Genomic DNA, 144179 nt, shown 5'->3' with positions numbered 1-144179 from the left:
GGACTCTGGCTCAAAATAAAAATTAAAAAGGGCTAGGGATGTGGCTTGGTGTTAAAGCACCCCTGGGTTCAATCCCCAGTATAAAAAAAAAGAGAGAATGAAATAAAGAAAGAAAGACAAAGAGGGAAAAAAGAAGGAAAGAAAAAACATAAAGAGAGAACAAAAAGATCAAAGAAATAGGAAAAATAAACAGCACAAATGGCAGGTAAAGAATATCCCCCCAGAATCACAATCATATCATGGTGGAAGGACTCATCCAGTGTCCTCAGTCTCTCCTCCTTTTGTCTCACAAACGTAACATCTACCTTTGCCATCTGTGCATTGAATCCTTTTCTGATGTTTGATTCTTGGAAAACTTAACCCCTACACCATTCAACAGTTTAACCTGGGAATCAAAAGTTCTTTTACTAGATTTGAAATATAGAGACTTGACTGAGATCATCGTTACTGATCGCCTTGATCTATTGTTCCTAAGGCATAATGACGTGCCTTTGCAATCTTTTCATTTATGTCTTATTTCATTTCTGGGAACTTTTCTTAAATTATACCCGTGTTTCTGTTCAATTAGTTGTTTCTTTTATTCAGGGATATGAATTATGTATGCTTAATATTCTCCATTTTTTCTTCATATCTCTCATTTTTCTTTAATCAGTTTCGTTTTTATTTCCTATGTGTACATCCCATGTGTAACTATTCTCTTTTATTCTAATGTGACTCGAATTTCTAAAGAGATTTTAATTTTCTCTTCCATTCCTCTTTCACTTTTTCTCTTCTATAAGGACATCTTCTCCCAAACTCTTACATATCTACTTTGAGTTATGGTTTTATATAGATAATTCCTTTATTAATTCATGGTGATATATTTGATATACTTTTCTTCTGGTTCACAACAAATTATGAGGATAACAGACTGTAAATGTTATAAGTCATAACAAAGTATAAACTAAATGACCAAGAGTTAGAGAAAAAAATTAAGAATAAATATGCAGTTTTCCTCATCTTTCATGATCAAGGATGAAAAGATAAAGATAAATGACTTTTCTATACACTTATAATCCCAGCTGCCTAGGAGAATGTGAGTTCAAGGCCAGCCTAGGAAACTTAGCAAGAACCTGTCTCAAAATACGATAAAAAGACTGGCATTGTAGTTCAGGGGAAGAGCACCCCTGGGTTTAATTTCCAGGATCCTTCCTGCCAAAAAAGATAAATCATCAGCATAGACATAATTTTACTTTGAGGGATGAAAATAAACACTAAAACAAAACAAAACAAAAATACCCACAATCAACTAAAATAGGTGGTGGAGGTGTAGTATGTAAGTAATGAGATGGGAAGAATAAACTAATTTTACTATTACTCAGAGGCATCAGGCTAATTTTCTAAATAATATTCAGCAAACAGGTCATAGAGCAAATACAATGTCGTCAAATCTGTTCTGTGAATTAGCTTTTGGAAAATATCTACTGAATTTTTAAAACCTAATCTTCAACTGTACTATAAATGAGCATTTACTAACCATTGTGGTGCCAGGCTGCCTAGATTTAAATCTGTGTGATTTGGGACAGCTTATTTAATTCATCAGTGCCTTGGTTTTATATATATATATATATATATATATATATATATAAAATAAAATTTTTATTTTATTTATTTTTATGTGGTGCTGAGGATTGAACCCTGCACCTCAGCACATGCTAGATGAGTGTTCTACCACTGAGCCACAACCCCAACCATCAGTTTTCTTTTTAATAAAGCGAGGAATTAACTTGCAGAATTCCTGGGAAGAATTAACAAGTTATTATGTGTACAGCACTTAAAATGGAACCTGTCACATAATAAAAGTTCAATAAATATTAGCACATTGATACCACATAAGAAACATAAAACAAAATGATCAGATATGTTGGAAATAAAAAGAAGGTCAAAGGGATACTGATCAAATGCCAAAACAAACAAGTGTTGGATCTTAGTACCAGAGAAGATTGAATTAAGGGAAGGAGTATTAAACAAGACAAATATTCATTAACATTGTGATGTTAATAAATACAAAGTAATATTCAGAAAGAAAAAAACCCACAGGAAATCATAGGAGAAATTAGCAGAAATCCTTAGGGATCACACCAGGCAAGATGATGTCACTGGAGGATGCTATCAAATTTTAAAAAATAGTTAATGCCAATAGTATTTAAACTGTCCCAGAACAAAAATAGAAAATACTTTGAATCATTTCTATAAATTAGCATAAAAATTATTCTAAAAATCTGACAAAGATAAAATAAAGAAAAACAAATACAACCAATCTGGCTTACAAAAATAAGTATAAAACTCATAAATAAAATATTAGCTAAGGATGTGGCAGCATATGAAAAGGAAATACACCATGACAAAATATTTGGAAACCTATAAGTGTAATTCACCACAGTATGTCAAAAGAGGAAAAACACCTTTGTTCAATTCTACAAATGCTGAAAAATTATATGGTAGTAGACACCTAACATTTCTTGATTAAAAACTGTTTAATAAAACAATAGATGCTTCCTCCTTAAAGTTAAACATAAAAGTATATGTTGAACAAAAATATATTATTACATTTTATGTGGCTACACTAAAAGCATTTCCATAAAGTACAGAATAAAAGAAGTGGGTCTAATATTAATGCTGTTATTTAACATTTTTCAGTATTATCCAATACAACTAGAAAGAAATACACTCCTGTGAAGTGGTAAAATGTAATGCTGTCAAGGGTTTAATTATTGTCCAGCATAAACAAAAAGAATGAATTGAAATATATTATATGCAAAGAGCATGCCATAAGGTGATGGAGTTCAAATTTAATAATCAGAAGACAGCAGCCTTCACCTCCACAAACAAGACGTAGTGGGAGAGAAGTCTCAATTCACATTAGCAGCAGAACAGTTAAGTGGCTAGCAATAAACTTTAAAAATAGGCAAGTCTGCATGAACGGAACCTTTAAAACACTACTAAAGGACATAAAGGAAGACCTGAACAACTACCAAGGCATGCCCTGATTTTGGCTAAGAATCACCTGATATAAACGACTAGATGCCATTGTTTGGATCTGAAATGTCTCCAAAGGCCCCTGTGTGAAAGGCGTGCCAGCATGGTACTGTTGGGAGGTGGCGGGGAAATTTTGAGAGGTGGGGCTTAGTGGGAGGTCTTCAAGTCACTGAGGGTGTGTCTTCAAAGAGGATCGGGGGAGCCTGGTCCTTTTCTCTTTGTTTTCTCATTCCTGTCATGTGGTGAGCAGCTTTGCTCCATCACGTGCTCTCTGCCATGATGTGTGGCTGTACCAAAGGCTCAGAAGCAATGGAGCCAATTGGTCACACACTGAAAACTCCAAAACCACGAGCCAAAATAAGCCTAGTCTCTTCGTAAGTCGATCATCTCAGACATTTGTCATTAGCAGAATATGAACTAACAAAGACGGATCAATCAACCATTGAGGCCAACAGACCAGAGTTTCTTCAAGTAGAAAGAGCACAAAAGGTTCACAATAAAATTTATGGTTTCTAAAAATAAGTAATTTTTAAAATGCATAACATGAGCAAAAACATAAAAAGAAAGCATATGATTCAAAGACACGTACATGTCTAGTTCTAGCTATCTTTCTAATATTGAACTCCGTTAAATCCCTTACCTTTCTTCATCCAGAGGAAAAAGTTTCAACTATTTTTCATCTCATGGTGTTAAGATCCCCAGAGCGTGTTCACAGATCGAAGCCATTTAACGCAGAGTTTGCCTCAGTACAGCTGTCCCCAGCTTCAGCTGTCCACCGAGAGGCCTTCAAGTCACAGGCTTCCCCCCGTCTGCTCTCTCAAGTTCACGGTGTCTCTTTCTTGCAGCATCTGAGTCTCATTGCAACGCTCAGCTTTTCTTTTCACGGTCAGAACATAGAACTAAAAGAGGGGGACAGAAAATACCTTTCTGTAGTCCTGGTGGTCCCATAACTCCCTACAATCAGATAAACCTTCCAGATCATCCAGTGTTCAGAGAAAATGCAGTTTGTTCACCAAAGTTGTTCTTTTGGCTCCTCTGCTGTTGGAACAGTGGGACTGGATTCAGGCCAATGGACACAGAGACCTAATGAACCCCAAGACTCTACACAGCAAGGAGGCCACTGCATTGGAAGAATCCTGAGTTCCTGAATTGTCATGAGGAAGAAAGCCCCCCGCTCCCCGCCCCGGCCCCGGCCTGCCGCAGGAGATCCACCAACCCTAGACACCAGTGCTGGATGGTTTGGGGGTCAAAAAGTAATTTTTTGTCGTTTTGAACTACTGAGTTGTCAGAGCCTTTGTTTATAATCCAGAAACCATCACCTTGAAGTAGATTGCCAAGGGTGAGATGGTGAGTGGTAAGGAGAGTGATGCTAATGGTTGGAATGATGGGTACTATGCCATGTGAGACACTGTCACCTGCAGTAACTTGAAAGCAGACCACAGACTTACCAAACTGGATCTCTAGGGGAAGTGGTCAGAAATCACTGAATGTGAGTATGGGTTGGCTGCCCTTAGTTGCCTTTGATGTTTTGAAATGACCTTGGGCAAGAATTGGCTGATTTGAAAGCTGAAATTAAAAGGACTAGAACCAAGAAATGGGCTATTGAAATGTTGGAAAGTCTGATAGCTTTCGAGTAATCAAAACCAGCAATACTCCCCAGTTAAACAAAAGACTCACACAGATGTGGCTCAGTGGTTAAGTGCTCCTGCATTCAATCCCCAGTACCAACACACACACATACACACACACACACACACACACACACACACACACACACCTTAATGGTTTATAGAACTATTTTTAATGATTGCAAAATAATAGCGTCACTCTGGGTATCAAGCCTCCAACACTTGTGCCTTTGGGAGAGTGTTCAGATCCACAGTCGAGCAGCCATTAAGACCTAGAAGTAAAATGGGGCTGTGAAATTGTAAAATTAAAGGGAAGGTACAAAGGGAATGATATTTCCCACTTATACATAGGTCAGTCACAGATTTTCCTTAATTGTAATTTCAGGAACTGACCTTAGTCCCATTCCTTCGCTTTTGCCTGGCCCGAGGTAGACTTGGGTGGGCACAGCAACTAGTCCTCTTGTTCTTTTTCTGGGGTTATGTGGCACATAGAACACAGTTCCTGGCACTTAGTGAGCAATTAATAACTCACCAAGTAAAAAAGGTTCTGTTAAATGGGGGAATAAAAGCATGAGTGCCAGGTGAGCCAAGGGGGTTACCATTCTTTAGATGACCCTTTGGTCCTTGTTAAACAGATAAATTGCTTTAGAACACAATAAAGACTGTGTTCTGAATAAACTCCCGAAGTGAGTGCCACTTCCTTCTGTTGTTTTCTTATGGGAAATCTTACGCTAAGGTCTTAAGCCTAACAGCAATGCCCAAAACACAGCTCCACATGAACTCCAAAGGCTGTGGTGTGACACAATAAGATTCTTCAAGGGAAGGAACCACGTTGCTTACTGGGATGATCTTTGAAAATCAGCTTCTATTTCCTTTTATTGTTGCCAAACTCATAGAATTGCTGAACCCTTAAATACCAAATAACTTAGTGACCTCATCTACTGAGAGAGGCAGTAGGATTCATGGAATGGACACCATACTTGGCTTTTGATAAGATGAATTACCTTGGCTAGGCAAATAACTGCTGACCCGGGGCACTTGTTTCGTTCTAATATTTCTTAGTGTCAGCACTTTCAGGCACCTAACAGGTGTGGCTCGCAAAGGCAACATTTTTGGTCCTACTTCATATTGATAAGGCGAGTTTTTAATGGGGTGTGTTGTGGGGAGCAGGCACAGGAAACCACAAATGACTGGATTCCAAGGTTATTCTGAAATGGGCCAAGGAAATGGAGCTCTGAAGGTTGGTTTACGCCTGGTAAATGGAAGAAATTTTATAGATTTTTTTTTTAAATTTTCAACCAGAAAAACTCCAGTTTTGTGAGGAAAAAACAAAATCTTAGAACTACATAGGAGAGCGGAGTCTGAGCAGGGTTAATGCAGAGAGAGCATACCATATACTTTGGGTTTCAGAGAACTCTTGTTGCTCTTCTAGAGCAGAGCGCTCACCTCCTCTACGTCCCTGGCCTAATCCTCTATAGCAGGAACACGAGGCTTTTCCTCCTTCCTGAGCATCAAGACCCCATCCTATTCCTTTCATCTCCCTTTTGCTAAGGCAGGAAGAAACAGATACAATGTGGATCAGTCAGGGGTCTCCAGAGAAACAGAAGCAGTACGAATAATAAATACAGTAAAATATATATGACAATGTGCGTCAATATATAATATGAAAAAATATATGGAATATAAAGAATATATACAATATATAAAGTATAAAGAAATCCACACCGGTGTTGGCAAGTCTACAGTATGTGCGTTGGGTTTATGTGCATACATGAGACAGGCAGATTTGTTCCAAAAAATCAGTTTCATGATTGTGGAGGGATCCACAAACCTGGACCTGCACAGCAGGTTGGTGGGCTAGAAATTCTTTGGCACCAGCTGATGCTAAAGTGTTAAAGAAGGATTTCTGCTTTTTCAGAGGAACCTTGGTTTCGCTCATAAGATCTTTCAGTTCTTCATATAATGTGTTCAGGATGAGGGTCAAATGTCAGCAGAGCCTGGGGCCTTTCTACACCTCTTCATGTAAAGGGACTCCTCTGCTACCAAGCTCAGCTCAGTCACCACCACATGGTTGTGCTTTGTTTCCTCTCAGCATTTATCATTTTGTTGATGTTGTATTTTTGTTTGTTCTTAATTCATTATTGTCTGTTTTCCCACTGGTGAAAGAAGTGGGGTGGAAGAGACACTTTCTCTGTTTTGCTCGCTTAGGGTCTGGCTCATAGTTGGTGCCCTGGGAAGCATGTATTTATTTATTTATTTTAATTAGGCATATATGACAGGAGAACCCATTTTGATCCATTGTACACAATTACAGCATAACTTTACATTTCCATGGTTGTACACAATGTAGCGTCACACCATATGTGCAGTCATACATGTACCTAAGGTAATGATGTTCATCTCATTCCACCATCTTTCCTACCCTCATGCCTCCTCCCCTTCCCTTCCTCCCCTTTGCCCCACCAAAATTCCTCCATTTTTCTCATACCCCCCCATTATGGATCAGCATCCACTTATTGGAGAGAACAAAATCACCCTACACATCAGTGTTTATAGCAGCTCAATTCACAATAGCTAAACTGTGGAAGCAACCTAGAAGCAGTAAATGGATGCATTTATTTTTACTTTGCAAACATATAAACAATACATGGTTAAATTTATTGACTCAATAAGAATGAGTGAACAAATAAATAAATCTGGCAGAATATTTGTAGTAGAGAGTTAGATAATGAAGATATCCGATTTATATATTTATGTTCCGAAGAGTGTTTTTCCCTTTGTACTACATCAAAATTCCTGTTCTCTTAAGTTTATTTATTTTTTAGCACCAAGGATTGAACCCAGGGGTGCTTAACCACTAAGCAACATCCCCAGCCCTTATTTATTTTTATTTTTTATTTAGCGACAGGGTCTCATTAAGTTGCTTAGGTCCTTGCTAAGTTGCTAAGCCCGGCTTTGAACTTGTGATCCTCTTGCCTCAGCCTCCTGAGCCACTGGGGTCTCTTAAGTTTTCTTAAAAGCTTATTCTGGTGTTAAAAAGAAACAAAATTATTAAGATTAATTCACATTAAAATTCAATTGACCAGTGTTTCCTTCAGGAATCTGCCACAGAAAGTTACGAATTGAAAGAGAACCACTTAATTAATGAATATTTGGTTATCGATGACTCTAGGTGATACAACTAACTGAAGGATTTCACCTATGTCACTCAGTGACTCTTCCTAAATTAGGGGATCTGAGATTCTTTGAAGCATCTTCATTCCCCTAAAAGCATTGAATACACTTACTGATTCCTTGGGTCCAAATCAGTTTCTCCAGATTACTCTTAGGGGACCTTTTCCTCAGACTCAGTATGCTAAAGAACAATTTAGAAGGTTGTTAAAATTGCAGATTCCAAGGCTCCTTCTTAAAGATTCCGGATCAGCAAATTTGGGTGTGTGCAGGAATCTTTATTTTTAACAAACACCCAGGCTTGGTGACTCATTCTTTGGGAAACACAGTTCAAGGGCAAGATACAGCCTCTCCTTTGAGACTTGACCAAGCAAAACTCTCTCTAGACCCAGGTTCCGTGAGACCTTCTGTAGGAACTAAAGTGGAATCAAACAGACACCTGTCAGTTCTCCCGCCCTCTGGGTGCATCAGAAACTCTGAGGAACGCATGAGAATGGCTGGCCTGCAGCTGAGAGACGATAGGGAAAATCCAGGTCGCTGTTCTAGTATGTCTTCCAACATCAGTGTTCAGTCACAGCGGCTCTCGTCATGGACGCTGCTTGTTTCAGTCCCTTTCAGGTAAATGTTTGTGGCAAAAAAAAAAAAAAAAAAAACTGAAGAAGGGCTATGGCTTATGTGTAGGTCTACCTGCCAGTGGTGTCTCTGTGGCAAGTCTGCTGAAAAGGAGCCAGATGGTGGCAGGCCTTTGAAAGAGGAGATGGAGATGACCATGTCCTGTTTTCACAACCTGCCCCTGCGCCACCTTTTGGTCCGACCATCCCTGCAGGGTGAATTTCAGTACTTGTTCATTCAAAGAACTGACTAGGCAGATACTCAACCTCTAGGTCTGGGATCAGGGCACAGAAACGTTCTCAAGGGCATGAACTGTGTCTTATCCAGTCTTCCAACCCCAGGGCCCACCATGATGCCAAGCATAGACTATGAACTCAACAGATACCAGGGTGTTCACATTTAGAAGCAGAAAGCAATGAAAGAGCATTTTCTTTCTTCCAAGGTAACATCTGGGAAGACCTCTGATGTTAAGTAAGCACTGATCACATCATACTTCATAATGTAAATTCATAAAAAGAAATGGGCCTTCTTTGAGTAACAAGAATTTGGGTAGGAATGATAGTAGAATGAGTCAGACATTATTACCCTATGTGCATATATGATTATAGGACTGGTGTAACTCTACATCATGTACAACCAGAAGTATGAGAAGTTATACTCCTTATGTATGATGTGTCAAAATGCATTCTACTGTCATGTATAAATAATTAGAACAAATAAAAAAAAATTTAAATGAAGAATTTGCCTTGATTATTTCTGATTAATCCCAATATGTTGAAAATCTGTATTTGTTTGAATTTTATATTATAAGGACTTGCCTTAGGGAAAAAAGCACATATATAAATAGGCAGTATTTCAGTTATGTTTATGATGTAGTTGGCCACAGAATTGTAAATGCCCAATTTTTTGTTTAAATTTCATAGTATGTTCAATATTTCAAACCAGTTTGTAATTGGGGGACATCTAAATAAAATTCAGTCTTTAAGTGTGAATGGTATGAATAACAATCTCTTGTTTTTAAAATTTCTTAATATGTCCAATATCTAAAACCAGTTTGCAGTTGGGCCCATTTGGTTTAAATGATGCCAGAGCTTCATACTTAAGTCACAAATGTGGAATTTCCAAGACAGAGGACTTCAGGAATAAAGACACGTATTTTGCCAGTATTTCCCCAAGCTGGTAATTGAGGGAAGAGAATCAACTCTACAGATGTGAGGAGTGGGGTGCTTTTATACTTAGTGTAAGAATTGCCTGAGTGGCTTCTACAGTTCCCAGCACATCCACTTTTAGCTAGGGAGGGAAAATTAGAGAGCATATTTCTGAGTTCTTTGATGGAAAGGTCATAGGGCACATTGAGAGTGTTCCCTTGGTGACAAAAAGGGCTCCCAGAACACACAGCTGCTCAAGGCAGCATATGTTCAGGGAACAGTGAGAACATTACTTTTCTTAATAATAAAAAGATTTGTCCTTTCTCAGATGCCAAGAAATGGTCAAATGTTTTGGACCAATTCCAACTCTTTTGGGTCAGCCTTCCTAACCCCTTGTGCATGTTCTTTTAGCAGCAATAATAATAATAAAAAAAGATCATGTGGAATAGATGAGCCCTCCAGGAAGAAGAGGGAGTGAGCATGCCGACAGTTCCTTGGTGAGGTGTGGAGGCAGCTGCTGAGCTTCAAATACATAAATAAAGGCAAATTTAAAGATCAAGAACTCAGATAGCATGGTATCATATTTTACCCGAGTTTGATATCTCATATCTTCTGCAAAATAAATTTTTGATTTTTTTTTAAGGAATAAATATGAAATGCCTTGATCCTGACTATTCTAGAACAGGCCCCAGTTTCTGTCTTTCACACTCACGGGGAAATACTTTTATTATTTTTCCAATCCTCAAGCATAAAACCTGGATGTACAGGATCCCCAGGAATGAAAATGTTGTACTTCAATCACCAGAACAAAGCTAGGTAAGCTGCCTTTGTTCAATGATAAATACTTATCATATGCATATGAAGTTTTACATATTGACAGTAATATAATAATGGGAAAGTCTCTTTAAAAATTCCCCGTAATAATAAAGGATATTTAAATTCATAAATGACGAATTTTCACACAGTGCCATAACTTCTAGATACACTGGTAGTAGAGAGGATTGTATAAAAATGGGAGCTTTTGTGATAGAAAGAGTGACCCAAACCAACCCTTCAGAGACCTCTCAGGACTGAAAGTTCATGCTCAGCCATGTTATCCCAGGACTCCGGACCCCTGAAGGAGAAAGAATCAGACCATACATACAGAGGCTGCATACCTGATCTGAAGGACACTGACAGAAAATCTCCCCTCATGCTCTCAGGATACCCGGGGTTTCACCTTCAGAGCCATGGAATGGCCTCCAGAAAGACCACATGTATGTGCACACACTGTGCCTAGGAAGAGGGTTTCACTCATTCATTCTGCACTTGGCATGGGTAAGATGAGCAAACTGTACTGGATGCTGGAAAAGGAAATTTTGAAGATGAGAAAGGAGCTCTCCTGGTCTTATGCTGGGGTGGGGAAGAGGCAGGAACCTGGGGAACCAAAGTGAGGACCCAGGACAAGGGTCCATAGGAGTTAAAGGGTGAGGGGAAAGTCTCAGGCTCCTGGTCCTCTCTGGCTTATTTAATGGCAAATTCTACCCAAAAAGCAGAAGGTTCTAGACTCTGGAAACTGAGAGACGGGCCAATGTTTGGTTGGGTGAAGCTTAATGGAAAGCAAACTTTAGGGAGGAAGGGTAGTGTTCTTTATGAGAAGGTCAGCTCTGGGGGAGATATTTCAATTTCCTTATGTTATAAACTCAAAAACAGTATTTCCCAAATGGTGTGCTGTGAGCCACTGTGGAACTAAACGGATATTTTTATTTCAATATTCATATATGTTTGATATCTATTAGAAAAAAAATGTAAATAGCACATCAAACCTTTGATTTCATGAATATTATTACAATTTAGGAAGAAGAGTAAAACAGTCGATTTATAGGTTTTCCTACCCCAGTTTCATGTATAATGATTATGAGCTAATTAAAAAATAAATAAATAGGGCTGTGGTTGTGGCTCAGTGGTAGAGCACTCGCCTAGCCTGTATGAGGCACTGGGTTCGATCCTCAGCACCACATAAAAATAAAATGAAGAGGGAAGAGGATCAACTCTACAGATGTGAGGAGTGGGGTGCTTTTATACTTAGTGTAAGTATAAATAAATAAATAAATAAATAAATTTTAAAAAACTAAATAAATAAAAGGAAGACAGTAAAAAGAGAGGATCCGAAGATGGGCACAATGGCGCATGCCTGTAATCCTAGCAGCTCAGAAGGCTGAGACAGGAGGATCATGAGTTCAAAGCCAGCCTCACTTACTGCGAGGTGCTAAGCAACTCAGTGAGACCCTGTCTCTAAATAAAATACAAAATAGGGCTGGGGATGTGACTCAGTGGTTGAGTCCCCCTGAGTTCAATCTCCAGGACCAAAAAAAAAAAAAAAAAAAAGAGGATGGGGGTGGGAGGAAGAAAGAGAAAGGGGAAGCACTGGAAGATCAAATGGAGCAAATTGTGTTATGCATTTAGGAATAGGTCACAATGAACACACCGTTATGTATAATTATAATGCACCAATAGAAACATAAAACAATGTTTCAAAGGCTTTCCTTTAATAGATAAGAAAAATCATGAAGGCATATGAATGACCAAAGTGGGGAAAACATTGTTTTAGAGCTATTTGGAAATGACACACCACTGGTTTACTGAGGAGTTATGGTGTATTTACAAGCAATGAATGGTCATTCATGTTAAAAGCAAATGATTGTGGGGGCAGGGGGTGTGGAATTGTATGTCCAAATGAGAGCATTCTGATTTCTACAACAGTTTTTGAAAAGTAATCACTGGAACACACTTGAGAGGCACTTCTCCAGGTGGTTAGTCAGGGCGTCTTTGATCTGAATTTGCACTTCATTAATGACTGACTCTGTGACCTTGAGTAAGATTTCTTATTTCAGTCTGAATTTGCTCTCCTATAAAATGGAAATATCTCCTTCTTAGTGTTTTTGCAGGAGTTAAATGAGATGATAAATGTAAAGTACTTGACATACCTAAAAAACAGTATGACCCCATTAGTCTCAGAAATGGTCTTTGGAATGGTTACCCCCCGCCTTTTTTTTTTTTTTTGAGACTTTTTTCGATTTTTTTTTCCTTAAATGCCTTTCTCTGGCCTTTATCTCACTTCTTCAGACATAGAACACAACTGTGCTTATATGAATTGTCTTCTTAGCATAAAATACCATGGAACATTGATGTGGCTGTGTCCCTGTAGTATGCTGTTTCTAAGTCGTTTGGGTATAGATCTAGGAGAGGGATAGCTGGGTCAAATGGTGGTTCCATTCCCAGATTTCCAATACTGTTTTCCATCTTGGCTACACCAATTTGCAGTCCCACCAGCAATGTATGAGTGTGCCTTTTCCCCCACATCCTCATCAACACTTATTGTTGTTTGTCTTCATAATAGCTGCCATTCTGACTGGAGTAAGATGATATCTTAGAGTAGTTTTGATTTGCATTTCTCTAATTGCTAGAGATGATGAACATTTTTTCATATAGTTGTTGATTGATTGCAAATCCTCTGAGATGTGTGGAACCAACCTAGATGCCCTTCAGTAGATGAATGGATAAAAAAAATGTGGCATATATACACAATGGAATATTACTCGGCAATAAAAGAAAATAAAATCATGGCATTTGCAGGTAAATGGATGGCATTAGAGAAGATAATGCTAAGTGAAGTTAGCCAATCCCCAAAAAACAAATGCTGAATGTTTTCTCTGATATAAGGAGACTGATTTATAGCGGTGTAGGGAGCGGGAGCATGGGAGGAATAGATGAATTCTAGATAGGGCAGAGGGGTAGAAGGGGAAGGGAGGGGGCAAGGGTGGAATGTGATGGACATCATTATCCAAAGTACATGTATGAAGACATGAATTGGTGTAAACATACTTTATATAGAACCAGAGATATGAAAAATTGTGCTCTATATGTGTAATAAGAATTGTAATGCATTCCACTGTCATTTATTTTTTAAAAAATCAATTAAAAATATATATCATGGAATAATAGAGATTGCTTCTAAGGAACTTGACAGTCTTCCTGAATCATTAAGCCCTGATGATTCTCAGCTTTTCATGCATTTTTATTTATTTATTTATTTATTTTAGTCTTGAATTTTTTAATTGGTTGTTCACAACATTACAAAGCTCTTGACATTAGATTCAAGTGGGTTATGAACTCCCAATTTTACCCCAAATGCAGATTGCAGAATCACGTCGGTTACACATCCACAATTTTACATAATGCCCTATTAGTAATTGTTGTATTCTGCTACCTTTCCTATCCCCTACTATCCCCCCTCCCCTCCCCTCCCATCTTCTCTCTCTACCCCATCTACTGTAATTCATTTCTCTCCTTGTTTATTTTCCCATTCCCCTCACAACCTCTTATATGTAATTTTGTATAGCAATGAGGGTCTCCCTTCATTTCCATGCAATTTCCCTTTTCTCTCCCTTTCCCTCCCATCTCATGTCTCTGTTTAAAGTTAATCTTTTCTTCCTGCTCTTCCTCCCTGCTCTGTTTATAGTTGCTCTCATTATATCAAAGAAAACATTTGGTATTTGTTTTTTAGGGATTGGCTAGCTTCACTAAGCATAATCCGCTCTAGTGCCATCCATTTCCCTGCAAATTCTGTTTTATTGCTGCATAGTACTCCATTGTGTATAGATGCCCCCTTTTTTTATCCATTCATCTATTGAAGGGCATCTGGGTTGGTTCCACAGTCTAGCAATTGTGAATTGTGCTGCTATGAACATCGATGTGGCAGTATCCCTGTAGCATGCTCTTTTAAGGTCTTCAGGGAATAGTCCGAGAAGGGCAATAGCAGGGTCAAATGGTGGTTCCATTCCCAGCCTTCCCAGGAATCTCCAAACTGCTTTCCAAATTGGCCGCACCAATTTGCAGTCCCACCAGCAATGTACAAGTGTACCCTTTTCTCCACATCCTCGCCACCACTTGTTGTTGTTTGACTTCATAGTGGCTGCCAATCTTACTGGAGTGAGATGGTATCTTAGGGTGGTTTTGATTTGCATTTCTCTGACTGCTAGAGATGGAGAGCATTTTTTCATGTACTTGTTGATTGATTGTATATCCTCCTCTGAGAAGTGTCTGTTCAGGTCCTTGGCCCATTTGTTGATTGGGTTATTTGTTATCTTATTGTCTAATTTTTTGAGTTCTTTGTATACTCTGGATATTAGGGCTCTGTCTGAAGTGTGAGGAGTAAAAATTTGTTCCCAGGATGTAGGCTCCCTATTTACCTCTCTTATTGTTTCTCTTGCTGAGAAAAAACTTTTTAGTTTAAGTAAGTCCCATTTGTTGATTCTTGTTATTAACTCTTGTGCTATGGGTGTCCTATTAAGGAATTTGGAGCCCGACCCCACAATATGTAGATCGGAGCCAACTTTTTCTTCTATCAGGCGCAGAGTCTCTGATTTGATATCAAGCTCCTTGATCCATTTTGAGTTAACTTTTGTGCATGGCGAGAGAAAGGGATTCAGTTTCATTTTGTTGCATATGGATTTCCAGTTTTCCCAACACCATTTGTTGAAGATGCTATCCTTCCTCCATTGCATGCTTTTAGCCCCTTTATCAAATATAAGATAGTTGTAACTTTGTGGATTAGTCTCTGTGTCCTCTATTCTATACCATTGGTCCACCCGCCTGTTTTGGTACCAGTACCATGCTGTTTTTGTCACTATTGCTCTGTAATATAGTTTGAAATCTGGTATCGCTATACCACCTGATTCACACTTCCTGCTTAGAATTGCTTTTGCTATTCTGGGTCTTTTATTTTTCCATATGAATTTCATGATTGCTTTATCTATTTCTACAAGAAATGCTGTTGGGATTTTGATTGGCATTGCATTAAACCTATAGAGAACTTTTGGTAATATCGCCATTTTGATAATGTTAGTTCTGCCTATCCATGAACAGGGTATATTTTTCCATCTTCTAAGATCTTCTTCTACTTCTCTCTTTAGGGTTCTGTAGTTTTCATTGTATAAATCTTTCACCTCTTTTGTTAGGTTGATTCCCAAGTATTTTATTTTTTTTGAGGATATTGTGAATGGAGTGTTTTTCCTCATTTCCGTTTCAGAAGTTTTGTTGCTGATATACAGAAATGCCTTTGATTTATGCGTGTTGATTTTATATCCTGCCACTTTGCTGAATTCATTTATTAGTTCTAGTAGTTTCTTTGTAGACCCTTTTGGGTCTTCTAGGTATAGAATCATGTCATCTGCAAATAGTGATAATTTAAGTTCTTCTTTTCCTATTTTTATGCCTTTAATTTCTTTCGTCTGTCTAATTGCTCTGGCCAGTGTTTCGAGAAGTATATTGAATAGAAGTGGTGATAGAGGGCATCCCTGTCTTGTTCCATTTTCATGCATTTTTAAATGAGTTGGTCCTGTCCATAGAGGATCCCATGTAATCTACCTCTTTCTACTGCCAAAATTCCAGAAAGGTTTCATGATGATCCTTCACCCATTTGATACTTCCATAACAGCAAATTGACCTCAGAACTACGTGACACATTCTTTAATTTGTGTGTCACCTGCCTCTTTTGGAAAGACATTTGAAATGGAGTCTTCTGTTTCTTTATCTGGATACAGTGTGCCAATAGCTGAGGCCACCTAATAGCCAGAGAGGGTCAAAAGGAGACATTCTTGAAACAATTCTTTCTAATGCCAGGCTGCCCAGCGCGGCTTTCGAGAGCTGCATCAGAACACTCATTGTGAGCACAACAGTAGCCCAAACTAGCAGATAACTAAGGCAAGGCCATTCTGTGCTCTTTTGAAACAGCCTTTTGAAGTTTGTTCAGTGCATTCAAATAGACTTTCCATAATGGAGGCCTACCTCATCATGACCACGCTGCTGCTGCTGATCACTGTCATTGTGGTGATCTGATTCACAGAATGTGGACTTCATGAAGCATGGACTTGAGGGCGAATCCCAGCCCTGCTACTCACTGTGTGACCTTAGCCAGTTACCCTATTTCTCAATTTCCCCAGCTGTAAACTGGGAAGCAAAGGTAAAATGCTCATCCTGTAGGAATGGAGGGTGCTCCCACCCAAAACTGGATTAGATATGGAGACTGATAAGGCCATACACATGCCAGATGGTCTATCATGGTGAAGCTTTGTGGGGAGAGCAGGGCAGGCTTCCCAAGCTGGTCCAACAATAGCTTTGGGAGCAGAGAGAAGACTGGCATTTTTTAAAAATTGTGTTTAGGAGGTGGGGCCAGCCAGGCTGAGAGTCCATGTGGGCAGCATCTTTCATCGACTCATTCCCCCAAAGGCCAAAGTGTAAGACTGGAAAAACGCGGCACCGTACGACACAGATCACCAAAGAGGTTCCACTTTATTACAAAAGGCTGTGTGTTTATATAGGTCTAAGGAGAGGTCGCAGGTAGATAACAGGTCGCCCGTTTATTGGCAAGCTCTTCCATGTGTCAGTTCCGGAGCCCAAGAAGTGAATTCTAATTGGGGCTAAGGCTTCCCACCAGCAGGATTTGAACATTGGCGCCAGTGAAAGAAACAAAGAAGAGAAGGAGGGTTGTTAGACGCCATGCTGGGGTTTTTCTCTGGGATGCTGCTGCCGTTATAAGTTTAGCCAACACAAAGAAGGGAGGGTCAGGCTTTCTTATATCTTGCCCTGATGTAGGAAGAAGAGAGGCTTCATAGCTGTCAGCTGGAAAATGTCAGGACATGAAGACAGAGTCTATAATGGTCTGTCCCAGAGCAAACATCAATAGATTCTTGTGTTATCAGCTTTCCATCACTGTGACCAAAATACCTAACAAAAACGACTTAGAGAGTAAAAGTTTATTTTGGGCTCGAATACGGTTTCAGAGGTCTCAGTCCATGATGGAACTCATTGCTCTAGACCAGAGCTACGTAGACCATCATGGTGGAGGACAGCTGCTCAGCACGTGGAAGCCAGGAAGCAGAGAGAGACAGAGGAAGGAGCCAGGGACAATGTATAATCCCCGAGGCCACCCCATCCCAGGGACAAGCTTCTTCCAGCCACAGCTCACCTGCCTGTTGTAACACCCAGTAATCCATTCAAATTCTCAATCCAGCTTAATGAATTAACCCACTGATCAGATTGTAGCTCTCATAATCTAATCATTTCAACCTCTCAGCATTGCTCTGTTGGATAACATGTTTCCAACACATGAACTTTTAGGAAGATAAACCATAACAATTTTACTACTGGATTCATCTCCTACTAGTCCTTAAAGTTCCCCTAAAGCATGATGCTTCACGAGTTTGACCTTATATGAGGTGTACCATATAGACTTGCCATTTAGACTCGTTCTGTACTTAATGTCAAATAGATCATCACCTACAGGGAACTCATGTTGCCCCCAAAAGACCAAATTAATGTGTCTCTGTAAACACCTCATTAACAACAGCACAAGACCTAAAAATGCTGAGGGGGAAAAATATCTTTTTTCATATATATAAGTGTGTATGTTTGTGTGTCTATCTATACCTATATATGATAAATATACTGTTACTGGTTATAACATTAGTATCTGTACATAGTAATTTTTAAAAATACTTTTTTAGTTGTAGATGGACACAGCACCTTTATTTTATTTACTTTTATGTGGTGCTGAGGATCAAACCCAGTGCCTCATATGGTGAAGGCAAGCGCTCTGCCACTGAGCCACAATCCCAGTCCCATAATGATAATTTTATGCATTATTATTAGTATATTTGAGACTGTTAGAAATCTATTCAACCTCAGGAACATGAATGAGTAAATGATAGTATGCTAATACTTGCTTTTAGTTTTAAGAATTTGACATTCAAATAGCAGTAAGCTGAAAAGCAAGGAGACCTTTAATGTTGTTGTGTGTGGGTGTCAGTTTTTTTGACATATAGTTTATATACAATAAATTATAATTATTTTAAGCATACAATCTGATGAATTTTGATAAATGTACACAGTCATGTCACTACAATGGTCATGATATTTCCCTCACCCTAAATGTTCTCTTATAACACTTTGCAGTGTGTCTCTTACCTAGAATACCTAGGATCTGGCACCAACCACTGATTCCTATCACAATAGTTTTATCTTTGCTTGAATGGTACATAAACAGAATCATCTGGAACATGGTCATTTGTGTTTGGCTCCTTGTATTAGTTGTCTATTGCTGCTATAACAAATTGCCACAAATAGAATTCTTGAGTCTAAAGTCCAGGTAGTGTTGTTCAACTGAGTCTTCTGCTTAGAGTTTACAAGGCCAAAGGCATAAGGCAGCCCTGTGCTCCTTCCAGGAGACTGTTTACGTCTCATTCGGGTTGCTGGCAGATTCCTGGAAGGTGCGGACTGAGGTCTCCATCCCCTTGCTGACTGCCAGGTGGGGGCTGTCCTTCGCTCCTCTACCAGTGGCTGCACATGGCCCTGTAAATCTCAGAGCCTGCAAAAGCACCTCCTATCCTTCTCGTATGTGAAATCTTGACTCCCCCTTCTCGGACTCTAGCTAGAGAAATTTCTGTTCTCTGAAGTGCTTCTGTGATTAGAGTAGACCCAGTTGAAAAATCCAAGATAATCTTAGGTTGAAGTCCCCAACATTGATGATCTCCTCTACGTCCCCTGCGTCATTTAATGTAACACATTCATAAATTCCAGAGATTAGGTTTTGGACATCTTTTAGAAGGTATTCTTACTACTCATTGCTTCATTTTATATAAATTCTTTTAAGATATATTCATGTTATGTGCATTGATAGTTCATTTATTTTTATTATCAAGCAATATACCATAATTTGTTGATTATTACCAACTGATTGCTATGTGTGCTGTTTCTAGTTTTTGTCTAATATTAATGAAAATTCTATGAAACATTTGCAAATGTCTTTTTTTTAATTTGCTTTTAGTTGTAGATGGACACAATACCTTTATTTTATTTATTTTTAGGTGGTGCTGAGGTACAACCACTGAGCTACAACCAAAGCCCCTGCATATAAGTCTATATGTGAATATACATTTTAATTTTTCTTGTGCCCAGAAATAAATCCGTGAGGTCACATGGCAAGAGTATATTTAACATTAGAAGACATTGTCAAGTTATCTGGCAATGTGCTTATACCATTTTGCATACCAACAATATAAGGAAATTCTGGTTGCTTCCCATTCTTACCAATAGTTAGTATTGTCAGTTACATTTTTTTGTAGTTGTAGATGGACAGCTTGTTTTTATTTTGTTTATTTTTTTAATGTAGTGCTAAGGAGTGAGCCTGGTGCCTCATATGTGCTAGGCCAGTGCTCTGCTGCTGAGCCACAGTCCTAGCCCAGTATTTTCAGTTTTTAAAAAAAGGAAATTTGAGGATTAGGGCTGTGGCTCAGCAGTAGCACACTTACTTGGCACATGTGAGGCACTGGGTTCGATTCTCAGCACCACATAAAAATAAATAAAATAAAGGTCTATCAACAACTAAAAAAATTTTTTTTAAAAAGGAAATTTGAGCCTTTCTAAAATGTGTGGAGTAATATTTTTTATGGTTTCAAATTGTATTTCCCCAATGATACTGAATTTTCACCTTTTCAGGTGTTTATTTGCCATATATATTTGTAGGTGAAGTCTCTGTTATTTTTCCCCCCATTTGAAAAAATACAGTGGTTTTATTATTGAGCTATGTGAATCCTTTACGGATTCTGGATACAAGTTCTTTACCAAGTATATATGTTTTGCAAATGCTTTTCTCATAGTCTGTGACCTGCCTTTTCATTTTCTTAGCAGTGTCCTTTGAAGAATAAAATATTTTATTTTTGGTGAAGTTTAATTTATTGTTTCTTTCTTTTTATATTTCAACAGCTGTTGAAGAAATCTTTACCTAATCCAAGGTCACCAAGATTTTTATCCTATGGTTGCTTCTAGAAACTTTGGACTTTTAGCTCTGACTTAAAAGTCTACAATCTAATTTAACTAAATTCTTCAATGTAATACAAGATAAGGATCACATTTGATATTGTGTGTGTGTGTGTGTGTGTGTGTGTATGTGAATATGTATATACAATTATTCTAGCACCAAATGTTATAAAGATTATCCTTCCATTGACACTTTTGGGGAAAATCAATTGCCACTTAACTATTTTCACAACACATCGTCTACTGTTTTGTCGAGTGACATGTCTATCTTTATGTCAGTGCACATTCTATGATTATTAAAGCTGCTATAACACTCAGTATGAGTCCTCCAATTTCGTCCTACTTATTTACAGTTGTTTGGCATTTTGTATAATTTTAGTTAGGCCAGCAATTTCTACAGAAAAACCTGTTGGGATGTAAACTGGGATTGCTTTCAGTTTTTAAATGAATTTGGGAAGAAATGACATCTTAATAATACAGAGCCTTCAGACCCCATAAGCATTGTTTATATCTTTATTGAGTTAGGTCTCATTAATATTCTGTAACTGTTAATGTAGCAGTCTTGGAAATGTTCTGTTAAGTTTGTACTTCAGTATTTCATAGTTTTTCAATTGTTAGAGATGGCTTTGTTTTCTCAATTTCAGTTTTTATTTTTAACCACTATTAATGTTTAAACTCTTAAGTTTCTGGTTCTGAATTTTGTAAAATGGGTATGCCATGTCCATTTTGCAAGGTTATCATAAAGATTAATGAAAATGATATACCTTAAAGCATCCTGAACTAAAAAAAGTATTATAAGACCAGTGCTTTAGAAAAGCCATCTCACTTAACCCAAAAAAACAGAAAACCCTTATAGAGAATGACTTGTAGTGAGTTAAATGTTGTTATCCTCAAATATATGTCTCTATTCTAACACCTAGACCCTGTGAATGTGAACTTATTTGGGGGTGGGGGGGGAGTAGGGGTCTTTGCAGATGTAATTAAATTAAGAATTTTGAGACGAGATCATCCTGGATAATCCAAGTGAGTCCTAAATTCAATGACAAGTGTCCTCATGATGAGAGAGAAGGAAGAGAGGATCATGTGAAGACAGGCAGAGAGTAAAGTTTGGAGCAGAGGCTAAGGAACACTGGCCCTGGAAGGTGGAGGAGGCAAGAGAGGACTCTTTCCCAGCGTCTCCAGAGGGAGCAAGAACCTGATGACACCTTGATTTCAGATTTCTAGCCCCCAGCTCTGTGAGAGAACAAATGTCCATTCTTTTAAACCACCAGGCTTGTAGTGATTTTTTATGATGGCTCTAGCCAATGAATTAATTACTTTTATCATTTTACAGATAATGAAACTGTCAGGAAGATTAAGTCACTTGTTTAAGGTTCCACAGCCATCAATCAAACTAACTTTTTCTTGACCCAAATGGGTTGTGAGTAATCATTACACTGCATCTTATCTGATGTATGATGTATACTGTGGGGATCACAGAAGAAATAATAAGACACCACACATATACTTCCTCATGATGCTTAGAATCTTTAAACCATTATTCCTAAAAATATTGGAACCAAGTTTATAATATAAAATCAGACTGACTACCTTCTAATTAAAAGCTGTAGTACTCACCTGTCCCTTGATTTTCTCTTTTCAATGGGACCATTTTCCTTTTTCTTTTGATGCTCTTTAGCATCTCTAAATTCTGTAAGAGAGATGAGACTTAGTGTTGTTTCTTGTACAAAGAGCTAATGAAAGATAAGAGTATTCTGTTAAAATTTATTTAGCTTTTTTTTTAAGCTGAAAGAATAATTCACTATCAATTATTGAGTAAAGGATGTTGAAATATCCAACATAATTGGAATTTTTTCTCCTTTCAGTTCTATCAGGTTTTGTTTTATATACTTTAAAATTTATTAGATATATGTTGATATGGTCTGAATACCTGTGTTCCCCCAAAACTCATATGTTGAAACCCAACCTCCAAAGTTATTTTTCCCATTTGAAAAATATAATTGTCTTATTATTGAGCTATGAGTTCTTTATGTATCCTGGATACAAGTTCTTTACCAGATATATATTTTGCAAACAATGTTCTCACAGTCTGTGACTTGCCTTTCCATTTTCTTAACACGGTCTTTTGAGGGATCAAATATTTTAATTTTATTAAAAGGAAAGGCCTTTGGGAAATGATTAGATCATGAGGGCAGAACCCTCATAAAAGGAATGAGTACCCATAAAAAGGAGTCTTGAGGGAGTTTCTTTCTCCTTTCTGCAATGTGAGGACTCATAGAAGAACAGGTCCCTATCAGACATGGAATTTGATGGTATTCTTGTTCTGCATAATATACACGTTTTATAAAGAGTTTAAGAACAGTATATGTCCATTTCTTACCCAACCTTTGAGCTACTCTTATCATACATTTCACTTTTACATGTTACAAACCCCATAATACTTCTTTAATTTTAACTGTAAATTACTTTTTTTTTTTTTTTTTTTGGTACCAGGGGTTGATCCTGGAGGTACTTAAATACTGAGCCATATTTCCTGTCCTTTTCATTTTTTATTTTGAGACAGGGTTTCACTAACTTACTTAGGGCCTCTCTAAGTTGCTGATGCTGAGTTTGAACTTGTGATTCTCCTGCCTTGGACTCTCTAGCCTCCTATGATTATAGGTGTGGGCCACTACTTACCTGGCTGTAAATTACCTTTTAGCAAGATTTGATACTAAGAGGAAACATATTTGTCTACATTTTTACCACATCATGTGTGTCTCATTCATTATTAAAATCCAAATTTCCAACTAGAATTCTTTTATTTCTTTAGCCTAAACAATTTTCTTTTCCATTTCTTGTGTGTTAGTCTGATGATTTAAAAAAAGAAAATCTCCTGGACTTATATTACATGAAGTCTTTTCAAAGATATCACTCCACCATTTTCTGGTTTACATTGTTTTTATGAGATGACTACTATTATTCTTATCTTTAGCTATGGATCAAATTATACCCCCCCCAATTATATGATATAATCCTAACACCCAATGCGACTATTTGTGGATAGGGCTTTTAGAGGTAATTAAGGCTAAATGAGCTCATAAGGGTGTGGTCATTATTGTGTAGAATTGATGGTCTTATAAGAAGAGAAAGAACTCTCCCCGTCCCCACCTCCCTTGTACATATAACAAGAAAGAGTTATGTGAAAGCACAGATAGAGGGCAGCCACCTATAAACCAGGAAGTAGTTCCTCACCAGAACTCCACCATGCAGACTCCCTGATCTCAGACTTCCGGCCTCCAGAACTCTTGTCTAAACCACCCAAGATATTTTATTTTATTTTATTTTTTTGGTTATGGCAACCTACGGTGACCAATGCATCTTTATTCATCTATCAATAATATTCTTGTTCTCTGTGACAGCGTTTAAGATTTACTCTTCACTACTGGTTTCCAATATTTTTATTATATCTTGCCTTTGTGTGAATTCTTTCTGTTTTTCTGCTTAGGGTTTGTGTTGCTTCTTGGATCTGTGGTTTATAGTTTTCATCAAGTTTAGAGGATTGTGGCTATTATTTTTTCAGATGATTTTTCTGTTGCTTCCCCAACTTACATTTTCTGGGATCCCAGTTTTAAATAGGTTAGACAGCTTGACTTTGTTCTACAGTTTACTGATGTTCTATTCATGTTTTTCCTGTCTTTTTCTCTGTGTATTCTATTTGAATCATTATTATCATGAGGTCTTCCAGTTCACTATTTTTTTTCTGCATTGTCTAATTTAGTGTTAACTTAATTCCCTGGAGTTTTTGCCTTGGGTATTATATAGTTCATCCCTAAAAGTTCCACTTGGGTCCTGTTCTGTCTTTTAAATTCCTCTTCTCATTATGTTCATGCTGTCTTCTACTTCTTGAAAAAAATATATATATACATATACACACATACATATGTGTGTATATATAATTTTATAGGAATGTTAATGTTCTTTTGTACTAATTATATTTGATATCTTTGTAGTTATATATTATACATAAATATAATTGTATTTATAGTCCAGTTTTATATTTATTTAAGATGAGGAAGTAAATCTGATACTTATTCCATTCCATTGTGTTGAGAAATTGATTGAAGAGAGTTACCTGTCTTCTTTCCTCAGGGAATGGGCAATAGTTAACCAACTAAGGAAATAATATTAACCATCAGTTAATTCCAACTTGGGAAAAACTATTTTTTGATATAATTTTGAAAAAAATATAATTATATGATTTAAAAAAATTAACTGTCTTAGTATTCTAAATTTTGGTCTTTAATACAGTAAAACTTTTTTATATCCATGTTTCTCTTCTCAATTGACTCACCAGCACAGTCACTAAATTCCCTTTTACGGTATTTGGTGTTTCCTATATTTTTACTCATGCATGCCTTTAAAAAGTGCCTGTACTACTTGAAGAAGTTTTAATGTTAGCTGTTAGATGGTCAGATCTTCATGGCAAATGCCTGGCATAGTTTTTATACTGAATCCCAATGATAGAATTTCTTATCTCTGGTTAGTATCAGTTAGTAAATGCTGAACACTTCCAGGCATATTTCCAAATTGTTATGTGAAAAGGGAGCTGAAAAAATCTTCCATGAGTGCAGAAAGTCTTATTATTTGGTTATTCTAGATAAAAGTATGTGTGTATTGCTTTCTATATAACAACTTCTTTGAGGAAAATATATATCTTGTATAGAGCTATATCTAAATAGTAAGTGCTGGGTATATACGTGATGGGCACATGAGAAGTGTTGTAAGTATTTGTATAAATAAGTGGACTGCTGTTTATATTCAAAGATGACAAGAAGTACCTTAGCTAATTTGCCAGTATCTCTTACAGTGTACCTACCTGTTGATTCCTACATCTCCAGTTGAGCATCCAGAAAGTTAAATGACACTAAAAATGATAAAGTCCAACCTGAGGTGGTGAAGAGTGTAGTTAAAATCAGTTGGTCAGAGGTCCAGGTGCAGAAGTCTATCAATGTCTGTGTGCAAAATCTAAAGTTTGGGTGGCCAGCATCACTCTGAATTCCAAGAGGTAAATTCTCTTAATATAAAGATAAAACTTCATTATGGTAGCATATATTTTTATGGTGTATGAACTTAACCCACTTTAATTAAGATTATCTTCCTTAAGCAATAATCTTTCTTATACACTTTGTGATTCTGCCTCATAATTAAAATTTTAAAAGGACGAGGTAGTAAAATTTTGACTGTCTTAAAATATTGGCTGAACTTTGCTTGTCAGTATTTGTTTATTGCTGTGTCCTGTGTTCTGATAGCAAGGCCCAAATTTGAAAAAAAAAAAAAAAAACAGTTGTTCACTTGATTATTGTTGCATGTGTCTATCTGTCTGTCATCTTCCAAAGACATTAAATGTAACCATTGCTTATTGATGGTCATTTTGAGGGTTCCAGTCTAATTAAATGGCAAAAATAAAATGAATCCTACACCAGTCATTGGGAAAACATTTTACAACAAAAACTCCAATTACAATGTTTATCAGGAACTAGACCATACATGCAGGTCAAGGTATGTACAGTATGCTTCGGGGATAAACAAGGAAGCTATTAATGATGTGATTCTTAAATGATTACAGTAATGTACTGGATGACTCGGGAAGTTGGTTCATTGTCTTTCATTTTTGAAAGTTTGCCTCCATTATGTACTCTTGGTCATGGATATAAATGAACAGAATTATCTCTACATTCAACATATTACAAATTGTCTATAAGTTGGATAATTTAGTTTCATAAAGTAAGTTTACATTTGATGAAGTTGTATATTATACTTAAGTTGTATAGTTTTTTATTCCAGCAGGATAAATATCTGTAAGTGTTGAGGTTATCTATGCAAATCTTTCACAAACATTCTTTTTGACAACACTCATTTGATTTAATGCCAGGATAGTATTTTTTCCCTCTTATTTCAAATACAGGGTAAAATTCTTACTATCAAAACATTGTATTATGTTCTCAAAGCTCAAGTGAAAATTGATTTAAAAACCAAAAAGAAAATTTCAATTAGTAGTTTACAAAAAAAACCACTGAATTTCTGAATCAGCAAGATATATAATACATCATTTAGTTTTACTAAATGAGAGAATGATAAGCCAGAGGACATTACCATCATTCAGCTCTGATTGGAGCTGAAACTATGCATATTGATACACAGTCTAATTCATGTGAAATAGCAATAAGTTATTTTTATAATTAACTTTGAATTCGCCAACCCATATTCTACAGTTAAATCAGAATAACCATGTAACATATTTTAAAATTATTTTTTCATATTAGCATTCAAAGACAAGCAAGAATGTTATAACTAAAAAACTCCCTGGGCTACAAATTAAACTGGGAAATATAGAAAACCTAAAATGGCCAATATCAAGTAATAAAATTGAAACAGCAGTTGAAAGTCTTGCAACAAAGAAAATCCCAGGACCAGATGGATTCTCAGCTTGGTTCTACCAGACACTTAAAGAACTAACACTGGTCTTTCTTAAATTATTTCATGAACTTGAAAGAGAGAGAGAACACCCTCAAATACATGAACATATAGGCAAGAATCCTTAATACTATTTTAGTAAACTGCATTCAAAAACACATCATGAAAATAATGCACCATAATCAAGCTGGTTTCATTTCATTGTTGAAAAGTTGGTCCAACATGCACAAGAATCAATAAATTTAATTCATCATATAAATCAAATTAAGGACAAGAATCATATGATTATCTCAAATACAGAAAAAAACTTTGATAAAATTCAATACCCATTCATGTTAAAAATGCTGGAGAAACTAGGAATAGAGGTATTTACCTCAATATTTTAAAGTCTATATACCACAAACCAATACCATATTAAACAAAGAAAAATTAAAAGCATTTCCTCTAAAATCAGAAACAAGACAAAAATGTCCACTCTAACCATTTCTATTCAATCTAGTTCTCAAAGCTCTAGCCAGAGCAATCAGGCAAGAGAAGAAAACTAAAGTGATATAAATAGGAAAAGAAGAAGTAAAACTGTTTGCTAATTACATTATCTTATATCTATAAGACCTCAAAAACTCAGTTGGAAGACTTCAAGAGCTGACAGATGAATTCAGCAAAGTATCAGGATACAAGAACAACACCCATAAATCAATAGCTTACCTATATTCTAACAGTGATCCTGCTGAAGAAGAAATCAGGAAAACCGTCTCATTTATAATAACCTAAAAAAAGGTAAAATACTTGAGAATTAATCTAACCAAAGAGGTGAATGATCTTTACAATGAAAATTATACAACACTGAAGAAGGAAATTGAAGAACTTAGAAGATGAAAAGAACTCCCATGTTCTTGGATAAGCCGAATTAATATTGTCAAAATGGTCATACTACCAAAAGCAACATACAGGTTTAATACAATTCCCATCAAAATATCAATGACATTCTTCAAAGAACTAGAAAACAGTCCTAAAATTAGTTTGGAAGAATAAGAGACCAAGAATAGCCAAAGAAATCCTGAGCAAGAAGAGCAATGCAGGAGGTATCATAATACGTGGTCTGAAATTAAACTGTAGATCTATAGTAAAAAAAAATTTAAAAACCCCAGCATGATATTGTCATCAAAATAGACATAAAGACCAATGGTAGAATAGAAGACACAGAGACAAACCCACATACTTACAGCCATCGGATGCCTGACAAAGATGCCAAAAATATATGTTGGAAAAAAAAACAGCCTTTTTAATAAATGGTGCTGGGAAAATTGGATATCAATTTAAAAAAGTGAAAACAGATCCCTATCTCTCACCCTCACAAAATTCAAATCAAATTGGATCAAAGATTTAGGAATTACACCAAAAACTTTGCAACTGCTAGAAAAAAACATAGGGTCATATTGGTGCAAGCACCAATTTCCTTAAAAAAAATCCCTAAAGCTCAAGTAATAAAAACAAGAATCAATAAGCGGAATGCCATTAAGTTGAAAAGCTTCTGCACAGCAAAGCAAATGATTAAAAGTGTAAAGAGGGAGCCTACAGAGTTGGAGAAAATCTTTTCCAGCTTTTTCTCTGACAGAGGATTAATATCCAGAGTATATAAAGAATTAGAAAATTTAGCACCCAAAAAACAAATAACCCAATCAATAAATGGGCAAAAGAACTAAGCAGACACGTCTCAAATGAAGAAACAAAATGGCCAACAAATACATGAAAGAATGTTTAGCATCTCTAGCAATCAGGGAAATGCAAATCTAAACTACACCAAGATTTCATCACACTTCAGTCAGAATGGCAATTATCAACAATATAAATAATAAATGCTGGTGAGGATGCTGGGGGAAAGGTACATACATACATTGTTGGTAGGATTGTGAATTAGTATAACCACTCTGGAAAGCAGTTTAAAGATTCCTCAAAAAACTAGGAATGAAACCACCATATAACACAGCTATCCCATACCTTGGTATTTATCCAGAAGAATTAAAATCAGCCTATTATAGGACCAATGTTTATAACAGAGCATTTAACAATAACCATGTTATGGAATCAGCCTCGATGCCCATCAATAAATGAATACATTAAGAAAATGTGGTATATATACATAACAGAGTTATACCCAGTAATAAAGAAGAATGAAATTATGGCATTTGCTGGTAAATGAATGGAAATGGAGAACATGATGCTAAGTGAAATAAGCCAGACTCAGAAAGCCAAGGGTCCAATGTTTTCTCTCATCTGTGGAAGCTACAACAAAATAAGTGGGGAAAGGTGTGTGTGTGGTGGGGTAGATATCATAAACGTATCAGAGAGCTGTATCAGTGAAGAAGAAGATCAAGAGGGACAGGGGAGGCATAGAAAAGGAAGGAAATGAAGAATAAATCTAACAAAATCACACTATGTGCATATATAAATACACCATAGGGAATTACACCTTTACATATACACCGAAAACACCAATAAAAGTAGTAATAAATGAGCAAAAAGAAGACCAGTTAGAGTAGAGGAAGGAAAATAGGGGGAGGGAGGAGGGGAGGAAAACAGGTGGTGAGGAACAGAGACTGAAATGCAGTGAATCAAATTCCATGCATGTGTGATTTTGTCAAGATGAACCCAACTATGTATAACTATAATGCTTTGATTTTTAAAAAATAACATGGGCTATAATATTTATATAGGCAAAGCCACCTGAGAAGCAGCTTAAATGATTTGAAACACAGGTAGAATCAGGGTCAAAGAAACTATGCCTGTAATACAATTAGTTTGATATTTCTCAAGTAAGCATCAGTTCTTACTCAAGTTAATGGTCACCAACATAAAAGACTGAATACTTATTTCAATTGATACCACCATTGTTTGATTTTTTTTTTTTGCACATTTGCTTGAAATCATTCTTCAATGCTATAAGAAAACTAAGATTGCCATTCATATCCTGATTTTACCCCAAATTTAATTACCTAGATTAGACACTGATGTAGTTTGGATCTTAAATGTCCCTCAGAGACCCTTATAGGACTTATTCCCTGGGGTAGTGTGTTTTGGCGGGGGGGAACCCTGCCCCTTTTCCCTTTCTCTCCTTTGTTTCCTGGGCATAAGGTGAGCAATTTTTGCTCTACCACATGATTCCACCATGATGAGCTAAAAGCAGTGAGTCTGCCAGATCATGAACTAAAACCTCCAAAACTGTGAGCCAAAATAACCTTTTTCTCCTTATAAGTTGATTATCTCAGGTATTTGCTATAAGCTGACTAACACAGTCAGTCACTTGTGCTCATGTGTTTAGTACATTTGGCTAATTTTCTTAATAGCATCCATCTTAAAATTTTATCACCATTGGGCACATTAAAAATAATGAATTTTTTTTTAAATGGGGGACTCACTGTGTTGCCCAGGCTAGCCTTAAATTGGTGATCTTTCTATCTTAGCCTTTTGAGTAGCTGGGATTACAGCTATGAACTTCTAATTCTGAAGAAATTGCTGTTTAAAATTTGAGTACAACTGGGTGCAGTAGTACATGACTGTAATCCAGCAACTCAGTAAGCTGAGGCAACAGGATCACAAGTTCAAGGCCAGCCTGGGCAAGGCCCTAACAACTTAACAAAACTATCTCAAAATGAAAAAAAAGGGGGGGGGGTATTGGGATATAGCTTACTGGTAAAGTACCAGTAATAAAAATAATAAATTAATTAATATTTTTTAAAAATACATATTTTTTAGTTGTTGATGGACCTTTATTTAATGAATTTATCAATATGTGGTGCTGAGAATTGAACTCAGTGCCTCACACTTGCTAGGTATGTTGCAGCTCACTCTATCAGTGAGCCACAACCCCAGCCCCAATAAATGAATTAAATTTTTTAAAATAATAAAAAAATTTGAGTACAGACAGCATAAGTAATTGCTCTCTACGGAGAAGACATACATACACATTTGGGATGTTTATGTTCTAGTATTTTTTGAAGTCATATCTTAGATACCCATCAATCAGCAAATATGGACCTGGGTTTGATCCCACTCTATGAAAAGGAGGAGGGGAAGGGGACAATGCCGCCGGAGAAGACGACTCATTTTTGCCTCAAAACAACCATTCCTAGGTCCATCAACAACTAAAAAATATATTTTTTAAAAAAGGTATTTATTATTATTATTAATCATATTATTATATTAATATGAAAGTAATATTACTTCCATATTAATATAATTAATATTATCATATTTTGTATATAATATATGATAATTAATAATATAAGGTTTAATATAATAATATTAACCCCATATTACAGACAATGAAACTAAGTGCCAGAGATCAAGTGACTAGTTCAAAGTCCATCAGTGGACTTCACTGTGCTCCCTCACTACACGTTTTTCCCATCAGATGCGCTAAGTGTGGTGGGCAGCACAAGGCGGTATGAAGACACTGGTCGTCCTCATGAGGTTTAGAATATGGAAATTCTGCTCCTGAAAATAAAGGAAACCTGGTTGATGGCACAAAAACAAATCAACAACCTCCTAATTATGCAAAGCTGCATTCTCCAATTGCCCTTCAATTGTCTCTTCTCGGTGGGACTATTTTCTTTTGTTTTTGGTGTTCTTGAGCATCTCCAACACTACAGCAGAGATGAAAGGTAGTTTTGGGTTTTGTACAAAGAACTGAGTGTAAGACAAGCATGTCCGAATGAAAGGTATTTGACTTGTCAAGCAAGAGGTTAATCCATTATAATCACTTGGAATAGGTAACTGGAAAAAAATTTGTAATAAAGCAGTCCCTCTGGAAATCCATGTCACTGGACCACTTGACAGATTGGTGAAACTACCATGGAGTAATTTTCTCTTGCTACATTAGTGAATAGCCATAGCCTCATAAATAGAATGCAAGATAGGCTTAATTTTTTTTTATCTTATGTGGTTTTTTTCCTTTTAAAATATCCTTATGAAAGTACTATTGACATGCAATTAACTGCACTTATTTAAAGTATAAGATTTGATGAATTTTGACATAAGCATATTCCTGTGGAGCTATTAGCACAATCAAGATAACAAACTCATCTATCGACATCAAAATTTCTTCCTAGTTTCCTTCTAGTCCCTTCTTCTTGCTTCTCTCTGCCCTCTTCCTTTCCCAAAGCAACCACAAATCTGCCTCCTATTGTGCATTTTTATTTGCTTTTGGTTTGCATTTTTATAAAACATTTTATATACATGTAGTATGTATGTGGTATATATACATTTGGGGGATGGGAGTTTATGCATGTGGTGCATGTATCAATAGTTTATTCCTCTTGTTGAAGAATAGAATTAATTGCATGACCTCACCATAATGTATCCATTCTCATTTTGATGGACATTGTAGTCTTTTTGGTTTGGGGCTATTACAAATAAAGCTACTGGCAACATTTCTATACAAGAGATAGAATGCTATCATTTCAGAATGTCTATTCATTTCAAGATAGACATGTGCTTTCATTCCTCTGGGGTAAATGCTTAGGAGTGGAAGAGCCAAACCACGACAGGTGTATGTTTAATTTTTAACTTCTTCCCACAGTGGTTGTACAATATTACATTCCCACCAGCAGTGTAGGAGAATTTCAGTCATTCCATATCCCTGCCAATACTGATATGATTGAAAGTCTCTATTTTAGCCATATTAATAACTGTAAGTCTAATAATGATGGCCATCTTTTCTTGTATTTTTTGCCATCCCTATATGTTTTTTGTTGTTTCTCAAATCTGTTGAAATCTTTGCCCACTTTGTAATTTTATTATTATTTTATTATTACTGAGTTTGATAGCTCTTTATGTATTCTGGATAAGTTCTTTATCTGGTGTAATCCCCAGAACTTATGAACATGTTACCTTTTATGGCAAAAGGGACTCTGCAGATACGCTTGAATTAAGGATGTTGAGATAAGGAGGTTATTGTGGATTATCTGGGGGACCCAACATGTTATCACAAGAGCCTCTGTAAGAGGGAGGCAAGCCGGTCAACCTGAGAGAGGGCAGCAGTGTGGTGATGGGAGCAGAGATTGGGGTGCTAAAGCAGGAGATAGGAATGCTGGGGGCCTCTTCAAGATGGAAGATGCATGGAACAAATTCTCCCTATGGCTTCCAGTAGGAAACATTCCTGTTCATACTTTGACTTGTTTTGGCTTCTGACCTCCAACAATGTACAAGAATAAGCTTATGTTATTTTATTTATTTTTAATTTTTAGAGAGAGAGAGAGAGAGAGAAAGAGAGAGAGAGAATTTTTAATATTTATTTTTCGGCTGACACAACATCTTTCTTTGTATGTGGTGCTGAGGATCGAACCCGGGCCGCACGCATGCCAGGCGAGCGCGCTACCACTTGAGCCACATCCCCAGCCCATTATGTTATTTTAAACCAATAAGTTTGTGATGATTTTTTACAATAGCTATAGGAAACTAATATCCCAAATATATGTTTTGCAAATATGTTTCCCAATCTGTAACTTGTCTTTTCATTCTCTTAATAGATTCTTCTCAAACTGAAGGGGCATTTAATTTTGATGAAGTTTATTTTATCAATTTTTAATAATATTTTTGGTGTCAGGTCTAAGAAAAACTTTTTCCTAACCCATGGTCACAAAGCATTTTTCTGTTTTCCTCTAAATGTTCTATAGTTTCATGTTTTACATTCAAGTCTATGATATATTTTCAGCTAATTTTTGTATAATGTGTGAGGTATAAATCAAGGTATATTTTTAGCATACAGATATCAAGTTGTCCTAGCATCTTTTAATGAAAAGAGTACCTTTTCTGCATTGACTTGCCTTTATATTTTATAAAAATTCATTGTTCTAATTATGGAATCTGTATTCCCTTGCATTGGTCTATGTATTTATTTTATGGTACCACATTGTCTTAATTGTTCTAGTTTTTAAAAACTTCTAGTTTTAAATTTCTTCCAATTTTGCTCTTTTTTCAAATTATGCTGGCTTTTGTAGGATCTTTATGGCTTCATGTGAATTTCAAAATCACTCTGCCAATTTCTAAAAGAAAAAAAAGACTACTGTGATTTTTATTGGTATTGCATCATTCTGTAGATAAATTTCAGGACAATTGACATCATAGCAATATTGAGTCTTTTGATGCTGAACATGATGCCTCTTCCTATGAGTTTAGGTCTACTATACTTTAAAAAAAATTTTTATAGTTTTCAGTGCATATAACTTGCATATATGTTGTCAGATTTAACCCTAAATTGTTTTATTTTTGATTATTGCAAATTTATTTTTTAAAATTTCAGTATATGATTGTTCATTGCCAGAATGTAGATATAAAACTGACTTACATATATTGATCTCCTTTTACAACTTTGCTAAATCACTCGTTAGTTCTACATAAACAATGTTGTCTTCTCCATAGGTATAGTTGGCTTCTTCCTTTATAATCTAGATGACTTTTTCTTTCTATGGACTTATTTCATTGGCTAGAATTTCCAATAATGTTATCAATAATGTTGTCAATTGTTTGTCAATAATGTTGAGTAGAGATAATGAGAGCAGATATCCTTGACTTATCCATGATCTTAATGAGAAAGCATTAAGTCTTACCATTAGGAATTATATTAGCTGTAGATTGGGAGAACGTCCTTTTCACTATATATTATCAATTATGTAGTGTATCTGTGTGTGTGTGTGTGTGTGTGTGTGTGTGTGTGTGTGTAGAGGTAGATATAGATATATGGTTGGATTCAATTCGCTAAAATTTTGTTTAGATTTTTTGCATTTAGTTTCATGGGGTGCCTTAGTCTGTGGCTTTCTTTTCTTTTAGATCTTTGTCTGATTTTAATACCAGAATAAAATTGGTCTCATAGGATAAGTTGGAAAGTGCTCCCTCTCCTTCAATTTCCTATAACAGGTCATGTGGATTTGGTATAACATTTTCTTTAGCAAGAGATGGGATTAAATAAAAATTCACTTTCTTTATTAGATACAGAGATATTTGTGTTATTCATGTCATCTTGAATGAGTTTGATGTCTTATAAATTCAAAGAATTTCATTTCTCCTAAGTTGTCAAATTTATTGACATAAAATTGTAATATCTTCTAATATCCTTTTAATGTCTATAGGGTCTGAAGTGGTGCTATTCTCATTCCTGATATTGGTACTCTATGCTGTCTCACTTCCTGATATGTGTTGCTATAGTTTTCTTTGTGCTTCTTGTGATTCGGATTTGTTCGGTTTCTTAGATTTGTGAGTTTATACATTTTAGCAAATTTGAAAAGTTTTGATCATTATAACTGCTAGTCTTTTTTCTATTACTGTGACAAAATACCTGAGATAATCAACTTAAGAGGAGGAAAGATACTTTAGCTCATGGTTTCAAAGCTGTCAGTCCATGGTAAGTTGGCACTGTAGCCTGGGGTGGGACAGTACATCATGGTGGAAGCATGTGATAGAGGAGATCTGTTCAACTCCTAAGAGCTCAGAAGCAAAGAACAAGAGGAAGGGGCCAGGTCCCAATACCCCTTCAAAGGCACACCCCCAATGACCTAACTTCTTTCCATTAGGCCCCACCTCCTAAAGGTTCTATCACCTCTCAGTAGTGCCACAGGCTGGTTGGTGCCTGAGCCTTCAACACATGGGCCTACCACAAGATCCAAACTCTAGCATTTGCTTCCTCTGCCCTCTCCTTGTTTGGGAACTGACTACACTACCTACTAGGCCATTTGAAGTTGTCCCATAGACACTGGTGCTATTTATTTTCTTTTTATTCTTTGTTTAATTCTGTAGAGCTTGTATTGCCACTCTATCTCAAGTTCACTGATCTTTTCTTCTGTAATTTCCCATACGTCATTCATTCTTTTCAGAGCATTTTTTCATTTTGTGCATTGTAGTTTTTACCTGTCAATTTTGTTTAAATAGCTTCCTTGCCTCTAGTTCCTTTTTTAAACATATAGAATACAATTATAATTGTTGTGGTAATGTCTTTGTTAATTCTACATCTATGTCAGTTCTGAGTTGGTTTTGAGTGATTTTTTTCTCCTCATTGTGGGTTATATTGTCCAGCTTCGATGCATGCCTGGTGATTTTCAGTTAGATGGCAGACAATGTGAATTTCACCTTGTGGATGTAGAATATATTTTAAATTTTCTGTAAGTATACTTGATGATGCAGTTACATTACTTGTGAATGGTTTGATTGGTGGGAGAGGTGCTGGAATCTTCTTTTTAAGATTTATCAGGCAGGTCTAGAGCAGTGTTTAGATCAGGTATAATTATTTTTCACTCGTCACGTAAAATCTTTCTGTTACATGAATAATTGATTTTTCAATTGGAAATACGTACTTCTCCAGCTCTGTGTGAACTACTAAATGCTGTTTCTTCTAATCTGTTCTGGTGGATCCTCTCCCAGAAGTAGATGATTTCCTCATACACATTCATGCAGGTGTCTGAACTTTTCACTCCATGCTATTCTTTTCTCCAGTTCCCTGTCCTGTAAACTCTAGCTATCTTCATATGCCTAGACCCTCACTCTGCTAGGCTTCTCCTGGATTTCTCCTTCTGACACTGCGGCTTGGAATTTCTCTCAAATCAGTAAACTAAGGCAACTGTATGACCTGTCTTTCTACTTTCTATGTCTCAAGAATTGTCTCCAGTGTCATTCATATATATATATATATATATATATATATATATATATATATATATGTATGTGTGTGTGTGTGTGTGTTATTTTTTGTCTTTTGTCTGGTGTTTGGTTGTTTCAAGTGGAAGTGTAAATTTGGTTGTTCTTTCTCCATTTAGGTCAAGAGTAGAAAGCCAGTTTCATCACGTTTTAAAGGGACAGTATTGTAAGTAGGACTTTCTAGTCACCATAATGTGTACATGTACTTACTTTATTATTCAAAGTAAAAAGAGGTACCTAAGAAGTATATGCAAACCCCAGAAATTACATGTTACTCACCCGTACATAATTAGCATTTATCAGTTTCTGGCTGGAAGCACATAGTAGGTATTTAAACATATTTTAATAATGAATCGTGAGTGAACTAAAATGAAAAAGGATTGGAGGGACATTACATTTAGTTGTCTGACCAATGTCTGGATTCTCTTTCTTTGTCTATGCATGATTCTTGTTCTTCCTTGTATACCAAACTTTCTCCATTTATCAGGGAAGACATTTCTAGGCAGCACCAGAGTCACTATGTGAACATGGTCCTTCTGGCTATGTGATTCTAGAGATAAGACCCTCTTCTCCTCCTGCTCCAAATGGAAAAATCTCAGGGAAAGATTCTAATCAGGCCAGATTAGTCCATCTAAGTGCTGAGAGAGAGCAGAAGATTGTGATAGTTTTTAACAAATCATTTTTTCCCATTAAAATCTGCCATTTCTAAAAACTGTGGAAGATTTAGACAAGTAAAAAAAGAAAACATAAGCACTTCACAATCCACAGAAATCCAGTGTTAACTTTTTAGAACATTTCTCTCTCTCTCTCTCTTCCTTTTTTTTTTTTTTTTAATGGATAATTTTTCTAGGAAAATGGGAAGGACAGTAGGGCCACATATTATTTTATTTTCTATTTGTGAAATGTTTGAATGTCTTCTTTCTAGGAAGGTTAGATGGAATCAGAAACCACTTAGGCCCTATACTTTACTTGTAAACACATTAAGTCTACATTTGAGTTGAGCCCTAGGAAATAAAAGAAAGGGAATAATTTCATTTCTTGCCTCTACTTCTGGAGAAATTTGGTCTCTTTAAAAGAACCAGATATTATTTTGCCCCCACCGCCAGGTTTGACTCACCTGTGTTAAGAAACACCTGACTGCCTTCAGGGTAGGCGCTCTTGAACACGTGTATAAATCAAAATTTGCCTTCAGGGATTCCAAAGTTCTGTGTCAAAAGCTACTGAAAAGGGGAGAGTCTCCGCAAATGCATTCTAGCAGTTCTCATTTGGCAGAGGACTTATGATACAGGATTTTTAAACAAGCCTCAATTTTATTTTATTTTATTTTTTAATATTTATTTTTTAGCTTTAGGTGGACACAATATCTTTATATTATCTTTTATGTGGTGCTGAGGATCGAACCAGTGCCTCACGCATGCCAGGCAAGCACACTGCTACTTGACCATATCTCCAGCCCCCAAAACCTCAATTTTATATTCACCAATATTTATTGAATATCTGCTTTGGGCATAAGATTATACACACTGTTTTGGGGATCATAAAGGAAATGGATAAAAAAAATTCTACCCTTAAAAAGCAAACTATCCATCAAGCTGGGGAGGCAGGTAAAATGGATTTCTCAGCTTTAGTGTGAGGGAAAGGTCAAGATTTTAAAGCCACAATCCCAGTTTGGTAAATATTCAGTTCAACCAACTTGTGTTTTATTGCCCATCACCCTGTCACTCACTGGGTCTGTCACTGAGGCTTAAAATAAAATGGCACAATGTCCCTCCCCGAGGGCCCACTGAAAGGACATAAAGTGCCTCTTAGAAGGAATGGAAATCTCATCTAAATCCGTCTGGGTGAGTTTTGCAAAAATATGTCTTCTTGTGATCGACCAATTAGAAAAAGGTGCCCCTTCTCCGCTCTGGGCCAAACCGAGGGCAGACTGAAATTTGGGCACCACTTGCACTGCTGTGACACAATCTACGTGAGGAACCTACAATTTATTCTCATTTTTCTGTCTTTACCTTTTTAAATAATTACCAATCATAAAACAATTTTTTTTTTTTGGAATCAGGTAAACAAAGAATGTTCTTGGAGACGTGAAGCTGCTGCCTTAAGTTGTTTTTCCAACTTATTTTAACCTCTTGGCTAGATTCTGCAGCCTTGGTGCTGTGCTTGTTATTTCAAGAGATATATGTTTTCCCCATGCGTTATTAGATAGATGGCAGAAGATCTGAGGGACTTGTCATAAGAAGCCCTGGGCGGCTGGGGTAGTTTTTGCCAATAGCTGCATTTCAAGGCTGTGACTTATGGGCAGAGACAAGAAGGTGAGAGTACCTTTGAGCAAAGACACAATCCTCCAGTGACCCCTCTGGCAATACATCAGAGGTTCTGCAATATAGCTCCAGGCAACAAATTGAAGCCAGCCAGAACTGATGGGGGAGCCTCTGCCTTGCTCAGCTTTTAAAAATACTCGTCCTATGGTGCATGACAACTGGCTTCTGCTTAAGTACATTTGATGACTCCAAACTGGACCTGATGGATACTCAGTCTGGACTGACCTCCGGTGTGCTTTTGGGAGATCACTCTTGTTTGCAAAACTCTCTTTTGAGTTGGGCATTGTCTCAAGGGTGAGACCAGGGTGTTCCCATAATTGACTCCAAATAAATGGAATCTTAAAGCTAAGAACCCTCAGCCTCTTACAAGCCTTGTTATAAATTATCTGGCATTTGTTGGGACTACCAAGTGTACAAAGCTAGCATCTTAAAAATAATAAATGTTGTACTGTAGTGTTATCATCATTCATGGTGAGAAACTAATTGGATTGCTAGCCCTCTTTCAAGGTGGGTATTCACCAGCTATTTGGAAAGCTTAAGAATCGCCCCCTCTTTCATCTGTACTTTAATCTCACTGAATAAGAAGGATAATCTTGGGTCCTAGAAAAAGAATGAGGTTGTGTGTTGCAATAGTGTTTGTGACAGTGAGAAGTCGGAGGCTACCTCAGGATCTGTTCCTGGGTAGTAAATAAATGCTCACCAAGGAATGTCATGCAGTAGTTGGAAACAATGAATTAAATATACACATAGGACCATGGATGGACCCAAAACATGGCACTTAGGAAAAAGCCAGAAGGAGAAATAGAACATAATAACTTGACATAAATTTTACAATATGTGCATTCAAGACAATACCTTATATTTTTGCAAAAACACATAACAAACAAAACAGGTAACATACGCAAACATTAAAATGGATGCCTGTGAGCAGAAGAGGAGAGGGAAGAGCATTTGAGAATGAGAAAATAAATGAAAGAAGAGGAGGACCTAACTCAGGCCAATGACTAGCTCAACCATCTGGTCCTGGAGGTCAACAACACCAAGAAATTTCCGCTTCTGTCCTCTGGTGAGTTTCAGAAGGTCGTTGGTGTTCCAGGAATTTGTCTTTAACAAGCATTGTCATAAAATCTCCTGACTGGAAAAGTTTAAGAAATCTTGCTCTAAGAGCCTAGATAAACTACAACTACCAACACCTGTTTCCATCAATTTCGCCTCAGAGCAATCTTGGGAGTGCTCTGATGGAAGGTGTGAAATGCTGTGGGGGAGGGAGGCACAGCAAAGTCACACCTGGCCCCTGCCCTCCATGAGCTGAGACCAACAAATGGGAAAAGAATACAGAACCAGTAAGTAGAGAGAAGTCCCTGTGAACTGCAGGGTGATTTGGAGAAGGGAGATATTGGTGTGCACCAGACCATTTGAGGAAAGCTTCTGTCAGTTGCAGAGATGTCCTGTTCTTGTAGGAAAGGTGGAATGGAGAGGTAGAAGGGGAAAGTACTGACACTCTAGGAGAGAAGGTTGAGATAAGTTTCAGAAGTAGGAATTGGCACAGGGTAGGCAGTATGGAATGAAGTAGGTATTCACCATAAAAGGTTCATTATGGGTTGGTATAAGAAATGCACTTGAACAGATAGGCTGAGAAAAGATTATAGAGGATTTCAAAGCCCTGAGGAAAGGTTTATACTGAGCTCAGGAAAAACAACACTATTCCCCAATAGAACTCATGTACATCTAATCCCATCTTGGCATCTACTTCTCAATAGACCTAAACTAAAGAAAGTGCTAATGAGAATAGTTCAAAAAAATGGGCAGTTAAGATAGAGATTTGGGAATGTCCTCATATCAAGAGGGCAACACCCCCAGATAATAGGTGGGATGCCCTGGTACAAGATGGCAGCTCAAGAGCTAATGATTTTAGTGGTGAGCACCCATGAAAATGTCTCAGGAGGGGGGAAAAAAACTTGCAGGACAATAATTCAGATAAGCAATGGAATCCCATAGAACACGGCATACAACCAGGAAACTCTGTTCACAGTAAAGGGGGTGTGAGAGTGGATCCCAAAGTCTGTGGCCATGGAATCCAATCCAATCCAATCCAATGTTTACAAGCCATTGTCCAGAGGTAGCCAGGCTTTCGCAAGATCGAGACAACCTTTTATAGGTTTGCCTTCAGTGCCAGCTCTCTGACAATAATCTGGAAGAATTAGGTACTACTTTCTAGAATACAACAGATGCATTTAAACAGAGAGCTGGGCTATGCCCCCCAATAGGAAGACTACATGGGCCTAGAGATCAAAGGGTGGAAGAATAGTGGCCCTAACTACCATTATTCCCAGTGATCCAATTGGGATTTTGTTGTTCTCATTCCCATTCTGGTTCAGCAAGGTTGGAGGCCCACTGTTGCCAGGGCACACAACAAGGGTACTGTTGAGTTATAAACTTTGCCTGTCCCTGGGGCTTTTCCTGTGAATCCTGTCACTAGCAGGTGATGTTAATATTGTGGCAGGGTTTTTGACCCTGATCAGAAGGAAGAGGAACTGTTTGTTGTGAAATCCTGGACAGCTTACTTCAGGACTAAAGGTTACATATTTTGTTTGTAAACTGTTTCAACAAAATGGATCGTTTTTACATCAGACAGATTTTCTGACAGATTTGCATTGACAACCACCCCCCAGCCAAAGTCATCTGGGTCCCACAGAGCAAAAGACAGCAAGTTCATCTGTAGGACATGTAAGTCAAATAAAGAGGCACTGGAAAGATGAGCAGATGAGAAAGAATATCCAGTTTTTCAAAAGTTGTGGTTATTAAATTAAGTGAAAGAAGATATGAAACAGTACACTTTGAGCACAGGAAATGCCACTTTATCAAACCAATGGCTGAATTTCATCCCCATCCCCCACAACAGGCCTGTGAAAACATGTCCAAAATGAAACAGCAAATTTAATTAATTAACCAGATAATGAATACTATTTCGTTCTTATAGATTCCATACCAGATGTGACAAATACCAATCAGATGGAGATTATTGTCTGATACAATTTTGATTGAAATTTCTAGGAGCTATTTTAGGTTTTTTTTGTTTTTATGGCCAACCAAAACTTATCTTTCTGTTTCTTACTTCAACAAAGTGAATTCTAAACAATTCTAATCTGCCACTGAATAGCAGTACTGGTCTGTCTCGGGAAAATGCTACTGTGAAAGTCAGACAAGGTGATATAAAATGACTTTAAAACATTAGAATATTACATATGTGCTGGGTGAGGTTCATTCTTTTAATCTCATCAGTGTTTTGCAAAAGATATGTGTCTTTCAACTTGTTCCATAAATGGGCTACTTTGAATATGGGAGCTATCCATGTCTGCACACATTCAAATGTTGAAATCCTAGCCCAGGGCCTCAAATGTGACTGCTTTTAGAGGTTAAGGTCTTTGAGGAGGTGACTAAATTAAAGTGAAGCTGCTGATCAAGGTGGCCCTGATCTGATCTGACTGGTATCCTTATAAGAGGAGATTAGGACATAGAAAGAGCCACCAGGATGCATGCACAGAGGAAGGACCACGTGAGGACACAGAAAGGGGTACCTGCAGAACGTGGCCATCTTCAAGCTAAGAGCAAAGGCTATGAGAGAAACCAATACTGAGCGGCCTCAAGAGAAACCAAATTGCTGACACCTTGATTTTGGACTTCCATGCTCCAAGAAAATAAATTTCTGTTGTTTAATACACCTACTCTGTGGTATTTTGTTACGGTAGTCCCACCAAACTAAAACATAAACCAACTTGGACTTTCATTAAAGAAAAGTCAGTGTATCCACATGATCTGTGCATCTTGAAAACTGTTCAAATCTTGTATTTTAAGGACATTACCCGTTTTTTCAAGGATTTGAAACAGAATCCAAATCCAAAAGAGGTATAAAATGTTTATTTAAAAAACTGATACAGTTATGCCATTCTAACTGTGATCTGTGCGGACATTTTGGAACATTAAAAATACCTGATTTGGATATATAAAAAGGACTTTTTGTCATCTTTACATTCATATATTCAACAGCAGAAGAAAACTTTGTTAAAATTATTAGAAAGTGAAAGCGATAAAAAAAATTAAAACCAATAGAAATTATTTTGGCAAATTTTAACAAAAGTTTCAGTTTATACCAAAAGCCATGATTCATTAAGAGAAACAGATCCACTTCAAACAGAAGAAATAAAGCATTTCCTGTATTATTTGATAATGTAATTATTGAAGAGAATGATACATATAAATAATTAGGAAGAATATAAAATCCTTCCTGGATTTGACAAAATTCTGACATCATTAAAGACACCATAAAATTCATAATGTTCTTCTAAATAAGCTTATCAGTTTCCCATGATGAACTAGTTGTTGAGTGCTGTCGATTCAAAGACTCTAAATTTAGTCCTGTACTGGAAATCTTGAAATTCCCTGAAATCTTTAAGCCCGTCCTGAAAGAATGTGGATCATGGTTTTCCAAATTGAACAGCAATCCTAAAAATGTATGAGATAATATTTATAAGAAATTATTAATAAGCTACTAAAGTATAGTCCAATGATAAATCAAAGTTAAATTTAAAAACATTTAGAAATTAATTATATAGACTCTTAAAATGTAGACATCAAAACTTGTATAATGAGGTGAAAATGGCACTGAAAGTTACTATGGTGTCTTACTAGTAAATTAGAAACAGAGTAGGATAAGCCTGCAGGTAGGAGATGATAAAGATAAGAGCAGAAATCAACAGGGTAGAAAAAATGCAAAAGAGAAAACCAACAAAACCATAGTGGCCTTTGAAAATATTAATTAAAATTAATTAATTCCATTAATTAAAATTAATAAATATTAATAAAAATTAAAATATTAATTAAAATTAATTAATCTTCTGGTAAGATTGATGAAGGAAAAGAGGATGGAGCAACTGAGAAAAGTTAGGATTGAATGGGGGGGGCATAACCTTGTTGTGTCCATGGTGATAATAACAGTAAAGGGTACTATAAATAAGCAATGTCGATTTAAATTTGGAAGTAAGAATGAAATGCATAAATTCTTAGAAAAATTTATTCCCAATAAGTGTGTATGTGTATATATGCAAATTCCACCAAACTTTATGAAGTGAATACTTCTAATCTTACATAATCTTACATAAATAGAAACTCACACAGAACTATAAAAAGACAAAAACTTAGGAATGCATTCTATGAGACAAACCTAACTTTGATACTAGAACTAGAAAAGAATGATACAAGAAAAGAAAATTATAGGTCAGTCTAATATAGGAACATGATGCAAAAAATTCTAAATAAAATATTAGCACACTGAGTCTAACATGTGCAAAAAATACATTATGACTAAGTTGTGTGTTTATCCAAAGAATGCAAGAATGGATTATTATTAGAAAATCCATAAATGTCAGTTACTACAAAAACATATTAAAGGAGAAAAACCATATGATCATTTTAACAGATGTAGGATAAAAATTTTATGAGTACATAATTCATTTTTTATTAAAAACTCCTATCAATTTAGAAACAGAACATAATTTTCTTGACCTGATAAAGGGTAACTACCCAAAACTTATACAAAATATTATTTTTAATGAGGAACATTAAAAATATTCCCTTTAAAACCAGGAATAACACAAAAATGTCCTCTCCTGCTCAACATTGTATTAGATACCCTAAGCCAGTGCAATAAGCCCAGAGAAAGGAATAATAGATGCCAGGATGAAAAAGAAGCAACAAAAACTCACTTTCACAGATGATAGTCATATGCAGTCAACCTATTATAATTAGGAGTTTGGTAAAGTGGTCAGCCAAAAGATAGATACAGGACTGAGACTGAGGCTCAGTGGTAGAGTGCTTGCTTAGTATGTGCAAGACCCTGGGTTCAATCCCCTGTACCACACACACACAAAAAAAAAAAAAAAAAAAAGAAAAAAAGAAAGAAAGAAAGAAAAGAAAAATACACAAAAACCAATTGATTTATATCTGTATCTATACACATATACATATATGTATAGATATAGACAAAGATATATGTGACAAATAGAAAATAGATTCTAAATACCAATATCTAACTGAAGCACCAAAAATGTACTCAGGAACAAATCTCACAAAAAAAATGTGCATGACTTTTATCGATAACCTATACAATTGTATTGAAAAATGTAAGAGAAAAAATTCAATATATTGACAAACAGACCACATTCATGAAAAGGAAGACAATAGTCTAAATATGTCAGTAGTACCCAAATTGACTTACACTTTGAATGCAGCACAGTTAAAATCCCAACAGTATTCTGGATGGTAATTGGAAACTGGTTTTAAAATGGATACAGAAGAGCAATGTGCCAGGAATCACCATATACTCTTATATTCTTGATAAGAGAATAAGAGAGATGCACTTGCCCCCTAAATACTTAAGACATTGAATATCCTAATAATTAGGATAGTATTGTCTTGGTGTAATAATAGACAAACTGACCAGTGGGACAGAAATCAGGCAATATTTACATGGGAGAGGTTATAATGCAGTTCTGTAGGGAAAACCCAAGACTACAATAACATGTTAAGATAACTAGTTATCTACAAGTGAAGTTGAATCCCTTTATTTATTATATGTTAGCCTTCCAGGGCTGCCATAACAAGTACCTGGGTTTCTTGAACAGCAGGTATTTATTTTCTCAGAGTCCTGGCAGTTGGAAGCTCAAGATCAAGGTGCTGGCAGATTGTTTTCTGGTGAGGCCTCCTTCCTTGGCTTGCAGACGGCTCTTTTTCCTGTGTCCTCACATGGACTTTCCTTTCTCTGCACACATGGATTTCTGATATCTCACTCTCTTTTCATAAGGCCAAAGTTCTGTTGGATCAGGGCCCCGCCCTAAACACCTCATTTAACCCGAATTTCCTCCTTAAAGGCCCTTTCCCCAAATACAGTCACATTGCGTGACAGAGCTTCAGCATACGAATTTTTTTGGGGGGGAGAAGGTGCAATTCAGTTCATAATGCCTTCTATATATCATTGAAAGGAAAAATCAATTACAGATCAAATAAGGAAAAACAAAATTTTAAAACTTACTAAGAGTGAATGTAAAGTAGGAAACAATGGTTTTCTGACATTGGACAACAGGCAGCACAAGTCATCAATCCTGAGAGAATGGAAATTAACCAAATAAGCTCTAAAATTGCTCTAACTTGGTGCATATAGAAAGTTTCCAGGTGGCAGTGCAGGAAGGAAGAAACCAAACAAAGCCTGAGGGGCACCCAGAATTAAGGGTGTAGAACTAAGGATTTAGGGAAGCCAAGACAGCTAGAATCTGTTAGGCCAAGTTTTAGAAAGATTGTTGCACAAAGAGGGACGTGAAGAGAGAGAGTTCCAGATGCCTGCTAGGGATTCCCCCGGAATCTTCAGGTAAGTTCTCTTTTTATACCTTTATTTAATTAATTTATTTATTTTTACATTGTACCAAGGATCGAACCCAGTGCTTCATGCATGCTAGACAAGCACTCTACCACTGAGCCACAACCCCAGCCCCCATCAGGTAAGTTTTGATCAGTGCTTACATATGCCGACAGCCAGAGAAAGAATAACCAGGAAGGAACAGGAGGATAATCCCCAGAGATCATATGCAGGGCTAATACAGCCAGATGGAAAACCTTTTACTACACAGGGCAAGGGATATAGTGCTCTGAGAAGCACTGCTTCAGTAAAGGGGCCATATTAGCCCTAGACTAGATGCTACTCTGATCCCACCTGCACAAGCTTAAAAGTAAGCTTTAAAAGGATCCAACCATTCCCAAGTTGCTTACCTGCATTCCAGAACAAAGTCCAAGAATATTTAAGGAAATAAAGAAATATCCAGCATGCAACAATGTAAATTTCACAGAGTCGGGTATCCAAAATTACTAGAAGAAAATTACTAAAATTACTAGAAGAAAAATATGTCAAAGAAAAAGGGAAATAGGATCTACAATGTGGAGGGATACAGGTCCATGAAAACAGACCCAATGAAATTGATTTAGTGGATAAGGATGTTAATCAATTACTATAATATCCTCTTTATGTTCAAGAAGATAGTGGGGAAAAAAACATGTTAAGAAGAGATGACTTAAAAGAGAATTTAAAAATTAAAAAAAAACTACTAGAGATGAATGATACAATGACTGAGATAAAAAAAATACACTCAATGAGAATAACAGACGAGTTGACTCTGCAGACAAAAGGTGAGTGAATTTGAAAAAGTATTCCAACTGAAACACAAAGACAACCAAAAAAGATGAATTTAATATGTGATAATACATTAAAGGTCATGAAAAGAGAAATATGATTGGAAATTTTCTAAATTTCATGAAATGTATTGGAGACATATTCCAAAATTAAACAAAACTACTTACTGACTCAAGAGGCTCAAGAAAGGTCCAGAGGGTTTTTTCTTGAAACCCCTTCAAGATAGTCATTAGAAACTGCAGAGAACCTGATTTTTATGCACATGAAAGAAGGCAGCAGTTTATGGTTAACTAAGAGAGAATACAAAAGATTGGAAGTGGCAAGTATGAATATTTCCTACTTCTTCAGAATAGATGACAGGTGATTTAATTCCAACTCCCTGCTGCTTTTAAATCTGGAACAATACCCTGAGATCACCATATCTAATTTCTTCTGCTTATAAATGCATGCACCAAGAACCAAGACATTAAATGATTTGTCCAAGGTAGCACAAAATGTTAGTTACAGAATTGGCATTAAGCACTGATTCTCAGTACTGACTGCTTTCCAGTAAATCACAGGAAAAGTCTCATTTTTCCCCCACCAAAACCTTGTGTCCTGGGTGAACCATACAGAACTTGCAATGTACAAGTAAAACTGTTTGAGTGAGATACTGAATTCATACGATAGCTATGGAAATATGAATATGCTAAGGGGATAAATAGTCTAGTTTAACTGGAATCTGAAGTTTGATTAAGGAGCATTGAGAGAGAAGTGTATAGCAATAATTCTCAAGAGGTGGAATCCTTTCAAAGGTTCAGTGTAGCCAAAACTATTACCCCAATAATAGGAAGATGTTCTTTGACTTTTCATTCTTCTTCTCTTGTAAATATACAAAGGAATTTTTCTAGGGGTTACAAATCATGTGATATCACAATGAACTGACTATAGAGGCAGATGTAAGAACTATGTAGCTGTCTTCTATTCTTCTATTAAGTCACATGGAGAGATTTCTAAAAGTGCAAAGCAATGGCAATCTCCTGATTAAATTTTTTTAATGTCATTTTATTCATAAAATATAGTATTTATCTTTACATACAATTGGTCTGTTATTTTATTTTAAAATACATAAATATGTATTTTTAAAGTTTTCTCAGTCTTAACTTAAAACACAGTAAGGGATAGGTATAACCCATATAAATAAAAGCTCTCAATAATTTTTTCTTTCTTTTTTGCAGTACTGGTGATTGAAGGGATGCAATACCACTGAGTTATATTCCCAGTCCTTCTTATTTTTTGTTTTGAGACAGGGTCTTGCTAAGTTGCTGAGGGTCTTACTAAGTTGCTGAGGCTAGCCTCAAACTTGCAATCCTCCTGTCTCAGCCTCTGGACTCACTGGGATTGCAGGTGTACACTACCACGCCCAGCTTCCTTAATAGCTTTTGAAAGTGAAGAGGGATCCTAACAGAAAAGTGTTTAAGAATTGCTGTATGGGGTTTTCCAAAACCATGAAGAAAAATTTGTCTCTTGCTCCCACACAGTGTCATGTCACTGGAGAGTTTGATCGGAGAAACAATCATGGTTAGAGCCAGACTTTATGGAAGACTTACCTGGAGATTTGTATGGGGCATAGACAATGAAGAGGACAATAAAGATGAGAGAATTGGAGGGCTATAAAAGTGTAGTTAAGAAGCTAGAAGATCATGGGACCATATAGACAAAGGAAGAAAAAAGAGGTGGCAGTAGAATTTGTGGAAGAGAGAATCAATGAAATTCAAAGAGCCCTGGGAAGAAAAATGATCAATATGCTGCCCAGTTGGGCCAAAGTTCATTAACGGAAATGAGGAAGATGTGAAATGAATAAGATGACATCTTACCTGTGCAGTAAAATTGTGAAAATGACAAGCAGATAGTTGGAAGTGTGAAATTGGTTTTGAGCGAGGTTAGTTTATGTTGGAGTTAGAGGTGTTGATGTTGGTGGAAGCTGAAGAAATTCCCCAGGACATCTAGGGGCAAGACAAAGACAGGGAACAAAAAACCCTGGAGGGCCGCGGGGTAAGGCAGGTGCTGATCTAAAGATAGAGGAGAAACAAGGATTTTGCAAGTTTCCCAAGTCTAGGAAGAGAGTGCTTTTTGAAGACAAGAGAGTTCATGGTAGCAGAAGCTCATATGGTAGAGGGCTAAGGGAATTTCTGTGATGAACAGATCTGACATTTAAAGAGTCAGGCACCTTTTAATATAATTTTATTGGAATGGTAGGTGTGAGTCAGATCACAATAGACTAAAGAATGAGTGTGGGTTGAGAAACTCCAAAAAGATGTTTGGAAGCAAGAGTCTAGGGAAGATGGCGGCCAACTCAGAGAATGAATCAACTTTCTGAAGATGAAAATATTCAGAGAAAAAAACTCAGAAATTTCAGATAAAGTCACTGTTTGGGGTAAGAAAGGAGAAACGTAAAAAAGAAGAAAGTGATTGGTTAGTGTCCAGAAAAATGAGATTGGCTAGAATGTGATAAAAAATGACTGGGTAGCAACATCAAAGGCAGCAGAGGTCTGGGGAATAACCGGGCACGTCAGGCCACAAAATATGCAGAGAGTCTACTCCTGCCACAAACAAACAAAAGTTGAGAAAACTTCCCAAGGTTTCGTAACCTTCACAGTGGTTTCTTCTAGAAAGGATGGGAGGGCGGTGCTTAGTGAAGTTCTTGTGAGGTTTTTGTATTTATTCTTCTGCATAATTGGAAAGTTTTAAAATTGTTTTTTTGTTTCTTCATTTTGTTTGAACTTGGGTCTCACTGTGTTACCCAGAGTAGTCTTGAACTCCTGAGTTCAAGCCGTCATCAAGCCTCAGCCTCCTGAGCAGTTAGGACTCCAGGCATGTAGCAATGTACCCAACTTTCAGTTGAAAAATATTAAAGTCAGGACTCTTATATTTTCTTTTATAATTAAAAGTATTTATAACTTTAAATATTTTATGCCAAGGCCACATTTTAAAACAAACTGTCCTTAAAGAAAGGGTAGGGAAAAAAATTGAAGAAGGAATTTCTCACTTTATATGCATGCACTTCTTTTATAATTTAAAAAAACATAGGCCATCAATGGAAAAAAATGACGATTGGATAAAGAAAATATTTTATATGTACACAATTGAATACTATTCAACTAAGGAAAAAAAGAATGAAATCCTGACATTTGCAACAGGGATGGAATTGGAGGGCAGTATAGCAGTGAAGTAAGCCAATTATGGAAAGACTAATATTACATGATCTCACTAATGTGGAATCTAAGAGTGTTGATCTCATAGGAGTTGAAGGTACAATACTGATTGCCAGAGACTAGGGAAAATAGGGAAGAGAGAGGGACAGGGAAAGGGGACTTTGTATTTAGGTGGGAGAAATAAGTTCTCGTGATATTGTATAGCAGGGTGACTGACTGAAGGACATGACAGCGTACTGCATATTTAAAAATAAAAAGTACAAGCATTTTGAATACTTTTACCACAAAGAACTGATAAATGTTTGAGGAGATAGATAGGTTTGACCTGATTTGAACATTACACAAGGTATACATGTATCAAAATATCACATGGTGCCCCATAAATATGTACAACTTTTATGTGTCAATTTCAATAAATTAAAAAATGTCAGCCTTTCAAAATATTCTCACAAAGAGAAAAAATAGTGGTTATTGTTTTCTATAGTGTTCCAGTTTTAAGGCTCAGTGCAAGGATGCAAAGTCCCTGCCCACAGAGAGAAAGTACACAATACAACATAGCTTAGAAGTCCCAAACCAATCAGTGTACAGAGTAAAAGGCACACTCATGCATTGCTGGTGGGACTGCAAATTATTGCAACCACTCTGGAAAGCACTATGGAGATTCCTTAGAAAATTTGGAATGGCAGAATACAACATACACTAGTATGGCAGTATGTAAAAAAGTGGATGTGTAACCGATGTGAATCTGCAATATGTATAAGGGGTAAAAATGGGAGTTCATAATCTGCTTGAATCAAATGTATGAAATACGTTATGTCAAGAGCTTTGTAAAGTTTTGAACAACTAATAATTAAAAAAATTTAAAAAGAAAGAAAACTTGGAATGGGGGCTGGGGATGTGGCTCAAGCGGTAGCGCGCTCGCCTGGCATGCGTGCAGCCCGGGTTCGATCCTCAGCACCACATACAAAGATGTTGTGTCCGCCGAGAACTAAAAAATAAATATTAAAAAATTCTCTCTCTCTCTCTCTCTCTCTCTCTCTCTCTCTCATTCTCTCTTAAAAAAAAAAAGAAAAAGAAAACTTGGAATGGAACCACTATTTGATTCAGCTATCCCACTCCTCTGTCTATACCCAAAGGACTTAAAATCAGCATACTATAGTAATGAAGCCACATCAATGTTATAGCAGCTCAATTCACAATAGCTAAACTGTGGAAGCAACCTAAATCCCTTTCAATAGAGGAATGGATAAACAAACTGTGGTATATATACACAATGGAATATTACTCAGCATGAAAGAGAATAAAATCATGGCATTTGCAGGTAAATGAATGAAGTTGGAGAATATCATGCTAAGTGAAGTTAGCCAATCCCAAAAAACCAAAGGCCAAATGTTCTCTCTGATAAGTGGATGCTGATGGGGGAAAGCATGGGAAGAGTGGAGGAACTTTGGGCAAAGGAGAGGAGGTATGGGGGCAGGAAAGATGGTAATGGACATCATTACCCTAGACACATATGGTGGGACACTATATCGTGTAAAATTAGAGAAATGCAAAGCTGTGCTTCAATGGTGTACAATGAATCAAAATGAATTCTGCTGTCATATAGACCTAATTAAATAAATAAATAAGTTTTTTTTTTTTTTAAAAAAAGGACAATGGAACTGGTAAAAAGAGAGTAATTGAAACTTTCAAGAATGACATCAGTGGAGCCGGGAGTGGGGGTGCATGCCTATATTCCCTTCAGTTCTGAAGGCTGAGGAAGGAGGATCCCAAGTTCAAGGTCAGCTTCAGCAATTTAGTGAGGCCCTGTCTCAAAATAAAACAGAAAAAGGGCTGGGAATGTGGCTCAGCGGTTAAGTATACCTAGGTCAAACTTTGGTACCAAAAAAAAAAAGAAGAAGAAGAGGAAGAAGAAGAGGAAGAGGAAGAGGAAGAGGAAGAAGAAGGAGGAGGAGGAGGAGGAGGAGGAGGAGGAGGAGGAGAAGGAGGATATCTGTGGGCTACCAGGGAAACTAGGTATTCAGAGTTGAAGACAGGCTGGATGGAATTGAATAGGCCTCAAATGTAGACTAAAGATTGGAAATCTTTGCTGGGGCAAAAAGCACTTTGTGTAGTAAAGTGCTCAGGAATTTGTGAGCTCTGGAGCCATAATGCTTGAGTAGGAGCCTTGGGTCCATTTCCTTCCTGTCGTGTAGTCTTGGGCAAACGACTTACCTTAAATGGGGCTCATTATAATATTTGCCACATAAAATTTCGTAAGAATCAGCTACAATACTACATGTGATGTGTCTGGCACACGGTAATGCTCAATAAATATTTGTTAATATAACTTGTCAAGTTATATTTATATTTCTTATGTTATAAACTATAAATGTAGTTTCCTTGGGCCCTTGATAATTCAATTAATAATTGTAGAACGGGGCTGGGGATGTGGCTCAAGCGGTAGCACGCTCGCCTGGCATGTGTGCAGCCCAGGTTGGATCCTCAGCACCACATACAAACAAAGATGTTGTGTCCGCCAAAAACTAAAAAAAAATAAATATTAAAATTCTCTCTCTCTTTAAAAAAAATTAGTTGTAGAACTATGGGCCAGGGATAAGAAAATGAGGTATTTTCTTTTCCTTAAGAGGTAATTGGAAAACAAATATAAAAAGATACATAATAATGCAGGTCAGTGTATTCCACGCTCCAAATACATGAATATATGATCCAGACCAAAGTGCTCTGGAGTTTAAAGATCAGAGAAATCCCTGAGGACGGGAACAACTCAGAAAGACATTACAGAGACATGGCATGAATGGACCTTGGAGATAGGTCAGAAAAGGAAAGAGCTTCCTGGGGGTTGGGGGACTGTGATGAGCAGGAACTAGACACAGAAAGGTACCCGCTCTAACTGCAATGTGATATCCTCAGTTGGATCCTGGAACTTTAGCAGGAAAAACTGTTCAGTTCACAATAATACATCAATGAAGTGTTCTTCATTGTAGCGAATGCACCATGAAAATGTAAGATGCTAGCATTAGGGGAAACTGGGTGACGGGTATTCTAGGAACTCTGTATCATCTTTGTTGCTTTTCTGTAAATCTGGTATTATTCTGAAGTAAAGTTTATTGTTAAAAATGTGCATGGCAAGTTTGTGAAATAATGAGTAAAAAAATACAGCTGAAAGAAAATATGGTTCTAAAAATAGCAGTCAATTAAGATGAATAAGTGAGTAAGGCCCAGACTGTGGAAGACTTTGAATGCCTGTCTGAGGATTTTAGACTTAAGTCTGAGGTCCATATAAAAGAACGGAGAGGTGTTTGAAGAAGAAAGGAGCAGAGCTAAGCCTTCAGATGGGTGCTCTGCCATCAGAAAGTCTGAAACGCCACCAACATCACTGATTTGTGTTTGTTCTACCACGCTCTCTAATGAGCAACCAAATAACCCCCTAACATACTCGTTTTAGTATTTTCCTGTTATTAAGATGATGATAATTCTCCTCCTACTAGATGATAAGAGGAAAAGCAAACAACGTAACTCTTATCCAGTCCTGATAGTGAGTTCTTGACCTCACTTAAAACCCGTAGTCCTAGAAGTGGAACTTTCTTTAAGACAAGTCAGTGTTGTAATGAATGAGCTACCACATCTTTTATTGCATAGTCAAAAATGGTCCTGTTATGGTTTGGATGTGAGGTGCCCCCCAAATGCTCACGTGTGAGACAATGCAAGAAGGTTCAGAGGAGAAATGATTGGGTTGAAAGGCTCTTAACCCAATCAATGATTTAATCCTCTGATAGGGATTAACTGAGTGGTAACTGAAGTGGTGGGGTGTGGCTGGAGGAGGTGGGAACTAGGGCGTGGCTTTGGGTATATATTTGTATCTGGAGAGTGGAGCTTCTCTGCCTCCTGATCACCATGATATGAATTGCTTCCCTGTGCCACCCTGTCCTGCCATGATGTTCAGCCTCACTAGAGCCCCGAGGAATGGAGCCAGCCTTCTATGGACTAAGACCTCTGAAACCGTGAGCCCTCAAATAAACTCTTCTTCCTCTATAACTGTGCTGGTCAGGTCCTTTAGTCACAGCAGCAAAAACGCTGACTAAAGCAGTTCCTTTCAAGGATATCAACAAACTTCACTGTACGAAATCATCTAAAAGACCCTCAAATTATGAAAATGTAGGGAAAATACTTCCCTATGAATTTGTGTAGGTGTAGGTGTCTCTGTGTGTGTGTAAAACAGACATGTGTTTGCTGCTTTGCAACATCTACCCTTTGCCTTTGCATGCAATAGAAGATTCCTGGTTGGGATATGCCAAGGTGTCCAGCAGAAGGAAAGGTGCTAAGGCTTTATGGGAATGCTTATTCCAGGATGACAGACACTGGGGCTGAGTTCTTTTCTAGCCTTGGTGCAGATGGCACAGCACTAAGATGGCTTAGTACTGTGTACATTGGGGAATGACTGACAGTGTGAATGCAATCTAAAATAGATGTGGCCTCAGAGCACAGGGGTGGGAGAGGATGCAGCTGGGGTGATGGGAAGAGAAGAGCTGAATCCATGGGAGTATGACAGTGACCATCAGCAAATGTCTTGTTATTAGAATGTACAGGGCTCATCTTTAACTTCCTGTGGCAGAAACCCAAGCCAAGCTGCTAGTGGACTGGTCATGCTTCCCGGTTCTCTTTCTCGTTTCCTGGCTTTTTGCAGTAGGACTGGTCTCCTCTGGACTGGATAAATCCTTGATGATCTTATCAAAGCAGGGAGATTGTGGGAGGTATCAGGAAATAAGTAGATTTCCTGTCACTAAGGGCAGGTGGGCACTCAAGTAATAAATGGAATGAATGAAAGTGAGATGACTATGTTTGCACTCGAACCTAGTAAAGGGGATCATCCCAGATACACAATTACTGTGAATTTCTCCAAAGTGAGTCATTTCCCTTATGGTCATTCCTAAAATTTCTTAAATGTGTTCCCACAACACCTGCAGTTAGTTCAGTGCATATTTTCTGGGAATATAAGAAACAGAGCACATAGCATATCTATGACAAAAATGGACCCAGAGCACAGGAGGGAGAGCTCTAGAAGAAGAAATCTGCCTGTACTACTCTGGTTCTTTGTACTGCTTCTTCCCAACACTAGCAGGCTGCCTGTTTGGAGCTATCTCACCAGATATTCCCCATATTCTCTAGAACATCAGTTCCATGGAAGCAAGAGCAATTCTTGCATTACTTATTGACCTATAACAGGGCCTGGTAGATGCTCAGTCGATATTAAAAAAAAACACTTATTTTTTTTTTAGTTGTAGGTGGATACAATACCTTTATTTTATTTTTATGTGATGCTGAGGTTCGAACCCAGTGGCTCACGCATGGTAGGTGAGCACTCTACCTCTGAGCCACATCCCAACCCTATTTTGTATTTTATTTAGAGACAGGGTCTTACTGAGTTGCTTAGCACTTTGCCTTTGCTGAGGCTGGCTTTGAACCTGCAATCCTCCTGTCTCAGCCTCCCAATCTGCTGGAATTATAGGCCTGTGCCACGCACCAACACACCTGGCTGATGCTAGTTAATTTCTATTCATTGAAAACACTGCTAGGAAAAGAGATGTATTCTGGGAGAAGACTGGAGAGAGAAAGAAACACATAGTACACATACTCTGGGGAGACAGTTTATGTGATGGAGAATTTTTATTATTATTATTAGTTGTTCAAAACATTACAAAGCTCTTGACATATCATATTTCATACATTTGATTCAAGCAGATTGGGAACTCCCATTTTTACCCCGTATACAGATTGCAGATTCACATCGGTTACACAACCACTTTTTTACATACTGCCATACTAGTGTCTGTTGTATTCTGCTGCCCTTCCTATCCTCTACTCTCCCCCCTCCCCTCCCCTCCCCTCCCCTCCCATCTTCTCTCTCTACCCCATCTACTGTAATTCATTTCTCTCTTGTTTTTTTCCCCTTTCCCCTCACTTCCTCTTATATGTAATTTTGTATAACAATCAGGGTCTCCTTCCTTTATGATGCAATTTCCCTTCTCTCTCTCTTTCCCTCCCCGCTCCCGACCCTGTTTAATGGTGATCTTCTTCTCATGCTCTTCCTCCCTGTTCTGTTCTTAGTTGCTCTCTTTATATCAAAGATGACATTTGGCATTTGTTTTTTAGGGATTGGCTAGCTTCACTTAGCATAATCTGCTCTAGTGCCATGCGATGGAGAATTTTAATCTAGTTCTCTTAGAGCTACATTGAGAACATTTCCTTGATGAGAATAACCCTACCTAGAAGAAACAGAGAGCTTAAAAGAAGTGAAAGTAAATGTCAGTTTTCTGGGCCTATGCCATAGGCTAGAATGTACCATTCTAGAACTTTAAAGAAGATAGACAAAGGAGATGATATTTTAAGACTTATTCCAGATTACACGTCTTCCTCCTCTTGTGGGTTAGCCAGTATTGTCTGGGAAGTAATAGAGAAATGTATTTTGTTTTTTATTTATTTTGTCTTTTCTGTTTGTTTTTCTGTTCTCTTTTTAATCTTAGGAGCCATCCTATCAGGGAGACTTGAGGTCTAATAATGTGATGACCATGCTAAGGGAGAGGAAATGGATGGACATCCGGGTAAAGGAAGATGGTAAGGTGGTAAGATTTCCGTTTAAGGGTCCCTGTGACTGACCATGCTCTAACAGTTTGCTTTCACCAAAGAGTAACTTGAAAGGGTCAGGGAAGCTCTACTCTGTGGGAAAGAAAAATGTTTACTATCTTATTAAAAAAGCATAGATTTGGGGGGCCCCAGGACACATTTTCCCCCTATCTTAATATTGAGAACCATCTAATATATCAACCATTTCTTGCTCCTTCAACAGAATGGGAAGAATTTTAAAAACACAGGAACTTGCAAACATCACAGGGTCTCTCTGGACAAAAAAATTTAGACCTATTTTTTTTTTTTTTTTTTTTTTTTTTTAGTTTTAAATGGAGACCTTCTGCAAATGTAGGAATTTCAAAGCATAGGAGTTTGGAAAACTAAAAGTTCTACAGCCTTGGAAAATCTTGTGTGGAAAATGAACTCCACTGCTCATGCAGGTCTGGGTCACCATGTGGAAAGTAGAGGATAAACTTAGTAGGTAGTAATGTTTTACAATTTGTGTGCATTTCCTTATCAATGAAAGGACCTTTTAGATGGTTGAACAGCAATTTTGCCAAAGGAATAAGCAGGTAGTGATATTGTTTTACATTATAGCATAATTGACACGAAAAAAATGTAGACAGGTAGCAAAAAGTCAACTAAATCACAACATGTATTTAGCACTCTTGTTTATATGCAATTGTCTACATATATAGTATATAAACAATATATCAAATTCTTTAGATCAGAAACATAGACAGTCACAACTATTTGAATTTATTTGAATTAAAATTAACATGAGGGAAATTAATTGACTTACAGATATTTAGCGAGCACTTAGTGTGTTGCAGAAATTGTGTTAAACATTTTGAACACATGACCACCCTCAATCAGCTCTAAGTGAGGAGATAATTCTTCTCCTCAGAGAAGCCTTTTGTGGCCGTCTGGTCTAAAACAGCCAGGTCCCTAACATCACTGTCACCTTATCCTGTTTTATTGTCCTCTTAGCTTCAACGATCACATCTTGTGCTTCTGTGTTCACTGTCTCCCCAGTGAAAATATAATTGCCAACCTAAAATGAAAGGTCCTATTTGCTACAGTTATCTTAGTGCCAAGAACTGTACCCAGTACACAGTAGGTGCTCAATAAATACTGGCCAACTAAAGTAATATTGTTATTTCATTTGTCAGTACCTTCTACAGACACTGTTCCATGTTCTCAGTTCTACGGTTTTACAGGAAGTACTCTCATTTAATAACCATGGTTTGCGGAGCAGGGTGTCAATATAACTGCAGCAAATTTGAAATGGATAACACTTAGTTTCAACTCCTTAAAAACAAAATGCAAATTGTAGTGGAGTTTTATTAGAAGCATCCTTTTATTAACTGGGGGAGAAAACCTGATCACCTTGTCTCACATGGACAAGTGCAACATTAGCTTTGCTTTTGAAAGATTTAGGGCACATGCTGATGCAGAGCAGAAGAATCCTTCAGGAATCCAGAAGAAGGATATTCTCTTGAATATCTTTTTTGATTTGGTACCAGGAATTAAACCCAGAGGCATTTTACTACTGAGCCACATCCCTAGCCCTTTTTTTACATTTTATTTAAAGACAGGGCTTTGCTGAGTTCCTTATGGCCTCGCTAAGCTGCTGAGGCTGGCTTTGAACTCACAATCCTCCTGCCTCAGCCTCCCAAACGACTAGAATTTCAGGCATGCATCATTACACCCCTGGAGATATTCTGTTTGATCCACAGTTAAACAAGTAAATTGCAGCCTGTGGCTCTTCCTTTATACTAGTGCCAGCGAGTTTCAGGAGGTTGCTAATTTGTATTGTATTTGCAAGTACAATATTGGCAAGCCAATTTGGCCACAGATCTAAGACCAAACCTTCCAATGCACTTTATAGGTAATAAAGAACATATTTAGACTTCCATCTCTGTGACTTCTAATTGGTTCTTATATGACCTTGTACTTAGGAGAAAGAGGAGGTGTTATTTATTGACCATCCTCCAAAAACCCCCAACAGATATGTATGAGTCAGTTGGATACCCAAGGTTTTTAGATTGGTCACTATTGATCATTGATTTATTTTTCAAATAAGATTCTTCAGCATTACGGCTACATTCTGATAACATTAAGTCAGTCATATAGAGCAAGATTTTTCACAGAAACATCTAAGATACATGTTGCAACTCTGATACACTGACTTGGTTTCAGGTGCTCATTTTAAAATATCCTAAAGACACTTTTAGCTTGGAGGTAAAACCTCCTAGGTGGGGTGGGACTGTGTTCACAAACCCTTGAGGCCTACTTTTCAATTTCTGGCTCAGCTCCCGAAATTAACTCTTATGGACTCTTCTCAAGCCAAAGGGGAGACATTCTTTGTCCATGTCAGTGCTGTGTCTGAAGCACCTGTTTGTATTCCAAAGGGAAGGAGGAAAGAGCTCTCTCCTCCTTAGGAATGAAAATCAGGCAGGCAGGGGTCACCCAGTCATAGAACACCTGCTTAGTATGCTTATGGTCCTGGGTTCCACCCCAGCACTGGGAAAAAAAAAAAATGATGATATTCCACTTTACTGTTTTTTTCCAGAATAAATTTTGGAAGAAGCTAGTTCAAAGGGTGTTTTATATTTTTATTAAAATTACATCTTAGAAAAGTTGGTTGTTGCAGCAACAGCTTGTTGTAACATTTGCTTCAAACACAAAATCGAGAGGCTGTTTCGGAGATGTCTGATTCTTACTAGGACAGACATTTTTCATAATATTTTAAAATAAAAGCTTTTACATATTGAAAAGGAATTTACAATAGTTTTATGATACCCCTAACTTACCACCAAAGAACTTGTACATTCTCTAAAGAAAGAAGAGCTAATATAAATGGATACTCCTAGCACCTTCATGTAATTAAAGAGGGAGATTTTTATTACACCAGGTACTTCAAAAGATCACCTGCTTCATCTTTAATAAGTCTCACCCATTATAGTCAGAAATAACCAACAGAAGGTAATAAGATGAAATGAAAAGCCTTCTGTAGCAAGGAAAGCCTTACAGGCCCAGTATTCAGTGTGTGCTGGAAATGTTAAACTGGTTCTCCAGAAAAGAAGGCAGGACCTTATTTGTGGTGTTTGTTAATCTTTGTGTTGTAGATACACCCACCATGGCCAGTTTCAGGCGACCAATGTGTTAAACAAAGAGCTTGAAAAAACTTGAGGATGGATCCTTAGCTGTCCCCAGCCAGGGCAAGCACACTATGGCACTCAGCTTCCACCTCTGCCCTCACTTCCTCATTTTGTTGGACTAACATTTGTTGGAGTGACAATTTTCCCAGATTAAACGATTTAAAGTGATATTTTCCAGCCATCCTTGCAAATAGGAAGGGCCACAGGAGTGTTTTCACCCATGAGGTGTGGGCAGATGTTGTAGTAGTAGTGGTGACAGCTGGTCACAGGTGGTGATGGTGAGTGGTATCTTGGTCCAAGGGACTTCAGACTATTCTTTTGTCCTTGTCCTTTTCCCTTTTCTCTCTGAAATGCAGATGGGATGACTGGAGCTGCAGCAGACATTTTATAATCAACAATGAGTTAGAAGCAAAGAGAACTGCAGAGAACTTGGCCCTAACACCTTTGTGTTATCTCACACCACCCCTGCCCCCAAATTCTTGTTTCTGACCTTCTTTTTATAAGAGATTAAATACGTCCCTATTTTTGCCTAATCAATGTTATTTATGTTTTATATTAAATGCAGCCAAAGCCAGTCCTTCACTGTGGGAAACTTGCCAATGGATACATGTCTAGAGGAGAGAACTTGCTACTGGGAGCAAAACCATTGAAGAATTTTTTTTTCTGGAAATCATGTAGTCATTTTCAAAAACTTACTACTCCATTAATTGTTCTGTGGGTATGAGTTTACCCAAGATATTTGGCTTGGAGACAGAAATTGTATTCTTAGCATAGCACTACAAATATTCAGCAAGAAGACTATTGGTAACTTTGGTGAATGCATACAAGAGGCCAGGTTCCATACCCAGTACTTTATAGACACCAGCATACTTCCTGTGTGACTTTGAGCAAGTCACTTATTATGTTGGTGCCTCTGTTTCTGCATCTATAAAGTAGGGAATACAGTGTCTATAACATAGTGTTGTTTTTTTTTTTAAATCAGTGTATATTAATTATACAGAGGAGTGGGTTTCATTGTGGCAAATCTGTACAGGCATGTGACATACTTTGATCATATCCATGTCTTCCCAATTACTCTCCCTTTGTCTCCCTCCCCTTCCTCAGTCCTCCCCTCTTCTCCAACCCCTCTTAGGATTGTCTTGCAGGCTGGCATTCCGGCCACGGTTCCCTACTTCGTTTGCTCTCAAGCCCTCCCAGAAGACAACTGCTCCAAGGTGCCCTTTCTCTGCGGCTTCCAACATCTCTTCACCCTCTGCAGTTCTCTGGAAGCAGGTCCTTGGATATTTCTTCCAGATAGGAGAGCAGTGAGAAGAGACCACCCTGGGGCCCTGCCTCTGTGGCCTGTGGCCTGTGTGCCCCTGGGCCCCACACCCAGCCTTCCGGCCAGCCACTCACACTTCTCCTGGCAACGCTGCAGTGGCCCCTGGATGTGTCATGAAGTAACCTGGACTTTGCATTGGCTCTGTCCTTTGCTTGGGAGGTCAGAAAACCATCCCTCAGAGAGTGTGCCAGGCCTCCTTTACTGTGTGCAGGACCTCCTGCCAGGGGGTTTCCCTGTCCCAGTAGAGACAGCCACCATCTCCCAACCCTGGCCTTGCTCCAGATCTCTCTTACCTTGCTTTTTCTATACTCTGTACGACCACCTAACGTATTTGTAATTATTATGTCTCCCTTGAGGAGGGCGGGGATTTTCATCTGTTTTGTTTGCCATCACGTCCCCCAAGACTAACAAGGCGTGATTGATTGATTGATTGATTGATTGATTCATTTGCTCATTTATCTGGCAGGTGTTTAATGAGATTCTGTTAGATGCCAGGCAGTTTCAGGCGCTGAGGCTATAGCAGTGAACACAACAGGCCAAGAATTTAGCTTTCTAGGTAAGCAGTTAGGCCATGCTAGAGTTTTGATTTGGAATGTCGCCCCAAAGATCTCAGTGACTTGGTCCTCAGCCTGGCCCTAATGGGAGGTGAAGGAAACTTTAAAAGGTGGGGCCTACTGGGAGGTTTTAGGTCATTGGGGGTGGGCTCTCAAGGGGATCCTGGGATGTTCGTGTCTCTTTCTCTCTCTCCTCCCCTCCCCTCCCTGGCTTCCTCACTTCCAGCCATCATGGGGCGAGCAGTCTCCTCCACCACAGACTTCCTGCCATGACCTGCTGCCTCCAACAGGTCCAAAAACAATAGGGCCAACCGACCATGGACTGAAACCTCTGAATCCCTGAGCGAAAATGAACCTTTTCTCTTTATAAGCTGATTGTCTTAGGTATTTGTTACAGTAATGGAAAGCTAATCAATACAGGTACTGCTACAAGAAACATATGTAGCCAAATAGGGAGAGAGGATAAAAAGTGTATAGGAGAAACTGTAGATGGTGGCCTTGTTGACATGCAGATGAAAGTCATGGAGGAGGGACACAGGAGCCATGTGGACCTCCTTCCAGGGAGGGAACAGCTAGTACATGAGACACTGAAGTGAGAGTGTGCCCGGAATGTTCCAGAAGAGTGAGGAGGCCAGGGTGACTTGAGAAAGGGAGCAAGAGGGAAAGTAGAAGATGAGGTTGGAGTGGTAAAAGAGGTTGGGGAAGGAAGATCATGTAAGTTTTCTACACACTGGGAGAACTTTTATTCTGAGTGAAATGGGGAGCCAAAGAAGGATTTTAAAATATTTTAATGCAATGATATTAACATATAGTCTATATTCACATTCTTATAACTGTCTCAATAATGTCATTTTTAAAAGAGTATCTAAATTTTTATTACCATTTAAAGAAATAACATGTACAAGGGGTGAAATCAAAATTCATAGTGTGTGTAATTTTAATAATTATCATTTGAGGCTTCTAGGACTGCATTAAGAAAGACCATGTATAGGTTCAGAAAAATTAGCAGCTTTATAATGCCATTTTATAGCTTTTTTTTTTTTTTCTCATCAGGGTCCAATGAAGGATCATATACTGCATTTAGTTATATCTTCCTTTTTTTCCTTTAATAGCTTTGCTGAGATAAAATTCACATGCCATTGGAAATGGAAGGAGACCCTCATTGTTATACAAAATTACATATAAGAGGTTGTGAGGGGAATGGGAAAAAAAAACAAGGAGAGAAATGAATTACAGTAGATGGGGTAGAAAGAGAAGATGGGAGGGGAGGGGAGGGGGGATAGTAGAGGACAGGAAAGGTAGCAGAATACAACAGTTACTAATATGGCCTTATGTAAAAATGTGGATGTGTAACTGATGTGATTCTGCAGTCTGTATTTGGGGTAAAAATGGGAGTTCATAACCCACTTGAATCTAATGTATGAAATATGATATGTCAAGAGCTTTGTAATGTTTTGAACAACCAATAAAAAAAAGAAAAAAAATTCACATGTCATATAATGCACTCATTTAAGGTATAAAATTCAATGGCTTTCAGTGTATCCACAAAGTTGTGCAACTATTACTGGAAAATGATATTAGAATAATTTCGTCACCCCATAACCTTTGGCTACCACCAGGTGCTTCAATCCCCCAATTACTTTCTATTTCTATAGATTTGTCTCCTCTGGACATTTCATACAAATGACACAAACAAAACTTGTTCTTTTATGTCTACCTTCTTTGACTTGCATAATGTCTAAAGGGTCATCCAAGTAGCATACATGTCAGTACTTTGGTCCTTTTTATGACTGAATAATGTTCCCTTGTCTGGATATACCTCATTTTATTTATCAAAGGAGGGTTCTGAACAAGAGAGTGACCTGATCTCAGTGGAATTTTACAAGGCTAAAATTGTAGCTTTTGCTCTGAGAAGCAGAAATGAGCAACTCTGATAAATGTTGCTTTTAGGAAAACAACAAATGAGATCCAAGAATTGACCAGTAAATGCTCAGAGTTTAACAAAGATTTAATTAGCAGAAATTCTGATATATAACCTATAAATGACATTTTATGTATTTTATGGGATTTGTTATATTTCCTTTGAATAATTAAATATAAAATATATAAAAATAAGCAAGAATTTTAAGTGGGATGCTTGATGCATAGAGGTACAGGAATAATCGGAGTGCCATTCATTTATCATGGTTTTTGAAATTAACGTTGCTGGCAACAATTCTTTGGTTCATGTGAAATTTACTCCTCAGAATAATTCTTCTTTAAACACAACTCACCATTATAGTAATTATTCAAGATTCCATTCCAGCTTTCAGAGACTGGCGAAGAAAAAAGTTGATCCTTGGAAAAAACATGTTTTCAACGTCTATGCAAATCAGGTATATATAAGTTAAATTTGTTTTTGTTTTGAGGGCGTTTGGGTTATCTAAAAGATTCTAAAAAACTGGACCAAAAACCTAGAATATAAAGAGCTATCTCCTTGTGGCTTCTGTCATTATTTGGAGCAACAGGGTCTTATTCAAATCATTGGATCCTGAGTTGGAAATGCATCTATGGACTCAGGGTTTGCAACAGTTTTTATCCAATTCTGGACACAAGCAACTTTGGGGGCTGCAAATCTTTGTGGAGTGAATGAGCGGCAATGAACACTAGACAGGAAAAGGTGAGTGAAAAAATGTGCTCCGCGTTCTAACGACGAACCCGTGCGCGCGGTGGACGTGTTAAAAAACGTGTCAGAAAAGAAACCTACAGCACATCGAGCCGGACTCGCTCCTAGCGCACCCAGCCTGCCCCACCGGGACTAGCGGCAGGGCTGCGAAAGCCAGAAAGCCGGTGTGCTTTTCCTCTGGCCTGGAACGATCTGGGCGTGGGGCTGGGGACGGGGGGCGGTGGCTCGCGCCGCTCCCCTGCGCTGTCCGCCGGCCGGGGCTGCGCTGCGCCGCGCTCGCGCCAGCTGGGCCGGAATTTGGAGAGGATCCCTGGTCGCGCGGCGGCGGCGCGCGCGAGTGCGCGTGTGAACGAGCCGGCGGGCGGGCGAGCGAGCGAGTGCGCCGGTATTGGCAGCCGAGGAGTGGAGGCTGGGCGGCCGCGACTCCCTGACGCCAGCGCGACCAGATCAATCCAGGCTCCGGGAGCGAGCGGGCGGAGGAAGGAGAGGCCGAGCGGCTGAGCCCGGGCCGAGGCGCGGGGAGGAACCCTGCGAGCGGAGCGCGGCGCCGCGCCCGGCCGGCCGCACTGGGGCCGCGGGACCCCGCTCGCCCGGCCACTCGTGCGTCCGCGCGGATGGGCGCGCCGCCAAGCCGGTAAAGCGAAACAGACCCGAACCCAACTTTCCCCTGCGCGCGTCCCCGCCCTCCGCTCGGCGGCCCGGGCTGCCCAGCGCCGCGGTCCCCGCCGGGGGACTGCGCGGGAGGGGCGCTTCCCCGCGTGGGGCCGCGGACCCCCCCCATGATGGCGCCTCCCGGCCGCTCCGGGTGCGAACCTGCCCGTTCGCCCTCCCCTCGTGCCCCGCGGGCCGGGCTCCCCGCGCCGCTTTGTTGGGTGTGCGGCGGGGAGTCTCGCCCCCGGCCTGCCCGCGGCGGGACCTCCCGGCCGCCCTCCCTCTCCCTGTTTCTCTTTCCGTTTCTGCAGCCGGGCCGAGGCCCGGGCGCGCGGCCCGCGGGCCCATTGTGTCCCGCTCCGGCCGGGCGACCCTCGCCGTGCTCGGAGGACCGCCGCGGGCGCTGCCCTCTCCGAGCCCGGGCCGAGCGGGGCGCCCGGGAGGGGGACGCCGGGCCCCCGGGCATCCCGCGCGGGTTCCCTTCCGTGCCCCACCGGCCGCCCTGGGGTCGAGGTCAGGGAAAGTTCGCACCGAAATTCCCTCTTGATTTATTCAAAGGTTTGGCGGCGGCACGCAGTTTCCCCCTCTTCCGCCTACACCCCCTGCGCCTCCGAGTGTCGTCTCATTCCTTTCCCTTTACCGGATTCGATTGCCTCACTGCGCGTGTGTGCGCGAGTCGCCGGGAACAACTGTGCCTCCCCTCTGCGCCTGTCTTTGTTAGGGTTTCTCGGGTGGTTTCTGGAGGAAGGTGGGGGCGGTGGGCGTGAGAGAGACGACGTGGGCTTGTTTGCTAGTTGCTCAATGTGTGTGCGGGCTGGGAGGGAGAAGGTTTCCTGGATGTGCTTTGGGGAGGCGGCAGGAACAGATGCCGGCCGGATCTCACAACTACCGTAGCCGAGGCTTTTGTTTATTTTGAGGCATATGCGATTTAAAAAACAAACAAACAAAAAATACTCGGTGCGAGATAACTAGTGAGGCGCTGAGAATCGAGGCGGGTCTGAGAACCATCTCCCGCGGAGCAAGCATCGTTTTCGTGAGTACTGACAGCCTGCCTTGTCTCTCTCCTTGGCTTTGCACCCCACCCCCCGCCCCAAAGTACGGACTGATACAAAAGTTGGAAGATTTCTCTTGTGTCTTCCTGTTGCGGAAGCTCTCAGCGGCTAAATCACAGAATGCCCTTATTTCAGAACGAACATCTTTTGCGCTCATTGCCAGTCGTGGATAACGTACCTCAGGAACACCAGGAGAAAACTGTGCCTGGCCCAGGTTAATATTACATGTTGTTTGTAACTACCACTTAACGTTGTGTGGGAGGCAGGTGAGCTGTATTGGAACGGCTGTAAAAAAAAAAAAAAAAAAATTCCAGGCAGATCCTGTGTTCACTGCCCCAGCATTTTCAATTGGTGTAAATGTTTTTGCATCAGCTTTACTCTGATCTAGGTGCCAGGCCTAAATGTGCTGTACTGATTAAAGTGTTTGTCCTCCGCTCTCCCTCCCTCGTTCCCATTTGCAGTTATTTGATATTTCTATGCAGGTGGTGGACCATTTGTGTAATAGTGCAATTCTTAGGAAACTGTAACCAGGGTCTTGAGAGATGATTTTCTGGAGATGGTGATGCTAGAGCCTCCAGAGGATCCAGGCAGGATCGGGTTTCTTCTGAGGGTAGGGATTTGTCCTTGATTTAGTTTTGACCCCTACAACCATAGGTATGGAATCAAATACATTTTTCCTTTTGCATTATCCTTTCCTTGCCGAGCTGATGACCTTTGTGTTTTAGAGAAATGATAGTTTTTAGGAAATTAAAAATGTTAACCTCTTAACACCTCTTGGGATTTAAGTAAAATCCTCCCCCCTCCAAGTTGACTAAAGCATTAAGAGGAAGTAAGTCTCATTTTTCCAGCTACATTTACTATATATATATATATATATATATATATATATATATATATATGTAATTTTTTAGTTAAAAACTAAAATTCAGTTTGTAATTTTATTTTTAGCAATTCTGGGTTCAGGGTAAAATTTAATAACTTAGTAGATTGGAAAAAGAATAAACTTGAGTGTAATTAGAGGAGTATATTTAAGCTGCAGTAGCCTACATAATTAAGGCCAAGTTGTGTGTGTATAAAAGAACTCATTTGTGTAGTCTTACAAGGCTAATGGAGGCATCGCTGAGGCTTTATAAATAATGTAAGTTGTGTATAATGTAGAGTCTCCAGAGATGGCAGAGAAAGCATCATTACCAGCCTTTTCAACCTGCTCGAGATCTTAAATTGATTTACAGCACTGAACTGGTGCAAAATGATACATCAGGATGACATGGGGTCAGCCTGTAAAAGTCTATGATGTCAGCCTATTAGTTCAGTCATCATAATTAAACCATATTACAGGGGCAGCTAAGCAGGAGTCTGGCGTTATACTTCAGATATGGGTGGTTCATGGATTTTGTGCATAGTGGAAAAGCCAAGAATACTAGTGTTTCTGAAAGAGGGAAAGCCTTACAGAACTGTGAATGTCTGAGAGAAACAATTGAAGATGAATTCAGAGATGTTCAGTGTGCATTGTCCAAGTAGCTTCCCACTTGGTGGTATAGAAACAAGTACTTTGGTGCTGGCCCTTTGCAGATCTGGTCTATGTATTGAATCATACTTCACATGAGCTTGAATTTAACTTGGCCTTAGGGACCTTCTAAAATATCAGAAGGCCATATATTTCTTTATCTCTGATCCTTTTATTAGCACTGAGTTTACACTGTACTGATGCATGAGTTGACATGTTATTTCTTTAACTAGTCAGTTACCCGATTTCCACTAAACACAAAGATACTTGCATTGAACATATAAGCAATTCAGGAAAAGAAGACCCTTGATTTTGCTTAAATTTCTTATGTTCCTTTTTTCATTTATGGATCATCTGTGGCCATGTAGTCCAGTAAAGTAGCCCCATAGCCACATCTGGCTATTTGTTTAAATGAAATAAAATTAAATTTAAAAAAAAATTTTTTTCAACACTGCCCAAATTTGAAGTGCTCAACAGCCGAATGAAGCTAGTGGCTTCCATATTGGACAGTGTGTATATAGGATAGTTCATCATCTTAGAAAATTCTAGATAATGCTGTCCCAGGATCTTCCACACTGTTCTCACTTGTCTCCTCTAATAGTGAATTTGGGAGGTTCAAGAGAGACAGAAATATATACATACATTGGTTAATTTTACAACTAACTAACTGCTCTTGTTAAAACGCAGTTCGGAAGTGACAGTTGAAGCTATTGATAAAATTAGGTTGACTTTTCTGGAGATCTTATTTGTCATTAATGTCATGGATTCTCACTTGATTTACAGCATGGGGTAAGAAATAGTGTACCCTTTTTCCCAGAATTTTTACCATGTGCCAGGCATTATTTGTAATACTTATTTAAGCCTCATAACTTCCCTAAGGACTGTTGTCACGTTTTACAGGTAAACTGAGGCCCAAGCGGTTGTCTTCCCTCAGGCCCATAACCAGTGAGTGATTTTGATTTATCATCTTAGCTGGGATACAAACAAGGCAGTCTGACTCCAGACTTATTCTTAGCTGTGCTTTTTGGTTTTCATCTAGAGGACCCAAACAGGCATTGTGCAGTAGGTGGTACTATGCCAGTGTAGACATGACTTGACTTTTAGGTTCTTAGACATATTTGTCCTCTGTTGTTCTTTTTTGGGCCTGTCTTCTATTGTTCCTGTAAATGTTTAAATGGGAAAAGTAATGGTAATACTTATCTAAGCAACACATAATTTGAAGAATAAGTCTGACATAGAAATAATGCATTTCAAAGCCCAACTAGTTTTATATCAGCTTTTCTGTATAATTCCTGTCACTTTTCTCGTGTTTTATTGTATAATCATAAGATAATGGGTACTGATGAAAGTTCAGTTTATCTCATCAAAATTACTGTGTTTTCCCTGAGTGGTTAACCACGTGTCTTGAGATAAGACTAGTTCATTGCAAATTCCTTGGGGATTTTTTTTGGCGGGGGGGGGGGGGGGGAGTGGTGGTGGGGTGGGAAGTGTTTTAGTATTCTTTTGTATGTCTTTCACTTGTTCTCAACTTTTTAAATAGAGTGTTAGGCTGTTTAAGAATCTGATAAAACCACGGGTCCTGTGTCTTCTCTTCCATCCTCTCATCCAGAAATGTTTGTGTCCTGGTGAGTTTGTGAGTATGCTCTTACAGCCCTAGTGCACGATCCTTCTGGTGAAGTTCATCCCTGGGACTGCCGTGACAGGTGCTTTCATAAACACTGACTTGTGATTTCCTATTTAGAAATGTTTAATGTTAAAAGCTGCTTTAAAGGTTTTCTAATCCAGATGGTTCATGTGGAGATAAGCCATGTGAGGCTGAGAGAAAACAACCTGCTTGTCTGAAGTTACTCACGTGGGGATTGCAGGCAGGAAAGACAGCCCTGGGTCCTCCTAGTGTTGTTGAGTATTCTTTATTATTATTTTTATTATTATTATTATTATTATTATTATTGTGACAGCAGAGTATCATTTGAAATATTATACATACATAGAATAAGTGTAACTTGTTCCAATTAGGTCCCATTATTTGGTTGTACATGATGTTGAGTTACATTCAGGGTATATTTATGTATGAGGGTAGGATATTTTGTTTGTTCTTTCCTTCCACACTCCTAAGGCTTTGGCTGAGCATGTCCAGTAGAGTTTGGGTAAGGAAGGGGAGAAGAGTTTTTGGCATGATACTGACATTTTATACCTAATGTTTGAGGTAAATAGGAATCAAGTCTGACCACCAAAGAGAGATGTTTGTTTTCTCCAGGTTGAAATTGATTTTTTTTCTTTCATTCTAGAAATGGAAAAGAAAAACCCTGTATCAAATTTAATCAATGGGACCTTATTGGGAAATGGGAGATCCAAGATTGTACAAAGTTCAGGTTAAAGCAGACAGTTCTGACGTAGGAATATACAAAACTCTTATTGTGACTCTCAAAATCAGATCACATTTTTCACCAAAAGCTAAAAGTTGGGGTCTTTAAAGAAGGGATAGGGGGCTCTAGGGAGAGAGTTGGAAATGTTGAGAAGAAAAAGGACAATTTAAATGTAAAAAGGTGGTATAAATTGTTATTAAGTCATAAAGCAACTTTGAGATAAGAAGTGCTCTGATACTTCTGTATGTGGCTTTGATTGTTGGTACCAAGATTGCAGGACGTGCGCATTAGGAACAAACAGGGGCATTCCTTGTGTTTCAAACTGAAATCTCTTGACTCTGTATCTTCCTTTTCTGCTGTTATCTGGTAGACAAATACTCAGTCTGATATGGTGATCTCTTATTTGATTTGTAGCAAAAATACTCGAAGTATTTTTAACCCTTATAGCAACCTTTAAAAAGAAAAGAAAGAAAGCTAAATAGCATGTACTACTTAAAATCTAAGTTAAGCTATTGTAAGATAATGTCAGTTTTATAGCACAGTTAGTTTTACAGGCAAAAAGTAACATTTATATCTGCTACTGGCTGACTTGCAGAAATGAGCAGGCTCTAGAACATTGGTTTGCTTAAGGGACTTACATCTTTTGGATAGAAAAAGCAAAACTTTCATAAATGGTTCAACTCCAGTGTCTACATCAGACTTTTTGGAAGGCACTGGAAGTGCAGTATTCGAATAGTTTAGCATCTTTGTCATTAGCTAAAAATAATAGAGAAGACTCTCCTGAAAACAGAGCTTCCTACCCTCTTAAGGTCTGAGGAGTCTTTACCTGGTGTGATTCTCCCAAATCTCTTCTGCTTGGTTCTTAGTGTTTGGAAAAGGAGCCTTATTCTTTTACAAGAACCCAGGTCTGTGGTGTGGTGGATTGGTTTCTTAACTTTGTTTTTTTTTTTTTGAGACAACAAACCTGAATTTAAAGAAAGAACTCATATACGTACAACCATAAATTATGCATATTTGTGTTTTTGAGCTCAAGATGTAAATGAATATTAACTGTCATATTTGAGAAGTGGGTTATAAGGGTCTACCTGTTGATTTGAAAATATATTTTTATACATAATTTTTAAAGCTTTATTTGTAGTTTCCTCTAATTTTAGGGCTGCTCTGCTATAGATATTTTTTCCTGCAATCTCAGATTGTTAGGTTATAGTTACTCAGACTGTTCATTCAGTTTCCTGTCCTTGTGTGTCTTTTGTGGCTTCTTTGTGGTACGCTTATGCAAAGTGGAAGTATTTCAGACCTTGTGTAGCTTTTTACTTTCAATTTCAAACACCACAAGAAAAAAGGGGAAGTAATTATCTGTGAACTATTATAATTAGCCATTAAATCAGGTCATTCATTTAGCTAAATTCAAGAATGTTTGTATGTTTAGATTGAAAGAAAACATCTTTTTTAATGGAGGAAGAATATGAAATACACCCGTATTTAGTAATTTTGGTGTGGTATTGTAATAATTATATATTCTTCATTTATTCCATGAGTATTTGTTAGTTCTAAGAGGCACAATAATTTAAGACACAATATTGAAAAATTAAATGCAACAACATTGTATGAATTATAACAAAGTAATGTAGGAGTAAGCTGTATTGACAGCTCATGGGAAGACCACCACTGTGGTGTGGAAGGACACGTGGGTTTGCACAAGTAGGAGGGAGACACTGCTGGGCACAGAGCAGTTGGGAGATCAGTACTGGTAGTTGAATAGCTCTCCAGCAGCACTGTTCAATAGGAGCAGGTGTTCTAGCACATGTATTAGCACAAACAATAGCTATAGCTACAGGTGCTACCAAGCTCTCAAAAAGTGGCCAGGGCACCTGGGAACTGCATTTTTGCTGTCCTAACTAACTTCTGTTTCAGTAGCCACGATGGCTGTCATGGGGCGGCACAGATCTGGTAACTGGTGAGCATCTCCACCTGACTCTGTGGTGCTCCCAGTGGAATCCAGCAGGATGAGGCAGAAAAGATGTTCAGAAAGGATATGTTGGGATGAGAATTTGAAACCTTGGTATTTTAGAATAGGAAGCCTGGGGAAGTCACTGGAAGTGTTGGGGCATGCAGTTCAGATTGGAGCAGGTAGAACTTGATGCCAAAAGATTTATAAGAAGGCTATTGAATTATCTGTGTGATGGTAAGTTTCTGGTGAAGGTGGAAGTGGAAGAAAAAAGAGTTTTGCAGGCCAAATACCACAGAGACTTGTGATTGGCTATAGAGTAACAGATGTCAGAGGTGAATCTTAAATTTCCAACCTTAGTATGGGAGAAGTGGCTGTAGAAGGAGAAAGTTGGGGTTGACTAGACATGTTGAATTTAAGGTGGAGTGGGTAAGTGTTCTACAGGTTTGTTGGAAGGGCATTTCTGACGTTTAGGGGAGACTTCCAGGCTTTCATATGTACCCTCAGCAGCTGTCTACTTCATATTCTCCGGGACCCACAAAGAGAAAAACAGTGCTTTGGCTTGGTTGTAGTCCACAGTTAGGAGAAGGAAGAGGCATGTTTGAAATCGAGAAAAGAAGGAACTGGAATAAAAGTAGAGGGTCAGCGGAGAGGTGAAACCAGGAAGCTGTGGGAAGAAAATCCAGAAGTAGGTCTGGAGAGGCAAGTGTGAGGTTCAGGGTATGGGAGAGAAGGTCACATGATCAAATGAATGTGTTGGCAGGAAAAAGGTCTGAGTATGTAAAGAGATGAGGACTAGATTCTCATACTATCTCAAATTACTTATTTTTCAAAATGAGACCTGTTTATATTTGGAGATTCAGGGAAAGAAATTAATAGGGAGCAATTGAAGATTAAAGGTGATGGAGTTAGTGTTGGCACAGATAACAAAATGCGGACACCTATACAGGAAGGAGTTCAAGTCTGGGAAAGCAGGCTGGGGGGCAAGGTTAGAGGAAAGTGCCCTGCAGAGCTCACGCCAGCTTCCACTGTCCTACGAGGCAAGCCCCTGCATGAGGGTGATGAGGTGAGGGGATCAGCAAATGGCAGGGAAGTTTTAGAATCCTGGAGAAGTCTTGGAGGAACCATTGTAAATCATGTGCCAGAGGGTTGACCGAGGATTCAAATTCTAAACAGTGGATAAAAAGACTCTGGTGAACAGAGTAATGGCTACTTTCTAGTATGACTCTGGCCTGCTGGGCCTGGAGAGCAGATGGGTTCCCAGGTGGAAGTTAAGGTGGGGCGGCTAAGTTCTTCAGGGATTTTAGAAGGGTATTCCTGAAGTTTAGGGAAGACTTCCAAGCTTTCATATGTACCCTATGCTAAGTCAGGTTGCTTGGGTTTAAATCCAGGCCCGACACTGATTTGCTTTTGCAAAGCTACCACTAACCTTGGATTCTCCCTCATCGGGAAGAATAGGGATGATAGTATCAGTCTTGGATTGCTTCGGAGATGAAATGAGTTATTCATCCATATTTCATCAAATCTAAGATAGTGCTAATTGTGAGGTGTTATTTCCTGTACAAATGAGGGGAAAACCTCTTGAAAGTACTATGAATTGTAAGCTTTCCTGGCTTCTGTGGTGTTAAAATGTCAGAGGTGCATCTCGTAGTCAGTGAAGTGCAGAATACATAAAAGACTTAGCATAGGTCTTGGCACATAATCAGCATTCATGTATGGTAACTGTTTATAAAAATCAATGTTTTTTAGAGTCTAGAATGTTAATGAAGGCAATCTTGAGTCCAATCTAGATAAGGGAGCCTAATGGATTAAATGAATTGAGAGGAGTTACACATTGGGAGTCCTGGTAATGAAATTGTGAGATATCAAGTTTGGGAATTTGTAGATAGAGCATTTCCCTGACAATTCTAGATAAAGGTTTTAAAGAAAAGTATATTAATTGAGCTAAGGGAAGACTCTCTTTAATGATTTAAAGAGATTATTTAAATTGTTCAGGGCTTTTAAAAATAAGTTTTTCAGACTTATTTATTGCTTTTCTTACAGTGTTCATTAGTATTATTTTTTTTTCATTATAGCAATACATGCTTGGTGCAGAAAAATTATGGCATGAGTTCTTACCCTATTGGGGGATGGAAAGAGAGAGATTGATTTGTGTCAGTTTGGGGACATTATTAATAGCCAGCTACAGAGCACTTCTCCATGTGGCTCCAAGGGCAGAAACCATAAAGGAAAATTTTTATAGATTTGACCAAACACACAGATACAGCCTAAAAGATAGCAGATTTCAACTAATTATTGTTCTTTGTAAGAAACTTAAAATTAATAGGAAATACCACTCTAATAGAAAAATACAGGAAAGGGATATGATCAAGTAATGTAAGAACAAATAAAATATACAACTAACAAACATAAAATGTTCTGTGTTCTGGATCAGACTCATCACCGGAATGGAAATGATATCTTCTCTTTTATTGTGTTTTTCTTTATAGACCAGAAAGTGTCAATCTGGAAACGCTGGGCTTTTCTCCTTGAAGAAAAGGAGAATCCTAAGAAATGCTCTGGAGTTACAAGGAGGGTCAAGATTATCTATATCTATACATATTTATCCATGTATATATATATCCATATATGTGCGCGCACACACACACACACACACACAGAGACATTGTGTACGTAGTCTTGTGTGTGTTTATACCTATTAGACTTACATGGCTTCTGAGAAGCAGGCCTTCTCCATCTGGTTTACTTGATATCACCCTGCTTCCCTCATGACATGATTTTGGAATTTTCTTATTAGAATGTGGGGTGTTTCTAGCACTTTCCAGACTATCAGTCATATGCATATTCCTCAATCTGCTGGCATGGGCTTAAAGACACCAGTTCTCCCTAGAGCATTTTGAAATAGGCCTCTTTCCCACCTACCTGTGTTGCAGTATGAGATTTTATAGTGGCATTTACTGATTCATGAGAGACACAGTGATGTCTTGGAATATGGTTTTGATTATTGAGATGGGCTGGTTTATGAGGTATTAAAATAAAGTAAGAAAAGTTCCCCCATGTAGTAAAACCTCTTATAAAGTTAAAGAAAGTTAGACATCAGCATTTAATTTTCCAGATTTTCTCTTATGGGTAATAGTTAGTGGTCATGGGTTTTAAAGTCTTTTCATGTACTGCCCATTAGGAAGAAGTCTGCTGGTGACTAGTAGGGTCCATACCTAACTGAGTCACATTGTCTTACCTCAGCACTAAGTGGGCCCTTAGCTCACTACTAGACAGAATCAGAATTTGTCTGCATTTTCAGCCTTACCACATCGCCTTTCTTTTAAATTACCTGCAAATATTTCAAAGTTGTGGAAATGGTGGGTGGGGGAACTTGAGAATCTCACCTACAGGCTCATCACTGGCCTGCTACCCAGCTGTGTTTTCTGTGATGAGTGACTGGGAGTGCAGGCCCTGAACTGGTATGCACTGGTCCAACCTGTCACTCAAACTCTTGAAGCTAAGTTGGAGAGGGAGGTAAATGTTGGGATCTTAATTTTATTAAAGGACAGTAGCTTTTTTGTGAAAGGGAGTGATAGTGCAGTGAATGTTGCTGTGGAAATTGTACATTTAGTCCTTATTGAAACTCAGGACAGTTCGATGGTATGTAGCTCACATGTCCTCTGTTACAGCTTCCTGTTTCGCCTTTTGTCCACTGCCGGCTTTGCAGCCTGGCATAATTAATAACAACCTCTTTATTTTCCCTGTATTCGAGTTTGTGTGCTCAGGACTTCTGTTTAGTCAGTTCAAGCTTGAAGGAACATTTGATTGATTTTAAATGTTTTTCTGTTCACTGAATAGAATTGATTATCATTTAAATGATTGGTACAAAAACTGCATAGCATTTATTTGCATTTAAACAGTGGAGAGTGGTCAAATGGTGTAGCCAAGACATTACTCTGTGTCCTAGAAAAGTCTTTAAAAAAGAGCCCATCCTGAGTGTGAGGTTTTGCTTTTGAAGGCAGAAGTAAACAATTCACCAAGAACTTCACATGTTTGTACCGTGCATCCAGCACAGGGCTGTGGTTGTAGAGGAAAGGATACTGTAAAACTAGTTTCTACTTTGAAGAAGCAATCTAACTGGTAAGAAGAGATGACAGTAATATAAAAAGTTAAATAACATGCCTTTGTTGTAATGTTACTTAGTCTTAGACTGAAGGTATTTCACTTCTAGTTGGGGTAGTGTCTCCAGATCAAGGGATTGGGAAAGAAGTTTGATGTAATTGGTAGAACTCTCTTCCTGCCTACTTTTCTACCTTAGTTCATTCTCAGCAAGTTTTTGAGTGTCTGTATTTATGTTTATTCTTGTTTTCACAGCATATTGCGTGTACAGCTTGATAAAGTTGGGATACAGAATGGGAAATGTAACTTTGAGGAACAGTACAAACCTGCTTATCTAGTCTGGCTTCTGTTGGGACACCTTGATTTCAGTTATCGCAGTAACTCTGGACTGAGTCCCTTGAGGGTATGGGAAGCGTCTTCTGATCCTGGTGTTGGCACCTTATGGAGCACAGCACTGCCAGCATCTTCTCGTCAGAGTCACATGAATAGGCAGTCCCCCACCCCTAGGGGACCCTATTCCAGGGTTATATTGGGGTGCTTTTAGAAACTACCTTTTGGACAATGCAGCAGTATTAAGAGCTGTTGACTTGACTCAAAGTAGACACTTGTGGAGTGCATTTTTCCATTTTGGAGTTTTTAAAAACATGCCAGGATATGTGCTCTTGTTCCTCGTGAGTGCCCGGGGGTAGGAGCCATTCAGAAGGTCTTTTGCTCACGGTAGCAGAGCGAGGATCCTGTCCCAGGTGCTCAGGCACGCCATTTAAAAGCTAGGACTGACTTGCTCCCTTTTTTTTTTTTTTTTTTTATTTGAGGAGAAAAGAGAACAGGTGTGTGTCTTTTACATGGTCTCCTTTTTCCTTGAAGCAACCAGCAGTTCTTTGATTCCTGGAGTCTAGAAGTGCAGCTACATAAAGCTGCTGAGGTTACAAAGAGAAACGGAGAGGAGGTAGAGTGTGGAATAGAGCAGCTTTTCACCAGCAGAGCCTGGGAAAGTTTCTGGCTGTCACACCTGGGGGGTGAGTGGGTGGGAAGGAGGGGCCTTGTGACTGCCATCTGGTAGGTAGAGTCCTATGAAGCTACTTGGGCACCTTGTAATGCTGAAGCCGAGAATGCTGGGACTGAGGATGGAGAAGGGATTGGGAGGCAGATGGATACCGACCGTAGTGGCTGCCATTCCTTGTTTGCTTTATCTCCCTCCATTCCTAACTCCCCCACCGCAATCCTCCAGAGTATAGGCAGAATTGCGACTTAGAGCTATGCACCAGGTATGGCTGTGAATATTGTAGTGTTTTACTTTATTGAGATAGGATATTTGAAAGAATCCTTTAAATTTTCTCTGTCTCTGTATTTTGCTTGATTAGATAAGAGGCATTCCCCAAAAAATGAGCCACTAATTTTTTTTTGTGTGTTACTTTGTTTTCCATAAAGGACCTTAAAAACAGTTGGTGAGAATGTAAAGAAATTGAATTTCTTTAAAAAGAGTTTAATTTTAATATTCCACAGACTCATTGTAAGAAAAGGATGTTAAGAGTTGAACACATAACAGGGGGTGTTGATGTGAAGTAATGGCCCCGTTTCCTTTTGTTAAATTAAAACTTAAGTTTATTCCATGCTCTTCAGACGAAAATGAATTCAATTTTGTCATTGCTACCCTGCTAAAACTCTTGGTTTTTACATGTTCTAGAAAGTGGGACAGTGTCAAGAAGTAAAGCAACAACAAAAACCAAAAATGAGCTGGGAAGGGAAGCCTTAGAGGGATTAAAATAAAACGAGGGCTGGGCTGGGGCTCAGGGTAGAGCACTTGCCAGCATGTGAGAGGCACTAGGTTCCATCCTCAGCACCACATTAAAATAATAATAATAATAATAAAAAGGTATTATGTCCATCTATAACTAAACAACAACAACAACAACAAAATCTTTGCTTGTGGGTCCTTCAGCTTTATCATCAAGAAAGGAGGAGGTGGTTAGGAGGGCAGCTGTTTCTTAGCTTATCGGTTCTCACTTTTGTCATCTGTAAAACAGTGCTTACAGGAGCCTCAGCAGGATGGAGAGAGTTGGTACAGGTCAAGTGCTTGCATGTAGTGCTGATGATGAAGAGGACATGGGGTGATTTTTTTTTTAATACTTTATCTGTGTTGAAGATTGATGGGGACCGTGACTAGCCCTCGTGGCATTTTCCCATAGATCCATCTGTACAACACTCTTTCCCTTTGAAATTGGTGGCAAGAGTGACAAAAGTGTTTTGAGTTCTCATGCCAGGATGTATTCTATAAAAAGACTCTTTCTTGCTGATACTCTAAATTCTGAGAGGAGGATAGAGTGATTCATGTGATAAAAGTTTTTACGATATTGAGAAAACTGATAGTTAATTTGTCATCCATTTCCATATTTTCACAGCAAGTTTTGAATCTCCAACAGGTAGTTCTTTCATTTACTGTTTTCTCAGGCTACGTAAGAGCTTTATTATCATTCTAAGAAAAACAGAAGGAACTAAAAGATTTCTTGGTTAAATCATAATGCATTCCAAAACAGCATTTCATTTTTGCTGATGCTGCTTTGGAATATGCATTCCATGTTTATATTCCATGGTGTGACTGGTTGATAGTTAATTGAACTCATTTAGGTTTCCATTGCAAGGTGAACAACATGAAGCTCAGTATGCATAGCAGATATAGCAGTAGCAAAGAAAATGGCACAGGCCATTGGCTACTGTACCTGAACGTGTTTCCTCCTTCGATAAATAGTCCAGTCATATTGCCCTGTGATTCTTACCAAAGTGCCTTATTAAATGCCCCTCACCCCACCCCCGCCAGCTCTCTCACAGACTTTATTTCTGTAAGGGGGGTGGTGGTGGGAATAGTATCATTGTCCTCTTCATTCTGCTGTACCTATATGTTTGATAGTAAGTACTTAAAGGATTTTTTTCAATAATAGTCGGTGTCTTAGACATCATAGAACCCATACAAGAGGATTACTTGGGTTCTCAGGCCTTCGGTTTTGCACTTCTAATTGGTGTGTTTGTTACTGTAGGGAAGTTATGGGATAGAACTGGACAGAACTTGTCATCAAAGGCATAAAAGGCCTAGATTTATGATACAAGTCCACCTGGTTCTGTGGGCAGTGTTTACCTATATCTGAAGCGTTAGTTCTTTAAAACCAGAGGAAAACTTTCTTCTTTTAGTTCTTAGCTGGAGGGATCTCTTGCTGTTTATCCAAGTGCGCCTCGGAGGTGCCAAGTGAACAATTGTTAGTCCACTCCAGTTTTTGGCAGGTTGAAAACAGGCTGTCATTGATTGTCATGTGGGATAGTATCTGGCTGATCTTAATTTTTTTTTCAGTTATATAAGTGTTGATTTCTAGACATTTTATTTTTATAAATAGCAGATTTATATTCTAGAAAAAAATCAGGACCAAATTACTCTTGAAGTTGTTTGAATAATACAAGACTTTTTTTTTGTTAGAAATTTATGCATTGAGGATTTTGATGGATATTTGAATTTTTAGCAGAAAGGAGACTTGAATAGGAAGGAAAATTTTTTTTTGTTAAATGAAGTGTTCGATCATGAAGCTGCACTGCTTAATGAAAGAGTACACTCCCATCCATTATCCCATTCACCTAGAATTGGGTCACATGTTCCACCCCTGGGTACAGGAGGCATGCCTCTGAAAATCACTGTTCAGTTGTTCAGTGGTATCTATTCTGTGAAGATACCCTTTTAATTCTTTTCTTCTTAAAACACAAAACAAAACAAATAAACAAAAAACTTGCAACCTCTTGGTCACAATGCTGTCTTCTGGAGCTGTGCAGAATAAATCTTTTGCCTACTTTCATTTTTAATTTTTATTGGGTTTTAAACTTGAAAATCATCCTTGGTGTGAGGAGCAGTGGTGGGCTCTGCACTCACCTGCTCCCAGCTCACTGCTGAAGGCAGCCACTTGCTTTCAGTGTGTTTGGTTTGTTTTTATCTTTCTAGGCCTGTAAAAGTGCATGTGTTTGCACACATAGTTTTCATTTGCTTTTGAAAAGGATTCATAGTTGATCTGTAGCTTCTTTGAACTAAAAAAGTTTGATATGGGTCTCCCCACTATGTAAATATCTTTTTCATGTCATTTTTATTTATTATTTATTTATTATTATTTAATTGAATGTACCTAACTTATTTAATGGTTCCATTATTGTTAGACAGCTGGATTATTCAGAGCAGGAACATCCTTGAACACAGGTCTTCCTGTGTGCTCTTCTGAGGATGCTGGCTCCCTGGAGCTCTCAAGAGCTCGCTCTTTTCTTTCCTAACCCTCTCACCTCTTCACTGTCACCTCCAGACCATCCTCCACCAGCCTTGGCTCTCCTGTAGGTTTGTAGTCTCGCCACCCTTCCTTGTTAGTCCGAGTACTGCCTCACACTCCCCATCGATCCATCACCCCATTTCCTGCAAGAGTCTGGATCCCAGTCACGCTCTCTGCATACACTCCAGTCCAAATTCTTATGCTGCTCCTCCAGTATTCGCTCTCACAGTCCCCATAATGTAGTTTCATACTTTAAAAAAAATATATTTATTTAGTTGCAGATGAACACACAGTATCTTTATTTATTTTATGGGGTGCTGAGGATTGAACCCAGTGCTTCACACATGCGAGGCAAGCACTTAAACACTGAGCTTCAGCCTCAGCCCAGGATTTCATACTTTTAAAACTTAAATGGCTTTCTCCAACTTTGTGGTGAATCATGTTCTTTATGCAAGCAGCGAGTGTTACTTTTGCACCTCGGGACCTTCGGGATTCATCCAGAACCTGACTGTGTCCACCATGCCATGTTTGCCCAGCACTGTAACATCTTGGACCTTAATAGTTGCCATGGCTTCCTCGTCGCTCCCCCATTCACTGTTTCACCCCACACCCGTTCAGTCTGTCTCAGCCCGTGACATCTTAGTCATCCAGTGAAGCGGACAGTCAGATGGTGGCTCTGCTGTGCTCACCTCTCCCCGTGGTCCCCATCACCCATCTTAATTTGGAGCAGAAGCTGTCGGGCCCATTCCAGCTGCCTGGGCCTCAAAGGTCCCCTGTGCATTCTTCCTGAGAGCCTCGGTACTTGCTCTTCTCTGTTGGCTCTCTCCTCCCCGCATGCCCTTTCAGGTGGCACTAGCTTTCTGTCTCCTTCAGTGCTGTGTTCCAGGGCTGAGAATGGTTCCCAGCACACAGTAGGTGTTTGTTGTATGAAGTGAATAACTGTAGCGGTTATCATTTCTTATTTTCCCTTTTTAAAAAAATAAGTTAGAACTTCATTAAGCAAACAAAAGAACTGAACAGATTTCCCCTTTTAACAAAGAATTAAAGTTAGCTTTATTTGGAATATTGCTCAGTTGATGATATGCTTTTTAAGTTTTTCAGCATGTTATAACTTCCAAATCAGCCTTAAATATTCGTATTCAATCCCTGTAACAACACACTGGTGTCAGAATTTTGTGGAAAATCGAATTGAAGTTCCGAGAGGTTTGTTCAAGTGCAGCTCTGAAGTAGAAGGCTGCCCTCAAACCTTTACAAAGTTCAGGACTCTTGTTTTCTAATTTAGAAACCATCTTAAGATGACAAAAAAAATGCGGGGGGTGGGGGGCGGGGGCGGTGTTATTTGAAAGCCTTGAACATGGGCCCCGATTTCTTGTTCTGGGTTTAGTCTGCCTTTTGTTTCCATTTTCAAAATATGTAAAATAAATGGTTAACGATACAATTCCTGACAATGACAGATCAACAAGTTTTATTTCTCTCACCTGTGGAGGAAGTGGCCTCCACCCAGTTTTACTGAATTAGGAGGGAAGTGATTTTTTCAAGTGATAAAAAGAAATAAAATTCCATGCTCTTCCCAGAGGAGGGGTTCAGCAGTGGGGAGAGCGGCTGGGGTTGTGTGTGAGTTTGCAAAAGGATGTAACTTGTAAAGATGTTTCCTTTGATGCCTGTGATGAATATGGATGTGTTTCCCTTCCAGAGGGTCCTGATTAAATGATGCAATTAAGAGCTGAGTTGAAGGATCTAAATATAGGGAAAGGGTTCAGGCCCGTCCTGCTTTGCGTCAGTCCGCTCGCCCTACAGATGTGCATGTTTGTTGTTGTGGACAGCACCTGCAGGATCCCTGGAGCAAGAGAAATGTGTTCCAAAAGATGAAGTGAAGCAGGGCTTTTTAGAAAAAAATAAAAGGCATAGTTTTTCCTCCTGTAGTTGATTCTGTTTTCATCATGAATTTGGCATTTGAATTGTTATTTTTTGACATGATTAATGAACTTTAGTATCAGTTAGTACGGGTTTAAAATGTAGAGCTGCTGCTTGAGAAAGTTACTTAACCTCTGAGTCTCAAGTTGATTTCTTAGTAAAATAGAGACATACATACCTTGGAGGATTGCCTTGAGGAGTCAGTAAGATAATGTTTGTAAAAACATACAGTATAATCTTGCATAAGGTAGACGCTCAGTTAAACATTTCTCCTCCATAACTGGCCACTTATGGAAATTTACCAGATTTAGCCTTCCTTGCAGTCTGTGAAATTGCTATTCTAGGATAACTATGATTCAGAGAACAGTTTTTTTCTACAATAGACTCTTTCCTGGGATAGTCAATAAAATCAAATTTTAAAACTGAAGGTTTTTGTACCCTTCCTGTATTTGAGGAGTGATCAAATGAGTCTATACGTCAGTTGAGTTGAAGTTAAACAGATAAGCTTTATGGGGAGAGAGGGTCGTGAGAACCTGGATCTCTTGGAAGGTTACTATGTCCTGGAGGACGGTTTTTCATTACAAGCATGATTCAAGAGTGGAGATCCAGTGGGATTAGGAATATCCTAGGACTTTTAGAGGAGATGGGGAGAAGATGTAGAAAAGCCAAATTTGTTGAAGTTAGTAACAGTAAGAAAACTTTTATGGCCATCGGTTTCCTTACCTAAACAAGTTATCATCAAATGAAACGGAAAAGAACTGACACCTGCTATTCCTTAGGGAATCTATGTGACTAAGAAAAACTAACCGGGCTCCCCACAAGCAGCCTAGATTGTCAGGATGGGAGGCTTTGTGTATGCACAGCATAGCCTGATTTTTTAATATAATGAAGATGTATTGAGATGCATAGTTCATGCACTTAGATGTATAAATGAAACTTATGTAATAGTGACATTCAAAAACTCTTTGCTTCCTTTTCATCAAGGGGATGTTCCTTTTGAATTATTTGTCTGAAAAGTCGAAGCTTGCAGTGAGTTTGTGTGGTGAGTTGGAATCCAGAGTCTTCATGTTATTCCTTTTCTTTTTGATTTCCTAGGACTCCCACTTAGCACTCTGCTGAGACTACATTGTTACAGCTCTTGGTAGCACTTGTTTAGCAGTTCCTGCATTATTGCTCTAAAAGGGAAATAGGCTTTCAGGAGTTTTAATACCCCCGACCCCCATTTTTCCAGCTTCAGAAAGTCAAGCTCTAGAAAACTTTTTTTTTTTTTTTTAATGAAAACTTAACACACTTATTAGTCTGCCTTGTGTTTAAAAGGTTGGAAAATTTGGAAGTAGACAAAGCTCCAATAGGTAAGAAGTTCAACAAGGAGCATTTGACTTCCAGATATTGGTGACTGTAGGACTTTTCTGCTGCTGTGACTGGGACCAACAGAATTCTTCTGTGAACTGTGGCTTTCTTGTGTAGGAATTTTGCTTAATACATTTTCTGAGGACTCAATAATTGAGGAACTCATTTTAACCTAAAGTAACTACTTTAAAATGTGCATTAGGATCTGTAGAAGAAATAGAGGTTTGTTTTTCTTCATATTTCTTTTTATTCTATTTTGGTTAGCTGTGCCTTTTCTTTAGCAGTAGTTGACATGGGTTGAGATGGAAAGATGTTGACAGTCGACTGCTGTTTTACAATGGGATGATGGAGTGCAAGGGTGCTTTACCTGTTTCCTCCTACAGTACACATGTCTCAGACTGAGTTCCTGACTAGAGTAACCCAGGAAAACGGCATTTGAGCAGATTATTTGTTGAACCTAAATCACAGAACATTTCTACTTTAGGGCATTTTCTGACACTGAAATAGACCCATCTCTGTTTTTTTCTGAGACCCATCTGTTTTTATCTTCATGTAATGGCTTTGGATTTATATAGCGAATTTTAACTTGACTTTTTCCTGTTTGCCGTGAGTCAAGATTTATCATTTTCCTTAAGGAGTTATACAGTATCCTTTCCCACTTTGTTTAAGAGGAACTGGGCAGATCAGTAACATGCACAGCCGTCTTCTGCTTGTTCCAGAGCATGTCTCCCTCACCCCTTTCTTGGTCCTGCCTGTGGGCTGCTTCTCCATCTAGAGACAGGAGTGAAAGCCAGTTTCTGCACAGCCCTCCTACTGGGCCAGGCTCTGGGGGAGTCTTTTGTTCACTTTTAAGTAATAGGTACTTTAGCTTTACCAAAAGTTTCAAGCCCTCCGGTTCTTCGTGAACTTCTGATTAATTCAGTAGCCTAATTTTATGTAGGTCTTAATGATTTTGATTTTTGTTCTAATTTTCTGAATTCTCTTTTATCAACAAAGCATATTTCAATTCTTGGCTTAAAAATGAATTGCTTTCTATGTTTTAAAATATTTAATGGCATTGTCTCTATTTTTTAATTTTTGCAGCTTCTTCTTTTTAAGTATTTTTAACCCGGGTCTCTAGTGTCTAGTCTTCTGTTAGTCTGTGGTTTCTATGAGTGTCAGGAATTTTAGGATGTCTCTGGAAAAAAAACCTCCTTGGGAATCATAATCTGTTTTGACAATTCTGCCTTTGTTAGAATTACACAGCTGACTTCATTACCTAAGTGAAATCAAGCAGTAATGAAAGTTGCATTACAGGTCCCTTGGTATGGTCCCCTTTGACCCTTTTTGATGTTTTAATTTCAGTGTTTCAGGAGGCAAGAATTAACTTCATCAGGCCTTGAACCCTATCTAAAATTGGATGTTAGGCTAGATTACACATACCTTTTCACAGTGCTAATTAATATTGCCACTGATCACTTTATGCAATTTATCTCCAAGGTGTTTTACATCTCCATGGAATCTAGTAAGTATACAGCAGAACGGCTTTATATCGTAAAAACATTGAACTACAAAATTCAATAGTTGGTTGGTTATCATTGTGAAGCCCCACTGTAGATCTGCTTTAGGAGCTCAGGTCTTGCTTTTTCCAGGTAGTCATGAGATCATTTCATCTATTTAAACCTGGACATATGTGTACAGTTGGTTTATTGAGTTACTATGAAGTTGTCTTTTTTTCTTGAATAACTTATCCAACTGTTAAACAGTTTCAAATTAAAGTTAATTAATAAACTGTTTTTGCTTCTTATTTCTTTTGATCTTTATGCTATGATATTTTACCATTAGTTGAGACAGAGTAGTGAATCGAAGAACAAGTGGAGGGAAAAGGCGAGTCCCTTGCCTCAGTGACAGTAGACACACCATTTGTCTTCGGTCAGTTGCCTTTTTTAAGATAGGAGTCTGATTTTTGTTTCCTGTTCATTTTTCGGATCCATATTTTATCTTACTGGATAATTATTTCCTCAATATTTAATGGGATCATTCATTCCGTCTAGTCGACTGGCTTCCTTCCATTCCAGAGGAAGAATCATAAAATAGCCTCTAGTTGAAGCTGATAAAGAGAGTGTTTAGCCTTTTTTTTTTTTTTTTTTTTTTGCCTTTCTCTCCCCTCATTTTTGTATTAAAGCCCAGTCATCCCATGGCATCTGTGGGTGGGTTAGTCCCAGGATCCCAAGAATACCAGAATATGCATGCCTGAGTCCCGCCCCCCCATATAAAATGGCATAGAATTTGCATGTAACCTATGCACCTTGTCCCCTGTGCTTTAAGTCGTCTCTGTAACACCTCTTTCAATGTAAATGTTGTGTAAATAGTTATTGTTTGGGGAAAGTATAAATGTTTCACACAGGTGCAGTTTTTTTCTTTCTTTTCTGTCACTGTTGGTTGAATCCACAAGTACAGAAGCCATGGACAACGGAGGGCCAACTGCATCTTCAGACACAAATTAGAATAATTTTTCTTTTAGAACTTCCTGTGGGAAACTGGGGTCTGTAAGGTGTGGAGTGGCAGAGAATGTGTTGTTGGCACTCACACAGTTGGATAATTACATGCTTCTTTACTAGATGGGGCCACAGTGGAGAGAATGCCCATGGCGGAGCAACCGGCTAATTAGGTTTCCTTTAAATGTAAAGCAGGTTGCACAGCACTGAGAAGTATTTTAAAATTCATTGCTTCCCCCCTCCCCCCTTTTTAACAATAAGGAGTACCATAGCCATCTGAGGAGGAGTATTATAAGGACATCTTCTGGTAGTCCCAATAGAGATCCTCCTGCTGGGTGAGATTCCATGGGAAAGGCTTCTGAATTTAGAACCCAGCTTTAAACTGTCCTTACTACTTGTAGAACTGGAGCGCAGGGAAAGCCAACTTCTAAGCAGAATGTATGTGTGACTTGAGCTCATGAGTTGCTTTATGTGTGTGTATTTTAACCAGCAAATGTTGGCATAGGAGGACTTAAAAATGACATAATTTTTCACTAAAAAACTTTGAAAAATTTAGAAAAATAAAGAGAGAGAATCGATCTTCAAACTCAGCCACCATTTTTTGGGTATGTTTACATAGTTGTTCGTGTCATGTGCCATTTTCTGTTTTGCTTATAGTTTTTTCCAAGTTATTTTAATTTTTTAGTACTGGGGATTGAACCCAGGGGTGCTTTACCACTGAGCTACACCCCTAGTCCTTTTTATCATTTATTTTGTGTGGAAGACAAGGTCTTACTCAGTTGTTGAGGCTGGTCTCAAACTTGGGATCCTTCTGCCCCAGCCTTGGGCATGGTGGGGATTACAGGTGAAGCCGGGCTTCAAAGTACTTTTTTTGTTGGTGTGTGTGGTGCTGGAGATGGAAGCTGTGGCCTCTCACAGGCCAGGCAAGCACTCCATCCTGAGCCACACCACCACCGTTTTCAAAGTTATTATATAGTTTTTGTGAACATAATTTTAAGGACTACCTAGTATTCCATTGAATTCCTTCCTAACCTAATGGATGCCTATAGTTGGCAGCTATTTTCTGATTGTTAGAATGTCTCTTTTCCTATGTTGTAAATGATTTTCTCATGAATCTTTTTGTGAAACATTCTTTCCTTTCCAGTTTAGAATATTTCCTCAGATTAAATTTCTTCTGGAACAAAGTGCCCCATATTTTTAAAGGCTGTGGGGGTGGGGAGGTGGCAGGTCTTTGCTGGACGGGTGCTTTCTTTTCCATCAGTGTGAAATGTTTGTATTTGGACAAGAGGGAAGGAAATCTCTGTTTGCTGACTCATGTTTTTATTTTGCATGTTAGACTGATAATGCCACTTCACTTTTGACATGAACCCAGGCAGGAAGTACAAAGAGGGGTAGAAAAAGAATTTAGTCATCTTGCCAAGGGCCATGGTACCATGGACGCATGTGAGTCCCTGAAGTGAGGTAGGTCACATGTGTGACTTGTGTATAAAACATGCTGGAGTCAAGTGGGTAAAAATTGTCATCAGTCTGAGTTTTGTTTTGTCTGTGCACGTTTATATACAGGTTCATGATCTTTTCACTTTAATTTTTGCAGACAGCATCAAGATTATTTACTGTTTGCCAACCCCTGCAGTTTTGGGAGGTGGCAATTTAAATTTTTTTTTTTCCTCCTCGTGTGGAGAAGTCTTCCTGTATCAAAGACATTACCTCAGCTGTCTTTCTAGAACATAGATTGAATCATATTGGTACCCTAATTTGAGACCTGCACTTGTCCACAGGACAAGGCGTATCACAGAGCCCTTCCAGGCTTGCCCCTGCCCTTCACAGTTAGCCTTGTATTGTCTCCACCCAGATTAGGCCCGGTCATTTGTACCTCGTGTCTGCTAGAAGTAGTGGTTTCGAATGGTGGTTTAAAAACCCGGATCCTAGAGTCAAACAAAATGGATTCAGATATTGGCTCTGCCACTTACAACTGTGTATGTAACTTTGAATCCGATATTTAACTTTTTAATATTTCACTTTCTTTACCTGTAAAATGGGGACAGTGGCAGCCTTTACTTCAGAGTTTGTTGGTGAAGTCAAACTAGTCAATAGACATGAAGTACTAGAACAGTGGCTGTCATATAATGAGTACTTCTTGTTTTTGCAAAATTCTGCTCATCACTTAAGGCCTAACTGATATTTCCTCTTTGGAAAAACTTCCTGGAATTAATTGTTCTTTTCTTTTCTGCGCTGTATTAGATTCCTCTCAGTCCACATGGGCTGCTGTTACAAAACACCATAGACCCAGTCGCTCACAAGTCACAGAGCTTTACTTCTTGCATTGTGGAGGCGGGAAGTCCAAGATCAAGGCTGTGGCAGAGTAGGTGTTTGGTGAGGCCCTCTTCCTTCTAGTCAGATGGCCTCGTCTCACTGTAACCCCACCAGGTAGAAGAGAGGAGACATTTCTCTGCGGTCTTTTGTAAGAGCAGTCATCCTGTGTAAGAGGACTCTTCCTCCCTAACCTAATTACCTCCCAGGACTATCACCTTGGGAGTTAGAATTTCAGCATAGACATTATGGGGTTGGGGGTCACAAGCATCCAGACCTTAGCGTGGTTTGCTCTTGTTTTACTGCATGTATCACACTGTACTATGATAGCATTGTGCAAATGCACAGTACATGGACCTTCTTTTCTGTTTCTTTGCTCACGGTCCACCTTGGTACAGCCATGGCCTTCCTTCTGGCTGAAGTCCTGGAGATGGCCTGATAAAACATCTCAGCACTGTGCGTGCGTTGGATTCAGCAGGCAAGTTAGCAGTTTGCTTTGTGGGAGTGGACTGTTGGCACACTGGCTCTTGTACTGAGTGTGTGAACAGCTCCTTTAGGATGTTGGACTTCTTTGTCTCTGTGTCCCCCCTGTGTCTAGCAGGCACGTAGCACAGCTTTGTGATTGACTGTCAATTAGAATAGTTGAAGCAGGGTCTGAAATAATGGTTCTTATTATATTACCTTCCAGCAGACTCCCTTTAGATAATAACAAACTCCCATCAGAATTTGACACTACCCCAGGTGATTTTGATAATTTATCCCTTCCATTTGAAAATCATTTGTTAAAAAAGCTGTTTTGGGAGTAAAAGAGGAGGTACAGAACAGGAAGAAATATAGTCCCTCTCTGGATTGTTAACTGGAGGCCTAGAGAGAAGTTGTCTTTCTGGTTCTTTTGCCAAACCAATCTTTAGTAAAAAGTAAATTACCATACCAATAGGTACACTCTGACCAAGTGTGACTTTTGAGAGTAGCCTGGTTTTGTTTTCTCTTTCCTATTAAAAGCAACGATACCAGCCTCAGAATAACTAGTAAATTTGGTGAAGCTCATTAAAATAGAAAACTCACTTCCTGTAACCTTACTGAATAAAATTGAACCTGCACGTTTGGCCTTCTAGGTTCTTTAGAGAGCTAAATAGTTAATCAAACGTTTATTGAGAATCTGCCTTGTGCCAGGTACACTTCCAGGCTCCAAAGAAAGGGAAATCATGAGAGTTCCTCAGTCACCTTCCTCCAGTGAGGAAGGTAGATGTGTAGATAGATTGTCACCCTGTAACAGACACACAGTTGCACAGCCAACACAATTATGCAGTTCACAGTTGTTTATAATCATCATTTTGTTAAATTTGGGGATCAGTAATGGTTTCCCCCACTTTATTTCTGTTATGGGTGATCCATGCCTTCTCTTTTTTAATTACTCTTGCTAAGGATTTATCCGATTTTTATTAGTGTTTTCAAAGAACCAACTTTGATTTTAACAGGGTTTTTTTGTAGTATACTTTAAGAGAAAAGTTTCTGTTCTCATTTCCTTCTACTTTCTTCAGGTTTTATTTAGTATTCTTTTTTTTTCCCCTCTTGTGGATACATAGAATAGTGAAAAGCATTTTTCCCTAATGTATGCATTTAAGATATAAATTTCCCATTAATTACAGCTTGATTCACATCCTACAATTTTTGACATGTCATTTTTACACTCATTCAGTTAAAAAATAATTTGTCTCCACTATGATTTCTTTGACTTGTGGGCTAAAAAATGTGGTTATTTTCAATGACAATATTTTTGTTGATTAAATAAGATAAAAGGAGGCTGGGGTGGTGGTGCACACCTGTAATCCCAGCAGCTAGGGAGGCTGAGACTGGAGGATCACAAGTTCAAAGCCAGCCCCAGCAATTTAGGGAGGCCCTAAGCAATTTAGTGAGACTCTGTCTCTAAATAAAATATAAAAAAGACTGGGGATGTGGCTCAGTATAATCCCCTAGGTACAATCCCTGGTACAAAAAAAAAAATTAAAGGATCTTGGTAGTTACACAATTTTACTCCTCTTGATGCATGTTGACATTTGCTTGATATGCGGTCATCCTGGAAAGGTATTCCATATGTATTTGAAAATATTTTATATTCTACAGTTACTGGGTGCTCGTGGTTGTTTTAGTCATCTTTTTCATCATTGTGACAAAAGACCTGACAAAAACAATTTTAGAGTAGGAAAAGTTTATTTGGGGCTCACAGTTTCAGAGTTCTCAGTTCATAGATGGCTGACTTTGTTGCTTTGGACCTGAGGTGATGTAGAGCATTATGGCGGTAAGCAGCTCAGAACATGACAGTCAGGAAGCAGAAAGGGACTAAGCTGGCTCACTAGGGACAAAATATCTACCCCAAAGCCATGCCTCCAGGAGCCCACCTCCTCTAGCCATATCTACCTGCCTACAGTTACCACCAGTTAATCCCTATCAGCAGATGAAGGCACTAATTAGGTCAAGGTTCTTATAACCCAGTCATTTCACCTCTGAACTTTCTTTCATTATCTCACACATGAGCTCTCGGGGACACTTAATATCTAAACCCTAACAGTGATTTATGGACATGAAGTTGGTCAAGTTTTCGAACATGTCACTCTTCTATAGCAGTTTTTGTCTGCTTGTTTTATCAGTTAATATTTTGTCAGTTAATAATCTCCTTCTAGGATTATGGTTTGTTTGTCATTTTAAGTCTTTCAGGTTTTGCTTTATGTGTATGGAGTCGTTATCACTTGGATATAAACTGGAGATTGTGATGTCCACATGGTGGATCACCTCCTAAATTACGAAATGTCTTCCCATCCCCCTTCTCACTCTTGGGGGAGATGTCTTAAAGTCTTTGTTTTCTTTGAATGGATAGCTGTGCTAGCTTTGGGGTTAAAATATACATTGTGTGTCTTTTCTCATCCTTTTGCTCTGAGTCTTCGTGTGTCCTTATGTTTAATGTGTGTCTCTTGTAAGCCCAATATGGTGAAGTGGTGTTCCCCAACCTAGTTCCATCTTTTAGTTGCCATAGTTTAGTCTTTATATTTAAGGGAATTAGATCTAAATCTTATTATTTTCTATTTGTCTTATCTAATATTTGTCCCCTTTTTCTCCTTCTATGCTTTGGATTATCATTATTATTATTTTTTTAATTTTAGTTTTTGATAGAGATTGAACCCAGAGACAACTTTGCCACTGAGTCATATCCCCAGTTCCCTTTGTTTTCAGTCGGTTCTTTTTAGTTACGCATGACAGTAGAATCTTTTGATATAATTATACAAGTATGTCTTATTCTAATTAGGACCCCAGTCTTGTGGATGTACACAATGGTGAGTTTCACTGTGGTGTATTCACATATGTACATAGAAAAGTTATGTTAGATTTATTTCACTGTCTTTCCTTTTCCTATTCCCCCTCCCTTCCCTTCATTCCCTCTGTCTAATGTACTGAATTTTTGTTCTCTCCCCTCCTTATTGTGGATTAGCTTCCACATCATCAGCATATCCTTTTGGGGACTGGCTTATTTCACTTAACATGGTAGTCTCCAGATCTGTCCATTTACTGGCAAATGTTATAAAGTCATTCTTCTTAATGTCTGAGTAGTACTCCATTGTGTATATATACACCACATTTTCTTTATCCATTTATCTATTGAAGGGCACCTAGGTTAGTTCCATAGCTTAGCTATTGTGAATTGAGCTGCTGTAAACATTGATGTGGTTGCATCACTGTTGTATCCCAGCCCTTTTTATTTTTTATTTTGAGACAGGGTCTCACTAAGGTGCTTAGGGTAGGGCCTTGTTAAATTGCTGAATCTGGCCTCAAATTTCTGATCCTCCTGCTTCAGTCTCCGGAGTTGCTGGATTACAGGTTTGCACCACCATACTCGGCAATCACAATATTTTTTAAAATTCCACATTTTTGTTTCTACTATTAGCTTGTACTTTTAAGCTTTTTCTTTCAGTTGTTGCTGTATTATGACACAAATTTGTAACTTTTTTCCCCAAATTTAAATACTTTTAAGACATTGCATTTTCCACTTACAATACAGTGTTTATAAAGTTTAATGTTATTTCCTTTCCCCAAGTACACACATATTCCATATTCAAGTATTGAAAATGCCCATTAATTTACTATAGCAGCAATTTGAAAACTGCCATAGCATTTGCTACAAATTTGGGCCCTTCCCTGTTTTACTGTGGAACAAAGTACAGCACTTGGGCTGACTTAATCAACCTCTTCCACGGTGAGCCCAGGGGGAGCACCACCAGGGAATCCTGGCATTCCTCCTGCCTTGCCTCCTGTACTCTGTACAGCTTGGTAATGGTGGGGTCGCAGGCCTTCTCCAGTTCTTTCTGCTGATGTTCAAGTTCTCCCTTCTCTGCAGTCGGATTCTTATCTAGCCTGTTGATGATCTCATTACATTTGTCAAGAATCTTCTGTTTGTCCTCACCATTTATCTTGCTTGAAGTCGCTCATCTCCAACAGTTGCTTTCATGTTGAATGCATAGGACTCCAGTGAATTCTTGGATGACACCTTGTCCCTATGCTTTTCATCTTTAGCTTTGTACTTTGCAGCTTCCTGGACCATGTGCTCAATGTCCTCCTTGCTCAAGCAGCCTTTGTTGTTAGTGATGGTAATCTTCTTCTCTTTTTGTGTACCCTTATCTACGGCAGAGACATTGGGGATGCCATTGGCATCAATGTCAAAAGTGACTTCAATCAGAGGAACATCCTGGGTGCAGGAGGTATGCCTGTGAGTTCAACTTGCCAAGCAGGTCGTTATCCCTTGTCCGGGCGCACTCACCTTCATGACTGAATGAGCACACCAGCCTGGTGTTGAGGGTAGGTCATGAAGGTCTGTGTCTGCCTGGTAGGAAGGGGGTATTACACTTGATGAAGACAGTCATAGCTCCACCAGCAGTTTCAGTGGAAAGAGAGGAGTGATGTCCAGGTAAAATGGCTGCCTGGACAGCTGCACCATAAGCAAGAGCCTCATCAAGGTTGATGCCCTTATTCAGTTCTTTTCCACTGAAGAAATCTTGTGGAAACTTCTGAATCTTAGGGATACGAGTAGAATCACCCACAGTACAGTATCATGGATCTGTGACTTGTCTAGTTCAGCATCTCAAAGACCTTTTTCTATAGGATCAAGGGTTGCCACGGATCAGGTCAGCATTCAACTCTTCAAATTGAGCACGGTTAATGGAGGTATAGAGCCGTTTCCTTAATCCATCTCAGTACTGGCCTCAGTGCTGGAAGAGAGGCTGTGCTTAGCTCTTTCACTTGCTGTACGGAGACTTTGGACAGCTCTTTTGTTCTTACTGATGTCCTTCTTATGCTTGCCCTTGAACTCAGCACTAGAATGATTAGCCATGTGGTTGTCAAAGTCTTCTCCACCTAAGTATGTCTCCAGCTGTGATTTGACCTCAAAGATTCCATCCTCAATCGTGAGGATTGATACATGGAAAGTATCACCTTCTAAATAAAAAGAGCTCCAACCTTTTTGTCTAAACCATGAGCAATAGCAGCGGCAATTACCTCATTGATTACCCTAAGTACACTAGACTGGTGACGGTTCCAGCATCTTTGGTCGCCTGACACTGAGAGTCATTGAAGTGAGCTGGCACTGTGATCATAGCACTGGTAACAGTCTTCCCAAAGTAGGCCTCGGCGGTTTCCTTCACTTTTGTCAGAACCACAGAAGACACCTACTCTGGATAGAAACTCTTTTTCTCTCCCTGGTGTTCTACTTGGACTTTGGGCCTGCCTACATCATTCACCACCATAAAGGGCCAGTGCTTCATATTAGAATGGACAACAGCATCGTCAGATCTCCATCCTACCAGACGTTTGGCATCAAAAACCATATTGATGGGGTTCATTACGACCTGATTCTTTGCAGCATCACTGACCAATCCTTCTGGGTCAGTGAAGGCGACACAGCTTGGGGTAGTTTGGCTCCCCTGACGATTGACAGTATCTCCACTTTTCCATGCTGGAAGACACCCACACAAAAATAGGTGGTGCCAAGATCAAAGCCGGCTGCAGGTTCCTTAGACATGGTACCAAATGTGTAGGCCAGAATCTACTTGCGAAGAAACCATGCAAATCTCAAAAGGTGCCACTGCGTTCAATTGATATAATTTTTAATGGCAGTAATAAATAATGCTTTACCATGGCCTAGAGACTCTAAGAAGCTTAGGACACAACTTACCCCTTTTTGCTTTTTTTGTTTCTTTTGCTTTTTTGCATTTTAATTCTACATATATTTTAAATGACAGAAAATATTTATATTATTGTTTTATAAAATCAGTATTCCTTTTAGACTTACCTTTATTTACCTTTCTGGAGTTCCTCATTCTTTTTGGTAGTTCCTTCCTTCTCTCTGTATTCTTTTTCCTTTTGCCCAAAGAATTTCTTTTTCTTCTAGATTCAGTCTGCTAGAAGCCAGTTTTCTCAGAATTTGTTCGTTGGAGACTACCTTGATTTCACAATAATTTTTAATTTTTTTCTCCAAATGTAGACTCTAAGTTACCTACTACTTATTTATATTTGGCATGCTAAAGGTGTCATTTTATTGTCTTGTTTCCATTGAAATGACAGCTGTCAACCTTATTTGAAATGTCAATGTCTTTTGAAAGAGTTCTTTCTTAAATTTTTAGGTATTTTACTGTGATATGACACATTGAAACTTGTGGACTTTTTTGTATTTTTTGTTTCATGAATCTATGGCTAGAGTCAGCTATGGATTTTGGAAAATCCTTGGAGTTCTAGACCTTTTTAATGTATCCATTATGTCTCTTTATTTTCTTATTTTCCCCTTTTAAAACTCAGACTTTTTTTTTTTACTGATCTCTCAGATCACTAATTCTTTTTTCTTCAGTAATTAATCTTACGTTAAGTCTATTTAATGTCTTCATTGGTTGTTTTTCAGTTCTAGAATTTTTAATGAGTTCCAGTTCTCTGTTAAAATCCTCACTCTTGTCTTCTAGTTCCTTGGCATATCAGTATTTATTAATATTTTAAGCCTGTATTTTATTATCTGGAATTTGTTGACCTCTTAGGTCAAGTTCTAATCTGTTTTGTTTTGGTTTTCTTTAGTATATTGGACATCTTTCTAATATAAACTATGAGAAAGCAATTCTGATTCAGTGGATCATTTGGTCCTGCCTCCTCTACATTATGAATAAACCTTATTGAGGCTAAAGATGATGTTCTCTCCCTTGGGAGGGTATATTGCATTTCTTTTGGCAGGCTGCAAGAGGGTGGTGTCCATCACCTTGACCCAGTCTGGGATGGGGATGATCTGGACTTTCAGTGCTGTAAAGACTGCTCCCTTCCAGTTTTGGCTTTGTACTGAGCCTGCACCTGCAGAAGACTGCTGGAGGCAGAGTATTCACCAGGGCTCCTCTTTCTTGGTGGACTCATCTCCAGGTTTTTGGTATCTTTTCAGCACTGCTGGGCTAGTGTGGCTTTGCTTAGCCTTTTTAGCTTCTTCATAGCTGCTTCCTGCTTCCCTGCTAGAATGCCTGGAGAGGAAAAGTAGTGAAGGTGTTCAGCTCCTTTCGTTGTTTATACCTTCTCTCCAGGATCTTAACTCTTTAATTCTTTCTTTTTTTTTTGAATTTTTGTTTTTTTCTTAGTTGCTCTCTGATGCCTTTAAAAAGCTGGACTTTTGGTTTTCTGATGTGGTAATTTTGGGGGAGAAGGTTGATATGTTATTAGCTGCTGTTCCATCTTAGCCAAATTGAGTCTCTTAACCTTTCTTTTCTGTTTTCATCTGGTATAGAGTAGATGGAAAGTTTAATGAGACAATTTGACTAAAGACTTTGGCACAGTATGTCTGCATGTGTTTCATTCTTTTCATGTCAGTGAAAAGAATTTTAAAGCAAGGAATAATTTCCTACCTTGCTTGCCCTATTGCCCGTAGACAGAGGCTTGTTTACCGAAAAATAGCCTGAAAGGTTAAGTTTATGTAGCAGTAGTGTAACTGCCTTCTCTTTTAGTATGATTAATAAATAAATAAATAAATCAGAGGTATTAAGACAAATATTTTTTTGCTGTTTTCTATTGATTTTAGTTTTTGCTGATGGAGGTATATCTTAAAATATATTTTTAGAGGTTATTAATGAATCTTGATAAAACATCACAATATAAGTTGAAAATTTGAACTTATTTACACTAAGGTGCTATTTGTTTCTATCCCAATGCTTCATAAAGAATTGACATTCTACTGTTCTAAACTATCTCAGTTTACTCATCCATAAAATGGCAGTAATTGTATTACCTATCTCAAAGGATTGTTAAAAGGACAAATACTGTATTTTGTTCCTCTCTGGACGATGTACCTTACACTGGGCAGTTTAAACAACAGAAGTTTATTTTCTCACAATTCTAGAGTCTGGAAAGTCCAGGATCAAGGTTCTGGATAGTTTTCTGGTGAGGGCTCTCTGCCTGGCTTGCAGATGGCTACCTTCTTGCTGTTTGCTCACATGGTCTTTCAGTCTTTCCATTATTCTTGGGCGCAGGTGTTGGGGATCTCTTTCTTCCTCTTCTAAGACAATCAGTCCTATTGGATTAAGGCTTCACCCTTATGACCTGATTTGCCCTTAAATTCTTCCTTAAAGGCTCATGTCCAGATAAAATCACACCAGGGGCTAGAGCTTTAATATGTGAATTTTTGGGGACCACAGTTCAGTCCTTGGCAAACTGATACAGATGCTCCGTGACTTAGGATGGGGCTAGGTCCCAGTAAACCCATCATATAGTAGTTTGTATAATTGAACCACTATAAGCCAGGGACCTTCTGTACATAACAGTACTTAAAATAGTTACCTGTCACATTGTAATTAAATTGTGTGATTCTAAACATTCCCCCCCCCCTTTTTTTTCTTTTCTAGGTGCTGATTTTGGATTATGTTCTAGAACATCAAGAATAGTGATTTCTACTTGTCAGGACTGCAAACTCAGAAGCTGCAGAGAATCCTATGTAAATAAACTGTGATCTCTTTTGCTGCCCTTTTACATTAGGAGACCCCTTTATTTCACCACATCCGAGGAGTATATAACTAGCACCGTCATTATGAATGTGACAAGTTTGTTTTCCTTCACAAGTCCAGCTGTGAAGAGACTTCTCGGGTGGAAACAGGGTGACGAAGAAGAAAAATGGGCAGAGAAGGCTGTTGATGCGCTGGTGAAAAAACTGAAGAAGAAGAAGGGTGCCATGGAGGAGCTGGAGAAGGCCCTGAGCTGCCCCGGGCAGCCCAGTAACTGTGTCACCATCCCCCGCTCTCTGGACGGCAGGCTGCAGGTCTCCCACCGGAAGGGACTGCCTCACGTCATTTACTGCCGCGTGTGGCGCTGGCCTGATCTTCAGAGCCACCATGAACTGAAGCCACTGGAATGCTGTGAGTTCCCTTTTGGCTCCAAGCAGAAGGAAGTCTGCATCAATCCCTACCACTATAAGCGAGTAGAAAGCCCCGGTGAGTGAGTCTCTCTGTGTTGATTGCTTTCTGCCAAGCAGCAGATTCACGCTCTCTGAAACGACAGAATTTCTGTCTTTGGTTTTAATTCCAAAGTATTTGGGGAATTGTGTGTGTGTGTGTGTGTGTGTGTGTGTGTGTTTGTGAGAGGGAGAGAGAGAGAAAGAGAACATGAGCCCATGTGTTAGTTAGCTCTCTCACACTGGAACGAAGACCTGAGATAATCAACTCGTGAGGAGAAAAGATCTATTTGAGCCACAGTTTTGGAGGTTTCAGTCCATGGTCATGTGGATCTGTTGCAAGGCAGCGCATCGTGGTGTGGAGTACATGGTAGAGCAAAGCTCATCTCAAGAGTAGGAGGAGCTGGGGTTCCTGTCTGCCCTTCAAGGGCATGCCCTGATGACTGGAAGACCTCCAGTAGGCCTGACCGCTTAAAGGTCCCACCATCTACCACAATGCCACTCTGGGGAACAAGCCTTTAACATGTGGTCTTTGGCAGTTTAATCCAAATCCAAACCGTAGCAGCCCATAAGTATTTCATACATTTTAACAGCTTAGACTCTTAAATTAGCTTTATTTCTTAGAAACAGGCTGGGAAAATTGTCATTGCAATACCAGTACCTCTAATTTTTAGTAAATGCATTTCTAAATTTGTTTTCTTGTTTCACTTTGTTCTGTACATTTGTATGGGCAGATTTAGCTATGAAAAAATATATTGCAAGGGAAGAAAATCAGGAAAGAACATTCTATTGCTTGCCATATGTCCACGAGCCATCACAAGGCCATTGTGACTTTTACTGCTTTGTCTTTAAGAATAGCACTTATCATCGTCTCCTAGTGGAGGATGTAAAAGAATTATGCTGTGAAATAATTTGATACAATTATAAGATACTCCTAGTTTTTACACATATGACCTTTTTGGAGGTAAAGAATACACAACTGACTTTCCACGTCTGTGGATTCTGTATTCATATGTAGAACCAGCTGGCGATTGAAAATACTCAGAAAAATATGACATCTGTACTGAACACGTACAGATTATTCCCATTATCTCTAAACGGTAGAGTAGAACAACTATCTCTATATCATTTACGTTGTTTTACGTATTATAGGTAATTCAAAGATGATTTAAAGTGTGGAGGAGGATCTACGTATAAGTTATACTTAAATCCTGCACCATTTTACATAAGGAACTTGCACATCCACAGATCATGGAGTCTAGGAGAGTCCTGGAATCAGTCTCCTATGGACACATGACTCTTTTTAAATTATAGTTTTGCCCTCAAGTTAGAATCCATATTCTGGACAGTTGGGTCAATCGAAAGAGATTTGATATTGAAGCATTTAAGTAATCTCATTGTCAGATTGGGGCCAGTTTTGTTGATGGAATGGCTATTAATAGCTAATGGTAATGAAGGGTTCCCAAAGGTGGATGTGCATTAGAATCGGTTTCCCCTCCCAGAAATCCTGACCCTGGGATAGCCTGGTAATCTGTTTAACAATTACTTTGGGTCTTGCTGACAAAGCCATTGGATTGGTATTTGGGAACTACTGAGCCAAATCATATGATAACATGGTTTTCAAATAAAAGGCGTTCAAAAATATTTTTTTTTAAAAGACATACAAAAAGTATTTAAAGACTAGGGAATAATTTATAAACTCCTTTGTATTCACCACCCAGTTTAATAACAGACTACACACAACTGAAACCCTTGTCTTTGTTTCTCTGACCACTGTTCTGAATTTGATGTTTATCATTCCTGTGCATATTTTGTACTGTTATTATATATGTATGAATCCATGACATTACATACTGTTGTGTTGTATACTTTAGACTATTATATAGAATGCTATAAAATATTAGCATTTCCTTTTGCAACAACTTGTTATATTCATTCAACAGTATGTTTTGTGATTCTAGATAATACATTTTAGGGTTACCTTGTCTAATTCTATGAAGAACCCTCTGGGTATTTATTGAAATGTCATTGCTATCATCTGAGGAGGATTGACATAATTATGCTCTGGAACATGATATTTTTAAAATTTTCTTCACATCTTTTCATAGATGTGTTTCCAGATGACTGTTTTTATCATATCTTTACAAGTTACATTGTTATAGTTGTTCTGTGCTAAGAAGGCAGCTGCTTTTTTTCAGACAACCTTGCCATATTCTATTAGTTCGAATTTAGACATTCTTTACTGCTTGTTATAAGACGCTAGAATTTTTTAAAATCACAAAGATTAACATAGAGGCACACAATCCTCTTTAGCCAGGAATTAAAATGGAGCTAAGAGTTTTGGAGAACAAAAAGCAGGGTCTAAGTAAGATGTACAAATAAGATGTTTGGGTCATTGGTGACTTTCAGGGTTACAGAGGGAAGATTTTAATCATGCACAAACAGTGAAACCGAGACCCTCATAGATTAAGCAACCTGTGTGTCAGACATGGGGAAGGAGAGGTGACTTGAGATGAAAAGTATTCTGAAGCCGGACCCACTACTAGAAAACACAGGGTGTGGCCCCCACCCCCACAGATGGTGGCCTCCCTCCTGCTGGTCACCCTTCAGCTCCCTGTGTTCCAGGGAAAGTAGTCTTTTGAAATGCAGGTAGGATCCATCAGTCTTGCTGGAGCTCTGCACAGTGGGTCCTGCCTCCCTTCCCAGCTTCCTTCCCTGCTTTTCTGGTATGTACCCTGTGTTCTGTGGGGACACCTGGTGCTCTTTTCCTCTGCCTTTATGCCTTCCTCCTCCCTCTCTGCTCAGCTCACGCTGTCCTTGGCATCTGAGCTTAATGAATGTCGGTTTCTTGGGGCAGCCTCTTAATTCCTTCTTCTCTGCCGCCAGATAGATTATGCCTGTGTCACAGTAACCTGGGTTTCCCCTAGTGCTCTTCTCTGCCGTGGTCATCCTTGGGCTTCTCTACAAGACAGTGATTAAAGCCCCGTGAGGGCAGAGGTATTGGCTTCAGTGAAACTTTGCTGTAAAATGAAAACGCTGGTTCTAACTTATCAGTATGGTCATTTGTCCCATCTTTTCAGAGATGAGTTTTCAGTTTGTCTCTATTGTTTTACCATCCACTGTCCTTCGTTGATCATTTCATTGCTGACGTAAGATAAAAAATAAAACCGATACTGAAATGATTTTGTTACTCTTAGTAATTTGCATACTATAATAAAAGGTTTGATAAGGAAGAGGTGGGAAACTGGCTAAAATAGGTGTTTTGAGACTCCACAGATGTCATTTCAGCCTCTCTTTACCTAAAGTGTTGGGAGCCATGCACAGAACAGTTCTAGAAGAGTTTTGAGGCTGAGGCTAAGATCTATTCAATTTGTGAAAATACCAGGATTTTACTTATTTGTCATTGTGGAGTCCCCGGTGTGAAACTTGGAACAGATGGCTTTTTTCCAAAGACTGCTGTGGAGCAACCCCTATACCTGGTGGTTAGGTCCACCCCTTCCTCCCAGAGTTGAATAGGCATTTTCTCCCTGTAGAGCCACCTGAAGCACACTTAGGTATTGTTTTTGTGAAACAGGAAAAAGGGGGTCTGGAATTCTAAACTGCAAATTACTCAGCTCCACTCTGAAATTACTTGAATACCTCAGATGAAGCATTTTGAAGAGCAGTATAGCAGTTCAAGCATAAGATAGTTAACTTAGTCTCTCAAAGTTGTTTTCCAGAGAGTTCTTAGTAACTCTTGAGAAAATCCCAAAAGAAATCTTGAGTATCTTGGAAGTTTAGAAATTTTCAAATTGTGGTCTGCTTACTGGTAGCATTAGCATCACCTTAGAATTTGTTAAAAATGCAAAAATTTTCAATCAGTAAATAATTGTTTGTTTGTAGGGTACACTGTGATGTTTCCACATATGTATACATTGTGGAATAATCAAGTCCTAATTAACATATCCATCACTTACTATCATTCTCATTTTTTTTTTTTTTTTTTTTTGTGGTGAGGCTTAAAATCCACTTCATTAGCAACTTTGAAACGTACATTATTAATTGAGGTCACTGTGCTGTGCGGGAGATCACAGAACTATTCTTCCTGTCCAAGGGAAACCCTGTTCTGAACCTGGCCCCTCCTGCGCCTCTGGTACCCTCTGCTACTTTATCTCTCCATGAGTTCACTTTTTTAGATTCCACAGGTGAGATCGTGCAGGACAGTTGTGCTGTGATTCTGATGTCTCCTGGCTAAGTGTCCAGGCAAGGCGACAGGCCCAACTGTCTGGGCAAGGTGGTCCAATACTGAAAAGAGATACTAGTGATTTGGCCATGCAGCATTTTGAATTTTGCATGTTTTGAGACAAATATAAAATTGACTTGTTTTTCTAGATTTTTCCTTCTGTTAGTGTTCATTAAGATTAGCATGCTGATGTTATAAGGTAACTTCAGGTGAGTAGGAAAGTGGGGGAGAAAGACTTGCTTTTTTTATTTGGCTGAAACTCAAGTTTTGTCATTGTTCTTTTGGGTATCTTTTGCCCTCAGTTTTTTTGACCAAAAATAATTCTGTTGATTTAAGCTCCTGTAGTTTTTCCTCAACCTATGCCATTTATTTTATTTCAAATAAAATAGCATAAAAATAGTCATGGGGAAAAACTGAGTTATGGAAACATTTTGCAGAGGCTGGGATTCATTGCTGTTAGTAACAGTGGCAGAGCGTGAGAAGTGGTTGAAAGGTGCCGCTTTGACCATCACTGACAAATGCATTTTGGGGAAGTAGAAAATGTTAGGCATTTTGTTTTCTGCATATGTGTGGATACTTAGAGGAAACAGAAAGTTCCAGGAGTGAATGAAGACTGACCCTGCTATGGTGTGGCAGGTGGCTCTGTGCTTGGAGTTTTACTAGCCTTAGGGACCAAGGCTGCTTATTAGTGGTTGAATTAAGTGGAGGTTTTTCTTTTTCTTTACCAAAGTAAATGCCGGTGGTGGTTAGGTCAGTCATCTGACTGGTAATAGAAGGCCATCCTGTTGCTATCTACTGCTATTAAAGTGCCTTAATGGAGATTTCCTACCATTGGTCTTTTTTTTTTTTTTTTAATGTTTTCCACGTGGTTCTTGGCCATTGCCTTTTGTACTTTGAACTTTATCAACTCTAAAGGCTGTATAAGCCTGAGCTTCACATTCTGCAATTTCGGTTTCCATCTTTACAGTAATACCCCGGAGTTGGTTTCCAGGCGCCTTTCTTTCAACATGAGGGCTGCCAGCTGTTTAAAATTATGATACACCCGAGAGCCTCCTCACCTGCTGACTGAATACAGGTTTTGATTTTGAACACTTAAGTCACCCTGTAATTCATGACTTGGCAAATTTTATCTTGAAGAGAAAGTCTTGAAATTATAGAAATGGAGAACAGATTGGTTGTTGCCAAGGGTAGAGAAGGAAGTGGGTGTGGCTGAAAGGAGCAAACTGAGGAACCCTGGGGCTGAGAGAGACCTTCTCTGTTTGGGGTGGCACTGTTCATATTGTGGAGTAAAGGTGAGCCGAGTTTCTCTGTTCTTGCAACTACCTGTGAATCTAGTTACCTCAGTTTAAATAGATGACGTTCCAGGAAAAGGCAGCTAGTTCAGCTCACAGCTCAGCCGCCTGGGCTTTTCCTCATGACAGTGTTGTACCTTTAAGGTGATGCAGAGGCAGTACACATTCACCAAAACGACTTCTAATTGGGGATTTTGATATTTCCCTTTGCTAGTGATGTGCAGTAGGATACACTCCTGGTGCTGAGCAGGGCACAGAGCCTCAGCTCCCAGTTGGCCACATGGTTGCGGGGGAGACAATCCAACACTCTGCAGGACCTGTGTTGCTGAGCTAGGAGGTTAGGTAGGTTAGGATGGCAAATGCATTTCAACTCCCAAGAGTCTTGTACATTTGGAGGGTAGGGAGAAAAGGGTTGACTTTTCCATGAAGTTCCTCTGAGTGCTGGCAGCTAGGGGTCTGATTGTTGATATTGTAAGCCAGGTAGCAATGTGTTCATTAAAAGTATTTTGAAAATTTGGGATTAATTAGCAGCATTAACTATAAAAATTAAAATGAAGCGTGTGTTTACATACATCAAAATTCCCCTTTATTCAGACATTCATACCACATAGATGACTCCTCCGGAACTGTGCCTGCTTAAGGAAGCCTGGTCTGTAACTCCAGCAGTGTGCAAAATTGAGTAACCGAGGTGGACAAAGAGTGTGTCCAATTTATAAGCCCAAGAACACCAACAATACTCTCTCGTCTAATAACACGGCTGGGTTTGTGTGTTCCAGCCTACCTGTATATATTTTGCTGTGATAAGTTTAAATCAGTTTGTAGATAGAAATAGGAAGTAGGAAGTTGTTTGTGTATGTATGTATGTATTTTGTGGTGCTGAGGATTGAACTCAGGGTCTCATGCGTGCTAGGTGTTAATAATAAAGTATACCAAGGAAAACAAGTGAAAATAAAAAGGTTGACCAAGGAAAATGACCACATTTGGGCTCTATAGCAGTTACTGGGATACAGATAGACTCCTGTGTGCAATTGGCTCTCCACATCAGCTGCTGTGTTTGTACTATGTTCTATGCTTTGGATGCTGACTGACACCTTCAGGCCCACGTGTTAAAGATGTGGTCCCCATGTTGCTGTTTTGGGGAGGTGCTGGAGCCTTTAAAAGATGGCGCCTGGTAGGACCTCTTCAGGTCATTCAGGTCATTTCCTTTCTGTGCCCTTGAAGGGGCTTCTGGGACAGCCCACTCCTCGCTCACTCTGACCCCTGCTCCTAAGGTGAGGGCCCTGTTCTGCCACACACCCCCGCCCTGGTGTGCTGCTTCAACACAGGCCTGAAGGGCCTACCAGTCACGGACAGTAGCTCCAGAAGAAACCCATGAGCCAAAACAAACCCTTTTAAGTTAATAGTCTCAGATATTTTGTTCATAGGTGTTCATAGGGCTGAATGCACCATCCAGCTGGCAGCTATTAAAGATAAAAATATGGCTGAAGAAAAAGCAATTTTGAAAATTATAGAAAAATATTTTTTGTAACAAATGAAAGAAGTAGTGTGTATACTGATTGCAATTGTGTGAAAATAGTTTTTTTGCGTTTTTTAAAAATAAGTAACTTGGCTGGGGGCTGTGACACCCTCCTGTAATCCCAAGTAATCAGGAGGCTGAAGCCAGAGGATCACAAATTCAAGACCAGCCTAGGCAACTTAACAAGACACTGTCTGAAAATGAAGGCTGGGGTATAGCTCAGTGGTGGAGCACTACCGGGTTCAACCCCCAGTACCATAATAATAATAATCACCACCACCACCACCACCATCATCACCACCACCACCATCATCATCATGCTAATGCATCCAAGATTGGGTTTGGGCAAAATAATTTGAGACTTTGTGGATAATGGGTTTTGGCTTATTAATCTCACATGTGGATTGTCTTCAAACAGTGACTTATTTGCAGGTTTGGGGAGGTTTTATGTGTGATGGGAGGAGGAAAAGGAGTCACAGGTAACTTACCTCATGTGAGGAGTGCCCTGTGACCTTGGTGGACACTTGCAAAAGGGAAAGAAATAAATGGGGTGTTTTCTTATGTAATGATCTCAGACTGCTTATATTGGTTTTACTTTCAGCCTTCTTGGTGTACTGGGTTTCAAAAGGCTTAGAAAAGATTTTTTTTCCCCCAAATGTATGGCTTACCACCTTCCCATTTTTCTGTTCAAAGACTCAGAGAATCATTACTAATAATCATCAGTTAGCCAAATCAGCAATCCTTTGCCCAGATTTTGGGGAAAATTAGATTTGTTTGGGGAAGAAAAAGGGAAGTAAAAAGAGGATATTCATTTTAAAAAGCATAGCTGGGGGACAGATCCCATGAGCACTGTGTGACAAATCAAAGTGGGTTTGAAGAATCCCCAGTTCTGTAGATTTGCCAGCCTAGCCAGGGATTAGTACAGTTGTTAGATCATAGTGTTGACTAGTTTGAAAAACCACAGGCTCGCTTCCCCTGCGCTTGGCCTGGACTGGAGTCCTTGTTTAGTAGCTCTTCCTCTTGTATGGGAGGTGGGCTGAAAAACCTTGCTGCTTGCCCATTCATCCCTCTCAGTCTTCTTCGCCCTCCTGTGACCTTTAGCCCTGAAGCCTGACTGCAAAACTCCAGGGCAGTTCTGAGGTCATCCAACTGCTATGGGCCAGAAGTAACCATAACTTCCTCCAATAAAAGAGAGTCTGGAACTGCATTCTCTGGTTTAAATTAAAAGATTTAGGCCAATGAAGGACTGGCAGTTTTCCCCCAGTTCTTTAAATGGTACTTCCATGCTCTGGAATCTGAGCAGACTGGATGGCACCTCAGGTTTATTTTCTGCTGCACCACTGCCTCAAGCTAGGACAACTTTGCAGGAGATACTGCGTTTCTTAGTTCACGCTCACAAGAACCCACCCATGTGCTAGGAGGTGGCAGCCTGGTGCCTGTAGTCACACAACACCTTCGCTACTTTATTATCTGCTCACCTGTATGGAGTCTGCGCTTGGAATAAGGCAAAAGAAGAGTAAGACTTTTCTTATAAATTAAAATTAAATGTACATGCATATATGTTTATATAAAATATATAAAAATATGTATATAAAAATAACAGCGAAACTGCCCTTGTATAGTTTTTTCTTCATTTCTCTGTCAACATAAAGGATATATGTCCTGTTCTCTCTCCATATATCTCATATATACACACACACACACGTGCATATGTCCTGTTTCAGTTACGTAATTGATACCTGTGTGTGTGCATGTGTGTGGGCCCTCTGTACTAGTGCCTTCTTGAAACACCATAAGACTGAAACAGGTCTTATCTGTAGACAGCCAGCTTTGTAGTAGTCAGTGATGTTCTTTCTGTGAACACCTGGAAAGTTTCCCCAGTGGATGGTGGTATACTGGTCAGATGTTTAAGTCAGGTTAGGAAATGGTTGTGGATAAATGCTTTTGAAATATAAACCCAATTGCTTTGAAATAGGGAAAAGAACAGCTAAATTTAAAGTGAGGGATTTAAGAGACAGCTGATGGGAGCCTGTCTTGCAGTCCCTGGGGCCAGCTTGAAGGAGTGGTCCCTGGCCAAATCTGAGATGGTTCCATCAGCAGAATAATTAAGGACAGAGTAGATCACTGGTGGTGGCTGGGACAGGAATCCAAGAACCCTGTTGACAAGGACGAGGGCTGATTGCCCTCTACTAATGTGGAGTGGAGTTCTTGAAGAAATGCGGGATAGATGAGGCCAGTTAAAGTAGATATTGATTTCCTTTTAGTAGTAGGGTCAAAATATGAAAGGAGAGAAAGGAGGATTCAAAGGCCTTGGTTCAGTTTTGGCACTTGGTGACTGTAACCTTGAGCCAGTCACTCGTCCTCTTTGGGCTTTTGTTTGCTGACCCATGAAGTGGGAGAGTGATCTTGTGTCCCTTTCCAGGGTTGTGGTGAGGACCACACAGTTAAATAGGCCCCAAGTACTTAATGCACTCTGGAAACATGCTGTGCCTGAAACAGGACAAGAAGTATACCTCTCTGTATATCTTCCTTAGAATAAGAACGAAATTGTAACGTGAGTGAGCAAGTCTCCACGAAGCAAATGTCAGAAAGTTAATGGCAGCCATTGCAATAAACATAGTGGAGGGCAGTTAGCCCAGCTGTTTTTGTGCTCATGTGTGGTGGCACTGTGCTGCCATTTCACTCTCAGTGCCATTGAATCCTGACCACAACTGTAGGAAGTTGGTACCAACAAGGCAGCTGAACTGCAGAGTTGGTGGAAATAGTCACATGGCTTAAAACTGGAGAGCCAGGGTTCAAATCAAAGTCTGACACCAAAATCCATGCTGCTTAACCACCACATTGGCCTGCTTCTCTAAAGAAGTGGTTTCCCCCCTCAGTTTTCTCTCATTACTGAAGGGGACCTGCCTCTGAAGTCCGCCCTGGTACAGGGTATGATCTGCTGTACGTGCCGCCCTGGGTTGATGATGGTAAATTGAGAGCAGCCATACCTGTATGTCAGATGTTTACGGAACTTTATTTGTCTTTATTTCCTGTTGGCCGGTCGGTCATCATCAGGTAATAAGTGTCTCTCATCCATAGAACATATTTAACAGAATCAAATTTGAGCTCAGAATGAGCTGAATATAATTAATTCAGCTGCAATTACAAGTTAAGCCAAGCTGCCTGGTGTGACGCCTGGGGATTGTCATTTACATATTAGTGGGTGATTGGGCAGCCAGGCCAACTGCTTTGTGTGGCCGTGACAGTTCTTCACTAGTGTGCTTACCAAGGCTCAGAACTTCCTTCCAGCTATCCTGTGCCTGTGCTCACACCCACCGCGGTGCTGTGGGATGTGGGGCCAGGCTGCCCACAGCCCATCCTGTTGGATAATATATTCTTGGGCAAGTTACTTCATCTCACTGTACCTCGATTTCCACAGATGTAACGTGCCTAGAAGCAGAGTTGGTATGAGGATTAAATATATTAGCCTTGGTACAGCTTGATACCACACTTGGCATAGATAAGCACCATGTAAATGTTAAAAGAAAGTCTGGGACAAATTCCCATTTTAGTAATAAAAGTGAGGTAGTAATTAGCCCTTACTGAGTGCTTACCATTGTAAATTGCCCCCGTTAATTGGTCAGTACATAATTGAGCAGATTTCCCAGTTTGGAAATCTGAAACTAAAACCCACTCTCTGTTGTATGCCTCATTCCCTGTGAAGGAATTCCCACCCTACCCCCATCCCCTCTTTTTAATTTTTTTATTTATACCCAGAAGTGTTTTTGTTGTTGTTGTTGTTGTTGTTGTTGTTTTAACCTCTAAAGAACTTCCGCAGTCATTGATAACCCAGCACCTGTTCTGTGGAAGCTAAGGGAAAGGATGCTGGGGTGAGGGCAGGAAGAGCAGAGGCTGAGAGGGAGTTGGCTTTGAGAGACTGCTGTGAGCCGTCCTCCTGATCCCCAAGGTGCAGGTCCCAGGGACGCTTTCCTTATCTCTGTGTGGAAACCAGGCAAGAACTTGTGCTGTCCAAAGTCATTAGCTCAGAATCTGAGCTCTCTGGATCCAGAGCCAGTTCTTCTTCCATGATGCTGTACTGGGTGACCAGGGTAAAACTGGACACTACAAAATCTTCTGTCAGCTTCATGCAAAGCTGTGCCAGACTTTTCCACATCATTCTGATTTTTTTGTTGTTGGAAGTACTGGAGAGTGAACCCAGGGGCTCTCTGTCTCTGAGCTACATTCCCAACCTTTTTTATTTTGAGATAAAAAGTTGCCCCGGTTGACTTCAAACTTGTAACCTTCTTTCCTTAGCCTCTCTAGTACACATGTGTGTCAGCACACTCTGCTCCCATATCCTCCAATTTAAATCAGTGTGTTGTCCAGGAATCACAGTTGACATCCTGTAGTCTTAGTGTAAAGTGAGAAAATGGAAGTTCTCATTATGCAAGAGTTAGAACCATGGATAGGGCAGGAAACCTGAGCCTCTGGTACCGGTACACACAGTAGCCCCTCATCTTCCTTCACCCAGGCTGGTTCTAATTTATCATATCTGTAATGAGTCCACCTTTTAAACGAAGTATCTTCAGAGCGCAGTGGCTCACACCTGTAAACCCAGTGACTCCAGAGGCTGAGGCAGAAGGATTGGGAGTTCAAAGCCAACCTCAGTAACAGCAAGGCACTAAGCAACTCAGACCCTGTCTCTAAATTTAAAAAAATACAAAATAGGCTGAGGATGTGGCTCAGTGGTTGCATGCCCCTGGGTTCAATCCCCAGTACCAAAAAAAAAGAAGAAGAAGAAGTGTCTTGCAAATTTATTAATTCAAATGCAGGGAGTCAGAGGTCTATTCTGTATTAACCAGCTGACAATACACATGCCAGTAACAGTAACATCATTCACTAACATATTAATTGAAAAAATACTTATTAAGGACCTATTATATGTCAGATACTGGATGAATCAAAGAAAACCAGTTCTACCATCAAGGGCATTATGATCTACAAGATGAGGTAGTCAAATTAGCATTGAAATGTTGCAGGTCCTAAGATGGAAATCTGTTAAGCCTGAGTGGGGCACAAAGAGGAATTGGTTTCTGTTGCTGGTGGAGAGTAAGACCAGGAAGAGCACTACAAAAGAAAAGATGTCCGAGCTGAGACTTAGGTGAGCAAAGTGCAGAAGCACAACTAGCAAAGGAAACTGCAGAAGGCCAGGGGTAGGTGGGGGAAGAGTGTGATGCTCCCCCAGAACGTAGGTTGCAGCAGGAACCTCAGCTGGGTCACAAGTCTTGTGCACGTATTATAGGCTCAAGTTCTCATAGATGGGTGGCACGTTTCAAGGACATCACCCGTGGTACACTAAAGAGAACCATGGGCATGACATAGCTACAAAGTTGAGTTCTCAGGAGTTAAAATTGGGCCTTTTTAAAGTACATTTAATTTTTATTTTATTTTAAGCTTTATTTTAACTCTCTATTTAATCATTTGCATACCTGTTTTCATTGACATATTCTTACTTAGGAGTCATTAGTGGATTCCTAGAAGGTAAACACTACAGTTTTGCCATCTTTAGGCAAAACTGCCTTTCTTTTAAAAACATGTTTCCCCAAAAGAACCACACAGAAGAATGGAAAGAGGATTTTAAAAACGACTTTCATTGTCTCTTCAGTTTTGTAGTACTTAGTGTGGTCTGGTGCTGACCAGTAGACCTGTATTCAAATCCTGGCCTCTAGTCAGCAGCAGTGTGTCCTAAGTTGCAAGACTGACTAGGCTGAGCCCCTCCTCAGCTGTAAAATGCAGATGACCATCCTAAGGATTCAGCCCTGTGGGAACTTCCTGGAGGCAGGGGCAGTGTCTGCCCTTCAGATTTTTACAGTAACTGTAGTGCTCAGCAAACCTTTTGTCAAACCCAGCCTGCCATCAGCTCACCACCAAGAAGCAAAAAAAAAAAAAAAAAAAAAAAAAAAAAATCAAGTGCCACCATGCAGGGATTCAGGCTATTCTATATTTTCATGAAAACTTGATTAAGGTGCTATGGATCATCTTCAGTTTCTTCATTTCTTCAGAATCCCCAAAGGGGATTTTGAGGTGAGGAATTTTATTTCATAATGAGAATACTGTTAGCTTTTAAGTGGCCTTATGCTCTCCACCACTTCCTGTGGGAAACTTTTCTGTCTGCAGACCACAGAGCACACACTGTTGGGACTTCTGTCTAAGGAGGACAGTGCATTGGGCACAGCCACTTTGACAACTCCCTGCCCCCTTTGCGTGAGGATTGCTGCTGCTGGACTGGCTCTCAAACCACTCTTCCGTTAACCCGGGGCCACCTTTTTGCTCTCAGGTGACCTCACCAAAGTATCCAGAAATGCCATCTGGGACCGAGCTCTGGACCCAGTGGAGCTCCAGGTGTACACAAAGCCATGTTCTCTTGAGCCAGAAGACATGTGGAATTTAACATGGGAAGGCCCTTGGAGCAAGCCCCTTGTTCTTTCTGCATGAGGAAATTGAAACCCACAGAAGTTGGGTGACTTGCTCAGAGTCACAAAGGTAGTTATTGTCCTGGCAGGACTAGAACCCAGGTGAGTCAGTTCACAGCTACATGTCTTCTCTAACCCTGTGGAGCCAGGGAACATTCATGTACTGCCGGGTGGCAGGTAGCCTGTTTGCCATCATGTGTCTGAGAACAAACACAGGCAAGGCCTGGCCGCCGCCTCATGGCAACTCTCTGGTGTGTTAATGAGAACAGGAGTGGGGCTGTTCCTCCAAAGCAGTTGGTGGGTCCCAGCCCAGGTGGGCATTTGCCAGATTTAGACTAAACTAGATGACTAGACTACTTAGTTTCCACATGGTGACAGAATCTCAAGCCGTGCTTACATCTTGACCAGGCTGGGATCCAGAGTCAGGCAGGCTCTCCAGCATCCAGCCCCTCCTTAAGAGTTCAGCTGGTCCTCTTCATTCCTTTCCCACGTCCCTTGGCAACGCCTGATTCTGTAGGTTGGTTAATCTCTCACCCAGGAACTGAGAGCTGCACAACGAGAGTGCTTCAACGTGGATAGTCTGGATGTTTCTTCTTTCCCCACAACAGAAAACAGATACATTGCCAAAATGAAAGGAGCAGTGTGGGGGAAAGGGGCTGCCCAGGAGAGCCGCAGCATCGCCCGCCCTTCAGGATTTCACCAGGAAGAGGTGCCTGGCCTGGTAGCCCAACCTGCCTAGCTCCCAGGTGCCCTTCTCCAACACTCTAATACTTCTTCCTAGGCTGACAGCTCTTCCAGATCCATTTCTTTCCTGAATTTCATCCATTATTGCTTGTATTTAAGGTGACCATATTGTTTATTGTCCAAGTTGGGCACTTTTGGTATTGACAGGGATCCCCTATTACTAATGAAGCCAGGTAATAGGTACAAGTTGGGACTGCCCCCGACAAACATCCTACTTATAAAATGTCTTCAAATGACACAAATCAGATTTCTATGATTGCTGTATCATGCAGCATCAGGGAGATAGGCACTTGTAATAATGGAACTCATAATGGCTGGACTTTTTTCCCTGCAAAATGAGTGACCTTAACTTTAATTTGTCCAGAAACATTCTGGAATTTATTCTAATCATCTATTCTTAAACAGACCACAAAGAATGCAGCAATGCTGCGATCCCAAAGACGGGTCCTGTTCTTGGTCCCCTAAGTCTCCTGGAGATTCCTGTTGAAGGGCACCCATTGCCTTCCCCTGAAGCCTGGCTTTGACCCTTTTTGTGGGGCCTCAGGGGAGGAAGCTGCCTCTCTCAGCACTTGAGTCTGTAGCATGGTGCCTGCCCTGTGCTCAGTGTGTTTTGTACTCGTAGATAATTATTGTGGTAGCAACATCAATGTGACCCTTGTGGTACTTAGTTATCCCCTGAACATCCTTGTTTCTAGGGTAGTTTTATATTTTATCTTTTTCTGAGAAATTTATAACTTTGTTAGAATCGTATGTGACACTTGGTGAATAGACAATCACATTCAAACCAGGGTGCTAGCACCCACCCAGCCCCACGTGCCACACTGGGCACTCAGAATAAAAGTAACATGCACATTTTCCTGGAGTTCCAGTGTTAGTTTGTTGTTAGTTATTTAAGGTGTTACTTTACATTTGATGACTTTTAAGGAGTAGAACCTATGTATATGAATTAGTAAGCTAAAGCAAAATTTCACTATTCCAACGGAGCTGCTTGGACTCTAGATGAATTCACTTTCCCCTGTCGCTGAGGTTTACCGCCCTGAAAAATGTTAAGAAACGGTGGGAAAATGTTGCAGAAGATTCTGAGAGTGATTATAGAGTGGATTTCAAGTGCTGATTGCCACTCTTTGAACTTCAGAGAGATTTGATAGAAAAGTCCTTTGCAAAGAGTGTGTAGGGTATCCCATTTATTTTTTTGCCTCGCACTTGGCTTTTGAACTTGGTGTCTCGTATTACAAGACAGTGTGTGTCTGAACTGTTACCACCACTCCGTAGCTCTTTACTTCAGTGTCTTCGGTTGATTTTCAGTATAATGCTGTGTCTATGGGATAGTGATAGAGACAGGAGAATAAAACTGATTTAGTTGGGAATGTCGTAGTGTCGAGAGCTCAGAGTAACGATTCTCAGATCTTAAAGATGGGGGTAGAAAAGGAGTAGACAGTAGCAAAATTTTAGCTTTTTAAAAAATTGGCATAGGACAATTTAAAATCGCTTCTTCACATTTATTTTTTGAATACCTTTCTTGAGAAACAGAATTGGTGTAGAACAAACTGTACGTATTTTAGAACATACAGTTTGATTATGTTTGACCTAAGAACCCATGCAGACATCGGCATGAGCGTGAACATAGGCATTGCCTGTAACGCCCTGCTGGGCGCCCATCCTCTTCTCTGGCCATGACCACTTTCTGTTACTATACAGAGTCGCCTATGCTAGATTTTGTATGCATGGAATATATAGCAGATACCCCTTTTCTGTCTGCCTTGTTTCAACATAATTGACATTTATACATGTTGTCATGTGAAGCAATGTTTCATCCCTTCTTATTGGTGAACAGTATCCCAGTGTATGGATAAACTGTGATTTGTTTAGTTATTGAGCCATTGATGGACACTTGGTTTGTTCCTAGTTTTTGACTATTACAAATAAAACACACACGTCTTTGTGTGGAATGTTTTGATTTTACGTGCATAAAACATCTAGTATGGGGGCTGGGGATATAGCTCAGTTAGTAGAGTGTTTGTCTTGCATGCACTAGGCCCTGGGTTCAATTCCCAGCACCACAAAAAAAAAAAAAAAAAATCTAGGTATGAGATTGTGGGTCATATAGAAATTTCATGTTTATTAAGAAACTGCCAAAATATTGTCTGACAACCATTTAATATTCCCACCAGCAGTGTATTAGAATTCCTTTTGTTCAACACCCATGCCAGCACTTTTGATTTAAAAAGTAAATGTTAGCATGATAAGATAAACATAAAATACTTATCTTAACCATATCTAGGTATGGGGGCTGGGGATATAGCTAAGTATATACTTTGCAAGTATAGACTTTGGTGGCATTAAATGCATTCACAATATTTCATAACCATTCCTGCTACCCAAATCCAGCATTTTTTTCATTCCCAGTGAAAACTCCATATCATAAAACAATTCTCCCCCCTTCCCATTATCCCTGTCCTCTGATAACCTCTGTTCTACTTTCTGCCTTTGTGAATTTGCCTGTTCACATAGTGAAATCACAGATTATTGGTACTGAGTCTGGCTTATTTCTCTAAGCATATTTTGAAGGTACATTCTACCACGCGGCCTGCGCAGTGGTTTCATTAATGAGGTTCTAGGCATAAAGTTAGTTAGAAGAGATCGAAATAAAACACACAGACAGTACCTTATTTATATTGCTAGGTCCGAGACGGCTCACCTCTCTGATTCCCACCTCTAGCCGCCCAGCAGGGCAGCGAGGATTACTCAGGGCTAGCAGGAGAGAGAGCGAGCGAACACGCCGGGGAGTAGCCTTTTATTTGGGGAACAAGAGATTCAGGGGAGAATTCCATCCAATGAAGGTTGAGGGGGGGCTGCACTCCAAGGTCAGGGTCAGTGATTGGGTCCCCGGGGTCAGTGGTCAGGCACACCCCCACACGGATGGGCTCTCTCATCAGGAAAGGGTCGGGAAAGCTTCGACAGAGCCAAAGCGCCTCAGGCCCTTAACGGTAGTCACCCAATCACGTGTCAGAATGGCTCCCCACAGTACATCTTCATTAGTGAAGAGATTGTTGAAATTGATTGCCTAATTTTAAATTGGATTTTTAGTCTTTATGAATAACTTTTGGGGGTTCTTATGTATTCAGGACACACAAGTCCTTTATCAGATAGATATGTGATTTCCTTCAGGTCCATGGCTTGAATTTGTTAAGTGCAAAACAGTACTTCAAAATAAATATCCTTAAATAAGCATTTGGGGAAATACAAAATTCAGACAATGTATTATATTGTAGGTCACAAAATGTCAAGTTCCATAAAGTAGAAATAATAAAACCAACATTCTTATTACAGTGCTATTGTAAAAGTACATAGCTACTCTACCTGGGGTTTTATGTTTTCTTGGTGCAGGGGATCGAGCCCAGAGCTTCATGCATGCTAGGCAGGTGCTCTCTCACTGAGCTATATCTCCATCCCCCACCTGAGAATTTTAAAAACTTTTCCATTAAATGACTTGTAGGTGAATGAGAAGATATAAACAAAAAAATTGTTATTTCTGCAAAAACCTATAGATTGGTGTCAGTGGGATACATTTAAATAAATGATGAAAGGGAAATTCATAACCTCTATTAGTAGAAGTGAAAGAGTAAAAATGAGTTTTGCATTCCCAATCAGAAAGGCAGGACAGGAACATCAAAGTAAATCAAAGCAAGTTCAGGGATGATGAGATTAAAAAAAACAAAACACAAAATTGAGGTACAGATTGGGGAGGGAGGACAGATCAAATCCAAACCCTGCTTTGAAGAAGAAACAACAATATACCAGGGACCAGATAATTTAACCAATAAAAATAAGAAACAAGTGGGGAACAGTTATTTATATAGAAGGAAAAAAAAAACTTTAAGATTTTGTTTCATATTTGCATGCAAATAAATTAGGAAACCAAGAAGAAATTATAAGTTTTTTAGACAAAAAAATATTAAAACTTATCTTAGTAGAGATAGCTAAAACAAATTTATTTTCATAGAGGAATACCGAAAGTTATCTAGGAACTAGTCCACAGAAAAGCACCAAGCCCAGATGGCCTCACAGAGGCAGTCAACTGAATATGGGGAGACTGCCCGGAAGCACACTGCTTCAGAGCTTACAGACACTGATGCAGCAGACATCATATCGACACCAGCACCCAGTAGAGGTAGCACGCAGGAACGCAGACCAGTGTCACTTATTCATATTTATGTAAAAATCCTAAATAAACTATTGTGGTCAGACTCTAATTTTAGGAAAATAGTATCTCATAACCAAGCAGCTGTTATGCCAGGGGTGCGGAGACTGTATTAGTACGTCAAAGAAGAAAAATACGAGTGTGGCAGAAATGCTAAAAAAGCCTTTGGCCAGAATTCAACAGTCATTCCTAATTAAAAACACTCAACTTTAGGAATGGGTAGATACACCTCCGTCCTAAAGTCAGCATCTTTTTTGAGGAGGAAACACTTCAGCATCCCACCAAGGTGAAGATAAGTCAGGAAAGTTTTTGCTCCCTTGGCTGCTTTTTAACATTCTGCTGACACGATTAGTCATTGCAATTAGACAAGAGAAAACAATGGAAAGGAAAAAAATTAAGCTGTCCCTTTGTCAGTTGACAGCGATCTATGCACTGAACATCTCTATAAAAGTAACTCAGCAAGATAATCCAGTCAGATAGTAGACTATGAAAATATCAATAACCTTTGTATATATAATTACTATTTAGAAGATGTAATGGAAAAACCCTTTTAAAAATAGCAGAAAATATAAAGTGCTTAGTAAATTTAAAAAGGAATGAATAAATCCGGTATGTGGCATGATGGACTGAATGGTTTACTTCTCCAAAATTCATTTTGAAGCCCAAGTCCCAAGTGCCACATAACATGACTATTTTTAGAGATAGGGTCTTTAAGAAAGGTTAAGTAAAAATGAGGTTATGAGGGGAAAGCTGTAATGTAATCTGTCTAGTTTTCTCATAAGAAGGAGGTTTAGGACATGCAGAGAAATACCAGAAAAAACGGCTATTTGAGTGCACTCTGAGAAGATGGCCATCAGTAGGCCTCAGGTGAAACCAACCTGCCAATACCTCCTTCATCTTAGACTTTCAGTCTCCAGAACTGGGAGAAAATAAACTTCGGTTGTTGAAGGCTCCAGACTGGTACTTTTGTTATAGCAGCCTTAGCCAACTAATACAGATGGTATCTATCGAACACAAAAGGCACAACAGTAGAATCCAGCAGACCTTCCTAGTTCTTGAATAGGCCTTTTACCATGCTCAAGATGTTGATTTTTGCTGTCAGATTATGAAGATAACATGATCCCAGTAAAAGTACCAATAATCCAGGCAGATAGTAGACTATAAAAGTAACATGAAAATATCAATAACATTTTTCAGGAGGTAAATAATAAAAGTCAGGTGGAAAAATAAGCCTACAAATAAAACACTGAACAGGAATTGTGAGAGAGAACCTATCCCTGTCAGAGACCAGAACAGCTGCAATTGAAACAGTCATACTGGGCACAGAGCAGATGAGAATGAAGTATAAAGAAATATCTTAAAAGGGACCCAAACATGTAGAAATTATGAGAAAAGTGGTGTTTCCCATTAGTAAGACAAAAGGACGAGCCTTTCAATAAGTGAGTAACTGGCTAACTATTTAGAAAAAGGTAAAATTGGATTCTTCACAAGTAAAATCAAACTTAAATCTTAAAAAAAAAAAAAAAAACCCTGAAACTTTATGTGCACCCAAGAATGCCTAGATGAATTCCTCCTTGTAGTATGGGTATAAATGACTATATGACGTAGATGTTCACATGCAATGAAACACATACTTGACTAACAGAAATTAAAAACATTGGCATATAAGAAAAATCAAAAGACCTGTGACAGGTATGAAATACCTGCAACATGAGATATAGGCTAATGTGGACAACTCTAGGGCATAGACACATATTTTTTTTTAAATGAAGGGTGAAAAAAAAAAAACCTAAAACAGGCAAAAAGGCATAAGCAGACACTTGACAGAAGATATAAAAACACTCTTCCAGAATACGTGAAGAGATAATAATCTCTTACAATAAGAAATGTAAATTAAAAGTGCACCTAGAAAACGTGTTTCACCCACCAGATTGTCAAAAGCATCCAAAGCTTGACCGAGTCTCTGGAAAATGGTAGGGGAAAGATGCTCATGCATAACTGGTGGCCGTGGGAAATGACAACCCTACAAGGGGTGCTTAACAGCCACAGTCACCTGTGTGTTTACCCCTTCACCCGGCATCTCCACCTGTGGGAATTTAGCAGCACGCACATACGCGCAGTCAGTGCAGCCTTACAGGTAAAATAATGGCATGGGAGACGGGCTCAACAAACTGATGGTGGACTTCAAAACAAATGAGGAAGATCTCTATAACATGAAGTTATTACTAGAATGTGGTTTTAGTCAGCTTTTTTTTTGCTGCTGTGACTTAAGGATCTGACCAGAACAATTTTAGGGGAGGAAAAGTTTTTTGCGGTCTCAGTGTCAGAGGTCTTAGTTCCTAGGCAGCTGGCTTCATTCCTTGGGGCTTGAGATGAGGTTGAACATCATGGTGGAAAAATATGGCAGAGGGAACTAGCTTACATGGTGATTAGGAAGCAGAGCGAGAGGTCTCCACTTGACAGATACAAATATACACCCCGTAGCCATGCCCCCAGTGAAGACTGCCTCAGCTACCGCCCAGGTAATCCCATCAGGGATTAACTCACTGATGAGGTTAAGGCTCTAACCCCATTATTTCTTCTCTGAACCTTCTTGCATTGTCTCACATGTGAACTTTTGGGAGACACCACATCTAAACCATAACAGGTGTAGAAAAAGCAAAAGTGCAGAAAATAACAACAGTAGGCCACCTTTCTTTGTTAGTAGTAAAGAGGAAATTAAAAAAAAAAATCAGACATTTATCTGCTTTCCCCCACCCCCAAGAAGAAACACAGGAAGAATAAACCTGAAAATAAAAATGAGGAGGTTAGAATAGGGGACTGAGTAAAAGACACAGGAGAGGGACTATAGTATTTGACTTTCAGAATCATGTTAACATTCTTTTATTTAAAAAAAATAAAGTTAAATCAAGATTGCAGAACAAAATTCTTAAAACAGCAACAAACGTCATGTTCAAATAAATAAACTCACCAAAAGAAGAGAAAGAAAATTTCAAGTTAATAAAATAACACTGGGTGTGGGGGAAAACATTGTAAATGAATTGGAGCAAATCTTAAGTATTTTGTATATATAAAAAAAAAACTTTTCATAAAAAGAAAATAAGCCTCAAGTTTATCTTAGGTTTGGTTTATAAATTAGTATAAATATAATGATTCTGAAAAATTGTTCTGAAAAATTTTAAGTATCTTTTAGAATTGAGGATGTTCTTCATAAATGTATTAATGTTGGTGTTGCTGAGGCTTGTTCCTGAAATATGGCTACACTGATATGAACTAAAGGAGGAAATCAAATCAAAACCCTGTGTAGTTGGATTGGACTTGGAGCTAACAGTAAAAACTTGGGATTTGTAAGACACAGATGCCCGCACACCCCTAGAATCTGTGTGACTCTGGTAGACTTAGAGAACACAGAGCCCAGGTTTTGGTTTCTATATCTCATTCCTAACTGAAAGGGACTGGGAATTCTAGAGCTGGAGAGAAGGGTGAAAGATAAGTCTGGAACATCTTATTCCAGAAATTAAATCTCAAAAAATTATGGCATGTTAAAAAGACATAGGAGCCAGCTTGCATGGGCTCCTGATGGCCAATTCCAAGACCATCTGAACATCAAAATAGGTAGTCCATTGACTAAGAATCCTTGACTCTATGTGGATGATTGATTGTCATAGATGGGCAGGTAAATGGGGAAGAAGGGAAAGTGCTCATGTTAGAATTTTGACGAGGAATAATGGAGTTAAATAACACCATTTTGTAATCATTATAGCAAAAATTGATTCAAGCAAAAATGGATGCTTCACATAGAGGTAAAGTTTGATGAGAAATGGTATTTACATAGTCTTAAGGTATTTTTCACTGATTTTCTTATTATAACTATAGACAGTGGATGAATTAGACAACACATCAATCATAAGCAGACACAGTGGCTTTTGGATATTTGCCCTCAGAAGGGGGGAATATCACCTGGGCAGTATTTCAGTCAGAAATCTCTGAGTTTTAATTATCAAAAAATAGAGGAGAGGGCTGGGGCTGTAGCTCAGTGATAGAGCACTTGCCTAGCACATGTGTAGCACTGGTTTTTGATCCTCAGCACCACATATAAATAAAATAAAGGCCCATTAACAACTAAGAAAATATTTAAAAAAAAATAAATGAAAAAAAAAAAGAAACAGAGGAGAAACCCCACATTGAGAGAGAGTCTATGAAACAACTCAAATGTTAGTAGTATGAAACTGAAAGCAGCTATTTTGTTAACCTTATATGTGGAAGTCAATATTCTTTTTAGGAATTGTGGGGGATATATGCTACCTGCTTTCAGATAATTCAGAAAGAGTATATGTGCATGTGCATGTGCCTGTGAAAGGAGAAGGGAGGAGATGTAATAATGAAGCACATGTGGCGTAATGTTAAAAACTGTTGAATCTGAGTAAAGGATATATGAGTTGTTTATACTATTCTTGTAATTTTTCTGTAGCTTTGAAGTTGTTTTAAAATAAGTTAAATAAAGGAATCATAGCAGCTTCATTATAATTACTCCAAACTGGAAAAAATTTCTTTGGCATAAGATATAATTATGTCATCAAATATATTGCAATATATACATGTGATAAAATGGAACACAACGTTAGATGGATCTCACAGGGGAAGAAGCCAGATGGAGCAGTATATGTTTTGTTTATGCGAAGATCTGTGCATCTCACTATAGATCTCTAATAATTCATTACTTAGAGTTTATTAAAAGGTCCTGTACCAGCAATGACAAAATCATCTTAATAATCGGAGGTGAAGACCTGCAGGTGGAGTTCAGCAGCAGAGCATGTGCTTATCATGTGCAATGCCCTGGGTCCAGTCCCTAGCACCACACCAAAATAAAACAGAGGTGAGGGAAATAGTTACTTTTCTGGTCAAGTTCTTCTGCAGCATGCTGCTTTGCTGTCCTTGGTGGTTCACTTCCCAGGTCATCTACAAAAGCTGATGGAGCTCATCTGTGGCTGAGGACAGCTCTGTGCCTGAGCAGGTAGCCACACAACAGGGTTACTGCGGGAACACATGCTGGGGGTACAGAAACACGTTGTCCTTTGCTGTGGCAAAGGTTAATTCTTCCCCCCTGGCTGCCCTGCCTGCAGGCAGTAGGAACAGGAAGTCCTCAGTCTAAGACTCCTGGGCAGAATAAGAGCTGCTAAAATAGGCAGGCAGGGGATGCTCTCGGAAAGGTAGAGGAGATGGAGAATTGATTCAGATTGCAGCCTGGTTCTGCATTTGTGGGAAGTGGTTTAGGAGTTAGGGTGAGTTAGAGTGAAAAGCATAACAAACTGTAGCTAGAAGATAATTTAAAGGTATTGGACTGTTTGACAGATTGTATTTATTTTGTAAGGTTTCTATTGGCATAGTGGAAGCATTTATTAGGAATTTGTTTGATAAAGCAAAGTAGTTTGTATTTCAGATGATATTGAAAGGTAGAAGGAGAAAAGAATCAGGCTTTTAATGGCTTGGTTTGGGCAGATTCCATCACGGAGCTATTAAAAATTTTTTAAAAAAATTATATATGCTCAAAAGCTTAGTTCTTAAAGGACCAAATAATAGAGAAATCAACAAATCTGCTACAGGATTATATAGAAATTTAAGATACAGCATGAGAAATTTTAATACTTATAAAACCTATTTTTACTTAAAAAATATTTTTTCCAGCCCATGAATATGTGATGATCCAAGTATTAAGAGCTTATTTTCCCCGAAAATAAAACAAATCATGGACAGATTGCCTGGAAAGCCTCAAAAGTCAACTGAATTCCTAATGCCACCAAGTATTGTTTCTTTAACACATTGAGTTTGAACTTCCAACTATAATAGATTTGAAATCTTGTCTCTTGGATCATACAGTTTGAAAATGGGTTTTATCCTCTCCATCGAGGCTACAAGAGCAGGAGGACTTCCAGAGGCCTTTGTCATTAGGAGGAACCGGTGACCAAGAGGGAAACTCAGGGTGGAGCCTCCTCAAGGCTCTGTAACTGACCATTCCCCTGCCCCTATATCAATAGCGGCTTTGCCTGGCGGTTTCTAGAGGTTGATGAACATGCCGATTTTCAACTCCTCGGGTTCTTAGTATTATACAGAGCTTTTAGGAGGCTTTTAGGAGTGACAGAGGAGTTGTTTTGCTTCTCCCAGGTGCCTGCCTTTTGGCCTTCATACCGTGAGTTTTCAGTTAGCAGAATGTAGAGTTCATCCTGTGTCCTCCTTGGCCTACCAAGTGGTGCCAAGGAATGCTGGGTAAAGTCACTGAGCTCCTTAGGAAAAGATGTTCATGGAGTGCTGCTGCTGGGATGGGACACAGCATGAACCTGCCCGACAGAGCATCGCTTCCTGTGTGATCGACGTCTTCACCAGCCTTGGGATGTTCTCTTGCCCACTGTATCTACCTTCTTGACTTCATTTATCTCCTTTTCATTTTTAAGCAAGTCGTGTGTCAATTTAAAACATTCTTTGGGAATAATTCATATCATTCAATAAACACCTTATCAGCTGGGCTGTGAAGTGGACTTGTCAGTGGTGACATATTCCTAATTGTGTTTGATTCTTAGTGGGTGGAAAAATTAACAATGAGAAACTTAACAATTTTTAACCTAAAAGAATATATTTCGCAAACTTTTCTGGGGCATTTTGTCTGTGCTGCAGATCTCAGGCATATGTCATCTCGGGGTCTAAAGAGGCTATATTTGTTCCTGAGCATCAGTGGCTTTTCATTTGAATGGTGTTTTTGAGTTGGCAGCAGGGCTGGGTTCAGATCATTTGTTGTTACTTACAGATAATGTTACAGCTTTACAGTGAAGTGCTTATCGATCCTCACAATTCTCATTTTTATTTCTCTTTTTTTCCTCTCCTTGTTTCCAGTTCTTCCTCCAGTGCTGGTTCCAAGACACAGTGAATATAACCCTCAGCACAGCCTCCTAGCTCAGTTCCGGAACCTGGGACAGAATGAGCCTCACATGCCACTCAACGCCACTTTTCCAGATTCTTTCCAGCAGCCCAACAGCCACCCGTTCCCTCATTCTCCCAACAGCAGTTACCCGAACTCTCCCGGAAGCAGCAGCAGCACCTATCCTCACTCTCCCACCAGCTCAGACCCGGGCAGCCCTTTCCAGATGCCAGGTAGGATGGAGTGGTCCCAGGGAGACCTGGCGGGAGGGGGCTTCACCGCAGCATCCGGGCCCAATCTCTGGTGCTTTGCAGTGCCACTTGCAGAGGAAGGAGGTTCCAGCCAAGGAAGCAAATGTCTTGCTTTATTTGTCAGGCACAAATGCTCAAATAAACTGTTTTTCCTTTGTTTTAAAAAAGTTTTGAAACAGCTGCATCCTTCTGGGAGTGGCATAATTATTACAGTCTTTTCTCTTGATACAAAAAAAGAGAGAGAGACATAGTGCATTACACACATTGATGTTATGAAAAACAGCCTCGATTAACATCATTTCAGATGTGGAAAAACCCCTGTTGCCAGTGCAACTTCAGAAAAGATATTTCCTAAGGGATCACACCCTCCCTCCCCATTTAATTAAATTCATTTAAGTGGTGATGTAATCCCAAGAAACATATACTTTAGCAACAAAGGAATTGCAGCAGAAGTACTGGAAACCATCTGCTTGTTTAACTTAGCAGAGACAAAAAACAATTATTTTCCTCTTTTAGACATAACTGATGGTGTAATGGTTATCAAAATAAATGATTAATTAGGACATTGTATTTTTCAAATTATAAATTAATAAACAAGCATCTCACACACAAAAAAAAATACCAAATTTCTGGCCAGTTGACCTCAAGAAGAATCAAAGGTACACTTGAAATCCATTAACATTTTGGAAAAGGAAAATGGGCAAACGTGTCAAATTGAACATCAGACCTGAACCTTCAAGAATTGAAAAATGACCCATTGTGGTGGTACCCACCCATAATTCCAGCCACTTGGAAGGCTGGGACAAGGGAATCACAAGTTCAAAGCCAGCCTCTACAACTTAGCAATATAAAAAGGTTTGGGGATGTGGCCCCGAGGTAAAGTGTCTCTACATTCAATCCCCAGTACTGGAAAAAAAAAAAAAAAAGGAAAATTTTTCATACTTCATATTGCTTACATTGCTTCCATTTTTATGTATTTGTTAACTCCCCGCTTTTAAGCCTGTTTTTTTTTTGCTTTGTGGTTTTTCAGTCCAAAACTTTTGGGATGAAGGTGGTGTGATAGTAAGATCAAACTAATAACATTTGGTGATTCCCTGTCCACACTGCTCCCTCAAAAACCTGTTGGGTTTGATGGACAGGTTAGTGGCAAGGAGATATATTTCAGAGCACTTTCAATAGTGGCACCCAGGGCGAGCCTGAAAGAAAACACTGAAGGTTATTGCCTGAATTTACACCTTGTCCTTGACTGCCAGGGATTAAGGCACAGGCCAAGTAGAGGAAATGCAGGAAGAAGAAAGGAGGAGTAGTAGACCACCAGCAATAATGAACTGCTCCCTCCTCATCAGCCATGCTGATGCTGCAGGTTGCCAGTGAAATTGTCACCAACTTGATAGCAGAAATTCAAAGGATTCAGGCTCAGAGGAGGCTGTCTTCAGTCCTGGCTTGAGGTAAAACCGAGTCAATTTTAATAGAGAAAAAGCTAATTTTAAAAGAGAAGGAGAAAGCGGGGGAAAAGGCATCCAGGTGCAACCCCTTTATCCTGTGTCAGGACATTGAGTCACAGCTTTTCAGCAGCTGGATGGTGGAAGCATTGGGCTGATTCAACAGGAGCATCAGTAGAATCCCCAAGAACCCCAAGTGCTGGTTATCTGTGTTGGAGAGTTGCCCTGAGTACTTCTCCAAGCATGCATGGTTCCCTAAGATCAAAGTTTGTTCCCTAGGCTCTGTCATGGGTGCTAGGTGGTGGGCTCCCAAGAGCCAGTGAGGAATTTGGCTTTGGACCACAAAGGGTTGTTTGTGGGGAACCAAAATACCCTCTATTTTACAGTAAGAAAACATCAGACTTCTATTAGTCTTTGTTGCTCCAGAAACCATGTTGTCTGCCCTGGTTTGCCAGCTGGTGAGCCCTTCAGAAGAGTACATACGTAGATTCTGAAACAGAAGATTTTAGAATTAAAACTGTGATAAACTGATTTATTTCCAACTATTTTATTATTAGGGATTTTAAAACTAGTGCTGATTTAAATAGAAAGGAGAAGGTAATCCTAACATATTGCTCAAAGTCATGGAAAGTTATCAGTTTAAATCCATAGACTCTAATGAAACTTGGCTGGTAAATTCCTAAAAAGCCCATAGGTTTAATACAAAAGATTCTGAAACCTCCTTTTTAAATAATTAGCTTTCAGATGTTTTCCATCCATAGTTAAGTGCCGTTCTGATTGTTTTTTTAAATGTCCTGGTCCAAGCCAACTAGTAAGTCTGCTTACCTGGATGTGTTTCTGCAGAAGTTTAGAAAAAGCTGGCAATAGTAATGCCATATTATAAGCCTTAAGGACACTGAAGTCATTAAGGTTCCCAAAAATGGCTACAACAAATATTAGTGATGGGAAGCATTTTCCATAGACTTTTATTAAGACTTCTGTATAATTAGTGCTAAAAACTTGGGTGAAACTCCTAAGTGTTAACAAGAAATTGCATGTAATGTTTAATAAATAAATAAAATGGTGTGGTCCTGAACAGGCTGACAGCTCCTGGAACTGGGCTCATAGTGGGTGCTCCTCCCATTGAATTGTCATCAAGAATGTGTAAGGTTTTGGGGTAACATCAAGACCAGTGTCCGTAGTATCTAGTCTTTTGATGTGGAGGTTAGATGGCAACTTGGGGTCTTGTCTTAGCAGAGAAGAGAATATGTGTTTTAAGCATTTTTGAGAATATGTGTTTAAGAATGTTTTAAGCATGTTGATTTTTTTTTTTGAAACTTTGTAGCTGATACTCCCCCACCTGCCTACTTGCCTCCTGAGGACCCCATGACCCAGGATGGCTCTCAACCAATGGACACAAATATGATGGCGCCTTCCCTGCCCTCAGAAATCAACAGAGGAGGTAAAATGAGTTGCTGGTTACTCCCCTTTTACAATCCAAAGTCAATATGTTGCTTTCTCTCACAAAGTTTATTAATCTTTAAAAAAGATAGCTGCTAGAGAAAGGCAGAGCACAGGAAGAGAAGCTCAGTGGACAGAATTCTGCGGATAACACATATGTCTCTTATTTAAAGAGCAAACACTGAATTTTTTGATTAACAGAGGCCTGAATGTGGTTGTGCAGTCGTCTTTTTATCTCCAATACTGTATCGTTTAGAGCTGGTGATGAAAGGAATGCTTTTAAGTGGACAGAGGGGAGCTGAACCCCAGTGGGCACAGCACCAGCTCCACAGGTGATGTTCAGAGTGGAAAGTTCTCATAATTGGCCTTCTGAAAGGTTTCTTTTGTGGTTAGAATCTATATGCATAAACTCCATCTGTTTTCTAGACCTTATTTATGTCTCGCTGAAACCAAAACTAATAACATTTGCTTCTTTCTTGCTGAATTTATTTCTAACTTTATTACCCAAAAGACACTGAGGCACACCTTTTTCCTCTTCTCGCCCTGAAGAACTCTAAGTAGAACTGAATGTTTCTTTCCTTCCTGAGTGAAGGGTGGGTCTTTAATTTCAGCTGTGTATTATTCATGGCAGTGACTGAGGGGATAGTGCCATCCTTCCTGCAGGTTGACAGTGGCGAGTAGGCTTAAGAGAGCAGAGCACAGGTAAATTAAGTATGATAGGACCCTGAGCATCTGTTAGAAGCCACAGCCACACTAGTGGAAAGGAAGAACCCTTCCCCAGTGGCCTCTCGGGAAGGGTTTCACTGGCACACCCACACACTCACACGCACAGATTGTTCAATCTGTGTAACATTTATGCAAATTGAAGTTAAAAATGCAACTTGATTGCTAGATACGTCTTATTGACACTTTTTAAATTAAAATAGATATCTCAGACTTCGTCAGCATTGCAGGTATTTTTAAGTACTTAAAGTTTGATGATCTCTGTATGATACTGTGATGATAGCTATGTGTTGCTATGCATTTGTCCAAACCATCAGAATGAACAACACCAAGAGATAAGGGTGTAGCTAAGATAGAGCACTTGTCTAGATTGCACAAGGCCCTGGGTTCCATCTCCAATACCACATACATCCCCATATAAATGTTAACTCTGGACTTTGAGTGATAATTAGGTGTCATAGTAGATTTATAGGTTATTACAAATATACCCCTCAATAGGGGTTATGGATAATATGGGAAGCTATGCATAGGGTTGGGGACATATTGAAAATCTATTGGCCTTGTACTCAACTTTTCTGTGAACCTAAAACTGTAAGATTTATTTTTAAAAAGTCGAACTCAAAGAACCTTTCTTAGATGTGCGATGTAATAAATTGGGATGTACAACTTCTTAAGCAGTTGAATTTTTAAAATCACTTTCTTTTTTTATTGATTCTGTGTTTTATGGTACCTGATCATCTCTAGGACATCCTATCAAACATATAACTATAAGTCAACAAATAAACACTCTGATTTGAAAAATAATCCCTCTCGCACACGTTTTTGGAATTTAGAGAACAGGATAGAAGGAGAGAACGGACAGAGTAGTACACACTGATAAGACCCTGTGGACCCTGTGCCCATTGTGGTTAAGTCTAACATGTTGATTTCAGGAAATAGACACAGATTTAAGAATGTTCCTGTTATATAACTTTAAATTTTTTCCCCATTGGAATAAGTCTACAATCATTTAATATTTTCATAAGGAAGGGGATGTTGGGTCTTTTTCTTACTGTCCTTGTTGGTGACTTCCCAAGAGCAGGGGTCAGCAGACTGGAGCCCACATCCCATTGAGTCTGCTCCTGTTTTTGTAAACTAAGCTTTATTGGAGCGTAGCCGTGCCAGTCATTACCTGTTATCTCTGACTGCCTTTGCTCCACAAGGGCAGAGTGGGGTAGATCTAATAAAGATTGTATGGCTCACGAAATATTCTGGCATTTTTTTAAAATATTTTTTTAGTTGTAGATGGACACAATATCTGTATTTTATTAATTTATGTTTATGTGGTGCTAAGGATTGAACCCAGTGCCTCATGCATGTGAGGCAAGTGCTCTTTCACTGAGCTACAGCCCCAGCCCTATCATGGCATTTTTATAGAAAAAGAATTGCATCCGTGTCTGGTCTACTTGAATAGTATTTTGAACAATCCTGGAAGCTGATAAAAGACCTATATGAATGACATTGGAGCTGTCTTTAAGATGGGGCACTTGTAAATCACTAAAATTTTACTCCATGAGCTTAAGCAAATTGACATGGCAGAGTTGCTTAGAAAACAAGGGAAATAGTATATATTTTCAGCTGAAATATGTAAGTATATAAAGCAACTGATGTGTGGGATTTTTTAGTGATCATTTTCTTTGTTTTCTTTACCAAAGTCAAAAACAAAGTGCATTTTAATATGTGTAGAGGCTGATAGTAAGAACACAGAGGTTCTTCTCCCTTTACAGTTATAGCCCATGCCTCTGATGTGGATTTTCTTTCAATTTTTTATGATTGCACACCCAAGACTTCATAAACCTCAGATCATTATTTATTGGTATGCTGGAAATACTATGGTTTTGTATTCCTGGAATCTCTAAAGCAGTTGTACAAGAGGTTTTACTACAGAAGGAACTTATCTTTAAAACCTTTTAGTTGCAAGTGTTTAGAAGTGTGTTCTGTTGGGAGACTTGTTAGTCTTAGGAGATTTGACTTAACAAGCTGCATCCTGTCAGTAAAGTTGGGTAATTTCCATTGTTGGCCCATTCTGGGAATGGAGAGACAAAACACACCTGCTCTGCATGACTTAAAGCAAATATAAGGAAGTTAGCATGAAATCTGGATGAGAGAGATATGATTCATTGTGTAAGAATGGCCAGCTGGCAGGATTTCTTCCTGAGTTGGAGAACTGGAGCAAAACTGGAGCTGTGATCATTATTGGCAACTTTATACGTAATAAAGTCACTTCTTATCAATAATTAAAAACTGATTTTCATTCCTTTAAAAAGCATAGGTAGAAAAGGCTTTGCCAAAAGTGAGCCCTTTGTATGCGGCACTCTTGGCCTAACTCCGGGCCTCTGCTGTTCTTTGCCACTTGTTTTTTTCACTGGCCTCTTGTTTCACTTCTTTAGATGGGGAGCCAGGGTCTGTGGTAGGGTGATTTCCATTTCTGCATATTAAAGAGCAAGTAGCATTTTGTTAGTATTCAGCAGATGCTGTCGCTGGGCTTGCTCTCTGATAGTAATTGTAGGAAATTGTTTTCCTTTTAAAGGAGAATGTCACACTTCGTAAGAAGTACCTGCCTTAGACATCAGAGAAAACCTATAACCGCAGTTGCTCTTCCATGATCCTGAGCCAGTTTTTTGGATGCAGTTTCAGTTTTTGAGAGCCCGAGACACAAACTTCAGTTGATGGAACCTTTTCTTTTTTACAGATGTTCAGGCAGTTGCTTATGAGGAACCAAAACACTGGTGCTCTATTGTCTACTATGAGCTCAACAATCGAGTGGGTGAAGCGTTCCATGCCTCCTCCACAAGTGTGTTGGTGGATGGTTTCACTGATCCTTCCAACAATAAGAACCGTTTCTGCCTTGGGCTGCTCTCCAATGTTAACCGGAATTCCACTATTGAAAACACCAGGCGGCATATTGGAAAAGGTGAGTCTTCACTTGAACCCTTCAGATGTTTATCTTTCCTATCGCTGTTCTCCCAGAGGAGACTTGGTCATTCATTCCTGTAGCAAACACAGGGTCATGTTCAGAGGCTGCAGTTTGAAGTATTTTTAAATTTTGTATTATCTAGAAGTTCTTCCATTTAAACACTATGTGGTCTCCTGACTGCCATTTTATTAATGTGAGTTAGCCAGAATCATGATTTGCTATTTTAGGGCACTGCTCTATCTTTTTTTGCTGTAGAATGAAATATCTTTTTAATAGACTCAATTATTTAGTGGTGATACGAGTAAAATAGTTCTGTAACTTTTAGATATATGATAAGATTAAGAGAATGAGTGTGTGGCTATTTGGGGAGCTTGGTTTTCACTGTGGAGTAAGAGACACACAAACATGAAGGAGGGCAAGAGATTAATTGTGAGGTAGATGGAGGCATCAGTGTGTAATCATAACTTTAATAATATATACTTAGACGTGTATGCTTGTGTTTGTTCTCGTGTGTATGGAAATCTATGTATGTGTGTCTGTACATGCATGTGGTTTCTGATGTGTGTGCCGGGAGGGCCAAGAAACAGAGACATCCAGTAGCAACAAGTGCATCTCTAGCCCCGACTGCAACCTCTGTTGCCATTTCCCACCAAGAGGAACTGGGGCTCCTTGGAAAAATAGCCAGCATCTCATTATGGCAGAAAAAGTAAAGAATGCTTATGGGGCGTGTCACAGGAGCCAACTCGAAGGGGCTTCCACAATTCCCAGTGTGAGCACAAAACATAGTTGTCCCTTGGTATATCTTGTTCAGAATCCTCGAGGGTACTAAAACCCTTGGGTACTCAGTTTTCTTGTATAGGTTGGTGTACTAGTGTTTATAACCTGTGAAATCCTCCTGTATACTTTAAACCAAATGCAATATAATGTTGTTTAAGTAGCTGTTATGCTGTGATGCTCAGGAAATCATGACAAGAAAGGAAAGTCTGTACATGTTCAGTACAGATGCAGTTTTTTAAAGAATATTTTTCAATCTGTGAATTTAGATCCTATAGGTACCTGGGGGCAAATATAATTAGATACATTAATTAATTTTAAACCACTCAAGAACACTAACATATGTCCTTGTCAACAATAAATAGATGAACTAGTGAATTAGGAAGACTGATTGGTATAGAACGAGCTAGAGTTGGAGAAACAGCAGTTTGCAAGCATCCTAGTAAGGATCAAAGCTCCTTGATGAATACTAAATACAAAGAGAATTTTTTATGAGAATCAGGATATTTGCATGGTCTTCAGGTGTTTCCCCACAAACTACCTATTAGTCACAAAGGACACTAGAAGGCAGTAATTACAAAGTACAGAAACTGTGTAATTTGTTTTTATAATTACATAATTGATCCCCCATCTTGATTGGGGGATCAACATTGTCATCAGCAGTAAAGACAGCGAATCCATATACCTCCAGATGTGATACCCTGATAAGGATATAGGATCGCCGGTGCAGGATTCCAGCTGATAATGCAAACCTGAGCCCCATCCTGTGGAAACATCAGGCAAACCCCAAATGATGAGCATTCTGTATTTAAGAGAGTAAAGCGTGACTTTATTCTCCCAAAATATTTGTCCAAAAAAAAAAAAAAAAAAAACAAGAAAAGCTAGAAGTGTTCCAGATTAAAAGACGTTAAGGAGCTGGGGTCGTGCGTGGTTCAGTGGTAGAGCACTTACTTAGCATGTGTGAGGCACTGGGTTCAATTCTCAGCACTGCATATAAATAAATGAACAAAATAAAGGCCCATCAACCTCTAAAAAAAATAGTTTGTTTTTTTTTTTAAAAAAGAGACATGACAAGCTATATATAATATATGACAGTGGATCCTGTACTGGACAGGGGGAAGATTATTATAAATGATATTATTGAGAGAACAATTCTGGAATAAGAATGGTAGATTAAAGTTTCATGTCAATGTTAAATTCACTGACTTTGCTGAGGACTCTGTGGAACCATCTTGCATGGGAAATACATACTTAAGTACTTAAGAGTAAAGGACTGTGATGCAATAGTTGAGAAAGACATTATGTACATATGAAGATATCTGTCTTCTCTCCATCTGCCTGTATCTGAAGCAACTCTGTGTCAGAATACATAAGGGGTGTGTGTGTGTGTGTGTGTGTGTGTGTGTGTGTGGACAGTGGGAAGGGAGAGTGCAAACAATAAAGCAGATGTAGCAGATTGTCAGTGTAGGTTAGTCTGGGTGATGGGTGTACGGTTGCTCTTTGTTATGTTTTTCAGACTTCTCTATAAATTTGAAATTATTTTCAGAGTTAAATGTTTAAAAAGAATGACCTGTGAAATTTAAATAGTGGACCAGATAGATTATTTAATGGGTATTTGAAAAGCATTGAGACAAAATTTTAACATTCTAGAGGCAGTGAAACCCAGCAGTCCTTAAATAGGAATTGATAGGTATTTCCTTAATATGATTAAAAGGGGAAAAAAATAAAAACTAAATACATTTAATGATGAAATGCTAGAAATTAGGTTCATAACATACACAGATAACTTTGTATGGTCTGTAAACCCCTGTAATTTATGTATAAACACATTCTGCATTTGGAATGGAAGGACTTACTTTTCATTAAATTCTAAGGTGACTATTCCCCCAAAGTAGTAAAAAGCCAGTGTACAGTTGCCTTTCAGAATATTCGGAAGAAAATAAGGATTCTGGGAATGCCATTTCTTAAAATTGTTCCAGATGCTCTGAGTAGTGTGCTCACATTTTCAGATGATGGAAGCTTAAGCCAAGATTATCATGATTTGCAGATGATAAGAGTGATTTAGATAACACTCGTGAGATACATTCTTGAAATGAAACTGGTAGGCCAAAAGCTCTTGATGTATTTTATCAGAAAGCTTAATATTAATTCACGCCCTGCCAGAAGCACACTAGCCTTCTCCCTCACCTGTGCCCACACTGTGGGTGAGCACTGTTCACCTGGAAGCCCCTGGAGAACCTTGTTGTTGTTGTTGTTGTTGTTAGTCTCCCTTCATCTGGCAATAGCCCATTAAAAAGTATAAGGGAGGGGAAAGTCCCAGTCCTATAGCAACAGAAAACATAAATTTCTTGGAAATAATCTGAACTGTAGCAAGATTATATAAAGCTACTAAAACTGGACTGAGAGAGAAAGAAAATTTGAATTAATAGGCAGTCTTTGTTCCTTAAAGGGAAGGCTTAACATTGTGAGAGCATTTTAGGATATTTGCTCTTTCTAACTTAATTGTAGTTTAAAGCAAGTTAAACTACAATGTGATGTTTTCTGAGATTTGAGTAATGTATTCTGAGTATTACCTGGATGAATAAACAAATGAGAGTATCTAAAAGATTTAATGGAAAAGAAAAAAACTGTTGACATTGGGGTTAATAAAATGTTACAAAACAACAAGTAAATCAAAAACAAAACAGGAGAATAAACTCAGACTGCATAAAAATTTAAGTTGTTAAGAAGCATAGCAAATCAGGAGAGTCTTTTAATAGTCTTTAATAACACAGTCAGCTGTTGTGAAGTGGGGAGAATCCTGGCCTCATATCATATAAGTGAATGGATTTTCGAACATTTTTTTCAAAGGCAAACAATTAAAAAGCTAGAGTAAAATATATTTGATCAGAGATGTAAAAAAAAAAAAAATTCTAAGCATAAAAAGGTAACAAAAAGAGACTTAAAAGGATTTCAAACTTCTTTAGGTTAAAAAATATATCATGAACCAAATTAAAAGACAAAGAACAGGGAAATAATAAATAAATTATTTACATTCTATCTCTATATGCACAGCTCATAAAAAAATAATCAGAAAGCCAGAACCATGGTAGGATAAGGGAGGAACACGAACAGTGAGTTCAGGGTAGAAACCCAGATGGCGAATGGACTTGGAGAGCGTATCCAGCCTTACACACAGATTAAAACAGCTATGTTATTTTTCAGCTATACATTAGAAAAATTTTGCTTTTGTTTAAGCTCATATTCAGTTCTGCCTGGGTCAAATGAGGAAGGCACTTACACACTACTGGTGAGGGTGTCAATTGATCCAAGCATTCTGGAAAGTCATTTGGCAAAGTGAGTCAAAGCCTTCGATCTAGTGCTTTAACTTCCAGGAATCTCTCCTAAGGATATTATTAAAAATTGTCCAGAGACATTTATCATGGCATTGTTATAACAGCAGAAAATCAGCATCAACACAATGATCTGCTAATGGGAGAACTGTAAAACAAATGGTTAGATCCATACAGTCATGCAGGTATTTTAAATGTTTACAAAGAAAGCTTAATAATGCCCTTAACTGAATATGGTGTTTCAGACTATTAACAATTATTTCCTCTGTGTTGCTAATGGAGTGACATTTTTTGCTTCTTTATATTTTTTGTTTACTTTCTAAATTTTATATGGTTAAATTTATCATTTTTCCATCAGGGATGAAAATCTTTCTGTGAAGAAGTTTTTACTGTATCAGGTGAAAGATGGGTTTCTGCCTCAGCAGCTATTTAATTGTTAGAGAAGTCTTCTGCCTTGGGTGCACATGTAAACACAACACTTCATATTTCAGATGGGACAGCCACATTAGCAGTGATTAAGCCATGCAGCTACCTGTAAGATGGATCATTTAAACCCATACGGGCTGTGACTGCTGGGTGGCCTGTGTAATCTCCCTTAATGGCATGGGACTTTGTCAGAGGGGCCCTTTCCCCCTTTTCCTTCTTTTAAAGACTGACTAGTATCGATTTCCTACACTTCTAGAACTCTGGGTCGGTCTCACAGGAAGAAGTTTGCAGCAGGTGGTAGGTTAGTGAGCTATTGTTTCATATAATATGACATTTTTTAGTTTAAAAATTTGTTTTACTAGACCTTGTATCTCAGTTCTCAGCAAAGCTTATTCTACCTCTAGTTTTCTAGTTCTACTTTTCTTGGTCCCCCTTCTCTGCTGCAGAATAAATCTAAGAGACACATTATGAATGCATAGAAGATACCACAACAAAGCCCAAGTTTTATCGTACAATATTTTTAGAGTGAGAATACATGTTTAGCCATGGCCAAATAAGGCATTAATTACTTACCAAAAATGAACTGTGCACAGTGGCACATGCCTGTTATCCCAGTGACTTGGGAGGCTGGGACACAAAGATCACAAGTTCAAGGCTGGTTCCAGCAGCTTAACAAGGCCCAATGCCACTTAGTGAGATCTGTCTCAAAAAGGGCTGAGGATGTGTCTCAGTGATAAAGCACTCTTGGGTTCAATCCCCAGTACCAAAAAATAAACATGAAATTTTTATACTTTGTTATTATTTTCAAGACTTGTTCTGTTATTCCCTAGAAACCTCCTGGATGTGCTTCTTGATGTAAGGATATTGTATTCACGTATGGATATTTTTTTAACTAAGAGTCTGTCAGTTGTGCAGGACTTAGAGAATATCTGCCTGTTGCCAAAGTTGAAATCATATAAATGTATATTTTTATGTTGAGGTTGCACAAGTGCCTTTCAGCTGTAAAACGATGGCAGTAACTAAATGGTTGTCTTCCCACAGGAGTGCATCTTTACTATGTTGGAGGGGAGGTGTATGCCGAATGCCTCAGTGACAGTAGCATCTTCGTGCAAAGTCGGAACTGCAACTACCATCATGGATTTCACCCCACTACTGTTTGCAAGATCCCTAGTGGGTGTAGCTTGAAAATTTTTAACAACCAAGAATTTGCTCAGTTGTTGGCACAGTCTGTGAACCATGGTTTCGAGACCGTCTACGAGCTCACAAAAATGTGTACTATACGCATGAGCTTTGTGAAGGTGAGATCCGATTGCTCTAGGCTGGGCTTAATACATTTTGCTGTGCCTTGTTAAAGTGTATCAGTCTACATCCTCTTGATACATTTCAGTCATAGCAGACTTACTATCTAGGGATTTTTAAACCTTAACCAGCATGTGAATTTCTAAGAAAATATTGGGACATAGGAGCGCTTGTGTTAAATGTCAATTGCAGTAGCCTGTTCCTTATACAAATTTAGCTGTTTTAGCTACTTTTATGATAGTAACACTTGTTACTTTTGGTTCAATGATAAGTGTGTGATCTTTTTGTAAAAATAAAAGTTCATCACACTGGATTTTTCTTCTTTCTTTCTTTCTTTTTCTTTTTTTTTTTTTTTTTTTGGTGTTGGGATTGAACCCAGGACCTTGTGCATGCAAGGCAAGCACTCTACCAACTGAGCTATATCCTCAGCCCTGGAAATTATTTTTGACTGGTCAGGGTTTTTTTGTTGTTGTTGTTGTTTTAGTGGTTCTAGTACATCTTGTACTTTTCATATAGTTCAAAATTTATTAAGGCCCTTGCTCCAAGATAGATACCTATTAGCTTTAAGTGCATTAGGTGTGTATTGTATGTTTGAAGAGAAGGTTAAAGACATGCTTGTACTAACTGGTCACTCTGTGCTGCCTCATCTTGTGCCTCTGAGAAATGAAAGTTTCTAAGATGCCATTGAAATGTAAAAAAAAAAAAATTGAATATCTGATTATATTTAATGAGTCAATGACTTATTCTAGAAACTGACTGACTTGTCTCTGATTTCTCAAAGATAAATTTTCATCCTGTGTCACTCTGAGAAACAAAACTAATTACAGATTTGGGTGAGGCCGTCACCCTCTATGTCGTTTCTTTAGAAGCTCACTTAGCTAGTTATCAAACCGGTTTTGTAATGTATTTATTACTGAGGATAATTTTGGAACCTTATTTTGTTCATCATTCTTTAGATCAAATGTATCTTTTCCTGTTTTGAGTTTCTTAGCAGATTTTTGGTGTGTTTTCTTACTGCTTCTTTTCTCAAAATGTAGTTCAGTGGTTCTTTGCAACGGAGCCTGGTACCTCTTTAATATTAAAAGAGGGTTTTGTTTTGTTTTGTTTTACCCCTTTCAGAGTTTGACCTATTATCCATGTACATATGAGACTACAAAGACGTTTTCATTCATTTTTAATTCACTATTTAATTTTTGACTTAGCATTTTGACTCAGGTGATTTTTAAAATAAGGACATGACTTGCCTAAAGCATTTTTTTGTTTGTTTGTTTCTTTTTATTGGTTTGGAGGAAAGAACAGCCTGAAGAGATACAGGTTCTTCTTCTTCTAGCTGTCTTTGCCTTTTTTGTTTTAATTTTGGACAGGGCCTTGCTAAGTTGTCAAGACTGGCCCTAAACTTGTGATCCTTTTACCTCAGGCTTCCAAGTTGCCCGGCTCACAGGTGTGTGCCACCTCACCTGGCCTCTAGTTGCTATTTTAACTGTGTGACTAAGGTGCAGGGACTCCTCTGAGGGCCTCATGTTCCTCATCTGTAAAATGGGGGTGGATGGAGCTGGGACTGTGGTAATTATTCTGTGATCCCTTGTGAGTTTATTATTATTGAAGGCCACTCTGGAAGAATTTATGGCTCTAATACTCCAATTAGTTGCTTCTTCTGATTCATTTCATATTAATTACCCAATCAATTTTAACTATTTCACTCTTATAGTTTCTTTTTTTTTAGCATGAATAAACTTTTACATTTTATTTTTTTAATTTTTTTTGTTTTAATTAGTTACACATGACAGTACAATGATCTTGACATACATTTGAATCAGATGGGATATAATTTCTCATTTTTCTGAGTGTACAGGTTGCAGAATCACATTGGTCATGCAGTCACGGGAGGGGAGGGGAGGGGAAGGGGGGGAAGGAAGGACAACAGAATAAAATAGACATTGTTATTGCTGTGTGTATATCCGTGACTGCACTTTTATAGCTTCAATAATGTACTTTTACACAAGAAAAAAAACTTTTACACTAATAGATTTCATTCTTTCAGCCAGAATTTTAGCAGTTTTCCAGAGAAGGAATACAAAGATGAAAACAACCTACAGTCTCTAGCTTCAGGATGCTTGTGGTCTCACACATGTAATTAATACAACATATGATGTGCACTAGCATGAAGGGGCTGACACCGTGTAGTGGACATAGCTGGAAATCTGGGTTTAGAGAGCTGAGGATAAACGAATCTTAGTAAAAACTCTTGCTGACATCGTAAGGGATTCCCATATATTAGCAACAAAAACATTGCAGATTGTTTTTACAGCATTGTTCTTCATTATCACAATGACTGGACACTTCACCCTCTGCCACTCAGCATCTTGGAGAAATGCTAAGGAACATTAATATAACCAACATTAATAACCAATCTTGCACCATTTTTAAGCTTGCCGTTTTAGGATGCTAATATAAAGCATATATTTCATAAATTATTTGCGTCTTAAACTCCCCCATAGATGAAAAATCCAGATCTGTTCAGCTGAACAAGTGTGTATAGAGCTTCTGCTCTGTGCCAGTGACTGTGCTGGACATTGTCCCTGCCTTCTCAGAACCTGCTGTCTGATGGAGGAAAACTGACACATTCCGTTTAGCAATATATTAATGGAGGTTCAAGTTCATGTGTCTGCGTAATATGTGCAGGTAGAGTTCACATGTCACCACTGTCTCCTGAAGGTCTTCACACTCAGATGTACCTCTCGAAATTGCTAGAGTAGGTAGCCAGCCTTCTGTGGTACACCTCAGGGAACAGGGATCAACCAGAACTTCATGTTCTGCTGTCCACGCTTGCCAACAAGTCTTTGAACTCTGAAGTGGCAGTATTACTCTGCTCTTTATCTTCTATGGAACTTTAGGGTCCTGATTCAGTAATTTTGAAGATGTCTGCCAAGCTGCCTTCTTATACAAATGAATAATTAAATGCTGACTTCAGGCAGTGGCTAGGTAACTTTGGGGATACTTACATGCACTCCTGCCAGTTTTGCTTAGAGATCAAAAGATCAAGAGGTCCGTGTTGATAGGCAGACCTTAGGTGGCTGAACAGGGAAGAGAGGGTATCAATGTCCAAAGAAGCCTTTTCCTTATTTTATTGATGATAAAATGAGAATTTAATAATAGCTATTACCTTACTATCAGAAGGGAATGGGAAATGAATATGAAAGTTAAAAAATGTGTGTCTTTTAAAACTTTCATTCCCCAGGGCCAATAATTCTTGTTGTTTTGTTTTGTTTTTTAATATTTTTTAGTTGTCAGTGGACCCTTATTTTATTTATTTATATGTGGTGCTGGGAATCAAAACCAGTGCCTCACTGCTAGGCAAGTGCTCTACCACTGAGCCCCAGCTCCAGCCCCAGCCCCAGCCCCAAGACCAGCAATTCTTTAACCTGGAGTCCTCCAGTGGCCAGCACCATTTCCCGCAGGTTGCCTGCCAGATGGCGTGTATGTGCGCACTCTTCTGGGAACTGTCTGTCGCTTCAGTCAGAGTCCCTGATTAGGTGAACTCCTTTTACTTAATAAGTTGAACACTGCATTAAACAAGTTAAATGACTCCTGATTTGTTTTTTCCAGGGCTGGGGAGCAGAATACCACCGCCAGGATGTTACTAGCACCCCCTGCTGGATTGAGATACATCTGCACGGTCCCCTCCAGTGGCTGGATAAAGTTCTCACCCAGATGGGTTCACCTCATAATCCTATTTCATCAGTGTCTTAAATGGCCTCAGGCTTCTGCCTCTTGAAAACTATTGAGCCTTGCATGTACTTGAAGGGTGGATGAGTCAGACCCAATGGAGAGCTGACAAAGGAGCCTTGATAATACTTGACCTCTGTGACCAACTGTTGGATTCAGAAATTTGAAAACCCTTGGTAACATACTATTGATATCAAGAACCTGTCTAGTTTACATTGTAACATTCTCTTGTAAAATCAACTAAAATGCAGACTTTTAGCAGGACTCTGTGTATAGTTAAAGAAGAGATGGCCAAGCCAGGGACAAATTATCTATTAGAAAAAATGGTCCTAAGAGATTCTTTTGTGTTTGGCACTTTAGGGTCATCGTTTGGCAGAAGTTTAGCATTAATGGTTAGTCTTTCTGAAGTGTGTTTTTATCAGGTTTAGAGCCCATGTTGAATCTTCTTTTCATGGGTTTTCATAATTTTTAAAACTATTTGTTTAGTAATGGTTTTGTTTGTTTTTAAGTAAAGATTAATCTTTATGATATACATAGTAATCTTTCTAAAATTGTATGCTGACCATACTGCTGTCAGAATAATGTTAGGCATATGCTCTTTGCTAAATATGTATGTACAGAATATTTGAAAGTTAAGAATTGATTAGACTAGTGAATTTAGGAGTATTTGAGGGGGTGGGGGGAGGGGGAAATGACAATTGCAAATGTAGAATATACTGTAAAAATTCAGTTTGTCGCCTTAAAGAAACGAACTGATGTCTGAATTTTGCTGTGTTTCAATTTTTTAGAGATTTTTATCTTCTTTTTTTTTTTCTTTCTTCTCTCCATCCTTTCCCCAAAAAAGCAGTTATGCAGCTGGTTAATTCATATAACTGTGAGAGCAAATGAATAATTCCTGCTATTCTGAAATCGACTGCCTATGTATTTCAATACCAATTGTATGGAGTGCTTGAATTTATTAAGCAGTTTTTATGGAGTTTACAGTACAGAAACAGGCTTTAATTTTCAAATGAATTATTTGCCAAACCTAGTAACTGTTAAATATTTGGAGGATTTAAAGAACATCCCTGTTTAAATCCATTTCAAACTTTTTTAATTTTTTTGTACTATGTTTGGTTTTATTTTCTTCTGTTATCTTTTATATTCACTTATGCTCTCGTACATTGAGTACTTTTATTCCAAAACTAGTGGGTTTTCTCTACTGGAAATTTTAAATAAACCTGTCATTATTGCTTACTTTGGTTAAAAATTGGTGAATTTCATTCTTTACATATTAGATTTTAGGGTAAGATTTGCTTTTCTTTTGAAAATTTTTTTTTCCTCAGATATTCTCTGCCAAATAAAACAGGTGAACTAAATAACTAATAAAGAGGAATCAGGTAGAGAGCAAGGTCCCTTTAAGTCAGAAAAGGAAGGACAGGTAGAACTAAAAAATGTGAGAAAAACCTAGCAGAATCTAAATGTACACATCCTTCAATGTGCAGAAATACAGCAGCAACAATTATTAGTTGGTGCCATTCAGTCACCTGAAAGAACCAGTTTCCAACTCAGATGAAACTAAGGGTGACTGGAGGGTGTTATTGGGGGGCAGTGGGTGGTGCTGAGAACTCAGCGCAACAAGAGAAATTGCTTTTGCAGTTCTCTTGGGTTTTGGTATGATTCCAAACCCCTCCCAAAGGAAAAAAAAAAGAGAATGATTTTGTCCGTAAGGGACCCAAATTTTGAGGACTTTTACATACTTTCCTGACCAAATAGATGCCACTCTTTCTTCTTCACATTTTCTTTCTTTCCTGGAGGTGTACCAGACCTAAAATTTTAAGATTCTTTCTCTTCCCATTTTAAACCCAGCTTAAAAGAAAAAAAAATGCTGCCCCCTCCCCACCACCAGAATGCAATATCCCCACACTATGATCAAGAAAAAATTCCCCCTTCTTATTGTTGTCTGCCAAATCACCAGAGTACAAGTAGAGAAAGCCCTGGCTAGAAGATATATGTTATAACAAATTCATGCCCATCTTTGCTGATCCAACTTCTGTGAACCTGTTTTCTCATTTGTTAAGCAGAGATCATGTAGTTATGTTCTTATCACAAAATTGAGATGAGGATCATTCAGATAAAAATATGTATGAAAATATCTTAGGAATATAACTGCCAAGCCGGGCATGGTGGCACACACCTGTAATTCCAGCATCTTGAGAGGCTGAGGCAGGAGGATCAAAAGTTCAAGGCCAGCCTGGGCAACTTAATGAGATCCTGTTTCAAAACTTAAAAAGGACTGGGGATGTAGCTCAGCAATAGAGCACCACTGGTTTCAATCCCTGGCACTAAAATTAAAAAAAAAAAAAAAAAATGGAAGGCCTTAGAGAACTACAGCCTCACTCTGTTATTTAATAGAATTTGATATCCAGCAAGTTTCTTTCTGCACCTGTTTTCTTGTCTGTAAAATGGAAGTAAAAAGCCTATTTAATGGAGTTATCATAAAGATTAAGTCCATCCATGCAAAGCACTTAGAACCCCTCAGTAAATGATTGTACGGCTCATTAAATCAGGGAAATCCTGTCCCCCAGGAGCTTACGAAAGGAAGGAAGAAAACAGGAGATTGCAGGGTGCCTACTGTGCTGCTGGCCCTGAGTGACGGGTTTCTAAGCACTGTCTCGCACCCTCACAAGAATAGGAGATACTGCGCTCATGTCAACAACACCTCTGTCCTGCCACCAAGCAACCTGCCTTCTGATGAGGAAGGCAGGCAAGAGAATGATGTTCCAGTGCCATGATAGGGCCACTGAGGGTGCATAACCCAGTAGGGAAGAGCAACTCGCCAGGGCTAACTGGGTATTGTGCAGGAGAAATGTCTACCAGGCAGAAAAGGAAAAGGCCCAACCAGGAGACCTGGGCGCAGTTGGGTAATTCAGGGTAGCTGGAGGCGCAGGGCCGTTGGGAAGGAGCCTGGTCGTTAGGGATCTTGTGTAGGTTATACTAAGGGTTGGGATTTTTTATTTTCCCCTGTGATTTTTAGCTCCTAGATGGTAGAGACTAAACCCACCAGGGCCCAGGAGAGGACCTCTAGTGAAGCTGTCACATAAAAGGCAGGAAGGATCTGACAGCAGGAAAGAGTCGTGGTAGACGCCAAGGCAAGAGTTAGTTGCCACAGGAAGGTTTGATCGGCAGCACGACCAGCACAGGAGGGAAGAATGAATTTAGGAATGTTTTTTAACTGAATAACGAGGAAGTTTTTAAGGACTGTTAAAAATTTTGAGGGGTGGTTCACAAAGACCAGTAACAAGAGGTTGAAAGTATGACTAAAAGGAATGGAAGCAGAGTACTTTGATCTAGAAGTTTATTGGTAAGAAGAAGATGGAGGATACTCTGTGTAGCTGGAGAGATGCGTGGAGGGGAAGGAAGGTCGTGTTAGAACCAGGAGCTAACCCCGTACCCACTGGTAACAAGCTGAAGCACTGTCAAGCATCTGTGAGTGCAGCGAAGGTCAGGTGATGGGACTTGAAGTGGATCCAGTCCCCAGAGTTCTATAGGCTGGAACTGGGGATCAGAGAAGAAGAAAATGTGTTCAAGTCCCTAGGGTTGAGGACTGACAATGTAGTCCTGGGGACACTAATGCCCGTCTTTGCAGTGGTGGCCCATTGGTCTAGGCTAAGAATCAAAGTAGGGACACCAAGGCAGAAGGGAGAGCAAAGGGTACATTCACTGTGAACAGCCACAGCCTTCCACTGGGAAATCTGAGATTGTAGAAACCTCAAAGATGATCGGTTGTAAACCAGACCTTCACCAGGGGTGCTGGTTATGGAGCAGAGTTGTAAAAGTCACTGGAGGAGAGAAAACTCAAGGAACCAAGAGGGTGGCTGGGAGTAGAGTGTTGATTTTCATTAGTGCACCACTAGATGGCGCCTAGGCACTCAGTAAAGAATGAATGAATGAATGAATGAATGAATGAATGAATGAATGAATGAAATGAATGAGTGAGTGAGTGAAATGGTGTAGCCTCATGGAAACTGAAGCCATCGAGGGTCATACAGAATCATACAGAAGACATTGCAAAGGTTACAGTAGAAGTGGGGCAAGGGAGGGACAGCACCACAGTAATGAAGAGACAAAAATTAAGTCACCCCAGGATCCTGAAGAACTTGGGTCTGAAGAGGAAGCCCAGGAGAGTCAGTAACAGCCATCAATCCATCCTGGGGTCGGACAGAGGGCAATGGGAAATTCCTTCATTGATCTCCTATCATCTGTGTCTTTTAAAAATTCCCTATACCCAAGGATTTGGGAGGATTTCTGAAGAATTTCTAGTTCAGTTCACTGAGATTTTAATACTCTTAAATGAAAGGAAGTCAAGAAAAAGGAAACAGGTGTGGGAAGGAGGCGGGGATGAGCTGGATGAAGCTCACTAAT

At 39.0% G+C, this 144179-nt stretch overlaps 1 protein-coding gene and 1 pseudogene across 3 annotated transcripts; one reads left to right on the top strand and one right to left on the bottom strand.

Annotated features, from left to right (window-relative positions):
• Window positions 1–64958: 64958 nt before the first annotated feature.
• Window positions 64959–141017, top strand: SMAD1 (SMAD family member 1). 2 transcript variants are annotated; one of them, XM_081303815.1, is made up of 7 exons: window positions 64959–65290; window positions 97525–98106; window positions 123382–123639; window positions 126424–126540; window positions 129994–130215; window positions 135792–136048; window positions 139656–141017. In XM_081303815.1, the coding sequence occupies exons 2-7, from the start codon at window positions 97707–97709 to the stop codon at window positions 139797–139799; spliced, it is 1398 nt and encodes a 465-aa protein (XP_081159941.1). In that variant the 5' UTR covers window positions 64959–65290; window positions 97525–97706; the 3' UTR covers window positions 139800–141017. The 2 variants fall into 2 exon arrangements, with proteins under 2 accessions (XP_081159941.1, XP_081159942.1); XM_081303816.1 differs by lacking the exon at window positions 64959–65290 and adding an exon at window positions 66076–66340.
• On the bottom strand, window positions 92849–94747 carry LOC308654733 (heat shock cognate 71 kDa protein-like; annotated as a pseudogene). The gene has a single exon. The product of its transcript is annotated as a heat shock cognate 71 kDa protein-like (transcript).
• Window positions 141018–144179: the final 3162 nt, after the last annotated feature.

Source organism: Spermophilus citellus (genome assembly GCF_964194105.1).
Source record: "Spermophilus citellus genome assembly, chromosome: 8".
Taxonomy (NCBI): domain Eukaryota; kingdom Metazoa; phylum Chordata; class Mammalia; order Rodentia; family Sciuridae; genus Spermophilus; species Spermophilus citellus.
Note: the sequence above shows the minus strand (reverse complement) of the source record. Positions and strands in the feature narration are given on the sequence as shown.

Coding starts and splice junctions, on each gene's coding strand:
- SMAD1 (XM_081303815.1), top strand. CDS start 97,707: ATGAATGTGACAAGTTTGTTTTCCTTCACAAGTCCAGCTGTGAAGAGA. Junction 123,640..126,423: donor CAGCCCTTTCCAGATGCCAG/GTAGGATGGAGT, acceptor GAAACTTTGTAG/CTGATACTCCCCCACCTGCC. Junction 136,049..139,655: donor TACGCATGAGCTTTGTGAAG/GTGAGATCCGAT, acceptor TGTTTTTTCCAG/GGCTGGGGAGCAGAATACCA.